Source organism: Haliotis rubra, unplaced genomic scaffold (genome assembly GCF_003918875.1).
Source record: "Haliotis rubra isolate DU_JTF1 unplaced genomic scaffold, ASM391887v1 Scf70, whole genome shotgun sequence".
In the NCBI taxonomy this organism is placed as follows: Eukaryota; Metazoa; Mollusca; class Gastropoda; order Lepetellida; family Haliotidae; genus Haliotis; species Haliotis rubra.
In genome coordinates this window covers 1,870,690-2,011,901 of record NW_025767413.1, presented here as the reverse complement: position 1 = coordinate 2,011,901, position 141,212 = coordinate 1,870,690, and the positions used below count along the sequence as shown (strand labels likewise).

Genomic DNA, 141,212 nt, shown 5'->3' with positions numbered 1-141,212 from the left:
TTATTACATAACCCATTTGTGAAGATTGCTTGCTTTTAGTCGTACATTCCACAAAGTGATAATACTTGTTGATTATTTGAGATTATATCTACACTTAGATTACATCTTACCATTTCAGAATACTGCATGTTTGTACAATTTGTTCTAGAAAATATGTTGTCTGTATATTCAAATACTAAATGGTTACAAATACCTTTTGATGTAAAAATATCGTTTGGATTTTGTAGATTTTAATAATTAAAATCAGGGATTATGTATACGACTACTTATTTGTTATGCTCTAAATAGTTACTGTTCTTTAAAGTTAACCTGTTCTTATATCTTGGAGTAGTGATATTATCAATTTGAAATTTGAGAATCACGGCTGGTTCTTGTTAAGTAATATTGTCTTAAAGTTTTGAAAAGCCTGATTTAGGCTTTGCATTGAAATTGGTTTGTTGTTACTTTGAAGCATATTATTATTATAAATATGAATACATGACCAACTATTTCTAGGTAAGATATGGTGAAATATGGTGAAGAGGTTCTGCATTAAGCCCATCTGTTACTAAACCTTTAGTCAATAGGAAAGAGAAAATGTTGCAATGGCTGTATTTGGTGGTATTTTTTATTTACATGGTTATTGTCCATATGTAAAAACAAATGGATTATGAATTGAAATGCTAAATAAATGTATTGGAAATGGCAATAATAAATCTTCCTTGAAACACCAGACAATGGCAAAGGTAATATGGCATTTTGAATGAATTATGAGAATAAATAAATTTATCACAAATGCCTGTGATCAATTTTCTTTTCAAACACCTTTGGTTTAGATAATATGTAAAATATATTGAGAAAAAAATAAAATAAAAATGAATTAAATCTTAAACCATAGATGCAAAATATGTATGCTGGACGTCAATCATCAGTCAGTTACTCAGCCAGGATTGAGTGACACAGAATGAAAGGAAAGTGGGTGAGCAAGATGGCAGTTTTTTTTGGGTCACATGTGTCAGTACACAAGACAAATGGCCATTTTGAAATAAAGAGATTAGGTCAATATGTGTGATTATTAAATGGTATGTTATCATGTTGTAGTCTGTGATATTTTGTTATTAATTTTCACGTATGTATTCAAAACGTTTATGACATTAACTATTAATTATTTTGTTAAATATATGTCTCAATCTGCAATGCTCAGAGTTGCACAGTTCATGGTTACACTATGCTGGTTTGTTTTCAGGCCTGTGACTTATCCATCGGATAGTGTTAAAGGTCTTGCAAGAAACTGTTCAAATATATCAAAACTTATAACTGTATTGATGTGATAACAAATTAAAAACTGTCAACATTGAGATGTAAGGGAGAAAGCATGGTGATTTTGGTCTGCATATGATCGATCATCTGGCTGCATGTAAAAGTGACTTCACTCAGAAATCTAACCAGAAGTCACATAAGACTTCATCAGGAAACATGGATGGTAGCTGTATCCTGAATGAGATTATAAACACTTCTTCAAATAAAGTAATGAATTTAAGTTGTAATTTACAGCATCTCGCTAAAGCCTTGTCCATTAAAGTTGTTTTTCTTTAATTCTCTTTTTGTGCCTGTTGTTAGTTGTTTACTATAATGTCCATTACTCAGTATTGCAATGCATGTGATATTTGTTTTATTTCTCTAGTGTGCAATATACTCTGTATAATACTAGACATGTTCTATTCCTCCAGGTAGTCCTGGACATTGTGCTACAGTGGGATGAAATGCCATGGTCTTGCACTGATGATGATCGTTAGGGTTAACTAGATTCACAGTTGTATGGGTTAACTAGCTCTAATCAATGTGTGATTGACTAATTAACAATGGTGAAGAGAAATCCACCAGTCAGCATGCCTGATGCAGCTGCCACTGTGAAATTGTTCTCAACCCATTTGTTACAACCATTGTCATTGGACAGCATCCAGTTTGGATGATATCCTTTGTATCAAGGTCACGTTCAACTGGTGATTTTTTAAATCATAGTTCATTTCATTTATTTATTCTTTGAATATATACTTTATTTATTGAAGTTAGTTTCCCGTGAGCACGAGTGACAGAGAATGGACCATTACGTGGAGATAAGTCTGCCTGTGCATGCATGGCGGACATCATTGTTCATATCATTCTGTACATTCTATGTACATTGCTGTCTTCATTGTGTACATTATGTTACCATGGTATGTGTCTAAACAGCAACTGAAGTATGTAGAACATTTCCCAGATCAACTCCCAATAGTTCTTCTAATGTTCAGCTGTACATAAAGCAAAGTCCAGATTTAGTGAAGTGAAGAGAGTAGCGGCCTTGCCTGAAACACAAGTAAAACATAGTCTAGTGATATCACATATATAACAGTAAAACATCCTCATTTGATATCTCAGCACATGGCTCATTTGATATTGCCAACAGTAAAACATTGTTCATTTGATATTGCCAACAGTAAAACATTGTTCAGTTGATATCGCCAGCAGTAAAACATTGTTCAGTTGATATCACCAACAGTAAAACATTGTTCAGTTGATATCACCAACAGTAAAACATTGTTCAGTTGATATCGCCAGCAGTGAAACATTGTTCAGTTGATATCACCAACAGTAAAACATTGTTCAGTTGATATCACCAACAGTAAAACATTGTTCAGTTGATATCGCCAGCAGTGAAACATTGTTCAGTTGATATCACCAACAGTAAAACATTGTTCAGTTGATATCGCCAGCAGTGAAACATTGTTCAGTTGATATCCCAACAGTAAAACATGGTTTAGTTGATACCCCAACAGTAAAACAACTGAATGTATGAGTAATTATTTAATGAACACAAGTGTAAGTTCATAATGATCAAATTCATTGTAGTTATTCAAAAATGTTTTGAAAAATAATAAGCTCTGAATTGCATGTAATATTTCCATCATGTCAACTGTTCGTGTCATAGCAGTAAAATATAATCAATACTGAATGTCGACAATAGTTCTAGAAATAATCCTATTATCTGCCTTTTAGTGTGTCGAGGGCAAGGTCCTGGTTCTCTTTAACTCAACTCCACACTGACATGAGCGGGAACAACTCAACTTTTGACAATGTGGTTTTTATTTACTTTTCTCTTCTTGAGATGTTCCCTTTTAGATCTCTTTAGATGTAGGTGATCTTCAGTGCTACTCTTCTTGTAGCTCAAGTTTGCCTCATGGTCACCACACTATCAACTAAGGGCACTGTAACAAAACTTAGTTGAGCAAGTTTGCAAGAATGGCTCCTTAAAGTAGTTGAAACAGTTAAGGATACTGGAATATCACAACTAGTGTTTTCCAATGTAATGTCAACTAAATATGCTGCAATACCTCTCATAACATGTTATGTATATCTCTGCATCTCTATGTTAGAAATGAAGTGTCCAACATCAGTACATAAACTGTATATATCTCACAAGTCAGCTTGCTAGTGTTAAATGTGTGATAGATATGTGCCAGAGTAAACTTTAGGAAGCCACCATTCAAAGCTTTTAGTGTTTCCATGGAGACCCATAGTGAAACAGACTAGATATGGTTTAGTTACACCAACTGGGTGACCGTGTTCAGTGATTTAGATTTAGTATTGAGTCTTATCCCCATGTTGTCATGTTAGAACAACTAGGTTCATATGGTGTAGTCCCTGGCATGTATATACTGTGACTCTGAGGCAAATTTGATACATGAGCCTAGAATGCATATAGCCTTTGTAGGCTAAAAACAACTCCAGATTTTTATACATTTTTTTCATTCTTTAGCAGGCAATCTCAGCTAAGAATTTTTTTCTCTCCTAGACTTTCGAGTGGCAAAATAAATCCTATTATTATGAACTGAATAAAACTTTAATATGGTTTTATATAGTGTTTGTTCTTCTGTTTTGTTGAACAGTCAGTGGTGTTTCGCGTGAACCATGGCTTGAAAATGTTTCATGTTTTCCTTAGTACTGATGACAAGAACAACCTACCGACAGAAATTGGTTGATGTGTGTGTTTACGATATCGTAGCGTTGCTCCCGAATGCAACATCTCATCACCTGAACAGCTAAATAATGTATGAACAGTTTGTAATGCACGTGCACACAGACGCCAAAAGGGGAACTCCCAGTCACTGGTGCAACTGAGCTAAACGCACGCCTGAAAATGAATAAGACAGTATGTCAATGAAAAAACAAAATCACGAATTGTGACCACGCATTAGTTTTTTTGACTGTCTGACAACTACCGTGAATGGCGTATGGTTCTAATGATTCCCGAACAGGACAACAAATCGGCAATATCTTGTCATGATATTAGTTGCGCCACGAAACATATTCAAATCAATCACACATAGAGAATTCTGGACAACTTGAACACGAATTTCAAAACCTACCTAAAGCTGGCACTTTGTAGCCCACAAGAAAACAAGGAGTCATGTGAAGGGTGTAACAAAATCGCTTACCACAGACGGCAAACATTTTGGGGTGGAATAGGTAACATCAGGAATTGGCTGTGCCTAATGGTGTTACACCCAGACAAATCAAGGGCTTGCATCCGATTCTCAGATAAGCCAGGGCAGCAGTGCAGGAAGACGGTTCGTCGGCAGTAATGTCAATGTGTGGGGCGGCATCACACATTACAGGCGAACTGGTTAGTGAATGGATGTGTAACTGGCCAGCGATGCCATGTTAGAGCACATGTTGGATGTTCTCTGGCGGAGGGTGGACGCCAGAGACCCAACACCTGCCAAAAATTGGGCGATACCAAGGTCAACCATACGGATGACAGAAACATACGCATGCTATTCAACAGTATGCCATCAAGGTTTCGAGCATGAAGCAAACAACATTGTGGACTCTTCAGATATTGATCTACACACGGAAATTACATTTACAGAGGTTTTAACGGTTTATCGTCACCCACATGTTGCACCTTATTTTTTTATTGGTAGTATATAAGCGAACATGTTTTATTCTACAGAAAGGGGTAGTTATCTGAAACACATTTTATTGACAAAACACTAAAGTAATTAACTCGCGAGATCCTGTCCTCAAATGAATATTTATATAAGATTGGAATCGATTCCCTTCCAGAACCCATGGTAGCGTTCATCCGCGCGGTCAGCTCGGCAAGGAAGGAAACATGACATGTAGGTGAAGAAAACTCTTTCCCCACTCACATGCTCCCCATCACAAGCATTGTCTGCGTCAACGTCAACGTCGATGTTCTGGCATCTGAATTGTCATTTGGGCTTGGCGTCTTGCATGGATGCCGTAGACGTTGTCGAAGTGTTCTCGTAGGTACACTTCTGTTGCCAGGTATGGCACTGGCTGTAAGGGTTGCTGGCTGGAACCAGTAACGGAGGTGCTTGGTTCGAATCGATCGGGTTTGACGTGAGGTCGTTATTGGTGGGTGGTCAGACGGGGACGACCTATAGCTTGATTGTTTTGCTAAATGCGCCACCTTAAGAGCCAAATTGTGTTTCTATGGATGTCGTGTCGTGGTACCAGCTTGAAGCACACCTATAGCTCTCCATCTTTCATTTTCCCGAGACGTGGCATGTCAGACATAATAATAATAAGTATGCGGACCTCGCCTTTGAAATGTCTCACAAGTACACTGTCGTCAGGCTCCCCATTGTTCTCGGTGCCCTTGGTTTGGTACCTCCTGATCTCTTGGTGCAGATCAGGAGAGTGCCCGGGTTCTCCACCGGGAGTACAGCCCTTCTGACACTCTGGGTAATGCAGAAGGCTGGGGAGCCTTCATATTCTCCGGAAAGTTCTTGGTGGGTTCGACTAGGCAGTGTTTCCTGGGAGAAGTCCCATTCGCTGTCTGGGCTGCGTGTAGAAGGGGCGAGCGCCCTGAGCTGATGATGAGCCTTACCAGCCTGACTGTGCCAGGATCACCCGAACCCTCTCTGCTGCATTTTCATCTTTAATCTGTAAAACATAATAAATGGATATTTCTTGTGCGCCATAGTCCACCCAGAGCATGCTCAAAGCGCTACATATAAAAAGAGTCACTAGAGTTGATGAGGAAGATATGACAGTTCGTCAAAATGAACATGAGAATATTTCGCAGTTATAGGTTGTAGACTTTTTTGAAGAGGTAGGTTCTGAGTCCCGATTTGAATGCTTCTAAGGATGAAGCATTTTTGATGGGAGTAGGAAGACTGTTCCACAGGGTTGGTGCTGCAAATTTGAATGACCTATGGCCAAAGTGTTTGAGATGAACTTGGGGAACTGAGAGAAGATCTTGATTCTTGGAGCGGAGAGAACGGTCAGGCATATATGTTGACAACATCTCAGAGAGGTATGGAGGAGCTAGGTCGTGTCTGCAGCGGAAAACAAGAGTGAGGATACTGAACTGAATTCTGGCTTCAACCGGCAGCCAATGCAGAGTTATGTGAGACCATTTGGATGTTTTAGTGACAACTTTGGCGGCGGCATTTTGAAGTTTTTGAAGTCTGAGGAGAAGATCATTAAAGATTCCAAACAGTAGGCTATTGCAATAGTCAATACTAGAGAGAACAAGTGACTGAGTGAGAACTTTATCTGCAAACTTATTGTTGCACTTCTTCAGACTTTGAGACTGCATTGAGGGGAAATTAAGCAACTGGTTGTCTGGACTTTAAAGTGAGCTTTCCTGGTAATTTTTTGAGGGGAAATCGAATATGTCAATCTTTTGCAAATTTCGTGAAAATTCGAAATAATAACTCGTTGGTTGCTCTTCTTCGATCATTCATTCAGAAGACTACCAATGAAAACAATTCCATGTCATAACTTTTTCCTCTGAGTATACATCAATCCTATGAGGGCATCTCAAGAGTTACGAAGTCAAAGAATGTGTATATAGATCAGGTAGATTTGACCCATAATTTGCCAGCACAATAAACACGCATGAAAATACTTGTCTTCACATGTTTCGAAGTCGAGACAGCTGTTATGTCTGAGAGACATCATGTATCATAAGTCCGGCGTAAACAAACCTCCATCGAAAAACAATATGACAGTGTGTTTCTCTGTTTGTCTTGGTGTGTGCCTGCGTGCGTGTGTTGACCACTGACATAGTTAGTTGTATCGGCATTTAGATACGACGCTGGGCCTAGATTTTCGAAGCTCTCTTAGTGCTAACATAGTCGTAAGTGCCATACATAAACAGTAACTTACGACTATCTTAGTGCTGAGAGCTTCGAAAATCTAGGCCCTGGTATAGGCGATTTATGTTTGTTATCAGAAGAAGCACTTTGTGGTTAAAACGCTGTTTGTTTGCTTGAGGCCATCATCATGCTTCATGCTTTTGTGGTGATTTGGGGTGAAAGCAAACTTATTGGCCACAACTGCCTCGACCTCGAATGACCAGGATATTGCCAAACACACCTCTAAGGTGAAATATATGACAAGCCAATGGAACTAATTGTGCAGAAACACGGTATCGATTCTTGACATCAACAACAGTTATTCTGATTGACTTGCCATAGTGTTGTTAAAAGCACTTGTTAGTGTTTACCAGAGTTACCTCATCTCTCGTTTCATGATGGTCAACAGAGAGTAGGCAGCACATGTACAATAAGTGATCAACAAACAGTATGGTCATCGTGTCTGGTATGGTGGGCATATCTGGCAAGGATTGGTGGGCATTTGAGGTGTACGCTATACATGTAAACCAGATTATCATTTAAGGTTTCAGGTTGATGGTAGTGGTCAAGTGGCCATTAACACAATGCTGTTTAATAACACGATCAAGGAATTATCTGTGTTGGTGTTGTGCAGCGTTGGACTGGTCACGCTCATCGTAACAAGCACCGAGGGAGTAGGTAAGTAACTTTATGTGAATCAACTGACACGTCACAGCAGACCTTGTATAGACTTCGGAGTTACCATACTCCGATAGACCAATGACACTCACAAGATGGATCTAACTGTCTGATTGATATTTCACGGAAATACATTTGATTAAACTGTAACGACAAATTCTTTGCATCTATCACCAGCACGGTGAACGTGATTGTGCTAGCTTCGTATACAACCTCCACCTTCGGCCCCTTGCTGCATCAGTCCCTCAGCTCGTAATGTCCCGTAAGACTCTTATCTTGGTAGTGGCTCTGGTACCCCTGCCGCATTCCTCTGCGAAGAACTGTGTTCTCTGGGCGTGTCTAGTTCCTAGACAATCCAGTGATCAAAAGCATGAGCAGCAATCATTGGGATACGATGACATGCATCAGCCACGTCAGCGACTCGGACCCCCAAATCCCGTTAGTCGCCTCTTACGACAAGCATAGGTTTCTGAAGACCAATTCTAAACCGGAACTTAAGGACTCCTACTAAATAGGACTGCCCAAAACTGTCAGTGGAGGTTCAGCTATCGCACAAACAAGGTATCTCAAGCGGCATGCTGCGGCTCGATCCTGCTATTGTTTGCCATGCTTGTGGTTCCTATTCAGTGGTCCGTCATGGGATGTTGTCATAGGATTCATAAAAAACGGTGTACTGGTGATTCTCAGACATAGACCAGGCAGTAAACCTGAACTTCTCGTTTTAGACAAATCCAGTAAAATCATGTACATTGTATATCACTCAATTTTCTGACACCAGTGTGATTGACAAATCTGCGGTCTCCATTCAAAGCGACGTTTGGATATCGAGTACCACGTTGTCCGAGTTCTCATTGTTCTGGGTGCCTTAGGTTTGGTACCCTGCGATATGTTGACTAAGATTGGTAGAGTATCCTGATACGCTGCCAGCAATACAGCCCTTCTGACATACTCGGGGTAATCCAGGGGCCTGCAGTGTTGGAGAAACTTCACATTCTTCGAAAGGTTCGACTCGACAGCACTTGTTTGGAGGCTCTTCGGGCTGCGTGTAACGGGTAAAGGGCCCTGATCTGCTGATGAGCCTTACTGTGCCAGGATCACCCAAACCCGCTGTGTTGCGTTTGTCTTTATCTTTGACAATAATTGATAGTTTAGTACCTTTTCAGGAATTTGATATACGCTACCATTTGCGCAGCCATCTGGTATGAAAACCGATTTTCAGTGACCCATTCGAATAATTTCAGGGCAAGTTTACCTTTTACGCTCAGTGGGATTTGTTTCGATGGATAGTCGAGACAAATTATTGTCTGGGCTTGGTGTTTTTAAGAGTATGGTTTTACGGCGCTATAGCAATATTCCGATATCACGGCGGACACCAGAAATGGGCTTCACACATCGTGCCCATGTGGGTTAGCGTTTTATAATTCCCACAACACCCATCAGACACGCCGTGACATAGTATTCATCATTCCTCAGATTCTGATGCCTGTCCGCAAGGCTGGTGGGCGATCCCTAACGAGAGATGCGTGAAGTTTTTTTCCGACAAGAAGACTCTTCAAGAAGCACACGACATCTGCAGACAAGTTGAGTCCGAACTGCTGTCTGCTAGTCAGGACGTGTTACAACATTACATCTCCCCTATCGCAACATCCATGGGCGTGTCCCAGGTACTCCTGGGTGTGACAGACCCCTGGGACACGGGTGTGTTCCTGTGGCTAGACGGCTCCCTGTTTGATGACTCCATGTGGGCAAATCACAACCCACAACCTTCTGGTGGCAGGTGCGCTGTTTTCAGGACTGACCATAGAGGTCTAGTAAATGTTCACTGCAGCGTCCGCTATGCATTTATCTGCCAGAAGAGTAGAGGTATGTAACATTTCTTTCTCAAGACTGAAATGTTTGTCTAAAATGTCTTTGCTTTTATGAAAGGTGATGTTTTCCTCCTTTGTTATGATATTGTAACGTGCGTCCGCAAACAAAACCTGAACGACCAAGTCTCTGGTTCGTAAGCATCATAATGCATGGACCTGTTTCATATATTCAGGCAGTATATAATTATAATCAACATCAGAGTTCAAAGGGATCTCCCGACCGGGGAGACCCGTGAAGATCCGGGTTAGAATTGATCTTCAGTAACCCATGTTTGTCGTAAGAGGCGACTAACGGGATCGGGTGGTCAGGCTCGATGACTTGGTTGACACATGTCATTGTATCCCAATTGCGTAGATCGATGCTCATACTGTTGATCACTGGATTGTCTGGTTCAGACTCGATTATTTACAAACCGCCGCCATATAGCGGGAATATTGCTGAGTGCGGCGTAAAACTAAACTCACTCTCGACAGGGGACCAATTACCCACTCTTGGTGTAAGCGTTGTAATGAATGCGTGACGTGTTTGTTAGAAGACAACCCGTTATATGATTGTCATGATCTGAATAATGTATACTAAAGCGTTATATAAAACGTCAGTGCAAAATAATACCCTGTCTTAACTAAACTCAGAAACAGTTTCTGTTTCGTGTAAAGGGTAACATCGCTGTGAAAATTATGTGAATAGACCACTATATATAAAAGTGATGACACCAGGTGCTTGCGAAACGGATTAGTATGTGCTGTCCTTCCAACAGTAAACAGGCAAGACAGTCAAGTGTTCGATGAAGCTGAAAATACAAATGCCAATTTTGAATTACTACTACTAAGTAACAGTTCACTGTTTCCGCTGCATTCATTCGTTGATTCATTCATTTAAGAGCATAATTTACCATCGACATGTTTGTCGAAACTGTCCAGCGTCCACCAGCTGATCCACCATTGGTCACCACTTTTCTGATTTCTTCTGTCAGGTTTCACAGGTTGTTACAGTGCTTGGTACTTCGGCAGCTATCTGAACACGGTGGCTCCCCTGGAGACCCACGGCCTGACCCTGCAGGTGTGTGTGCAGGTGTGTCGGGGGCAGCACGTCAACGTGGGCGCTGTGTGGAGGGGGCAGTGTTACTGCTTCACCAATCAGAACGTACCGCTAGCGTCGAGGACCTACATCAGACGGTGTTACACCGCTTGTCCCGGAAACAAGGCTCAGAGATGTGGGGACGTAGTGGGACAGTATCTCACTGTACTGGATGTGGGTAGGTGGGCGCCAGGGGAACAGGGGTTATTGATCAAAAAGGTTTGAAATTTCTATGTTAAAGGCAAAACCAACAGAAGGACACTTTTCATCAACCGAATATTGAAGGAGAAACCAGACGAATGGTGCCTGTTTAATGTCACTAGTTGTAAATGTTTTTGTAATAAATTATTTCAATCCCGGTATGACATTTTAGTTAAAATTGTTCGTTGGGTTAGCGCAGATGGAACTTAGATGTCGTAGTGTAATTAGTAGGTTTGTCAAAATGATGTTTATCTCTGAAACAATTTGGTGACCGTCAACATTAGAGTACGAGGAAAATGGGCACTGGAATTGTCATCAGTTCTGGTGACAATTGTCTGATTTATATGTATACATGTGTACAGGTCGGTACGAAGATGTTGCCGGTAGCTGTGCAGATCTGTACAGACAGGGAGTGCGTGTCCCCGGACCTTACCTATTGCATCGTGATGAGGACACTTCTCCATCCACTCGTAACTGCTACTATACAGGTACGTATTGTGGCTATACAGGTGAGACTATACAGGTACGTATTGTGACTATACAGGTGAGACTATACAGGTACGTATTGTGACTATACAGGTGAGACTATACAGGTACGTATTGTGACTATACAGGTGAGACTATACAGGTACGTATTGTGACTATACAGGTGAGACTATACAGGTACGTATTGTGACTATACAGGTGAGACTATACAGGTACGTATTGTGACTATACAGGTGAGACTATACAGGTACGTATTGTGACTATACAGGTGAGACTATACAGGTACGTATTGTGACTATACAGGTGAGACTATACAGGTACTAACTGTGACTCTACCGATACTCATTTTAACTATACAGGTATTGATTTTGAGACCAACGTCTAGAAATTGTACGTGTGGCTTTACAAAACCATGCATAAATTTGAAACACATTCTTTTCAGATTTGCAAGTGAACGCTGTCCCCCGCCTAGAATACGCCCCAGAAGACTGGGTGTATTGGAGGGGCAACTTCTACCGGTTCCTAGTGGCAACTCCAAATGTCTTCAGCGTCTACAATGGTGGTTGTTTCAACGAGGGAGGCGGTTACCTTACGTCTGTAATATCACAGGATGAACTGGACTTCATGGCTACCACAATACGAGGTTCTCAGTCTCCGAAGTCTGCTAACATGTATAAATATATTGAAACCACTAGACGCTGTATTGTTGTGAAGTTAGTCATATATCCTTATTTTGAATGTTCCAGCATTATATATGTACTCCAGTTCAATTAACTTAAGTTTTCTATAGATCAAATTTGGGGCGATATAAGAATAATTCATCTTGGAACTCGGTGATCCTCTTACTGAAGAGTGGGACATTTCTTCTTCTTTTTCTTGAAAACCATCCAGACACTTATTGGGAGCATGAGATGATGTTGCCAGGCTGTATTCGTATCATATGGATCACATCCGCGCAACTAAGACTGTTTTTTTTACAATGAATTTGTTTTCGTGATTTGTTTACGCTTTAGTTTTTGTCAGAAGCTCTCACTTTGGCGGTTGATCTGAATGATTATGGATTAGATGTGCTTTTGACATTTTGTTGCATATGGCAACGGAAATTTGTTCTTCAACATGCGATATTGTCCTTGTCTATTTCAACGGATGCAAACGCGGATTGGACGAATTACCTCTTAACTTACACGGAGTAGTATATAGCGGAAATGGCCAGGAATCCGATGCCTCGTCCTTCTTTATAATCAATACAAAAGCAACGGTCTTGTTTCAGGGTCTCCGTTCTTTGCTCCAGTTGACCAGTGGCTAGTTGGTCTGACTGATGTTACACTGTCAGGCTCCCTACGTTGGGCTGACCCAGTGCTGTTTCACAACAACCCGTCTTTCACCAACCTGTGTACAGCTACTACCCTGTGCTGCGTTGTCCGGAATGATGACAGTGTCACACTCAGAGACTGCCTCACGACTCCAAACACCGCATGGGGCTACATCTGCAAGCAGGAACGTGGTAGGAATCGCATTACAAGATGGAGACAATTACCTGCTAGGTTGAAATTGTTTGAGAGTTTGATTCGCCCATAATCTGTATTGCCAGATGCTGTTCTTGATTAGAAGTTACAACTGGCAAAAGAGATAATATTCTCAAGTGCGAAATGCAAAAGTTGGCAACAACTGTGAATGAGCACCCGGTAGAATAACATGGTAATATAATGTGACTATTAACCTTCTATGTGTCACAGGCAGCTCATGTGGTACATCCCGTACGGAGCTAACAGTTAAATGGAGTCCATAATTAAAGGAGAATACGAGTGAATTGCAATAATTTGATGGGTGAAAGATGAAGTCATCAAAAACATATTCCCAAATTTTCAATTAAAAATTATGTATAATTATGTTTTAATCGCGAAAACAGTTTCTGTAAATCTCAGCTTCGGCCATTATGCATAGTTCGCTGGAACCCACGTGACCTTTCCGATCGTGACGTCAAATGTGCCTGGAGTCCGCCATATTGCCAAAGACCAAGCGCTACAGTAGTACAAATCGTGTTGTTTCTGTCGTTTTTTTAAATGGTACGATGGTGTATTGCGTTGCCTGGGAATGCACGGCATCATCGAACATGGGAAAGAACCACCATTTCTTCCGTTTTCCAAGTGAAATGACAGATTTCGGCAGGAGAAATGCGCCGATCATTCCGAGTCGGGCGCATACGCATGGGGTATGGAAATCCCCAAACTAGGCTGAAGAAGGAAAAAGTACCCACGAGATTCATTAATTATTCTCCATCATTCCCTGTAACAACTTACTGTCAGTGGTATTTTTAACATAAATTAAATCAAGTCCGATTGCCAGTCGAATTGCCCCCGCTACAAAATGCCCCAGCAAATTTGGTCAAATTGTCCCAGTGGGGTAGTCAAAATGCCCCAATTTATTTAAAATGAATAAAAATAGGCCATAAATGCATAGTTTTGTCAACTTTGATATTAAGTTCTTCATATATAAGTATATACATAGTTATGAGTTCACTGATGAAACATTTATCAGAAATATTACTTCCTAATAACTTTTATATGAAGAACATAATATCATAATAAGTTGACAAAAACTATGCACTTACGGCATATATTCAATTATTATAAATAAATTTGAACAAATTAGAATGAATGACCAAATTTGCTGGGTCATTTTGTAGCTGGGGCAGTTCGACTGGTACACATGAGATATATATTATCAAAATCAGTAAGAGATTTCACATGAGCTTGAAAATGTTTTGCTATAACGTTCTTTTTGGTTTGGAGCACTAAATGATGAAGTCAACTCGAAACATTGCCGAATACAACGGCAAATCATGAAGGACTTGTTGCTTTCATTGTTTTCCATTTTGTCAAATTACGCACGTCGGCATCAGACTCGCCATTTGTCAGTAGTGTGTGCCGTGAAAGTTGTTCTGTATTCTCATTGGCTGACAGGATGTCATTCTAAGGCTATGACCGAGTACCATAACTATTTCCATAACCAAACAATGGGGAAACATACGTTGTCCTCACTAGTAGTTTATGATTCACCAGTTTTCGGGGAATAACTTATCTGTGTCGCGAATAGTATCTCTGTTCGACCAGGCTGGAATCTTGTATCGAGACTTGATACGTTATTAATGAGAACTAGGATCCTAAGTTTTTTTCAACAAAATAATTCCAGTGTAATTTTTGAAGCAGATAATTTTTATTTTCCCTCGTCTGAAGCATAATTATTTTGTTTTTAAATCCCAGACACCCTACAGTCACCCATTTGACACAAAATGAACTGTAATCACATTTTTTATGTCCCCGCCATATATGGCTGGGGGCATATAGGGTTACCCTCGGTGTCCGTCCGTCTGTCTGTCTGTCTGTCCGTCCGTCCGTACGTACGAAACAGGGAATGTATTCTATCCACTTCTCCACCATAACCGCTTTGTGGAATTCAATGAACTTATACATGGGCTTTCTTGGGACTCTAATGGTGTGCATCTCATATTTTGGTTTTTTATTTTATTGTTTTTTTTGTAAGTTGAGAGACATTTGAACTTAGGTACATTTTGCTGAATTTCTCTATTATGATAGTGTAATAGGGGATGAAGTCTATCCACTTCTCCACAAAAACTGCTAAACAGAATTGAGTGAACTTCTACATGTCTTTTGTAGGGACTCTAAAGGTGTGCATTTCATAATATTTTATGCAATTTCTTAATTTTGTCACTTTTACAGATGTTTGAACTTAGTTGAATTTTGTTCTATTCAGCCAGTGTTCGTTCCATCCAACAGGGGGTGTACGTTATCCACTTCTCCTCAAAAACTACTCTATGGAATTCATTTAGATTACACATGTGCTTTATAGGGACTCTAAAGGCGTGCATCTCTTATTTTGATTTTGTATTTTATTTATTTTTCCAATTTTATTGCCGTTTGAACTTAGATAAATTTTGTTGAATTTCTCTCTGAATATAGTGTTGTAGGGGGGTGAAGTCTATCCACTTCTCCACAAAAGCTGCTCAACAGAATTGATTGAGCTTCCATGTGTGTTTCATTGGAACTCTAAAGGTGTGCATCTCATACCTTGTTCATCCAATTTCTTAATTTTGTCACTTCTACACATGTTGAACTTAGTTGAATTTGGTTCTATTCATCCAGTTCGTCCCATACAACAGGGGGTGTACTTTATCCACTTCTCCTCAAAAACCACTGCACAATACTCATTTAGCATACATATGTCTTTTATAGAGACTCTAAAGGTGTGCATCTCCTATTTTGTTTTTGTATTTTATAATTTTTTTGTATGTTTAGAGACATTTGAACTTAGATACATTTTGTTGAATTTCTCTTTGATGATAGTGAATAGGGGATTAAGTCTATCCACTTCTCCACAAAAGCTGCTCAACAGAATTGATTAAGCTTATACATGTGTTTCATTGGGACTCGAAAGGTGTGCATCTCATAGTTGCATAGATGTTTATTGAACTTGTTCGTGAATTTTGTTCAATTATTGATCTTTATATGTCTTATGAATGTCAGCGGGGGCATCCATGTCCCTGGACACAATTTTTTCTTGTTTACAAATAATTCTTAGTGACTGGTCATATATTTATAGGGGTGAGTTTGCTGGCTGGAACTGTTATGACATTGACTGTCGGGTGTTTCCGTAATAGGCGGAAATAGGAGTACGTTTTTGTGTTTTTATTGCTATTTTACAAACTTTTTATTCAATTTTAATCCTGGAATGTGACTTTTAGAATATCCTTTACAATATATCAAAAGTTTTGTTTTCGTTCGTATTCTCCTTTAACCATGGACGTTTTTGGTAAAGCATGGTGTATACATTGCATATGGAGTAATGCACTCTACAAACTGACTATTAGTACTGCACAAAAGAATTATCTTTAATGAGACTGAAAGAACATAATACACCTGACTGACGTCCCCAGTGACGAATTCACGGTATTACTGGTATACCGGTACATGGCAATACGCTTTTCAAACGATACATATTGCAATGTTTTTTTCTGAGAACCGGTATATGGGTAAAGAACATGTATGAAGTTTTTGTGATTATATCTATTAATATCTACACCATGTACACAGACATTCATTCACAACAGGGGCGGTGGGGTAGCCTAGTGGTTAAAGCGTTCACTCGTCACGAAGGCCCGGGTTCGTTTCCCCACATGGGTAGTGGGTACAAATTGTGAAGCCCATTTCTGGTGTCCCCCGGCCGTGATATTGCCTGAATATTGCTAAAAACGGCGTAAAGCCATACTCAGTCAGTCACTCAGTCAGTTCATTCACAACAGATGCATGTTTACTTCGTTATTCAATGACAAAACAGCATACATGTACTGTAATACTATATATTGTATAAAAAAAATTTACAATCCCTGACTATGCAACCCAATTTTGAGATTGCTATTATCAGAACCATAACAGAACATGTTTAAGGACTTGGAATGTAGAAAATAGGAATGACATGCACAATTAGTGGCACTTACTGTCCCACTATATCGCAATACAGGTACCAAATCACAATATATTGCACTTTATTTGCCAATACACATCCCAACTCCCCACTAAATAATGAATAATTCGATAGTATCTAGAACTAAAGATAGGTGCTCTAACAGCACATGCAGGTTCAAACAGATGAGTCAAACATGGTTATATCTTTGTTCTTCACTGAACTACAAGCGTTCTTAAACTACAAACGTTATTGTTTAGGTTTCAGAGGCTGCAGGAAGCTCCATCTCACGTCTATGGAACTGGAGCATATTGTTGACAAAGATGATATGACGGCTTTGTTGTGTAAGGAACTGTGTCGGGGGAACCTGAGTGAGCACGCCGTGGTGTCTGGTGATGACTGCTACTGTGTCACAGAGATCCCGGCCTCGGTGAATTTGGTGACACCCAACCAGTGTAACACTTCCTGTTCCGGTCACCAGGACCAGATGTGTGCAGGAGGGGAGTTTGGACTGTGGTACAATGTGGGTAAGTGGGAAGAGTCTTAACTATAGGAAAGTTGCACAAACTCTATTGAATTTTGTTCCAGGGAGTACGAATATTGGTCCGGCCCGTCAGTATTTTGTGCTTCAGTTTGTGTGGATGTTACAGCATCCAAAAGTTATGACTCTCACAAGTCATAGATCGCATAACAGGCCATAGCTCTAACAACAGATCACAGCTCTGATAAGAAGCCATAGTTACAACATATCATAGCCCTCACAAAACTGTAGTTCTCACAACACGTCATTGCTCTTACAACGGTCATGGTTCTCACAACAGGCCATATCTCACACCACAGATCACAGCCTTTGTCAACACTTTGGTGCATGTGCTTGTACCTTTGTTGTAAACATCCGTGGTAATTACTTTGGCCACCCACCCCTTCCCCATCCCCTTACTCATCACTCACTAGAAGACCATGATGTCTGCACTTCTAGACTGACAAAGTCCACGAGACAGCGGAACTGTGCCATCGTGTCACGACATGTAACTATAAACACCTCATTCGACTTCTACAGATGCAGATAAAGTGGAAGATGTGGAACTTGCGACAGATTGTGACCAGTTTCTGTACAATGGCATCAACACACGCGACACCCTTCTGCTGCGGGTGACACAAGACAATGGACAAGAGGCTCTAACACAATCTAGTTGTGGCAAGTACAGTTATTGGAGATAAATGATAAACTTGCAGTTGAATATTAATGTTGACTATTGTGCGCCAATTATTATTGACGTCATCTTTGACTCACATTGTCATGATGTTGTTTTTTGTTTCTGTAGGTATCGAAACCGACCTTGAAAAGACACTCACACCAAGTATCATCCAAGATTCCTCGAAATTACGACTGGAATCTGTTTCAAGGTCACTATATTTCACAACATCAACATCATCTGTTCGGCCAACATCCCCACTGGTGATATCAAGTGGCATAGATTTGTCAACACCGTCGTTGGATTCTGAATCAACATCAGATACGATCCATGGTCTCTCTGATCTGAAAGTCCTAACTCCGAGTACGATTCAGACAGATCCAGGCAGTAGTAAACAAACAAATCCTCAGCCTCCACATCCGTCCAGTGCAGGCTTCAGTTCTCTAATTACAAGTCAACAGTTGGTCAGTATTGTCGTGGGGACTTTCCTTGAACAGTCAGTAAGTCCGTCCTCAGTCATCGGAAAGAATACTCAAACACCTTTGATACTGGCATCCATGGTTAGTCCTGTCTCAGAAGCTGTTCACACCACATACCAGCCAAACACGCTTTACACAATGCCGACATCAAAATATATCTCCAGCCAAGCCACCTCAAGCGACACTACAGATGTTGACTCTGGAGACACTGGAGTCAACTCTGATATCATCAGCTCCAGTACAACAGACAATGGCGATCTGCTTCCCAAGACAACAGAACCAGTCAGTCACACTATAGATGTTGACTCTGGAGTCTACTCTGAGATCATCAGCTCCAGTACAACAGACAATGGCGATCTGCTTCCCAAGACATCAGAACCAGTCAGCCACACTATAGATGTTGACTCTGGAGACACTGGAGCCTACTCTGAGATCATCAGCTCCAGTACAACAGACAATGGCGATCTGCTTCCCAAGACAACAGAACCAGTCAGCCACACTATAGATGTTGACTCTGGAGACACTGGAGCCTACTCTGAGATCATCAGCTCCAGTACAACAGACAATGGCGATCTGCTTCCCAAGACATCAGAACCAGTCAGCCACACTATAGATGTTGACTCTGGAGACACTGGAGCCTACTCTGAGATCATCAGCTCCAGTACAACAGACAATGGCGATCTGCTTCCCAAGACAACAGAACCAGTCACCCACACTATAGATATTGACTCTGGAGTCTACTCTGAGATCATCAGCTCCAGTACAACAGACAATGGTAATCTGCTTCCCATAACATCAGAATCAGTCGGCCACACTATAGATGTTGACTCTGGAGACACTGGAGCCTACTCTGAGATCATCAGCTCCAGTACAACAGACAATGGCGATCTGCTTCCCAAGACAACAGAACCAGTCAGCCACACTATAGATGTTGACTCTGGAGCCTACTCTGAGATCATCAGCTCCAGTACAACAGACAATGGCGATCTGCTTCCCAAGACATCAGAACCTGTCAGCCACATTATAGATGTTGACTCTGGAGACACTGGAGCCTACTCTGAGATCACCAGCTCCAGTACAACAGACAATGGTGATCTGCTACCCATAACATCAGAATCAGTCAGCCCATTGTCCACGAAGCCCCCTTCTAATCCAACGACTGCTCCTATGGTAGCAGCAGCTTCCTCAGAGGCTGCAACATCCCTAATGTCATCCCGCTCCTACATATATACATGCAGCTCCTACTATTTCGAAAATGAAGGTAAGAACTAGTGTGTTCGTAAAATTTGAATTTGAAGTAAAATTTTAGTCAAATATTTATCTTAATCATATGCTGTCATCATAGAAAACTACATTTTGTGAATAACTATATTACATGTATAATAAAAATGTTTTAAAAATTATCAAACTTTAATATACCAAAGCCAAATCTTTTTCATTTACAACCACATTTAAATACATACAAACAACCTGGAATTGATCCCAACCATTGCATCTTGAAAATGATCTATTTATCAGCTACCTTAACTCGAGACCCGTTTTATGCACATATAATAATGTATATAACTTCTTTAACTAGAAACTTACATACAGCAAGAAAAGCATAAACCAGTTTAGGAACATTTCCATTCAGAACTAAAGTAAGTTAATTTTAAGTGTTCAGGATGGTTAAACAAAATTATGATAGTTCATTAAGCGCTTAAGTATAGTGTATCTTGTGCCCAGCCAACAGCTGCCCTTGTCTGAGGCTGCTGACCAACGCATTGACCTCCAGTTGCCAGGCCACCCCGGGAACATCAGTTGTCCTCACCTGCAGGGCGGGCTGGGACTTTACTGGGGGACAAAGCAGCATCACTGTACTGTGTAGAGATGGAAAGTGGACTCCTGAACCACAGCAATGTGTTCCAGGTGGGTCTTCAGTATCATCTCACAATTCTTACTTTGCAGGCTTCCTTTCCACACAGACACTTTCGGCAGGTATTAGACTTTGGATATTTACATTCCAGTGCTAATACTTATTGTCAAGACATTCTGGTTTCAGGAAAGTGTTAATTGTCAACAACAGAGAGCTGGAGAATGTACATATGCCAAACTTAATCTTTCACTGAATGGGTTTGCTTTGCAGGCATAACCTTGCTGACGAAAAGACAAAACTCAAAAAAGAGTATTAATCTCCGCATCCCCTCAAGTTATTTTGAAAGAGATTTCTGATAAAAGCACATTTTTTTCAGAAATATTCATTCTATATATTTCTGTTGCTGTTTTTCAGATATCATCTTCTGACCTTCAGGAAATACGAAATGACAATCTTCCTTAGCAATGTATCTTGAATTAGTACAGTGACCGTGTATCAATGTGTATAACACTAATAACTGATCCATCCTTTTTCAGGCTTGTGGTGTTTTCATGCATATGATGTATGACTAATATTGGTTCAGCTTTCAGTTATCTAATAAATATACAGATACATAAAAAAATATAGGGTGGCTCGGTAGCCTTGTGGTTAAAGCATTCGCTTGCCACTCTGACATTCAGCTTGAAGATGCTGTAACAATTCACTGACATTTACTGCTGGTCCATGGTCACTTTCTACCATTGTACCCAGTTCATCTGAAGCATGTTCAAATCGGGTTGGAACTGGTCTTCAATCGGAGAAAATGCTAAAACAGCAGACAAATTCTCTGTGAGTGTGCTGACATATCCTGTAATATAGAACTTTGACTGACCTTGCAAAGAAGCTGTGTGTTGAATAACCTTGTCAGGATATCGGATACCAAAGATGTTTCCATTAACGTGGTGGACGAATATCCTAGCCTGTACCATCACATGTTCCACACCAAACATGTGCCATCTCATGATTGGAGCCATAGAACAAAGACTTACGAAAGCCGTAGTGCTAAGGTTTCTTTGTACAACGGCACCAAGCATGCTACGCAGCAAATGCTGTGAATCTCATCTGTAAAAATAAACCTTCACCATTTTGCTTGTCTTCATAAGTCGAGAGTGTAGTGGTGGTTCTACTATTTCATGTCGACTGCATATGTTGTGGATCCGCAGATGGTTATCTTGTCTGATCAGACATATGACAATTTGTCATTCTTGAATTGTTTGTTCTAGGCCTATTAAAATGAATTGTGAAAGGATCTATATCTTGGCAAAGTTATTATAATCTGCAAAGGACACTTGGTTGAGATTTGGTCTAGAAGACACCATTCGTTGTGTTAGTCAATGCAAAACCTCATCCCCATTCTTCTTCATAGAGATCGTCCTTGGGGTACATATTATGCATTTTCCAAGCTGAAAATGTCCTGTGACAGTTGTATCAATGTTTTTTGAATAAAAAGATTGTACAATAAATAAACTCTTTTATTTATTATACGGCCCCCACCTCACGGAGTTACCTCCCGTTACGCATGCGCACCAACTGGGTAAGCACCTAGGCCCGTATCATCATTCCTTCTGCTGTCACTGCCTCTAACAGAGGTATGTGTCGAGCGGAGCTGACCTTTTCTGAGAGAAAGAGTATAATGTCTGAGACACCACCTGTATGTATGGTCTTTATTTTGTCCTTGTTAAGGAACAGCAAAGCTTTTCGCGGTCGGTTGTTTCATAATTGTGACTTTGTATTAATTATTTTACGCTAACTTTCCGTGGTTTTACGCATGTTGCTCTGCCATGGCGGGGAAGTTTAGCGTGCCGCGTGGTTGTAATATTGCGTATTGAACCAACTATTTCTTCCCGTGGTAGCCTTCACGTATTTTTCAATGTTTTCTACGTGTATATTAGCTGCTGGTCCGCCGTTAGCTTCATGCTTGCGTGTTTGCTTTCAGGCGTTTTCCTCCTGTTCGGTCTGTGGGGAGTATTCCACGGGCCGACGAACCACGACAAAGTGTATCGTGTGCTTGGAAAAGACCGGCCATGAGGCGAAACTTGTGAAATTTGTCTGGGGTTTTCCCGGGCCCAGAAGAGGAGGCGACCGACTTCCTCTTACAGAGAAATGCGTGGGCGGAGGGAACTTACCCAGGTCCCCCCGTCTAAGGCTAAAAAGCCGCGCTCTAAGGGAAAAAAATCCCGTAGCCAGTCCCCTTCTCCCGCTCCTGGTAGCGGTTTTGATATGACTATAATCACACAGATGTTTCAGCAGCACGCAGACTCGATGAGGTCCCTCGTTCATGAGACGGTTGGAGGACTCCGGCAGGAGTTCCTCGCCCACTCTGAGCGTGGGGCGGAGAGTCTGGGGGGGGGGATCGCCGAGCCCGGCTCGATCCCTAGGCAATGAGGCATCTGTCGACCCGTTGTGCTCCCAGTCCCCCTCTCGGAGTTGGCGCAGGGACCGTTGATGATTCCTGGGGTTCCGATCCCTGCGCCCTCCCGCCCCATGAGAGCGGAGGCACCAGTTCTGCCTGGTATGCCTCCAGCGTCTCGGGACCGGGGTCCGTGCATGCCTGCAGGCACTGACGCGGGGCGCTCTGTCTGCTCCTCCCTCTCTGTTGTTCCTAGTGCTAGGCAGCCCACCGGGTCGGGGTTCGGGTCCTCTTCGCGAGGAGACCCAGCCTCAGACTCGGGCTCGGGCGCCGAGTCGATGGATACTGGGGAGGTCGAGGAGCAGGAGGGTGCCTTCCGTTTCTCTTCGGCTCTGCGGGAGGTCCGGCAACGGATTGCCGAGTACCTACCCCAGGCCGTGGTGCCTGTTAGCATCTCGGACTCGGCTGAGTTCCGCTTGCCAGGCGAGGCGTTTGCCCCTAGGCAGCCTACGCAGACGCAGCTCCGCATTCTTTCATCGTTAGTCCAGGACGTGGTCGATCCCCTCTTGTCTGGTTCTCGCCTCCGTTTTGACTTGCCAGAGCTTGTCCGGAGATACCAGCTTGGGGAGGATTCCCTGTTCGCGGTACCTATCGTGGATGAGTGTGTATTCACTTCAGTCGCCTTGGGGGGAGGCTCGGCTTCCTCCGGAGCAGCTCCGGCTGCTCGGCAAGGGCGTGTGACTCCACCGTTTGCCCTCGCGGGCGCCCCCCTGCGGCATGCGTACCGTACCTACGAGGTTTACAGGAACGCTATGCAGCAGGTCAGGGTGGTGGTCCATGAGGCCTACCTCTCCTCGATTCAGAGGTCGGCCCTGGAGGCGGAGTGGCATGCTGGTGATGTTTCACCGCATGTCGTGCTCCTCCGGCAGTTGTCTGAAGTGCAGGCCCACCTCGCGCGCGACTCTTTGCGTCGACGGTGATGTGCGCAGTCATGGGGATGCGCAAGCTGTGGCTGTCGACGTCTCGTTACTCGGCAGCGACACAGCAGACCTTGCTGGCCCTTCCCTTCTGTCTGGGAGCGACCCTCTTTCCAGGGTCACAGCAGGTCATATGGGAGACTGCCGCTGCAGCTACCTCCTTCAAGGACTCTAAGGCCTTGTTGGAGCACCCGCGGGTGTCTCGCCCCCGCGCTCCCTTTCCACCTTCCTCCGCAGGGGTGCAGCCTACACCCGAGTCCGCTGGCTGGCTTCGGCCGCTTGGCAGGGGTAAGCGGAGGCACAGGTCCGCCAAGGGTAAGGGCAAGGAGCAGTCCTCGACTAGCTCCCAGCAGCCTTTTCGGCGCGGGAGGTCTGCCCGACCTCCCGTTAACCCATCAGGCTGTCGATCAAGCCGTGTGTCACGCCCAGTCAGCTCCGCTACTTTCGGGACGGCCGCGCGCGCTCTTACCGGCGTCCCAGTGGGAGGCCGCCTCTCTCTATTCCTACCGGAATGGGAGAAGGCTACACAAAACACTTGGGTGCTGTCCACCATCAGTGTAGGCCATTTACCACTGTGGAAGCGAGGTCCGCCCGACTTCACCGGCATCACGCCGCGCCTCCGGTGCCGTCATGTCAGGCAAGGGCGGACATATTGCGCGACGAAGTTCAGGCTCTGCTGGACAAGTCCGCAATCGGCTAATATTCCACCGAGAGGAACAGGCGGGATTTTACTCCGCGTACTTCCTCGTTCTGAAGAAAGACGGCGTGTTTCCGTCCCATTCTCAACCTCAAGGGGTTGAACCGCATGCTAGAAGTACCATCCTTCAAGATGGAGACACTGCTCTCGGTGATCTCATCTGTTCAGCCCGGCGATTGGCTCACGTCAATCGACCTCAAGGATGCATATCTGCATGTGCCCATACATCCATCGTTCAAGCAGTACCTTCGGTTCTCTTACGACGGGATGTGTTACCAATTCACGGTGCTCCCCTTCGGCATATCCACTGCCCCAAGGGTGTTCACCAAGCTCATGTTAGTCCCGGCTACCCTCGCTCGCTCGCAAGGAAGGCGTTGTTACCCTTACCTAGACGACTGGTTGCTCGGAGCACTAACACAGCCAGCGAGCCTAGATGCTACTCACACAGTGATAGACATTCTAGTTCGACTGGGGTGGATCATCAACCTCAAGAAATCCGACCTGGTACCTACCCAGGTTTTGGTTTTTCTCAGGGCGAGGTTCCATACCCACAAGGATCTAGTTTTTCGCGACCGGATCACCAGAGTACGGGAGATGGTGTCTTCGTTCCTCTCCCAGCCCCAGGCACCAGCACGGACTTGGCTCCGTCTACTGGGCCATATGGCGGCGACGATCTCTGTAGTGTGGCGGGCGCGGTTGAGGATGCGCCCCATACAGCAAGCTTTGGCGAGTCTGTGGGCTCACTTTGAGGACCTGGAGCGGAGGACCTGGAGCGCAGTCTCACAGTCCCCGGGTGGTTGACACCTCACCTTCAGTGGTGGACCAATGTCGGGAATCTCACCAGGGGGTTCCCCTTGGAAATCCCGATGCCAGCTCTCACAGTTCAGACCGATGCGTCCCTCACGGGCTGGGGGGGTGTTCTGGGCAGTCTGTCGGTGTCCGGACTCTGGTCGAAGCGAAGCCCACCTTCACATCAACGTGTTGGAACTGAGAGCTGTGCGGTTGGTTTTCGGCTTCAGAGAGCATGTCCAGGGCCAGGTAGTCCGTCTTCAGTTGGACAACCAGGCGGCCATGTCGTACATCCTGAAGCAAAGGCGGCGGGTGTCCCCAGCGCCTCCGGGGCGTGGGACTTTCTCCTCTGGTGCGACCAGTCGCGTTGTCAGGTACTCCCTGTTTATCTCCGGGGCTGGAGAGCGTCGCGCAGACGCGGCTCTCTCGCCGGATCCTGGCCCCGCCAGTGGATGCTCGACAGGCAGATTTTCAGAGTTATCTCCCAGTTGTGCGGGTCGTTCCAGGTGGATCTGTTTTGCGTCCGGGCGGGGCGAATCAGACACCCGTGTTCTGCTCGAATACGGACCCAGGGCGTTGGCTGCCGGCGCCTTCCTGCTGGATTGGGCGGGCAAAGTGCTCTGGGCGTTCCGCCGTTACCACTCATTCCCGTGTCCTTTCACAGCTGTCCACCCAGCCAGCTCGGCTGCTTGTGCTACTGGCACCGCTTTGGCCGTCACAGAGCTGGTTTCCGGTAATTCTCAGGTTTCTGGCTCAGCCTCCTGTTCTATTACCTTTTCGACCGGACATTCTCACTCAGAACGGAGCGCCCCACCCAAATCCAAGGATTCAGTGGGTGGCTTGGCCTCTGTCAGGTCTAGCCTCGAGGCACGCGGAATTCCTGCAGCAGTTGCAGACACAATTCTGGCTTCGAGGCGGGATTCGACAAACGTTCAGTATGAGGATAGGTGGTCCCACTTCCCACTCTTACCCAGCCTTCCACATCGGGGACCTCTGCAACGAGCACTCACCCGTGGGATGTCCGTAAGACCCTCAAAGTCTATATCAAACGAACGCAGGGAATCCGTACGGGTACCCAGCTGTTCTGTTGTTACGGTGGCGGGAAGGCTGGTGTGCCAGCGAGCAAGCAGACTTTGTCTCGCTGGCTAGTTTCGTGTATTTGTGCCGCTTATCAGGCTAAGGGCAAGCCTCCCCCTGAGGGGTTGAAGGCTCACTCGGTCAGGGCAGTAGCTGCATCAAAAGCTTTTGCATCGGCACTCCCCATTGAAGAGATCTGCTCTGCTGCTATTTGGAGCCGGCCTAGCACGTTTATTCGGCATTATCAGCTCGATACGCATTCCCGTAATCGTGCGAGCTTTGGCCGTTCTGTTCTCTCCAGTGGACAGTGTCCTGCCACCCTGACCGAGTGAGTCTTGGTTCATTGGTTTTGTTTGACGCTACTGTACAATACTGTGTGTTATTGACATGTCCGCTACTGGGAGCTAAATACCCACATTTCGATTCTCTACGGAGTATTAAAGTCGATTGTGAGTGTTTGACATTCCCCCCTACGGTGCTCACTAATCGACACGTGGTGGGTGGGGATTTGTTTACATTTCGCACCATGTGCGATTTACTATGCTAACATTTGGAGGTCGTCTTTGAGCACAAATCCTCCCTGTCGGTTCCCCTCCCATAATGCCTCTCGCGGACGCGAAAACTGGGACATACGACAGGTGAGTGTCATGGCGTCTGTTACATTTTTTTCCATTAACGATAGCTATTTGTGTGTGCTTGGACAGAATTCCCTCCTCCCTGGCCTCCGGTCTTTGGGAGTCTGTGTTTATGCATAATATGTACCCCAAGGACGATCTCTATGAAGAAGAATTAACCAAACCTGAAGAGGTTTTCAATTCTTCGAAGAGAGTAGATCCTTGGGTAGAAACCTCCATACTCCCGCAATTCTGTTCACTGATTTATTCAGCAGAAGGAATGATGATCACGGGCCTAGGTGCTTACCCAGTTGGTGCGCATGCGCAACGGGAGGTAACTCCGTGAGGTGGGGGCCGTATAATAAATAAAAGAGTTTATTTATTGTACAATCTTTTTATTCAAAAAACATTGATACAACTGTCACAGGACATTTTCAGCTTGGAAAATGCATAATATGTACCTCAAGGACGACTCTCTTCGAAGAATTTAAAACCTCTTCAGGTTTGGTTAAGTTTCTCCTCCCTCGTAAATGGTTAAACCATGAGGTTGGTTGGTTCATTGTTTAACGCCGCACCAAGGTATATGGTGGCGGTCTGTAAATAATCGAGTCCGGACCAGACAATCCAGTGATCTGCATCATGAGCATCGATCTACGCAATTGGGATACGATGACATGTGTCAACTAAGTCAGCGAGCCTGACCCCCTGATCTCGTTAGTTGCTTTTACAACAAGCATGGGTTGCTGAAGACCACTTCTAATCTGGATCTTCACAGGTTTAAGAAATCCATCACAATATATGTGTATACCATGCATTACATCAGGTCAGGTCACACATTTCAATCCTTGTTTCCACCTGGTTCTGAGATTCTGTAAATTTGACATGAAAGCTCACACCAGTGGACCAATGCATAAGACCATTTAGGAATCCCATCTTACTACTCTTTGCACCAATGCACTTGGTATTTCACTCTTGATTTTTATCATAATCTGATTTGTTTCTGAGTAGCATGCTATTCATCCTAAATATTCTATGTTAGTATAGAAATATGTTCCAATGAAGCATACAATAACTGGTCATTTGGTTGAAACTTTGAAACATAAAATCAAGTCGTTCATAGATGGAGATTAAGAGTTTATTTGGTCCCTGATTTATTTATAGTTAACACATCTGTACAGTGGAAATCATACAATCAACACATAAACATATATGAAATATATAGGTAAAAACAAACTGGAGCACACTGTTTGAGCAACACAGTAACCAAGCAGCACAATATACACCAGACTGTCGAGTAACGAGAGGCATGACACACACTTGGTACACAGGTCTGTAACAGATTAAACACCGTCAAGTGCAAGGGCAAAATAATGGAATGCTTTTCATGACCGTGCCTTTAACAAAAGTTGTACAGAGAAAGGACATATAGAAAACAGTTATCACTGGGATGTTGATTGTGTTATCCTGTATATTCTGCTTATGTGTCAATTCAAGTTTTGCTAATCTCTAGCTCTTTGGCTGAAGTTTACTGATATGCTCCCTTGACATTACTTCAGGGCAAGACTGATGCTTTGTTACTAGAACAAGAAACATTAAATTTGTCATGAAGAAAACATAATTTTACAAATGTGAAGAAAAAGCAATATAAATCACAACTTTCTGAAGTAGTAGTTCCAATAATTCATGAAAGACGAAATAACAAGTTCCTAATTTTTTTTCAGGGATAAAAGCAAGTCTAATTTTGGCTATAGCATGCCTTATACATGTCTGCCTACAATTAATACACACATTGCAATTTGTACAGTAACAGAATAATATGCTGTGGATGTGGATTATGTTTCAGCTCTTTCTAGTCATTATGCAATGAGCACATGTGAAAATATATAAATCTGGATTTTCTGTGGACTCTGTGATAGTGGGTACAAGTGTACCTATCATCATATATTAATCTACAACTATTAGTAGTAAATGAACACAAACATCTACATACATTAGTATATTTATAGAGATAAACGTATCACTTCTGTTTAGAATCATGAGCTATCTAGCATACTGATTAGATTCTACACAATGCATTAGTAATCACACATCTATATTGAAAATAAAACCATAAATACAGTGATCATATAAACTTAACAACACTCATATTCAGTTCTCTGTAGTAAGGAGGACCTGGAACAACGTGCCAGATGATGAACCAAACATGTCTGCCACCAGTAAACCCTCTATCTCCTGCAATACAAGCATTAACTTCCACACAGAATAATTTCACTTTCATCCTATGCAGACTACTTTAATTTATTCACGACTAGAACTAAACTGACCAAACTCACATCAATTCTTAAAAAATACTTAAGAGAAAAAAGGATACAATGTCTTTACAAAAAATACCTGTCCTCACCCCAAATGAAAACTGTCAGTTACAGTCTACGCTTCTTTTGTAGGTGTTGTCTAAACATTTAAGTGCAGTGTCCAGTCTCACAAAGTTATCTTAGTACTAATTTGATCGTTACTCCCATACTTTAACATTGGCTTACAAGTGATTTGTGCAAAGAGGCCCGTGATCAGATTTATTGATATGAACATGTAGAGTCTTGAGCACAGATTGTTCAGAATGGTGCCAGGTTCATCAACAAATGTGATAATGTAACCCTCCCGGACAAAATACTGAACTACTTCCTTACATTTACAAACTCCTACAGTATTGTCGCTACTGATTATATTGACACAATGTAGTGCAACTAAAAACACAACATGCACCTTTGTTATTATTAAAACTTGGTAGACCTTCCATCTCATATTTTCAACCCAATGCCTGCATACAATCAAACAGAAGATGGTAACTCACAGTCTATCTTCAGAACACAACATGGGCATGAGGATACATATTACTTCTTTTTTGATTTGTCGACCAAGACTGACTGAGTTTGGTTTTACGCCGCTTTTAGCAATATTCCAGCAACATCACGGCGGGGGACACCAGAAATGGGCTTCACACATTGTACCCATGTGGGGATTCAAACCCGGGTCTTCGGCGTGACGGGCCAACACTTTAACCATTAGGCTACCCCACCGCCCCTGTAGACCAAGAACATAGCACGGACTATATTAGTGCACATTTTAACTCGAGGTAGTCATGGACTACTACTGCACTAGCTGACTCAGATCAGCAAATGTAGCTCACTGCTTAGTGAACACTGGATATGTTGGTGTTGTGGATGAAGTCACAAATGTTTCTCTACCAGTTCTTGTGTGACACTCACAGCTAATCTCATGAAGCTTGGTATAGAAATAGCTAGTACAACACTGACTACGGTCAATTAAATGCTCATCAAGCATCTTAAATGAAAATGAACAAACCATGCCCGTATGCTTCAATGTGCATCAATAATACCTTAAACTTAATGAGCAATTTCTCCTATCCTATGGCAGATCTACCTAATGTTGAGCACATTTACATCAGTATTATTAGATTTATTTTCACAATCTGAGATCACTATCATGCAATTATCTCAATCTTTTCTAATAATATTCTTTTAACATCATCATATTGTTATGACATAAAATGCATATTAATCTCATGAATGGTGACATTTCTAAGTCTGCATTCAGCATCACAAACCATGATGAGAAACCGTCTACAGTAAATATATTATGCAGTTGTCTATAAGAAGCTGTAAACATATCCAGATGAACAAATCACAAACTACTGCCAGCAACAGATCACTAACAAAGAAGTGAAAACATGAATTGTCTGTCAAACGTCAACACAGAAGGACTTTAGCAGACAGCTGACAAACATATTTTTCTCTATCCTATGTTATTATTAAACACATTTAAACCTTCATTGAATTACTGTTCTTTACCCATTATGAGATCACAATTCTGTTCTTAGGTGATGTCAGGAATTAACTGACCATTCTGAATGTTCATTTACAAGTAAAACCAACACAACTGTAGGTCATTATGCAAAATTCTTCTGATTTTATCACCATAACATAGTTTAAGTCAGAGATATCCTTCTAATTGTTGATTCCTGAAGTACTATGAGCAGATTCCTGTGACGTCCCCATTACCATCTGTGTGTCACAAGTTGAATGTTGAACCGCTCGAGCAAGACACTGCAGTAACTGGTAATTATGTCAGAACTGTACAATCTCTGATAAGAAATAACAGAATATTTGGCAACAGATGTACACTATTCATTCATGAGGGTCAGACAATCTAAATTCTGAGTAAGAAAAAGGGTATTCTATACATATTCAGTCTGGTTAAGATCATGTATTATTTCATATGTGTGTTCATAATGTGTATCTACAAACTCAGTGTCAATACCTATTTGAATCATTACACGGACAAAAGACACAATAAATGATTCACATCTAAATACCAGGGGTGGAAATAACCCATTGCCCAATGCCAGAGTCCAGTGTTTTTTTCTGTCGGGCAAGCAAATTTGTATATCACACTGTACCGGTGTCCAGTTGATATTCCAATGTTAATTATGTTGTTTATTTAAAAAATCAACAACAAAATGGCCGGTATAGTGGAAAAATTATCAGGGCAAGTGATTTTACATGTGCCACTGTCCAGGAGTACACTAGCAATTTTGAAGTTATTTCCAACCCTGAATACTTGTGTTAACTTGTGTTCTGTACCTTATGGATAGGTAATGGTTGCCCAATAAATAGTGACCATATCCAAGGCTATCATGTCATTACAAAAGAACATTAAATATACTTTCATATTACCCTCAAGCAGCATATAGTTCGTAATACAACTACACCACAAGACAAGGTATTTACACACCTGCCTATATATAACAAGGAAGTTTTTGTACTACAGTAAAGTGACATGAAAGAAATGAATTTAAAAGGTCTTTTGTATGTCACTAACTTACAATTACACGTTCACAGAAACAAAATATTTTTGAAATGTCATTTAAAGCATCAATTCATCAAAGACATACTTCCACAAGTTCATCAAGGGCGTCTAAAATAGGTAAATATGTCAGCTTCTAAAAAATATATGTATTGATGGACTTGAAGCACCACGTTATTGACGTCCAAGAATAGCTCCACACACAGATACAGGGCGCTCATCACAATCCTGCTACAATGCTGTTGTGTATTTATGTGTACAGTTTCCAACACACTTACTCCGTAAATCCAACAATCTCTCAAAAGCAATATTGTGCAGCAGAACCAAATAGTGAGGGATTTATGTTGGGTGGAGGAGACACAGGGCTCCTTTCATTTCAGTATAAAGCAGTTTAAAAGTTGATCTAATTTTTACATTTAATGCACTGACATAAGCTTTCAAAAGGCTTGCTGTAACAGTATTGTAATCATGAAATTATTCACTTTATATTTGTATAGTGTGTAATATGAACATCAAAACACCCTTCACAAAGGTACAAGTGATTTCCTGTAATTAAGTCTGTTAAACACTGCTGTAAAAACAACTTAGCTCATAATGCATGGTTTGTGGAAATTTTCAAGGAGCTTAATGAAGAACTGTACATGTTGGGTTGATTTGAACTGGAACTGGGTGATGGCTAAACCGCAAACTAAATGAACTGATCTTTGAAACTTTCATTGAACTTTTAACAAAAAATGTTCACAGAAACAAAATATTCACAGAAGGACAGTGATCTGTTGCATTAACATCAAAGTAGGACCAAAGTAGCAGAAGACAGTTGTGTGACAAATAAATACATCTTCACGCATGACCCAGGACAGTCATGTGGAACCAAATAAAACCGAAATAACACCAAAAATTAACATATCAAATGTTTCCAAAATAGACCAATACATGGACAAAATAGGGTTAAAAACTAATCTCCATTTGATACTGTACTGAGAGGAATGTGTACAAAATATATCTTCCCAAAATAGGGTTATGTACAGTAAAAAGATAGAAATTTGTTATGTACAAGTCATCACAAGACATGAGGCAATTTGAACTCTATTATTGCAGTTAGTCTACATACCATCCTCACTTTCTCCAGGAACCATCATCTGCTGCGATACATAGAAGCACCATCACTTATTTCCAGCAGGGCCTTCAGCCCTGGGCTATGATAGCTCCTATATGTTACCAGGTTTACAGTTGTCATGACAGTAAATTTCCTTGTGTTTCAAGAAGCATCAAACCAGATCAAGCGACACCATCACGCCTCTGTATTTAAAACATGGATGACAGTTGTAGGACTATAATTATGTAAGAGTTCCAAGGAGCATCCATCCAGAGTACGCCATCGCATAAAAAGTTTACATAAACAAAATGTTCATCTCAGGTATTCAAAACTACTTTACTGAGAGAAGCTACTGGCAACAGATTTTGTGAGCAGACTTCTCGGTGTTTGTGGCTATAACCACTCAATGATGGATCTCTTTACCATTGTTTTCTGTCATAAGAGGATCCAAAGTCAGATCTGTTACAAAATGTTTAGCAAAACATTTATCATTATCAAAGCCTTTCATATGTGGAGACTGTTCCAAACGTTTTTTCAGACTACATGACTGAAGTATCATTTTCTGTAGATTTCTGCAACATATGGAGTATTAGCTAAAGTCACACATCTGAAATGTTTTTAGACAAGATTCAGTCTTTGGACAAGAGATTTAAGTCACCGACTGAATGTATCAACATCTAGCAAATAGTTTCCACAAGGGACAAAACTGACTGTACAGCAATTTGTGATGAGTGATGGGGCAACTACTGCATCCTGAACAGGAAGAAGATGACGGATCCTGGAGAACTTTCAGTCTACACATCAGACACTGAAACCTTGTCATTCCTAGATCAATGATATATTCTCATGTCAACATTGAATTATTTCCAAAAGATTCTTTCAAAAGTGTTTATTTCTGTTACTCGTGGCCATCATTCAAAACAATGACAAAGAACGGGACAATGACGCTTCGAAACAATTTCCTTCATCCCAAGTTAGGGACTGGTTGAGTATTTCGTAAATGTTTTTTTATATTTTTTTTCACAACATGTTAACGGATAATTAATCTCACCATGTTAAAATTTCAGAATACCATATTAGATCCTATACATGCTATATTCTGTACAGCTGTGTCACACAAGATACAGTCTGAACATAGTCCAGAAACACACATATATATACACTGCCTGCTCTACTGCACACAGAACAGTCACATAGTAAAACTGCGACCACATATACAATCAAACAACTGCATGTCACAGGTAATATTATTATTATCAAGGATATTAAAAGTGATTTGCTCCTGTGAAGGCCTATATATCACTGCTGTCATGCATATCACTCTTCCGTCACAGATAATTCCACCAGTCACAGATGATAGCGATGACATTGGTTCTCATGGAGGTTGACAGTGCTGAATATTTGATGCCAATCTTGCTGTCACACATAAATCAATACAGATGACATCCTTCTTTCCACTGACATGTTATGTCTCAGAGACAATCCATTTGTCTTGAAAAGAAACATGTTTGGTCAGTTCCACAGCTTGTCACTGACACAAAGAGGAATCAGTTGAAAGACAGAAGAATATAGTGTTATTGGAATGCAAGATCAAAAATGACTGGTCAGATAGTATTCTCTACTGATAGGACCCACTCAACACAAGCTAAAATATTATCTTAATTCTAAAACCTAACATTTCCTGTACAAATCTGGAACAGTAGTTTCTACAGCCTATGGATAGACAACTTTACCTATTGTACAGAAAATTTATGACAAGGAATATATACATACTAGAGGTTCACATACCACATCAGGAGTTGACAAGTAAATGCATAAAGACATATACAGTGAAACTCTGCTAGCCAGGACCCTGTTAAACCACAAACCTTCCACACAATTACTGTTGAGAAGGTACATCTAGATTAGCAGAACCCTTTTAGCTACAAACTTTCCAGATAATCACTGATAAGAAGGTCTATCTATAACAGTGGGACAGTCTTGATTAGCAGAACCCTTTTAGCTACAAACTTTCCAGATAATTACTGATACGAAGGTATATCTAACAGTGGGACAGTCCAGATTAGCAGGGTCTCACTGGATACTACAGGTATGGTCATTACATTAAACAGCCAGTCAGGCACACAGTATTTTGTCAGAGGTTCCTCTGACTGGGAGCACATATCAGGATGGATCTAGAAACAGGTCACATGGAAATGTGTGGAGAAGAATATCACTTATCAAAATGTATTTTCAATTTTCTGTTTATTTACACTGGAATGTTTATACAGGTATTAATTTGATTATTTTATCTGATTCAATGATATACAGTTGACGCATATTCACAAGACAGTCTTCAGGAAGTCAGTATCTGGCATAGTCTGGCTGAGATCATTGATGCTATATTCAGGACGTTATTCCATATATACCTGTCACATAGCAGTCAGATGGAAGGTAAATTAGTGTTAGAGGTCTCTTGTTTACTGTGTTCAATGAAACTGAAGCCTAAAGTCCATAATTAGTGAATAAATTATTCAATACTAAAATGCATTTATCTTTGAAATTTCTCTCAATCCTATTTTGAACTCACTAAATCAGAATGTTAATTTCAAAATCTAAACTCATCTTTCCTTGCAACTTTCACAAATAAACAGGAAAGGACATAATACATTTTTAAAACAAAGAAGAGTCAATAATGACTTATGATAATTTTACTTCCGTCAAGTGATGGCAAGTTTCTATTTTCAGTGGTTAAAGCCCTAAAATCATGTATTGTTCCACTTTCAAAATGTTAGAATAAATATGGCGCATATTCCAGATCTCAGCAGCATGAGTATCATCTACCGGTAATAATGGCTTATCATTCCAGAACAAGGTTAACTTGAAAGATGGTATTGCATTTACCTAACAACCTTATATCTGCAATGGACAGATGCTTCAAGACACGATCCAGTAACAAATTTCAGTAGTACTAGCGTTCATGCCAAAAGAAAGATGCTTTGTAAATTAATAGGTGACTCCTGTTTTTAGTGGTACTGTGGCTTGTAATGCCTCTTGAAGATTCTGTAATCTCTGTCCAGGTACTTCGTAGTGTCGTCTCCCTGCATGGTTGTATTGAGACAGTTTATGTTTCACCACCACCAGCACTGTTGCATTGACAACACGATAACTCCTTAGTAAGCAGCTCCCTCTTAAATTACCTCGTGACCAATCTTTGCCATATTGGTCCCAGTGCAAAGATTGTAACCCAATGCTGCAATATATTGCATAAAAACATAAAATCCCCATTGATGTGCATGGCAATAATGAAGATGATGCTTGGTTTGTCATGAGATAGTCTTTTGTGGATTTCCATTTGCACCAGGAATAAATCACAAGGTTCACATACGTTGTTGCAATAAGTCAGTGTTGGCAGAAATAATCCATGATGGACATCCAGCTTTACACATCACCAGGACTCAAATTGGACTTGATTATGTTTGAAAGGATCCTTCCAATAATCATGTTCAGAGATCCTTGAGAGGAACCAACAGAAGCTGAAATACCATAAGCTGAAGACCTGACAGTTAATCAGTATTAATCTAATGATGGATCTGATGGTCCCCACATCTCCATCCAGGTTCTAATGATTGAAGGTGACGAGAGCAGCTCCTCCTGTACCTCCAGCACACATCACATGCTCCTGGTCCCCTCCCTGTAGCCCTGCACTATGCTTTCAGCTTGGCTTTATAATGTTGTTTGGAGATGCCATTCAGAGGTTTCTGTATATGTCCATTTGGTTTTTTGCTGTTCACAAACAGCGTCTCCTCCTCACTTGAGAAGTCGGATTCCGAGATCATCACACTGCTGTTCTGGATCTTACCTGCAATCACATCAAAGCAATGACAGGAATTATAATATATGGCTTTCTTCGAACTCTCTTCACTTATTCAAGTAAAACTATACCACAACAATTTCCACATATAAATATCTCATCTATATATTCACTGGCTACCAACACTGGCTGTAAGAGGTGACAAGCAGATATGGTGGTCAGGTTCTAGGACTTGGTTGCTTCATGTCATTGTATCCCGATGTGTGGAGTGTTCCTCACAACATCACCCACTGGATTGTCTGTGACTTGATTATTTACAAGACAATGGCACAAACATGAAATGTAAGAAATGTAGGAACAACTTAAATAAAGTCCCTCTCTCCTCCACACTGTCATGGTGGCAATCTGCAGCACTCACCTTTTGGCATCAGTTCTAGCTTATTCTTGTCTTCCTCATCATCTACCTCTCTCAGTAGAGAATATCTGTGTCGTTTACGTGACTTCCAGCGGCACCTGGCAAAACCAAGTTCCCCATCAACTAACATGTTACACTGACATTAACAGATCAAGTCACAGAATAAATAAATCAACTAAAAAATTCCCATGTTAACACAGGCCACACCAATCAACTAACATGTTAACACAGGCTACACCCATCAACTCCCATGTTAACACAGGCTACACCCATCAACTCCCATGTTAACACAGGCCACACCCATCAACTCCCATGTTAACACAGGCTACACCCATCAATTCCCATGTTAACACAGGCCACACCCATCAACTCCCATGTTAACACAGGCCACACCCATCAACTCCCATGTTAACACAGTTTAACACATGCCAGACAACTCCCATACACAACACAAGCTACACACACCCATCAATTCCCACACCCATAACAGAGACCACACCCATCAGTTCCTATGTTAACAGAGACCACACCCATCAATTCCCATGTTTACACAGGCTACACCCATCAATTCCCATGTTAACACAGACCACACCCATCAATTCCCATGTTAACAGAGACCACACCCATCAATTCCCATGTTAACACATGCCATACCCATCAACTCCCATGTTAACACATGCCACACACATCAATCTCCCATGTTAACACAGGCCACACCCATCAACTCCCATGTTAACAGAGACCACACCCATCAATTCCCATGTTAACACACATCAATTCCCATGTCAACACAGGCTACACCCATCATCAATTCCCCATCAACTCCCATGTTAACATGTTAACACATGCCACACCCATCAATTCCCATGTTAACACAGACCACACCCATCAATTCCCATGTTAACACATGCCATACCCATCAATTCCCATGTTAACACATGCCACACCCATCAATTCCCATGTTAACACAGGCCACACCCATCAGCTTCCCATGTTACACATGCCAAACCCATCAACTCCCATGTTAACACAGGCCACACCCATCAATTCCCATGTTAACACAGGCCACACCCATCAACTCCAATGTTAACACAGGCCATACCCATCAACTCCCATGTTAACACAGGCCACACATCAACTCCCATGTTAACACAGGCCACACCCATCAATTCCCATGTTAACACAGGCCACACCCATCAACTCCCATGTTAACACATGCCACACCCATCATCGTTCATTTCAACATGTTTGATAATCTGTATACCAATATTTCAAAGTTTTCCACAAGTTCATAATTTCACATTTCTAGTTGGGCAATAGTGCTCTTATTCTGCCTAGTCTTTTCAGATCATTGCTATGGATAGCTCAAATCCATGACTGAAGGTTTTTTTAATCAAATATGTACCAAACGAATTAAGAATTTGTTTATCATTATTTATAGGAGCATTTTACATATTACAAACAAACTTTACCTGGTACTCACTTCGCCATTCACCACATGATGCCAATTACAGACTAACAGACCAGGTTACTAGGCATAATAAACCTGAAGCTGTTACAAAACCCAAACACCATAAATACAGTCCCCATCACAGCCCATGGTAAAAGCCTGGATCAAGCAGGAATGACAAATCACCAATGAGGGAGAGGGATGGTTTGGGAGTGGGGAAGGACCCATTATAGGTGACGGTTGTGGATGAGGGAGATGGGTGCAGGTAAAGGAGGGATCAATGGGATGAGACAGGTGTTGATAGAGGAAAGAATCTTTACCCAACATGCACAGAGTGATCCAACATCCACCAAAACACAAACCCAGGGCTCCCCTTGTTCTTATTGCACATAACCAGTCAAGTTCATAATGTAATCAGCAAATCTTATTTACGCACATTTTCTGAACTTAACCACAAATATCATATCCTTCAACAGCTCTTATTAACATTTCCATGGAGTCACTGGTAAAAAGATTCCAAAGCATGTAATTCTAACCACTGATTCAAACAAATCATATGGGGAGTGAGTGAGTTTATATCACTTTAAGCAATATTCCGGCAATATCATGGCAGGGGACACCAGAAATGGGTTTCACACATTGTACCATGTGGGGATTCGAACCCGGGTCTTCGGCATGACAAGTGAACGCTTTAACCACTAGGCTACCCCACCGTCCCAATTATTTTTTTAAAATGGTACTGTAAGATACAAGAGTAGAAATCATCACATCAAGGGGCATAACTCTTACTTTCTGATTATTATTAACCCTTAGCGAAGTCTCTCCACATATATCTTACTAGATGAGTCTCGTGAGGTTTTCACATGTATATGGACTATGTAGAACTGATTACATGATACAGTGAATAAGAACAAGAGGATGGTGAGCAGATGAAACAAAGCTGAGTAAACGAACGTACAGATAAACTGGGACTGGAGAGTACCTGTAAGTCCTGTAAACAACAGTCACCATCTTAGCAAACTAAACACTGGTAGCACTGGGAAACACCACCACCAATAAAACACAGGACACTCCAATGTAAACATGGACAAGGTGGAGGATCACTGGGTCAATCTGTAATCTACTCCCGTACTTTTAACACAGACGTACTGTAGTCGAACAATAGTGAATGAGTTTAGTTTTACGCCGCTTTTAGCAATATTCCAGCAATATCACAGCAGGGGACACAAGAAATGGACTTCACACATTGTACCCATTTGGGGAATCGAACCTGGGTCTTCAGCGTCACAAGTGAACACTTTAATCACTAGGCTACCCCACTGCCCCTAGTCAAACAATAGCCTGGTTAATATTGACTTACTGATGTCAAATCAAGGTCTCTTTTGTCAAGCATGTCAAGCTAATGAGCACCACTGAGCACATTATGCTGTAAATTAACTGCTTGATATAAATCAATTATTAGGATTTTTTGTTTTGTTGCACATGGCGACAAGGTTGTTTGTCAAATGTCAATAATGTTTTGGGCCATAAGTCAATAAGTCATTCAGTCATCAAGGCTGTTGTCATTACATTTATAGACTACCTATTTCCACTGCTCATGACAACAATGTTAATGTGGTCAAATATGATAAGCAGGATATAACATGTGTCAGCAAGGGCCACATATCAAACAAATACTTTGATACAGATGTCAACCAGAACACTGAGTCACATGTCTAGCATGATATTTGGGTACAATGAGTCAAGCATGGTCATGTCAATCAATTAATGTGCTCAAGTCAGTTGGGTTAATCAGGTAAGATCATGTTCCTTCCTTTCGTCCCACTGCTTTAAAAAAACATTCCTTATGATTCACAAACTCTAAGTGTGATATCTTCACCTAAGTTTTACGAGTCATGTTTGTAACAGATCATATGAGAGCTTGAGTGAAACCTCATGAACTTCATACAACTGTATTACTTCACAGAAATGAAAGAAAAAGACTGTTATCCCAAACAACATCTCACATACATATTTTGATATCACATTCAGAAAATTACCTCAATCAAAACAAGGATTTTTCAAATGTTCAAAACTTTGCTTTCAAATTGGAAAAAACACATATTAATATGATAAATGATAATGTTTTCTTTAATTCACAGGAAAGGGTCAAATAACTAATGAAATAAGAAACAGGACTTAATTTGACACATCGAAAATGAGATCTGAGTCTAAGTTAAAGAGGTTTAACTATGTTTGAAGCTCTCATAGCGCAATGATTATCAATTGTTACTTCCACAGTTAGCCCTAATTCTCTTCAAGACAGAGTAGATTCAGCTGAGGAAATGCAATGCTGTGCTGTGACACTAGCAGCACACGTCAACAGGGACAGGACTTCTAGACGCTAGTATCTACACTAACATACACACACAAAAACATAATTATCTGGACTTACCTTTTTGATCGTAAACAGCAAATAATGCCCCACGTTCCCCCAGCAATACTAACGACTATAACAAAGCATACAATCACAACGTAAAGTATGCTCCAATCTGAAATACAGAAAACATTACTTCATTATTGACAAGTCACCATTAAAGGGGTGGTTTAACAACATTTGTCTGTCAATCACAATTTCCTTGAAATTACTGAAATGTCTCACTACAGAGTGAGAGAGTGAGTGTTGTTTTACACTGCTGTCAGCAATACCCTGAGAGGGAGGCCCAACATGGTATTCACACACTGGACATGAGTGGGGAATCAAACCCAGACCTTTGTTGTGATAAGCAACTGCTTTGAACCACAAGGCTACCCTACTCCCCATTCTATTTGAGACATTAAACACTGTGCACAATCAAACAGAAGCAAGTTTTTCTGGTATGTTACTGTCAAAATATTATGTCTGGCCATGTTAAACTCCAATCTTCAAGTACATATTGTCCTCCCTAACTGTAGGGTGCAAACTAATTGATGCTTTCAGCTCCAACTATGTCTTCAAATAATATGTACATGTTGAAACAGAATTTCACTTAACTTTTGTTTCAAAAGATATATTTCTTAACAATCCATAGATACAGTTGTTGAAAGAGTGACAACATTTACTGATCTACGTTTTGTCTTTAGTGTGAGGTACGTTGGTACACTATCAACACTTACCACAATTGCTTTCTTTTTCAAAAACATATAACTTGAAGAAATTCTGCATCCAGAATGCTTCACAGATGCACTTCTTGGTGTGCAGGTCACAGTGGCCATGACCCGAACAGTTGTTCTGGCAGACTGGAACACAAACATTACAACTGCAAAAAGTGCACCAAATATCGCCAGAAAACCCAATAGAACCCAGTCTGTTTGACATCTGATCTACAGAACTCAGTCTATCATCTAATATACAGAACCCAGTCTGTTTGACATCTGATCTAAAGAACTCTGTTTATCATCTAATATACAGAACCCAGTCTGTTTACCATCTGATCTAAAGAACTCTGTTTATCATCTAATATACAGAACCCAGTCTGTTTACCATCTGATCTAAAGAACTCTGTTTACCATCTGATCTAAAGAACTCTGTTTATCATCTGATCTAAAAAACTCAGACCATTTACCATCTGATCTAAAGAACTCAGACCGTTTACCATCTGATCTAAGGTTTACTACAGAATCACTTAACATTTCACATTGTACTCTCAAATGATGAAGGTCTGTTACTGTGAATAAGTTTCCGAATAATATTAGGATGACTTTGGAGAACAGTCGATACTACATCACAGATTTGAAGTACCATACACAAATTAAAGAAACTGATAAGGGGAAAATACTCTAGCATCACAACCTGTCATCAATAAAGGGGAAATAACTCTTGTGTACTTACCAACTGTATCTAAACTTATGACTCTGTAGTCTATTACTGAGGACTCTGACACCAGCTTCCTCTTCAAAACACGCAACATCTGCGGCCCCGAACGCACCTCCTCCTTGTTTCCAAGTTTAGACTTCACCAGGAATGTTATATGAAGGCTGGAAGGACAATGTTACACCTGTTGGGCCCCAACACAACAATGTTTCAAGTCGTTGAGACAGGTACAACATAACTTCATGAAAGTCTAAGGTGAGGTGGAACTACATTCCACATCTGGTATGTATTTCCAATCTCGGTCTGGATCTTGTAATTAAGGGAAACAAATTTTGATATTCTGGCAGGACCTGTTGTTTATCTGTTCTGATATTCAACGTAAACTGAAAAGTAGACTAAATAGATCGCTTCCCCATCACTTTCTTCTTGAATGCTTTAGATATACTTTATTTCCTGGATCACGGTTCAAACCCAAAAAGATACCCCGGCTCCAGGGATGAACATGCTTCAGCCCTCTGATTGGCTAGCCTGAGAATGGCATCATCCATCCATCCATTTTCATCCATCCATCCATCCATCCACATACATACATACATACATACATGCAAATACTTGTACAGCGCCAATATCCGTAAACCGCTCAAAGTCGCTTTGGCTCTAAGATGGTATTGATATCACATAGAGTTCAAATGCTTCAGTGAAGAAACAAGTATTTAGATTTGATTTAAAAACAGCTACATCTGGTTGTGTTCTGAGGTGAGATATTGACAGATTTTTCCCTAAATTAAACAAGTAAATGCAAAACTGAATATGCACAACTCAAGGTGTTTGAATAACTTGAAGATCTTAAATATACATGAGTAAAAACAAGCTGTTGTGCTCCAAACATTTGTACATCTGACTTGAAACAGGAGGATGGGTAACCTTGTATGCCAGTTTACACTTTATCCATGGATGATGACATATTTCATCTCACGTCAGGTTTGACTTGTAGACAGTAACATAGTGATCTCAGTGGACACAGACGACCTGACTGCTGAAGCTGGTGTTTACTCACTGTCCTGATGTGTAGTCCTGCCCCAGGTGCTGGATGCTGATGATGGTGTCACCAACTTGTGATGACTTGTGGAGCAGCAGCTGAAGCTGGTTTACCAGGTTGTTCTGCAAGACAAAAGTCAGTGAGTTCCGTTTAATATAGCTCTGAAATGTACCTCAGTTATATCATGGCAGATCAGTTTCATTGTGAGGGGAAAGGGCAAATCAATGCTGGTAATATATGTTCAGCATTTTGGGGGGACCTATTAGCACTCCTGTGGTGCTGAGATTCCATAATCAATAATCCGAGAAAATCTGGAATTCAAACTGCGACAGATTTTGAACAGCTACAGGATACAACTCTGCACAATGAAATGGTGGTGGCTTAGCAACTGGGTCTCATGCAACACACTTGAAATTGAAAAACAACACTTTTCACAGTGTTTACACAGTAGAATGTCAAAATATGGTTTGTGGAAGAATATCATATTCAAGATTTCATACTTTGTAGATCATAATATAAAGATAAACATGAGATTAACTCCTGCATGGTATTTAATGACTCTTACTTTTTCTGAAGAAAGTAGAGTATGTATATGTATGTTTTCTTCTTGTGTTACTTTTTTTACTTTTACTTATGCCCAACACTGAATTTTCTTAACACACATCTTACAAATTGGGTGTTTTGTACCATATGTACATGATTAAGCACCTGATAACCAGGACAACACAAGACTAATTTGGTGCAAAAACTGAATGAACAGGATTTGTGTTAATATTACAATTACTTGGTGAGGTGTATGAGGTCACAAAAGCGTTTCTTAAATCTGAAAATTATTCATGATAAAAGCCTGCAATCATGCACTTTCAAAGAGACTGGATAGTTTTGTTTTTACCTTGACAACATGCCAAGTCTGCTAGGTAACCTAGACCATATGACACAGTGTATAGCTAACTCACCTTGTTCTCCTGGGTGAAGTGTTGGATGTCTACATCAAGCAGCATCTCAATCAGGTCACCTTTGTGAGGATCTGACAAACACATTAGCCTGAGCTACAGTACCTACACTTTACAGGATTATATTGGTCATGTTCAATGGGTGAACCAGTCATGTGTGCAAACAGACACATGTCACTAGTTATTGCACTGAACGTGTCACATGTTATCGCATTCATTTCCCAGTGAATGTAAACAATTAAGCCACACCCATCAAAGTGGACTTCTTTCACCATGGCAGATTGTCAGAGAATCCCATTTACAGTCAATGGAATATTCAGTTTGGTTTGGTTGGTTTGTTGTTTAAAGCCACACTCAGCAATATTCCAGCTACATGGCTTCGGTCTGTAAATAATCTAGTCTGGACAATCCAGTGGTCAACAGCATGAGCATCCACATATTCAGGATCACTCAGAATGTATTCATGGTAACTGCTACAGATATATGTCACATTAATACATAAGCTGTATAGCAAGTCAACCAGTCACAAAAATATCAGCTGAAGCAAGCATTTTGCCTAAGATTTTTACTTTGATTTTTAAGGAATAGAAATTAATTGCCCTGGTTGAGCTGAATACTTTTGCTTGTAAACAAACACAATTTAGCCTTGACAATGATTTCTTGATTAGAAAATTCATATATGTGCCGAAGAGGTATGACAATACATCTGCTATTAATGAGATTGAAGTAATTCCAATGTGTTATATATGTGGTACCAACCTTCCTTGACAATGACAGAGGCTGTGTCTGAGCTGGACAGCCCTGCTGCATCCACCACAGACAATTTGAATATGTAGCGGCCTGCCACAACATTGCTGAGCTGCAGCACAGCCTGGTGGTTGGACCCATTCACTACATCCTGAAGGAAGGCAAGAGAGGACAACTCTTACTGACAAACATAGGTGGCATTCACTTTGGGGAATTGGCAGTCCAGGCAAATATACTAGCACTAATTCTGTAAGTTCAGGACTCAAAAAAGAATTTCATCACTATTTAATATAATAGAGAATCTGTAAGTATCACAATGCACACTTTACAGCATCTCAACATAGACTACAGCTGGAACACAGTGTGTTTTGAAATATGAATGACACAGGAGATGATTGCCCCTGAAAGAACTATTTCCAAAATGGCTGCCTGATTCAGTCATTTGTCTGCAAGTGGCATTTTGAGGATCTAGTATATTCATGACAACGTTGATTTCTGGATGTCAACTTGGTATTTCAATTGTATTTCAGTACTATTGTCTTATCAAGTAGTTGATTACGGACTCTGAAGATAGTTGTACTCACTCCTGCAGCTAGACTCTTCTCATCACGGACCCAGTCGTAAGACTTGATACCAACATCATCATGTGACCTGGAGCCATCGAGTGTCACGGTAGCCAAGGGGAGATAAACTACCTTGTCCCCTCCTGCATTAGCTACTGGAGCCTGGTTGGAGTCTGGTTTAAAAAGAATACTACCAATGAGAAGGATCTACAGCTTACTACCATATTTGATGTACACTCTTACAATTATCAAGATAAAACATACATATTACTTGTGATTGGGTTTTCATAAATTACAATGAATTGTTCAGTAGCAAACTGACAGTGAAAAGTGTCAATTCTAACAAAGTGGGCACAGGAGTGAGTGGGTTTAGTTTTACGCCTCTTTTAGCAATATTCCAGCAAATATCACGGCAGGGGACTCCAGAAAGGGCTTCACACACTGTACCCATGTGGGGAATCGAACCCGGGTCTTCGCCATGACTAGGAAACACTTTAACCACTTGGCTACCCTACAGCCCCTGTAGGCACAGGAAGAGGGTGCCCACCCACTTATGGTATGCTTGATGATGGATGCCATGAAATGTTTACCTGATACATGAATGAGAAACTTTCACAGTTTAAATATATTCTAAGTGATACAATGAGAATGACAAGTCAATAAACTATGTAGCCTTAAGCTTATGAACACATACTGGCCACATAAAGAAACTGTGCACACAGAAAATATAAAGATAGGCAGACGCGTCTTTATGCATAAATAAAGGTGTGAACATAGCAAGTATTGGAGACAATCTAACGCCCATGCAGGTGTCAGGCGACGTGACGTCATTGATGGTGGCCTATGGACTTGCAGCTGCACACAACATGTGAAACTCAGAAAATGATGTCACTGTCGAAAGCTTGATCTTTGGTCATTCAAACGTTCACAAATTCACATGAGAAATCACATGCACATCATGCCAAGTTAAGATGTGCTCAACGTCATGAAGCCATTGGAATGGTTCGAGCAGGCATGAGCCAACAACAGGTGGCAGCACATTTCCAATGCCATCGTAACACGATATCTGCATTGGTCAGGCGTTAGGGAAACAGTAATGACGTCGCCGACCACCCATGTTCTGGGCGTCCCCGAGTAACGACGCCAAGACAGGACAGATGGATTCGGGTGACTCATATCAGACACAGGTTCCAGACGGCAATGACCACGTCCCAAACCATTCCCCAGGCCTTCATTTGGAAAATTTGGTAGCCTCTATGCGTCGCCGATGCACTGCTGTGCTTCACGCGCATGATGGTCATACCCATTATTGACTTTGTGACTTCGACATGTGACCCCCGACTCAATTTTGAACTTCTGACGTCATTGTTACGGACATTGTTCATGTTATTTTGACATGTTGTTGAGGCCCGATACTTCAGCTTATAAAGTGTCTACATCATGTTGTCTTTTCTGTGTTGTATTCCAATTCTGAAGGAATTTTCTGTGTGCAGTTTCTTTATGTGGCTAGTATATATTGTTATGTTTTCCATGGTTATGTAACTCCAGTTTACTTATTCCAGCTATGTACACAGGTATGACTCAAAGGTCATTAAACTGTACAGCAAGACAAATTGAGTGGATTTGGTTTGGGTTGTTGCCCTCAGCACTATTCTAGCTGTATGGCGGCTTTCTAAAAATACTCGAGTCGGGACCATACAATACAGTGATCAACAACATGAGCATCAATCTATACAATTGGGACACGATGACATGTGTAAACCAAGTCAGCAAGCCTCCCGTTAGTCGCCTCTATGACAAGCATGGAGACCAATTCCTACCCAGATCTTCACGGGTACTAATTGAGTGGAATGTCATAGGTTTGGAAGATGGGGGCTGCCGATCTGCTAGAAGGTTTGTGTAACAGTTTTACTGTGCCCCTGTCTAGGAGCAGCTTCAGTGACCCAGACACATCCTTACTTTCATGTACAGTCACTGTGAGGTCCGCTGAACTGCTAGCCCCGTCCTCATCCGTCACAGTCAGGGTGAAGGTGTACTCGCCAACCTCTATCTTCCCTGTCCCCATGGCAACGGCACGATCAGAATTCTGGATGGTAAGTGTAGGCCCTCTGAAATATGCAGCGACATCAAACATGTTGAAACTGATGCTGCGGGCAGATGAGCATTGACAAACGTTTGGCTTGCAGAACCGGTTTCATGAACTACATGTACTGCCTTGCTTGAAGACATAAGTAACATCAAACTTTATGAATAAAATGTATAATAACTTCTGGTTAATTGCATTAATTGCATTTAGTCATGTTTCATGTTTTCTTATTTACTCATTGACTTTGAAGATGCAAATCAAACAGTTTTCATGAAAACATCGTCCTGATTACAAGGTATGAATGCACTGGATACACTGGCCTGAGCTGATGTAGCTTCTTCTTAACAAGTCCATTCTGGGTGTCACCAGAGTGATCTTCCTGGCACGAAACCATACTCACTTGTTCACTGGCCAACTGACCCACTCACTGATTCACCAACCCATCCATCCACTTACTAACATGCCCACCTACTCAACAATACACATATCATCATGCCCATCCACTCCACTACCTGCCTATTGATAGGCCCACCTACTCATCTACCAGCCCATTAACATGCCCACCTACTCAACAATACACATATCAACGTGCCCATCTACATATCAACATGCCCATTCACTCACCTACCCGCCTATTGATAGGCCCACCTACTCAACAATACACATATCAACGTGCCCATCCATCAACATGCTCACCTACTAACAACCTATTAACATGCCCACCTACTCAATTGATAGGCACCTACTCAACTACACCCACTTACCATATGCGCCTACTCAACTACCCACCTATCAACATACCCACCCACTCAACTACCAACCTATCAACATGCCCACCCACTCAACTACCCACCTATCAACATGCCCACCTTCTCAACTACCCACCAACATGCCCACCCACTCAAACCAACCTATCCACCCTCACCAACCAACATCTATCAAACTACCCACCCTCACCAACCCATCTATCAAACTACCCACCCTCACCAACCCATCTATCAAACTACCCACCCCTCACCAACCCATCAATCAAACTACCCCACCACCTCACCAACCCATCTATCAAACTACTGCCCACCCCTCACCAACCCATCTATCAAACTGCCCACCCCCTCACCAACCCATCTATCAAACTACCCACCCCTCACCAACCCATCTATCAAACTGCCCACCCCTCACCAACCCATCTATCAAACTACCCACCCTCACCAACCCATCTATCAAACTACCATCTACCCATCCAAACTTCACCCCACACCAACCCATCTATCAAACTACCCACCCCACACCAAATCCCATCTATCAAACTGCCCACCCCTCACCAACCCATCTATCAAACTGCCCCACCCTCACCAACCCATCTATCAAACTACCCACCCCCACCAACCTAACCCTTACCCATCCATATCAAACTACCTACCACCTCACCAACCCATCTATCAAACTGCCCACCCCCTCACCAACCCATCTATCAAACTGCCCACCCCCTCACCAACCCATCTATCAAACTGCCCACCCCTCACCAACCCATCTATCAAAGTACCCACCCCTCACCAACCCATCTATCAAACTTCCCCCACCCCCACCCTCACCAACCCATCTATCAAAGCTGCCCACCCCTCACCAACCCATCTATCAAACTACCCCACCCCTCACCAACCCATCTATCAAACTTCCCACCCCCTCACCAACCCATCTATCAAAACTGCCCACCCCCTCACCAACCCATCTATCAAACTGCCCACCCCTCACCAACCCATCTATCAAAGTACCCACCCCTCACCAACCCATCTATCAAAGTACCCACCCCTCACCAACCCATCTATCAAACTGCCCACCCCCTCACCAACCCACCTATCAAAATGCCTGCCTACCCACCTATGACCATGAGCACTCACTTACCCACCCAAAATGACCCCAAGAGAACTGACCCTTTTTGTTTCCAGGCATAGGTGGCTATCTTCTGGTCATCTGTGCTGTTACTGCCGTCCAGTATGAGGTTCTCCCTGGGAAGACTGACCGTCACCTTCTTTAGCGTCCTTGCAACTGGGGCGTTGTTAGTTTCTACAGTAGACACATGAGTATGACATCATAATATGACATCACGTGTACTTACTCAGAAGCAGTGAGTACTATTAAGTTAATGAAGGCTGAAACACTTCATAGCATCCTAATTTGAACTCTATGGTACCAGAATCCCAGAATTGTACAAATGCAAGAAAACATCATACATCACACAAAAAACTTCAATACTTGTGAAAAGGTAGCCCTAAACATACTTATTTCTTTTACTTACAAAACTATTTCAAAAATTTCAACAAAAACCAATGTTGTTACAATTTTCTGTTCAGATCTATTTTGACCATGAACCCAGTAAATTATCTGTTTACCAACTAATTGAAATGAACACTTTGAGATTAAGTGAAAGATTTAACAAAATTGTTGTTATGATAACTTGGAAATTTTAATATAAATTGTATATTTATATACTTATCCTATCTCACAATTTGCACTTCTCTCTCTTGCTTCAACGCTGAGTGGAACGAATGAGAACTTTTCCTGTAGGCCTCTCTTGTCCATACGCCCGTGTTCCCCAGGCTGCTTTCTTTATAGGACAGGTCCCTAGTCCCTGGCTAAGCATGCAGCACATTCCCCTGTCTACCCACTTGACTACCTCAGAGTGATCATTCTCTTCTTGGAGCCAATGACAGTTATACGTAACCGTCGTAATCTGAGTAGAGGGGAGGCTGGGTGGGCATCCATCGCGTGAGATAGGATAAGTATATAAATATACAATTTATATTAAAATTTCCAAATTTTTAAACTTATCCTATCTCACGATTTGCACTTATCCCACGGTCTGACGGCGGATCACAGATTACCCTAAGTCAAAAGGGACTGACAGTATACACTGTATAGGCTAATGACAACCGTAGATAGCAATGAACAAGGGAGGCTGGATCTGACTAGCATAGTACTTATAGTAGTGATGGGTTCTCCTGAACCCCTTGGCTTACTAGGCATCATCGCTCCTAAGGAGTGGGTGCTCCTGAGCAATGTGGCGTTCGGCCGCAGCAGGATCTGACTAGCATAGTACCTATACTATTGATTGGTTCTCCTGAACCTCTTGGCGTACTAGGCATCATCGCTGCCAAGAGTGGGTGCTCCTGAGCGATGTGGTTTTCGGCTGCAGGATCCGACTAGCATAGTACCTATACTAGTGATGGTCTCTCTGAACCCCTTGGCTTACTAGGCACCATTGCTCCCATGGAGTGGGTGCTTCTGAGCAATGTGGTGTTCGGCAGCAACCCTCGCATACGCAAGAAAACGCAACTAGGCAAGTCACCTTGCTTCGCCACGATTTATCAGAGTACCCCCGTAATTACGACTAGTAATCGGGTCCGCACCTGCTTCGAGACAGCCCCCCAGACCCCATCACGAAGAGGGGAAAAGGAAACTGAATCGGAAAACTCACAAGTTTAACGTTCAGTACCAAAACAACACCACATGACTTCCACTACTTACCACAGTTACCGGTAGGTCACAATGGTGTGCTAAGGTACTTAGAGCTAGAAAGCTACGAAATCCATAAGGAAATCGGGAAGGACTCACTACACTGACGTGATTGCTCCGTGGAGTAGAGATCAGCAAGCGAGATTGTTGAACACTTCTACATCCGTAGGGACCAACAACAAGGTAGGCCAAGAACTACCAAGGTCACTACGTGCGATGGTTAGTTCGAACCCATTGACTTACTAAGCACAACTGCTCCCAGGGACCGGGACTCCCGAGCAATGTGGTGTTCAGTCACTACCTTCATGAAAGTGAAAGGACTCAGCTTAGCGTGTGTAATCAGTCGCATTACCACGGTTTCCAAGGTACCCCCGTAATAAAAGTCTAATGACCAGCCCAGCTTCGAAACAACCCCCACAGACACCGTCCCGAGGAGGGTGAAAGGGTAATTGAATTGGAAAACTCACAATTTTAACGTTCAGCACCACAACATCATCTTATGACTTCCACTACTTACCACAGTAAAATCACATAGATGTGTATAGGTACTTAGGAGCATGAACACTACGAAGTGTAACACTTCGGGAATGACCCACTTCACTGATGTAATTACTTCATAGAGCAGACGACAGTAAGTGAGGTGGCGACTCTCCAGAGTCTCAAATTAAATTGAGAGGAGAAATCAAAGTCCCGGAAGAATCGAAGACACAAATCAGAAATAAAATTCAGAATTTTATTCAGATCCTACACAAAGCAGCAACGAACGCAACTGGTGATCATCTGCGCTGAAGCTGATGGTTGTACCGAGTGGCGAACAGGTCTGGTCGTGATACAGGTAGATCTTCAATTGGAATATCAGAGGCAGTTGTTTCCACTCCGTGAGTGACGGGTGTTTGGGACGTGACAGGGCATCGGCAATGACATTCCTCATCCCGGGAATGTGTCGGGCTCTGACCACTGTGTTGAGTGAATCGATCAGATGATAAATTTGAAAAAACAGCAACTGAAGCAGAGCTGCTGATCCTGTCAACCCCTGACGGTTTATGTATCAAACTACCATCGAAATGTCTGATTGAATCAGTATATGAGAGGACCATAGTTCAACTGCCCAATGCCGAACGGCGAGAATGACAGTGCTGAATTCCAATTCGTTGATATGAAGGGCCCTTTCTCCTGATGACCACTGCTAGGCCACTTGATAGAGAAAGTGAGCATCCCAGCTTGAGAGATGCGTCGATAAGTAGGTGTTGAGTCGGTATGAAGGGCACCATAGAGACTCCAATCGCAAACATTCCACTTGTTGAGCAACCAACGAAAGACTGAATGTAGTTGTGCAGGAAGACGAATCAGCTCCCTGGGGTTGTCGTCCCCGATGTATGGGCACAGAAACATCTGAAGAGGGCAAAGCTGCAGCTGGCCCCTGTAAGTCAGCGCTTGTGCCGACGTCAACCACCCTAGTAACTTCTGCCACTGGCGAAAAGTTGTGGGTTGGACCATCACTAGTGGTACGTTGCACTGAATCTTGTCCCACCTCTCCAGGGGCACAAACATTATGACCTGTCGTATTGAATATTGACTGTGATCTGGATCGGTTTCGAAACGTTTAAATGATCTCTGCTGATGGAGAGATCTAGAACGATCAGATGAACCTGTGAGGTGAAATGTTCCGGCCGAGGTGAATTGGTTCAACAGGTGAATTGTTTCGGTGAAGAAAGCTGTTGTGGCGAGGCGAACTGTTTCAGTGTGATGCATCGAATCAATGATGTGAACCGTTTCAGCGATAAGAAACAGTCTTATATATGGCGAATTGAGTCGATGTCGTGATCCAATACGCCTTGGCGAAATGGTTCGGCCTGGTGAATCCATTCGGTGTTGCGAATCGATTCAATGTGGTGAATCAGTTCGGCGATTTGATGGTGTAGATCGGCTTTGTGAGTCAGCTGGCAACACAGAGCGGTTCGATGAGGGGAATGACGAGTAGACATCTGATGATGGGAATCTCCAAATGATGAGCAGTTAATACTGGTCGTTAAAAGAGGGGTTTTTGTCGGGTGATGAACGGTTGAAGTGTAACGAGCTCTGTCTGCCAGCCAACGGGAGCAAGCATGTCTCTATGCGTCTAAAAACGTCCTTGATAAGGAGCACATTCCCGACAACGTTTGCTTCAGGAACACAGGTCACACATGACGAGTGGGGATCCGAGGAAGAAAATATTGTTACAGTGTGTGCAAAATTACGCTACTTAGGGTTAACTTCCCATGATATATTTCTCATGTTAACTTTTAAGGAAAACTGAGAACTCTCACAATACGTCCACACAGTGGTGCAACAAGAAGAAGAATGATCACTCTGAAGTAGTTATGTGGGTAGACAGGGGAACGTGCTGAACGCTTAGCCAGGGACTAGGGACCTGTCCTATAAAGAGAGCAGCCTTTGGAAAAGTTCTCAATCGTTCCACTCAGCGTTGAAGCAAGAAATGTAATTTTTGGAGTAAAATTGATATTTTATACTTATCCTGACTCATGCTCTTTTTGCTTGTCTTCTTCTTCTTGCGAACATAGTGGAACACTTGTATCTCCCTATTGAAGCTCCCTTCAATTTAAAATCACTAATTAGTATTCACCACGAGGTTACCTCCTTTCCTGGCGGGGGGCGAGGCCACCCTCTACCCATGTGCCTCACTCTCTCCTCATATACTGAGCCCAACATTTGAATTTACAGGAAATCCAAAGTGTTATTTGGGGAGGATGGGAGGGCTGACCTCATGAGTCAGGATAAGTATAAAATATCAATTTTACTCCAAAATTACATATTTTTCCTTATCCTGACTCATGCTCTTGCTTGTAGCATCCTACGAGACGGAGGTGGGAATATCTAATACTTTGGATTTTTAATAATTAGTGATTTGAACTGTGATGATTGTAATAACCCTATGGGAACTTCATAAAGGCACTGAATTGATGAATTCCTGCTGCTAACTTATCAGCTGCCATATAAAAGGTTATTACCATGTACTTATTATGATAAAGTATATATAACATTAATACAATGCTTAAGACTAATAGACTTAAGCTTGTTAATATGCTAGTATAAACTCCTTAGAGTTTGTTAGCTAAAATACTTTAAGATATAACATAGTACTAAGCTTAAGATATGATTAAACTTAAGCTAATTATATAATAGCAAACTCTTTAGAGTTTGTTAGTTAATATACTTATATGATATAGATATAATGCTGAGCTTAAGATATGAATAAGCTTTAGCTACATATATAATAGCAAAAACTCTGTAGAGTTTGTTAGCTAATATATTTTTATAATATGAGTATAGTACTGTGCTTAAGCTATAATTAACTTAAGCTACATATATAATAGCCAAACTCTGTAGAGTTTGTTAGCTAATATATTTTTATAATATGAGTATAGTACTGTGCTTAAGCTATAATTAACTTAAGCTACATATATAATAGCCAAACTCTGTAGAGTTTGTTAGCTAATATATATTTATAATATTAGTATAGTACTGAGCTTAAGATATAATTAACTTAAGCTACATATATATAGCAAAACTCTGTAGGGTTTTGTTAGCTAATATATTTTTACAATATGAGTATAGTAGTGTGCTTAAGATATAATTACTTAAGCTACATATATAATAGCAAAACTCATTAGAGTTTGTTAGCTAATATATTTTACAATATGAGTATAGTAGTGTGCTTAAGATATAATGAACTTAAGCAACATATATAATAGCAAAACTCATTAGAGTTTGTTAGCTAATATATTTTACAATATGAGTATAGTATTGTGCTTAAGATATTATTAACTTAAGCTACATATATAATAGCCAAAAAACTCTGTAGAGTTTATTAGCTAATATGTTTATAGTGTAACCATAGTACTAAGCTTATAGTACTGAGCTTAAGTTATGATGAAACTTAAGCTATATATATATAATAACAAAACTCCGTCGAGTTTTGTTAGCTATCTACTTTATAATGTAACCATACTGCTTAAGATATGATGAAAACTTAAGCTAATTGTATAATAAGCGAAAACAACCCTTTAGAGTTTGTTAGCTATGATATAAACCTAGTATTGAGCTTATGAAGGAAAACTTAAGCTACATATATAATAGCAAGAACTCCGTAGAGTTTGTTAGCTAATACATGTTATAATGTAACTATAAAGCTTAAAATATGATGAAACTTAAGCGAAATATATAATAGCAAAACCCTCTTTTAGAGTTTTGATAGCTAATATACCTATATGATATAAACATAGTACTGCTTAAGATATGAATAAGCTTAAGTTACATATATAATAGCTAAAACTCTGTAGAGTTTGTTAGCTAATACATGTTATAATATAACCATATTGCTTAGAAATATGATGATACTTAAGCCAAATAGCAAAAACTCTTTAGAGTTTGTTAGCTAATCTACTTATATGATATAAACATAGTACTAAGCTTAAGATATGAATAAGCTTAAGCTACCTATATAATAGCAAAACTCCTTAGAGTTTGTTAGCCAATATATTTTAATAATATGAGTATAGTACTATGCTTAAGGTATAATTAGCTTAAGTTACCTATATAATAGTAAAACTCCGTAGAGTTTGTTAGCTTAATTAACTTAAGCTATGTATAAAATAATAAAAACTCTGTAGAGTTTGTTAGCTGATGCATTTATCATGTAACCATAATATTACTCTTAAGATATGAATAACTTAAGGTAAATATATATAATAACAAACTCTGTAGAGTTGTTAACTTATATATTGTATGATGTAATAATCATAGTACTGTGATGATAAAAGGAACTTAAGTAAATTATATATAGCATGAAGCTATTTAGTATTGTTATAAGATAAGTAAAATCTGTTAGATTGACTTATCTTCTCGAGAACTGTCAGCTGTTGTCGAGGACCATGGGATCGAATTGGTGTATACCTGAGGCGTCCTCGGTGGTGATATCTCTCAGATAATGGTTTGCAACCACCATATCGGATCTCAGAAATAAACCCTCAATATTTCAATCACATTTGTGTGGAACAATTGTAGAAGTTAAGCTATAATATCATGAGTATTAAGCTCATGGAGGGTCGGAATAGGTCCATCCGCATATGCGTAGTATGACAGTTCTGATCAAATGGAGATATAGTACATGAGACTTCTCTCTGCGTAAGTTGATGATAGAGGAAATAATCTGTTGCATTTTTTTTACTCCTGTTTGGTTTGGTGGAGATAAATTTACAGTGCTCTTGCTGGCCATCTTGATAGAATCATCGTATCATGGGGTCCAAGTATGTCATCCAAGCGTGTTCATAAACCTCACTTGTGAGGTGTTGGAGCACTATATTCATATCCCAGGTTGGTGAAATTTCCGTTTATTCTCCAAACAGAAGTTTAGTAGGTTTACTAACCATCTAGTTGTGTTAGTTAAACGATGAAATTCAGCTGTAGTCTGAAGCTGTGGATTTAGATCCACTTGTATCTTTCGTCTAGGTAATTAAGCTCGCGAAGTCCTTGGCGATGTAGGTGCACAACCAGGTGTGTCTGTCCTCGTTGAACTTTATGTAAAATCGCCTGACTGCCGATCCCTCGTCTTAACTTGACAGGGGAGGTCTCTATCTTGAAGAAAGGCAGTCTAATCATGAATGTTCAGGTTAACTGGACTGTAATGAGGCTTGCTTTCGTTCACTGATATATAGTTGTCACTTGTGGCGTAAGTCTTGAACTGTGAATAGAGATGCGACCTCTGTGTAGGTCGTTGTCCCTCAGCGGTCCAATCAGAACAAGGCATTTTGATTCTGTATAATACCAGCTGTGATGTCACCGGTGTAGCGGGAAAAACCCACCTTGAATAAATTCTTGTAAAATTAGTTGATATTAGCATAAGCGTCGGTCTTCACGTAGCTTCGAAGTTATCCGGTGACCACGTGTTTGAGGGTTAATGGTAACCTGTGAAACCTCCGGTATGAAATATCTCGCTCTGTAATTTTATGCTGGGTAGGTTATTTTCCTGGTTGTCGTGAAAAGTAATTTCAGTTTTGAATATAATTCCGACTTCCTTATATATAAGGGTATAAACAACTTGCAAGTTGTGAGCTTGTAGACTGTATACATGAATGTATCGTCATAATTGTAGAATTAGCGTTGAACTTGTTGTACATATTTCTTCTCAGAAACTTTGGCGATTAAGAGTTATACTGGCTGTAACAAGGCTGCTGTTCAATTTCGATATTGAATTGTCTGCAGATATGCGTAATGGTCGCATGTAGATAATCGTATCGTCGTCGGGGTTGTATATTAGCAATTTATCACGGAATAGTTGATTTCTGTGAAGATCTATGAAATGTCGTTGACTAATAATACAGCGGCGTTCTGTGTTGTAAATAGCCTGAGCAATTATCTTAGCGTAGGCTTATAGGCGGCATCTGGCATACAGTTGATAATCAACTTATGCGGCGTCTTGAAACGGACTGGCAGTAGCTATATATGGCCAGTGGCTGGTATATGGAAACCTTGGAGGAGACTTCCTCGGTGAGCGCCGGAGACTTAGCGAAGTTCTCGAAGTATCCCTTCTAGATCTTCTGGGTGAAGTAGACTTGGAGCCACTTAGCCTTAGCGACCATCGCGAAGGTGTCGAATCAAAAGCCGATTAGTATATATATATATATATATATATAATATATATATGGCTTGTTTAAGTGAACAGCCTCTGTGTTTAACAGGATGTGGGATCGTGGCGCTTGCCTAAGTATGGCGCATGGATCATCTTATCATATTCAGAAGTGGAGTATTCACGAAGTCTGGTGATAAGTGTCTAATTGATCGTTCTAGATCTATTTAGGCCAGCGAACATCACGTCTCGTCATGGATTCAACAGAACCAATATCGATTGTAGTTCTTATACTTGATATCGATGATCAACTTGTCTATGGGTTGATCTTCTGGGAGACTTGTGAGGAGCGTTGATAGTTTAGTGAAGCTCTTGTATAGTCCCTCGATGTCCTTCTAGATGATGATGATCTGGATTCAGGTGTCCTTGGCATGCCTTGCGAAGCTTCCTCTCGTCGGTCGGAGAGCGGCGATATGACCTTCAGCGAAGGCTTCCGTGATGTCTGATGGTCGAGTCCACATCTAGGGATGAAACGCATAAGGTGATGATCTATCCTGCCTTCGCGAAGTCCTTAGCGAAGGCTGTACATCTAGGTTCTTTCGCCCCGCGAAGGCTGTACATCTAGGTCCTTTCGCCTTCGCGAAGGCCCTTGCGAAGCTGTACATCTAGGTCGCCGTCAAGGTGGTCCGTGACTTCCTTGCGAAGGTGACATCGTCCTGGCTGCTCGTTGGCCGGGGGTGCCTCTGGGGTGCTGTCTCGTTGGAGCCTTCAGCGAAACTCGGACCCTGCTACGCAGATATTGGTCCTCCATGATGTTCATAATTTGTCGCATCATGTCTTCTGGGATGGTCTGCGGCGAAGTGCGTCGGTGCTTTATCTGCGGTGTTAATGGAGGGTCCACGGAAAATCGTCCGACATCAGTGTAGAGGCATCAGGCTGCATGGTGATCTCTGCTGATGTCGTTGTAGCTAATCCCCGGTCGTTTCTTGTGGCGTCGTCGGGGATGATGATCAGCTGATCATCGTAGAGAGTCAGGTCATCGGCTGGAACAATCTCGGTTGAAAAGTCCTAGTAGACTTCGTTGATTTTCCCTCAGAGGTCGGCGCTGCCCTGGGTGTCGCGGCGTCTGCGTTGAGTGTTGGTAATGATGGGACCCTCAGGGCGATCATCATATATCTGCGTTGGTACATCAGGCTGCATGCTGATCTGTGCGACATCGGTCAATCTTTGATGTACATCGGTATGATGACCGGCTGATCATCATACAGGCCCAAACCGATGGGAGCGGTCACCGGTTGTTGAGATGTAGTAGAAAAACCCTCTAGTCTTCTGCTGCGGCGATGGGATGTCTGGGAAGCAGAATGCTTCTTGGAGATGGCGGACTCGTCCCACACCTCTCCACCACTCTAGCGGAACACCACACGGGAGAGAGTCGGCCAACAGCAGTAGACTGGCGAGGGTTCCGTGTATCAGTCATACTAGACTCTGCATCGCGACCTATCTGCTGTGCGTGCCAAGCGCCAAAGTAAATATTAATAAAGAGGTAGAATTGGATAAATTAGTACGCAACTGCAATGTGAATATAATAAACATGGCCGTACATCATATTAAAGGTGGATCAGCAGCAGCATAAAAGCGTAATCTGCAATGGTACAGAATTTTCATCAAGCGTAATCCACTGAAACAAACCGCGGCGTCCGTGAATAAACTGTAGAAAAAGCGACTAAATATCAATATATAATCGTTGAAGGATACTAGCTAAACCTCTATAGATGTCTATCTGAGGTAACTAACTAAATATAATCAAAGGATATAGTGTGTCGGGAGACACAAAGCTCTCCGTCCAGCTCACTGGGCGAAGAAGGAAGAGTGAGGCACATGGGTAGAGGTGGGCCCTCGTTCAGCTTGTGGAAAGGAGGTAACTTCGTGGTGAATACTAATTAGTGATTTTAAATTGAAGGGGCTTCAATTAGGGAGATACAAGTGTTCCACTATGTTCGCAAGAAGAAGAAGACAAGCAAAAGAGCATGAGTCAGGATAAGGAAAACACATGACGCACTTGCAGATGTCAACCCAGACTTTTGTTGACAGCTATACACAGGTAAAAAGGACAACAAAGGTCTGGCAAAAGACAAACATTTAGCTAAGCACTACACCAGCACAAGAAGGTGACTGTGGCCTGGTAAGGCAAATACAGAGGTTGAATCCCCTATAATGTGAACAATGCCACAATGTGCCAAGTTGAATCTTGAAGTGCACCACCAGTTTGAAAGTTGCTCCAAGCAGCTCTAACCCATCCTCCCTCGAGCACACACCCTTACCGTCATGTCTACAGCAAGTTTATCGTCCGCCTTCTTGATCCACTCATAGCTAGTGATTCCCCTATCATCAGTGCTGGCGTTCCCGTAGAGCGTCACGGAGGACTGAGGGAGGTGGATCACCACATCAGACCCTGCGTTAGCCTTAGGGGGGTAGTCCGTCTCTGTAATGTTCAACACCTGACTCAAATATCGGAACTCAAAAACACTGACATGATGGTCTTCAAAATATTTCATTCCACCTTTCACAACCACCCCTGTTTATCACATGTAAATGTTTTATTATCATGGACCCATTCACCATCACAGTTTTGTAACTTGTCCGGTCAAGATGACATGCAGCTGTATATCCAATCAAATCATACCATAGGGCAATCCTAACAACATAATCCAAGCTGTTCAAAAACTATGTTTGTAAACTCATCATATATTACAACACTGAGTAGTCTAATATATCTTTCTCCAGATACCATTCATACGGGAATTATCACAATCATCGTACACAGCATCCTTCTCCAGTATTCCCCTACTGGAATTATCCATGTTCTACACAAATGGATGTTACTTATATTGCTATCAGAAATTTCCCTTGAAGCTTTACCTACCCTTGATAAATGTTACATTAGCTGTTGTGGAATTTGTCACTCCATCAGAGTCTGTCACAGTCAATCTGCAAAGGAGGAAACAGCCTTAGGACTTGACAACACACTAGGAATCTGATAGACAAGACAGATATATCAAAAGGCTTCAATAGTCAGTGAAAGTAGGAATCCTTAATCATTTAAAGATATGTTTTCAGCAATAATAATACGAGTGAGTGAGTGGGTGAGTGAGTGAGTGAGTGAGTTTAGTTTTTCACCACACTCAGCAATATTCCAGCTATATGGCAGCGGTCTTTAAATAATCGAGTCTGGACCATAATAATACAAACATTACCAAATGTTTCATTCATCTATCACTTGAATGTTTACCATCACTTGTGATAACAAAATGCACCCTTCCTACCTACAGCCTGGTCCTGTTGGTGGTTCAGGTTGTGTACTCACTTGAAGGTGTAGTTGCCGGGGGCCATGTTCTTCAGGGTGATCATGGCCTCCTCTCCCTGGCCACTCTGGTCCTGCAGGGGTCCGATCACCTCATCCCAGTGGTAGCTGACGATGCGGTCGTCGTCTGTGCTGTCTGCATCAACATCCACATCATTGGTTTGTGATGTTTCATCAACAGTTACATATTCACTTCTTATCTCTTATCAATCATGAAATGAATTCACTTGATCAGAAAATAAACCAAATTCTGTATACTGTTATCATTGGATTAGCTGACCTTGTAAAAAGTTAACTGGGAAAATTGTTTAGCATGCTGCTGACAGTAAAAACTGTTCAGATAATACAAATTTTCTCCAAAATGACAGGTTAAAGTGCTTTTCTAAACACAAAGAAGACAGAAAGAAAAAAAACACTGGTGTATAATTCTAATACTTTTTTAGAAGAAATGTCTTCTTTAATGTAATGTTGACCCAACAAAATTTCAGACACCACAGAATATGTTGAAATCATTTCATTTGTTTCTTTTGACCTACCAACAAAACTTTTCAGCAATAAAATCTATTACAATACGACTGCATTGTGACTCTATTTTCATGCCACATGCTATTCAAAGACCACAAACCTGAACCGTCCAAGATGGCGGAGTTGGTCGTTTTGACAACCTGAGTCTTGGGCTTGATAATGGCCACTGGGTGGGTGTTTGTACGTGCAGCTGGAGATTAAGATACATTTTGTTCAGAAACAATCATTGTAGAAAGACTGAAGATACAACAGATTTCAGTTTGCATTCAATGTAACATATCTCATGTAGTAATGATCATCCCTGAGTTGTGAGGTCATTAGGTGGTGGTAGTCCTTGACCTGCACTATCCTCCCATGTACAGGTGAGAGACAATGATAGAACAGAAATACTCTCCTGAACAGCAGTAAACCATAATCACTAACACAAGTGAGTGAGTGAGTTTAGTTTTACGCCGCTTTTAGCAATATTCCAGCTATATCACGGCGGGGGACACCAGAAATGGGCTTCACATATTGTACCCATGTGGGGAATCGAACCCGTCTTTGGCGTGACGAACGAACGCTTTAACCTCTACGCTGACCCACCGCCCCCACTAACACAAGAAGCAATAAACCTGGTAGTAAATAGAAAAGGTTTTACACAACATCAAGCAATATTTAAACATAGTAAAGGCCACAAAGAATGTGTTTTCCAGGTGGTACCTCAAAACTTGTAGAGAGTGAGTGTTATTTTACGCTGCTTTTAACAATATTCCAACAACATCACGGTAGGGGACACCAGAAATGGGCTTCTCACATTGTACCCATGTGGGGGAATCGAAACTTGTAGAGACCAATAAACATGATAATTATTATTATCCCTCTGAAATTTAGAATTAAGATAAAAACAGAAAGAATGTTTTTTACCAATTTGCCTGATATAGGTACTTAGTTTGGAATTCTGTATAAAAAACGAACTAACAGGCTGTTTGTTAAATATTCCACCCAGTGTGCGAAATAGCGTCCAGTTGGGCCAGTAAATCTCAGTCACTGGCCTTGACTGGCTAGTGAATTTCATGAATTCAGACATGTGTTTTCGTATTTGTTTTTGATGGTATTTTACCTTTTTTTGTAATCTTTTGCTTAGTTTTTACATTCAAATGTTGGGCTAATGAATTATTTTGTAGGCTAGTAACTTTAAGGCATAGCCAGCCCAACTGGTTAGCAAAATTGGAAACTATTTCACACACTGATTCCATCCCAGAATCTCCATACAGACAATCAGATACGGTCATGGTGCAGTTGTACAATGTACCACAGTTCTACCACATCATTTCCAGTGGGAATCACAACGGAAGAATGTAAATGTGATCTTAATTCAGAGAACTCGTTAAAATTTTAAAGGAGATGATGACAGTGATTGACAGATACATACGAGGCTGCACTGTGACAGTGACGACAGCTTCGCCATACTTGTTTTCTCCCGTCACTGTGATCTTCAGTGTGTACAGTCCAGCTATCAGCTGAAACAGAGAGGGACAGTGTGAATACTGTTTTACATGACAGTCAACAATATTCCATCTATGTCACAGGAGACTGGCACAACCAAATGTGGATGCTGCAAACTAGCGGTTGATAAACATGAACAACTGAGTATTCAAGACATGAAAGTTGACAACATCGCATGGACTTGAGAGTGAGTGAGTGAGTTTAGTTTTACACCGCACTCAGCAATATTCCAGCTATATGGCGGCGGTCTGTAAATAATCGGATCTGGTCAGACAATCCAGTGATCAATAGCATGAGCATCAATCTACACAATTGGGATATGATGACATGTGTCAAGCAAGTCAGCGAGCCTGACCACCCGACCCCGTTAGCCGCCTCTTATGACAAGCATGGGTTACTGAAGATCAATTCTAACCAGACCTTCAAGGGTCAATATAAATGTTTTTTAAGTGTACTCTGTGAAAATCTGCATAGTATAGACAATACATTTAAATTAAAAAATAGTGATGTCGTAGCTAGCAGAAAACCATATTGAAATCAGTTCTTATATTAATAAATATATCAACATAATAATTTCACAGACTGTTTATTATAAAAACACAGTCAAAACTATAGACAATATGAAATCAGTGGCACTGTTCAACAAACTAATGCAACACAAGACCCTCCATTCTGTCAGGCAATCAGCAAACCACAGTCAGAGAGTTGGCATGGTCTTATCCGTTTTGAGTTCATGAAAACTGCAGAAAAACTGTATGTTTAGCCAATCAAATGCCATGGAATCACTTGCAATTTATTTATTTCTCTTGACATATATTCCCAGTACATTATACCCATGAAAACAATTTAGTAATTAATCAATGAGGTGACGGACGGACGAAAGAACTTCCAATAACAAATTCAATTACATTACAGGAATAATTCACACGAACAATAGCTGGTAAGCAAATACAGCAGACGCCAGCCTTCTCTGCAGTGTGTGACGCATTTGTTATTTTGTCTGTACAAGAGATCTCAGAATGGTCACCAGGCAAATCTGTTGCCATGGTTACACATGCTCAGTACTGAATAAAGTGTATACATACGTGCATCATTATTTTAACATACTTTACTACTTTAAACTAATATAGCAAAATGAAAAAATATGTTTGACCTTTCACCTTTGAAATATTTAACGATGAGCATAACAACAGCTGTGACAGCTAAACCTTATTTCAGGCGTATTGATTGAGGCAGTTGTATACAAAATATGCATAAATATTTATTCATTTAAATACCTAGGAATTTTAAAGTCATTTGATGTTTTCATAACTGGTCTTGCATGTACTTGAAAGCAGCTTACAAAATATTCATTTCAACTTGCATGCACAAGTCCTGACCTATAACCAGGATGAACGTCTCTCTGAATCTGGACTGAATAATATAAAGCACGCAAGGGAAGTACACCGTCATTACAGGTATACTATTTAATGACAAGAACAAGGCACATGGTTCTATATATATAGTGAGGCATGCAACACATGTATGTCGCATCACTTGCCTGATTAGATCACATTCTGTATGTGTTTAGAGAGAATGTCTCATCTAGTCCTGCAATTCATCCATGTAATGCTAAATAGGAACTGGACTGATCAATTGAACAAAAAAATAGAAGTTTTCCCCTTCACATTGTCCTTCATTAGCTTGTTAATCTTAAATGTAAATTCTTGTGGTGGTGAATTTTAAATAATTTAGTAATGGCATTCATAAATTGGCATCAACACATACAAACTTTATTGATACACTGCTATATACTTACTTTAGACAGTTTCAGAGTGTCTGTATTCTTGCCCTCCATGGTTCCAGTCTCTGCTCCTTCAGGGAAGGTAACCAGTGACCAGTCATAGTGATAGGGGTCCTCATCTACAACAATACAACCAGCACATCACATATAGAGGTCCTCATCTACAACAATACAACCAGCAGATCACATATAGGGGTCCTCATCTACAACAATACAACCAGCAGATCACATATAGGGGTCCTCATCTACAACAATACAACCAGCAGATCACATATAGGGTCCTCATCTACAACAATACAACCAACAGATCACATATAGAGGTCCTCATCTACAACAATACAACCAGCAGATCACATATAGGGGTCCTCATCTACAACAATACAACCAGCAGATCACATATAGGGGTCCTCATCTACAACAATACAACCAGCAGATCACATATATCACATCTATATAGATCACATATAGGTCCTCATCTACAACAATACAACCAGCAGATCACATATAGAGGTCCTCATCTACAAATAAACCAATACAACCAGCACAACCAGCAGATCACATATAGCAGATCACATCCTCATCTACAACAATACAACCAGCAGATCACATATAGGGGTCCTCATCTACAACAATACAACCAGCAGATCACATATAGGGTCCTCATCTACAACAATACAACCAGCAGATCACATATAGAGTCCTCATCTACAACAATACAACCAACAGATCACATATAGGGGTCCTCATCTACAACAATACAACCAGCAGATCACATATAGAGGTCCCAACCATCTACAATAATCATCTAAACAATACAACCAGCAGATCACATATAGAGGTCCTCATCTACAACAATACAACCAGCAGATCACATATAGAGGTCCTCATCTACAACAATACAACCAGCAGATCACATATAGAGGTCCTCATCTACAACAATACAACCAGCAGATCACATATAGGGGTCCTCATCTACAACAATACAACCAGCAGATCACATATAGAGGTCCTCATCTACAACAATACAACCAGCAGATCACATATAGGGGTCCTCATCTACAACAATACAACCAGCAGATCACATATAGAGGTCCTCATCTACAACAATACAACCAGCAGATCACATATAGAGGTCCTCATCTACAACAATACAACCAGCAGATCACATATAGAGGTCCTCATCTACAACAATACAACCAGCAGATCACATATAGAGGTCCTCATCTACAACAATACAACCAGCAGATCACATATAGAGGTCCTCATCTACAACAATACAACCAGCAGATCACATACAGGGGTCCTCATCTACAACAATACAACCAGCAGATCACATATAGGGGTCCTCATCTACAACAATACAACCAGCAGATCACATATCATAGGGTCCTCATCTACAACAATACAATAGCAGATCAATATAGGGGTCCAGCATCACATATAGAGGTCCTCATCTACAACAATACAACCAGCAGATCACATATAGAGGTCCTCATCTACAACAATACAACCAGCAGATCACATATAGGGGTCCTCATCTACAACAATACAACCAGCAGATTACATCAATACAACCAGCAGATCACATATAGGGGTCCTCATCTACAACAATACAACCAGCAGATCACATATAGGGGTCCTCATCTACAACAATACAACCAGCAGATCACATACAGGGGTCCTCATCTACAACAATACAACCAGCAGATCACATACAGGGGGCAGATCTACATACAGAGGTCCTCATCTATCTACAACCAGCAGATTACATATACAACCAGCAGATCACATATAGGGGTCCTCATCTACATCAATACAACCAGCAGATCACATATAAGGGTCCTCATCTACATCAATACAAGATCACATATAACGCCATATGAAACTTTGATATTTGATTTTTATTTGAATTTGATATTTTATTTCATCCAAGTTACCGTTGTTTAAAAAAATAAATTTTAAACGGAAGGATATATATTCTATACTGTTACTAATCAAGGGTACTGAGGAGGAGGTGAAGTGAGGTGAGGTGAAGTTGGGTTTAACGTCGTGCTGGAGAATATTTCGCTCATATGACGACGTGCATGCGTGTGTATGTGTATGTGCGGCTGCTTGTACTAGCCCAGACTGAAGCTGGTTTTATAGTGCTAGCCCACTGAGATACCACCCGCAGTGAAGCATGAATACACCACTCAGACACATTATACTGACTCTGAGCCGACCAGTCCTTGTTGTACCCATTAATGCTGAAGCGCCAGGCAGGGACCAACAAGTACCATATTTTAACGTCTTTTGGTATGACGCGGTCGGGGATCGAACCCGCGACCTTCCGCTCTCCGGGCGGACGCTCTAACCACTACACCACGGAGGCAGTCCAGTACTGAGGTACAAGCACGTGTAAACCAACCGATTAAACAAGAAGGCCAAAAGATTATGTCAGGAAACATATGAGACCCTGTACATCTATCTCAGCCTACAAATTCATCAGATTCCTCACATTTCCACAGCACATGTTGTCTAAGCCAGATTCAGCAGTAATTTAATTCTTCAATATAGCTAATTACTACAACTCTGATAAATCGTTCATACCACATACTGAGAAGATTTTCCACTTATGGGTCCCAATACCAACATATCTTCACTATAACTCTATTTCTAATTGGACATTCATTTATTTTCAGCATGAACCATCCAGAAACTGCTACTAATGCAGAAACGGAGCGGCAACAGCTGGCCTCCCAGCATGATATTTTATCCAAGCAGCACCTGAGCTGGCTATGTTCATATTTCCAGTTGATAAATTCTCTTTGAATAATGCATAATGCATATGGGTAGTAATTGACTCACCTGTGGTGATGGTTTTAGGATACATAACAGAGGATATATCCGAAGATAAACACATACCCTATACTACATCTATTATTCAGATACATTAAACTATGTTTCTGATTGAGTCAGGAAGAGATTTCTATATTCTTCTTCCACAAAGGTTGTTAAGTGAAAAATATCAAGAATAATATTAAAAAAAACTCTCTGACTACATGGCTGAGGTATATGAAGCAAAAGGATCTTATCAAATAAAACATAAAACATGAAAAATGCCGGTTTATACTGACACAAGTACAAGATCAGTTAATGGAAATAAGGACGTCATACCTCTCCACTGTTTCTCTTCAAAACAATACAAACAGAAACAAGCAAGAACATTTGATTTCCAAACAAAAACATTTTCCAAAAGGCAGTACAAAGTAGACATTTCAGACCATGACAACCCACATGACACTTCTACAACTGCATTCAGACACAACACTTCCACACCTGCATTCAGACACAACACTTCCACACCTGCATTCAGACACAACACGTCCACACCTGCATTCAGACACACTTCCACAACTGCATTCAGACATAACACTTCTGCACCTGCATTCAGACACAACACTTCCACACCTGCATTCAGACACACTTCCACAACTGCATTCAGACATAACACTTCTGCACCTGCATTCAGACACAACACGTCCACACCTGCATTCAGACACACTTCCACAACTGCATTCAGACATAACACTTCTGCACCTGCATTCAGACACAACACGTCCACACCTGCATTCAGACACTTCCACAACTGCATTCAGACATAACACTTCTGCACCTGCATTCAGACACAACACGTCCACACCTGCATTTAGACACACTTCCACAACTGCATTCAGACATAACACTTCTGCACAGACTGCAACACTTCAGACACAACACTTCCACACCTGCATTCAGACACAACACTTCCACACCTGCATTCAGACACACTTCATACACTGCATTCAGACACACTTCCACAACTGCATTCAGACACACTGCTGCATTCAGACACAACACTTCCACACCTGCATTCAGACACTTCCACAACTGCATTCAGACATAACACTTCTACCTGCATTCAGACAACACTTTCCACACCTGCATTCAGACACAACACTTCTGCACCTGCATTCAGACACAACACTTCCACACCTGCATTCAGACACACTTCCACAACTGCATTCATACATAACACTTCAGACCTGCATTCAGACACAACACGTCCACACCTGCATTCAGACACACTTCCACAACTGCATTCAGACACAACACGTCCACACCTGCATTCAGACACAACACTTCCACACCTGCATTCACACATTTGGGACAACCACACATGGCAGATCCACAACTACATTTCCACATGACAAATTTGTTGTTCTGAGATTCTCACTGCAAAGAATACATGGTGTCACATCCTGTGGAGACAAGCTGCAACACATGCCTTGGTTCTGTTGCTGACTCAGCAAGTCAAGAAATCCATAGTTACCTACTGAAACTTCCAAACATTGGAATACTAGGACTGGTAAATAATGCCCATCTACACAAGGCTTTACATCCTGCTACCGCCAGGGGCAGTTATCAGTGTGGAGACAAATACACTGGACAAACAAGGATACAGCCTTAGACAAATGGGTAACAGAATGTGAAACAGAATTTAGATTCAACATCAGATCTCAGATATGATCACGACAGGTCAACACGTGAAAAAAAAAATTAAATGTTTTCGTCTCTTCATCTTTGTTAAAGCTAAAAACTTGTTACAATATTTTATTTGAACACCATGTAATATGCTGACAAATCCTTTTTTAAAACATCGTTAATAAGCATTCCATGTCAAGATGACCCATGATTGAATTTAGAAACATACAAAGTTGAAATAATCCGCTGAGACCATTTAGATATGACACTACCTTGTCACTAGTGAGATTCACTCCTCTTACATGCAAGACATTTGAAACACCGCTGATGGCAACTGACACTGGTCGAGTTTAGTTACCCACATCAGTAAATACTGTGTGTCTCTCAGGGCTGGACATTAACCTAGAACTTCTACTAGGCCAACCAGTGGTAACAGCACAGAACCCAACAAACTGTTTGAAATTCTACTAGCTGTTAGGATACCATTAACATCAACCAAAGTTATGCAGGCTAGCAGGAAGTGCTATTTTCCATCCTTGTAGACATTACTTTAACAAAATTTATTAAATGAAAAATATATGAAGATATATAGTAAAGGAGTTGGGACAAGTATGACATTATAACTATATTCAAGTATGTCATTATAACTATATTCAAGTATGTCATTATAACTATATTCAAGTATGTCATTATAACTATATTCAAGTATGTCATTATAACTATATTCAAGTATGTCATTATAACTGTATTCAAGTATGTCATTATAACTACATTATACTGTACATATGTTTATTGTAAACAGTTTTATACCATCTGTGTTTATTACTATTACATTTTGTTGTGTACCAAACACATAAACAAACACAAACATATATTGAACAGTATTTTATAGAACCTTATGGCATATCGTGGTTAAACATAAGTATTTCTGATCTGTGAATAATTCATCCAACATATGAAAGTGTTTGACTAGTTATAACTGGTCTTCTTCAAAAATCATTTTTACTTTCTGGCTGATAACTACTTCAGGGAAATCAAACAGTGTAACAGCAACTTGTGTAACTCAATGTTGAAATTAACAAAACATGCCACACACCAAGGAATAACTGAGTGATGGGCCATTGTCAGTTTGCCAGATTTTGGACGGACTGTTTGGAGTGACCTTTCTCATGTTGCTGACAAGGTAACAAACCTGGATCCCTTGTCGGGAACAAATCAATTGATAGAATTACATGGCTCATGAGTTACTGGTAATAGTTACATTTCGCCCATCAAGGTCTATTCATATGTGCAACACCAACACCCACACTCATTGCTTGATATTTTTATTGCTTTTTTTCAACAATTTTCTCAAAGATTACCTTTGAAACTTTAAGCAAACTGAAAACTGTTCACTATCACATGATCTTCATATCTCAAAAACACTGAACAGAAGAGTTTTGTGCTTTGTTTTATCAACAAGAATTATTACGTAGGATCTATGTGTTACCACTAACAGCTTTGAACAAACTGTAAAATATTCAACAAACATAAGCAAATGCTCAAATGTTACAAGCAGGAATACATAATTACGTTCCTAAACTTCATCATGCTAAAATTTGAAAATCTGAAGAAAATTTCCCAGCACATTACTTATCTGGAATATGATTATTAAAACTGCGTCTGTTCAATACATAAAGTTACCATGTGACATGCCAACCTGAGAAATAATTGATGATGCACTGCCAGCGAACTGAGACAGCTGTATGAGGGTTGGCATCGTAACCTGTGCAGTAGCGTTATGTACGTCACCATCTTTGATTTAAGTGGCAACACCTGTTGCCTTCAACTGACATTACACTGTTGTATTGTCTGGGTGAGGAACTGGCATCATTCAGGCAATGTTGGCACATTATCATGAATGTCTTGACACTGGAGTTGTATATACAGATAAGGCCAGACCAATTTTATTTCTTGTTTTACGGACCCGCCTGTCATATTTTTTCAAGAATAAGAAAAAAAATAAAAATTAATTTTCCCCACTCAAAAAATTAAATCCTAATGTTTTTATTGGCCAAATAAGTAAACTTACAGAAAAAGTTTTTTTTAGATTGTTTTTTGCCCCATATCCACTTCATAACTTGCCAAAAGTAAAATACTTTGAGTATTTAGAAGGAATATTACTTTGACTGGTGATTTTATTTTTATTCCTCCTGCCTTTTACTTTTTATGAGGACAAAAATCCGTAAAACAAGGAATACAATTGGTCTGGCCTAATAATAGTTAAAAAATAGAATATCAGAGAGCATAGATATTTTGTAATGATATTGTATGTTCTATATTTGATCAGATATCTCATGTTGATTGGTCTATATAGTGTATAGGGAATCATTAAGAGCTTGTTAACAATGTGTGAATGCAGGTAGAACACAGTTGATCGCAAATAGATCATGAGTAGATCACAAGGAGAGCATTAGGAAGATCACAAACTGATCATGGCTAGATCATACAAGCAGATCATTAGTAGATCACACTCATATGACAAACAGATCATATGTAGATTCCAAGTAAAACATGTTGTAGAACATGGAAGGATCGAGGAAAACCAAAAACTGAAGGTAGGGAGATCACAAGCAGATCAAAGGCAGATTATAAGTAAGTTAAGTTGAGTTGAGTTGGGTTTTACGTCACATTGGCATTATTTCAGCCATATAGTGACGAGATCAAATCTGCATTCATAATCATTTTAAGTACAAAATCCAAATGAGTTTAATTTAAAATACATATATATTCATTGCATTATTATTTAAAAACAGAAAATGGTATAACACCAAATGACATTTTCTGTTTTTAAATAATAATGTGATGAATATTTTTGCTTTTAAAATAAAACTCATTTGGATTTTGTACTTAAAATAACATGTAGATCAGGGTCTGAACTGTTCCCTGCATGACATTCTCTTGTCAGATAGTTCAGGGTCAGTTATTAGTGGGTTGGTGAGTGGAGGAGTCATTATCTGTAGAATGGAGCTTCTGCAGCTAGTGGTATTATCTCACCTATCAATTCAATTCCCCCAAAATATATTGGTTTTATAGGTTTCCATGTGTAACTACATTAGCACTTTCAAGAACATCAACTCCAAACATTTTCATGTGCAACCAAATCAGCACTTTCAAGAACATCAACTCCAAACATTTTCCATGTGTAACTACATTATCACTTTCAAGAACATCAACTCCAAACATTTTCATGTGCAACCAAATCAGCACTTTCAAGAACATCAACTCCAAACATTTTCATGTGCAACCAAATCAGCACTTTCAAGAACATCAACTCCAAACATTTTCCATGTGTAACTACATTATCACTTTCAAGAACATCAACTCCAAACATTTTCATGTGCAACCAAATCAGCACTTTCAAGAACATCAACTCCAAACATTTTCATGTGCAACCAAATCTTCACTCAAGAACATCAACTCCAAACATTTTCCATGTGTAACTACATTATCACTTTCAAGAACATCAACTCCAAACATTTTCATGTGCAACCAAATCTGCACTCAAGAACCTCAACTCCAAACATTTTCATGCAGGAAGTACTCAGTTTGAAGCAAGTCACAAGGACAGGCAACTATTATAACATACCTTTGAGAGGTTTGGGCAGGACGAAGGCCGAGAGAGTGACTGTGTTTTCCGGGAGTGTGATGATCTTGTTATCCCCAGCCGATACTGTCAACTGGATAACTGAAATACAATACAATTACATTATTAACGATTCATATGTTTTCAATAAGATTTCATGTTAATGAATTATTTGACTGGTAGTACCATTAACATATGTAATGAATATTGATGAAATCTTGAACACTTGATAGTTGACTTTTTCAGCTGACTTCATCATGAACTAATTTGGAGCTGACCCATACTGTTGATCATATCATGAACATGGGATAGTTGAGCTATAGTAAAGGTTATATCATGAACATGGGATAGTTGAGCTATAGTAAAGGTTATATCATGAACATGGGATAGTTAAGCTATAGTAAAGGTTATATCATGAACATGGGATAGTTGAGCTATAGTAAAGGTTATATCATGAACATGGGATAGTTGAGCTATAGTAAAGGTTATATCATGAACATGGTATAGTTAAGCTATAGTAAATGTCATATCATGAACATGGGATAGTTGAGCTATAGTAAAGGTTATATCATGAACATGGGATAGTTAAGCTATAGTAAAGGTTATATCATGAACTTGGCTCATATCATGTTTGACATCATGAGATACGGTGACAGAGCATGTGTTTATGAATCACTATCAATTAGTGATGATACCAGGTATTATGTAACGGTGAGCGTATCTTGCCCCATTGGTGGCACCCGTCATAAACACATGCAAAGGCTAGACAATTGTTCACCTGAAAAATGTGTGGTAAAAGTCAAAATAGGGAATCGTATCAGACATCATTTTTGCCATTAATGCATCACATTTTGCTGTCCTCCATATGTCTACCATAATACCTTATAAAAGTAAATACAGTGTAACAAAACAACAAGTTGTAATTATGCTGAAACTCCAAATCACGAACTTACAATTACTGCAATACATTAAACATATTCAGAGCCAACCCTACTGTACAGAGAAATAATTACACAATGTGATGCTCATGAAATGCTGTCAGGTAGCTGCACAAAAAATAATTATATCAAGCTCAGTGATTGGTCCATATCACACGTAGAAGCCAATCATATTACACTATGCATATTTCATGAGCTTGGCAAAGCCTGGTTGAGTTATCAGGGTCAAAGGACACTATTTCATTTTGGTAAAAACAACAACACAAGAGCACAAGAAGATCATGATGAAATAGATAAATGTAAGGAATGGCAATTGATATTTTGCAAGCTAGCCGTCAAATGAGGACTCCAAAATTAAGTATGCACCTCACACTTATCAAAGGAATTGGCTTGAACTTTATCTGTACCTCAGACTGTCAGACAGAACTGGTATGAATTCACAGCCATCACATTTTCTGAATACCCCATATTTTTGTTGTTAAGCAGGATATGGGTCCCATCATTTTCAAGTCCACAATGAACAAAGCCAACCTCATACTATATGATCCTTAGGACCAAAACACACAAATCCTAGCTACTGCAGCCAGATGATGTCACAAAGAGGAAATTACGTTTATATTACATATATCAGCATTACATGTGATGGCATCATTTACAATATGACATTACAGTGTGGGAAATAGTAACAATCACGAGAACTTGTAAACTGTGACGGCAGAACTATAATTACTATGGTTATAACAAACTCAAAGAGATCACTAATTTTAGTTCGCTATGACCATATAGTTAGCCATACACATTTTGACTAAAACATACAGCATGTGGCCTGAAACCCCCAAATGGATTGTTATTAGCTTGTTCTTTATAAATCAGTTTACTGTATGTACAGCGAAATATATGAAGAGCCTGAATATTTAATAATGAATCCTAGAAATATACGTAGAGCATTTAAACTATTGCCGCCTATATCTAGTCTGTTAACTCCATTCCAATCAAGCAACACAGTGAAAAAAATGAATAAAATAACACATCTTCCAATGAAGGAACAATCAATGTCTCATGACTATTTAGTGTATATTATTCATACATATACCAAATCATAAAACAAACATCAAAATGGATCCTTGTATGTGTCACTTGATCTTGAAGATATGGATAGTCAATGTTGTCGGTGAGAAAAGCCAGATCCCAAACAGAAAGCACTCCGATTTGTAATACTACACCCCAAACAAACTGCCTCCTCATGACAACATTACCTCACCCCCATCCAGTATGGTTTAGGACTGGATAATATCAGTAACACAACACACAGTACCTGGCAGTATCACCAACAGTAACTGGTGGTATTCAAATGGTACCTGGCAGTATTCAAACACAGTACCTAGCAGTAACATCTTTAGTACCTGGCAGTAACATCCACAGTACCTGGAAGTAACATCCACAGTACCTGGTGGTAACACCCACAGTACCTGGCAGTAACAACCACAGTACCTGGAAGTAACAACCACAGTACCTGGCAGTAACAACCACAGTACCTGGCAGTAACACCCACAGTACCTGGCAGTAACAATTACACCACAGTACCTGGCAGTAACATCCACAGTACCTGGCAGTAACAACCACAGTACCACAGTACCTGGCAGTACTCAACCACAGTACCTGGCAGTAACAAACCACAGTACCTGGCAGTATCAATTACACAGTACCTGGCAGTAACAACCATTGTGTACCTGGCAGTAACAGTACAGTACCTGGCAGTATCCACAGTACCTGGCAGTAACATCAAATGGTAACCCCACAGTCAGTATCCAAACAGTACCCGGCAGTAACATCCACAGTACCTGGTGGTAACCTAACATCCACAGTACCTGGTAACAACATCTCAACACAGTACCTGGCAGTAACATCCACAGTACCTGGCAGTAACATCCACAGTACCTGGCAGTATCACCCACAGTACCTGGCAGTAACATCTACAGTACCTGGCAGTAACATCCACAGTACCTGGCAGTATCACCCACTGACATCTACAGTACCTGGCAGTATCACCCACAGTACCTGGCAGTAATCAAACAGTACCTGGCAGTATCACCCACAGTACCTGGCAGTAATCAAACAGTACCTGGCAGTATCACCCACAGTACCTGGCAGTAATCAAACAGTACCTGGCAGTAACATCCACAGTACCTGAAGGTATCCAAACTCTACCTGGCAATACCCACCTTGAGCATTTGACACAGCAGCTATCAGGACCGACGGCGAGGACAGTAATCAGATACATGCATGCTTGTCTCCTATTCATCTATGTACACCCAAGCACATGTGCATCGTTGATTGCGACAGAGCTGTATGTACACAGGAAGAAGTCCCAGTATATGCTATCACAACATGCGTCCAATACTCTGCGGTCCGTGTTGCCGAGTGATCAATAACTCACACTAGGCGCAATGGCCACGACGACTTCCAACACATGGACGTTCCACGGTGATGAGCTTAGTGTGGGACAGGTGCTATCCATATATGCTAGATGTATAGATATGAGATGCTGCAACATTGATACACTTCCACAGTCTGTCACATACACAATAGGCTGAATACTGATGATGAATCAAGATGGTTGTTTACAAATCCACCTTTCACCTTGCTCATTACTATCACATTACTACCATGCATCTCATGCTAGTAGTCTATGGGACTTTGAAGAGAGTAAAATATAACATAATCATACATTTGATTAGGCAATTTAGCACACAAACTAAATATGGCTAATTTACTGAAACTAACAAATCTAAAAATAGAACTTAAATAAAATGCTTTTCTTAACTAAAACTCTAACATTATGCACACTATCAGGAAATTATGTAGTTTCATTCAGTAACTGTGCATTTGCATGAATATTTGATAATATTTGATAATTTCCCTGTTCTAACTTCGCCCGCTGTCAAGGGCAATCTATACACTGTACAACCATTCTGTGATGCTGATTTTAGAGGTAATTAACTGATATACCATCTGGGCAATCAATGCTAGGTGCAGACATGAGCGTTATAAATATGCAGGTAGGAACAGAAATAGGTTAATGCAAATCTGATAATCTAGACTCAAGTTAATCTGGCAGTGATATTTGTATACTTTACAGCCAAAGATCACTGATGGAATCTTGTTGAATACACTGCAAAAAGAATTTGAACAGGCATTTGCTTTCTGACAAACAAAAAATCAAGTGCCAGAGGAAATCTTGATATTTTCAGAATATCAATTTCATACGTTCATAATTCATGTGCTCCAGAAAGCTATTACAATAGCTAGACTAAGTCGACATTTTTTCAACCAAGGTGCTCACAAAAAACAGTTATGTATTATAATCAAAAGAGAAGAAATGTTTTTGGAAGAAAACATTTCTTGTAAAATGACTATTTTGTTTTTCACTCAAGAGAGTTAATTAGGGAATGTATTGTTTGCATACAATCTGGACCAGACAAACCAGTGTCAGATAACATGAGCAACAATCAAGAGACAAACTCAGCAAGGCCACTCCTAAAGGCTACCCAGTCTTCATTTTAGTTGGCTTTAACTAACTTACAAAATGTGTTCACTGACCAGCTCTTTGTCTTTTGAACAAAGCATCTGAAGTCAGTCTATCACCACTGTGAAGTGGAGTATCACAGACTAAAGCGGCCTTCACACGGCAGACTGAAGTTTGACAACAGATGTTGACATGTTAAAAGTTATCAAGCTCGCTTTTTCACACGTCAAACACCTGTTGTCAAACTTCCATGTCATTTAAGCAGCATGTCTCTATCGGTGCGGTCACGTGACAATTTCGTTGACTGCGATTGGTTGTTTCTGAACCACGAGTTTACCAACACTTCAGTCGTCAAACTCGATTTTGACCACACCAAAAGTTTGATGGAAAAGTTGGTGGGAATAGAGACCGATCATATTTCTCGACAACAGTTTGACAACTCTGAAATCGGTGTTGGTGGCGAATTGTTGGAATGTTCACACTCTCAAACTTGAGTTTGACAACATTATTATTACAACATGTGTTGTCAAACTTTAGTTTGCCGTGTGAAGGCCGTTAAGAGTAAATTATAAAATATTCAGTGCAACATACCTGTGACACAAAAATGGTATATATAATTAACATTTTCCAAAAGGTTACGTAGTCATTATGACATCGCTACATTGTAACCTAATATTGTATGTTATAAATAGTTTGAAATAGTAAATGTGCACATATTTATCCATTTGCTCAAAAATATAGAAATCATATCTTCCTACAGATGGATGTTTTATACAGATGTGCTAAAACTATTTTTGAATTAATACAATCCATACTTTTATCTCAAAGTCATAAGACAGTGTTTCCTATAAGCTGCTAAAGCAAATGGTGAATTTGACATGATAGTTAATTAGTGTACCTAGCTTAATAGAATGCACACTAACCCCGTTTATTTTTCAGCAAGAGTTGGAAAACATCATTTTATTCTAAAAATATTTAAAGGTGTACAATTAAAAACTCTGAATATTGACAAGAATTAACGTCAGTAACCATATCAAGGAGACCTAGAGTGAGGTGAGGGTCATTCAGATATCACAGAGAGAAATTTGAACTCATGTATCATGTAATTCAGAAGATTGCAACGCAAAAACCATCAATGTGCATCATTGAATTGAGAGCTTCAAACTTAAATAAATACAAAGCACAGACACACTTTGTCTAAAAGCAGGGGTTCGTTCACAACATGTTCAGTGATCAGTCCGCTTTCTATTCGTTTGCTTGTTTGTTGTTTAATGCTACATTCAGCAATATTCCAGCAATATGGAGGCGGTCTGTTAATAATCACGGCTGGACCATACAATGCAGCGATCATCAGCATGAGATAAGCATGGGTTGCTGAAGACCAATTCTAACCTGGATCTTCACAGATTGTTCCACTGTCTAATCAGCCAATCAGTGTCGATCATACAAATATTTCATACAAGTGAGGAAGCATTCGGAACAGTTTGTCTGATTTCTGTATTTGACATGAACAGGCAGTTCTGAATGCAAAACATTAAGACAGTTTTTATGCTGTTGAGAACACTTAATTTATATCTGTATCTGCATGTGAACATTGTCATTACACCTCAGTACAATCTGAGTAGATTGGAAACACACACCAGATGAATCACAAAATTGGTATTTCTAGTGCAACAGAACTTCTTAAACATCAACTGTAACTCTAACACTGAGGGTTTGGTAACCATCTGATCAGGCTAAAAAATACAGAAAGTGCTTCTCAAACAATATTTGACAAATCATTGTACGTTTTTCAGATGTATGTCAAAAGCTATAGTACCGCTGAAAGCAATAAATCATCTGGTAATGAATCATGAATGAGCAGAGAAATATTCCCAGACACTGTCAGCATTACGCCCCAGTATATTTCATAGAAAGAACAATCAATATCCTTAAATCTCCCAAATGGTATTTCACTCTTCTCTACATCATGCAGACATTATACTCAGTAATATAGGTACTGAAGCCACGTCATCAGACAGTTGATCCTTTTCACAAATAGTATTCCAAATTCATTAAAATTTAACATTGAGTGTGTGATTGGTTCTTCATTGCCATTAGCAACATTTCAGCAAATAATGGCAGGGAGCATCTCTTTGTGTACCGTGCTGAGAGAGAGTACAGTTTAAGTAATACTCCAGCTATACCATGACAGGGGACACCAGAATTTGGCTTCACACATTGTACCCATGTCGGGAAATCAAACCTGGATCTTTAGTGTGACTAGCCAGTACTATAGCAATTGGCTACCCCACTGCCCTACCCATGTTGAGAACTGAACCAGCAATAGTCCAGCTATACCATGACTTGGGACACCAGAATTTAACCCAAGTGAGGAATCAAACCTGGGTCTTCAGTGTGACAAGCCAACACTAAACCACGAGGCTACCCAACCACCCCACAGCATGTTGAGAACTGAACCAGCAATATCGTGAGTGAGTGAGTGAGTATGGTTTTATGTCGCTTTTAGCAATATTCCAGCAACATCATGGTGGGGGACACCAGAAATGGGCTTCATACATTGTACCCATGTGGGGAATCGAACCTGGGTCTTCAGAGTGAGTGAGTGAGTGATTATGGTTTTATTCCACTTTTAGCAATATCACAGCAGGGGACACCAGAAATGGGCTTCACACATTGTACCCGTGTGGGGAATTGAACCTGGGTCTTTGGTGTGATGTTCAGTGTGAAAACCACATGGCTACACCATCACTGCAAAAAATATGCTTGGAAAACAATCAATCACAGATTTTCTTAAATGATAGCATAGAAAGAAACTTGAAGATATGGATCATTTATGACATCCATCAAAATATACACAGAATATTACAGAGGCATATATGTCAGAGGTTATAATGGATCAGACCATGAGGGTCAGCCACAGCTATACGTCAAGGGGGAACAGTGTGAAGGTATTCTGTGTAGCCTTCTTCTGACTGACTGACTGACTGACTGAGTTTGGTTTTACGTCGCTTTTAGCAATATTCCAGCAATATCACGGCGGGGGACACCAGAAATGGGCTTCACACATTGTACCCATGTGGGGATTCGAACCCGGGTCTTCGGAGTGATGAGCCAATGCTTTAACCATTAGGCTACCCTACCGCCCCAGCCTTCTTCTGAATCCAGATCCATCTGACCTTCAACGTCTCTGACACAGGGAGTCGCAGTGAGTACTTGATAAATGATTTTCAGGGAATTATTTTCTGCAGAAATGTCAGCTTGGCCAACTATAACTCATCAATAAAAACCCACCTCGTTACCGTCTGTTTCAGACACCACGATCTTCTCTTGGTGAATATCTTAACAATCCCAGAATGTATCGGTGACAACAAACCTGCTATAACCTTTACTGACAAGAGTATCAGATTATTTCTAGGAGTGGACATTTTATATGTGATGTCTGAATTAATCAAAATCTGCCCTGCTGGTCTCTGAAGGTGTTAATTGAGAAAGGCTTCACTTCACGTGTACTGTACTGGACATATTCCAGTGCCTAACCATCGTATTCCAAAACTGTCCTATAATATGTTGGTTCATTTAGATAGTATTGGCAAAGTAATGTGGGCATCAAGTTTAAGATATTTATTATTTTCTCATGGTTATGGGTATGTCTGGTTAAACCAAACTGTTGGTCATATCGATGTTTTTATTAATATTTTTCTGGTTGTAGTAAAGTTTTAAATGTCCTATAACAATCATAGCGTGTGCTATTATTCAAACGTGATTACCATTCCTGGTGATACATATTAATAGCTCGATTGCGAAAATCATTTATCTGTACTTAGATGCAACGATTTAAGGTATACGTTTATAAAATTCAGACTAGGTTTGCTAAATTTAATGGTAAATGAAGGAAGAAAAATGTCCATTGAGAGCAATCAAAGAATCTGTCCATTATGCAAAGAAGCAGTAGAAAACAAAATTCACTTCACCTTTATCTGTAAATCTTATGCTGACATTAGAAAGAAATATATACCGGAGTATTACCTGTCAAAACCCCCCGATGTAGCTTTTAAATCACTATTATGTTCTTGCAATAAACAAAATATTAGAAATCTGTCATTGTTTATAAAACATTCCAGTAAGTTAAGAGATGAATTGTTGAAACATTAGTTACAACTTACTTGTAAAAAATACTTATGTACAACTCTGTTAACTGTATATGGGCCGGAGGCCTTGAATACAATAAAATTCTTGTCTTGTCTCTTGACATATTCTGATAACTGATTCTTTTGTCTTGACCACTTACTGCATATTTTAATTGAAATGTGTATAACAAATTACAGTTTTACCAAGGTAACTTAGTGGTCACTTTGAGTGTGCTATAGCTGTAGTTTACTGTATGTCTCGACTGACTGAAGGACTTTAAATACACATTTATCTCAGTTGGAGTAGCGGAGTGATGCAGGTGTAAGACATTTACCGCTTTCGCCCGGATATGGTTTTGACAAATCAGGAAAATAATCAGGGTGAACCAGCATTTGAATCCACAATGATAGGTTGCTGGCACGCCCAAGGGACACAACTCTGCACAGGGCACCTCAGACACCTGGGCCCCCTGGCACCCTGCATGCTGATGTTGTCATGGTAATGGGAGCAGAAGAATTGGGATAAAACCTAGGAGAAGGTGTTTGTGAAAGTTTCAGAAGTTCTGTATTTCTACCAAAAACATCATAACAGAAACTTTATTCTATAAAGAACAACTAGAATACTTATGTTATTATTTGAACCAGCCAAACAGACAGGATTCAGGAAAACTACTCTTCATATATTTATTATGAAACCTTCAGTTCAGATTCAAGAAGTCCTGAAAATGATGGTCAACTGTTTCCTGACATACATCACTGATGCTACAGAGAGGTTGATGCTACTGTCATGAGCCTGGTAACTTATTCCCGATATCAATACTGATCCATGTTCAGATACACAGATGTTTTGGAGCAGTCTGTGCCATAAAATTGAGAGTCTTTGAGGTTTTCTTGTCAGTGGATTTTAGCAATAATAAAAAGAGCATCTGCTGATCAACTAGAGGCTGTCCTATGCCCATGATTTCTCTGCCATGAAATACTCAATAACGCCTTTATACACATAGTGAGGCTCACTGTTAAATCAAGCTGAGAGCTACCAATCTATGGAAATCATGTACAAACTTTAAGCAGAAATATCCATCAGGTGCGTAGCAAGCCAATTCTTTCGTGCAAGCCCGATACTGGGAAATAGGTTGCAAAGCTTTACATTTAGATAGCATTGAGGACTTGCCCAACCTTTTTAGCTACAATCATGTGTAAGCCCAGGCTTTTTTGTATAATGGTAGCTATGCCCCTGTCCACACAAATTCCAAACAAGACACTACATGATGGCTGTATGGACACACAGACTGAAGGAAGGGGGAGGAGAGAGGGGAGTGGCAGAGGGGAGGCAGGGAGAGGCTGGAACTATCAATCTATTTATTGATGCATCATCTGGTAGGTCATTCCACATCTGCGACAACTTAAAGCATCAATAGTTTGCATAAAAAGCACTGTCCTTAGTTTCTACAGCGCAGCATCAAAATATGCTGACTGCAGTCACTCGTGTAACAGACTTGTAAAGGATAAAATTCTATATTATTCAGACCACATACACACTGATGAATGAGACTATTTATCACAGCTACCTCCCTCCATTCTAGATGTTTTTATTCCCAGCATGTCCATGAATCTAGATATATACAGACAAGTTGGGCTGAGCAGCATACAGGAATGACCCCAGGTACAGGTACTAGTCAGTCTATCCAGTACTACTGGCAATACAACAACTTCAATAATCAGGGTTTTACATTGGGCAGAAATGTGCAACCAGTTTGCATAAATGATTAGAGTGGACACAGAAAAATACATTTTGCATCTGCAGAGAATCACAATAATATTGTGGTGTGTTGTCTTGTGCATAAAGCCCAGGTCACAAATCCGTTGAAGTTATGCAACCATTGGTCACGGAGAGTCTTTGATCAGTGACCATGTTTGGCAGCTTTCTCCTAAGACTTAAGTCCCGTCTCACAATGAAGCACATGTGACACATGTGGTGTCACTTCAATCAAATGAGTTCATTCTAAATTGCCTCTGTTCACCCTGCTGAATGGGTACTCAATGGGATGAGATGGTCATATACCGGTAATCTTCTACCACCTCAAAGACAGCTTCAGTTACCCAAGAAGAAATCTGTGCTTTGTGCATTATTTGTCCTTACCACCACTGAGCATCATTGAGGTGGATACCAGGCACTATTATATTCTAACTAATACATCAATTTTGGCAACAGTTCCATTAATTGCTGTAATCCAGCTTAGTTATAACAAGCCACCGAGGATATTTCCAAACGTGCAGTACCAAAGTGTATATTGTTTTTGGTTACAAACGTTGGAGAGATGTGTCGGTATTGACAGTCACCTACCAACATCTTGTAAATTTGAAACTTGCTTTTCAAAATTCCACTTGTGACACAAAGAAACAAGTCATAAATGGGAACCTCAAACAAACCACACAGAACATCATTAGTTGGTGAGAGAACAGGTAGTTTTACAATGTGCACAAGCAAAGTCTGGGGCGTCAACACAACACTGGTTCATGATAACCTGAAATGTCTCCTAGACTAAATAGAATGAATGATAGAGGATACTAAACGACCTTCCGTGTAATACCCTTTTTATTAAACGAGTTAATGATTTGATGCTAAATCTTACACGAGTTTGATAAAAATGGTATTTCACGGAAGCGAGTTTAGTATTCTGTTTATTACTCTCCAACATAAACTGATAGAAACTGCCTACGAAGTGTGATGACTCTCAGCTTTCCACGAATCAAGCAAGGTCTAATACCATTGTGCCAGAGTTATTAGCATTGTGACGTCATAACTGTCACCATTATGACGTCATACGTCTAGCGGTATTACACTAGTGTAATATTGCCGTAAATATATTACACTGCAGTAACTTCCACGGGCGAGTAATAAAGTTTAGTTTTACGCCACACTCAGCAATATTCAAGCTATATGGCAGCATTCTGTAAACAACCGAGTCTGGACCAGACAATCCAGTGATCAACAGCATGAGCTTTGTACACCCATTTATTCATACAATAGTAATAGGGCCATGCAAAGCATCAAACTCACTTGAATTCTGTATTGCACTCCAATTTCCGTATTACACAACTGCTGGATCAACTGTTTCAAGTGTTTTCCAACTCTTTGAACCCACTGTATCTCTCCTACCCGAAACCACAATTCACAACCAAAGATATCCAAAGCTGTGAGGATCTGCTGGTCAAGGGTTTGAGACCTGATTCTTCAGCACAGCGCACATGTGCCTGAGTTTCAAAATTGGTTATAACCATTCTTACATGGGAGGGGAGGTAAAACTGAGTTTACTGTCGGATTCAACATTATCACACTCCATAGCAACATGCATGTGTAGCACATTGTACTAGCCCAAACTGTCTTAAGAGTTCTATCCCTCTGAGATAGCATGCCACAGTTTCACATGGATACCCTACTCAAACACTAAATATTTACTCAATAACCACCAAACCTAGCTCTGTTTCCTCTAAGTGAATGGTCACAAGTACCATCTTTTAATGTGTATTGGTATGAGTGAGTGAGTGAGTTTAGTTTTACGCCACACTCAGCAATTGATTCCAGCTATATGGCGGCGGTTTGTAAATAATCACCTCTTACGACAAGTATGTTTTGGTATGACACAGTCTGGGATAAAAGAATCAACCTAACACACTCCTGCAGGAGCTGTATCTACTACACAACTGAGAAGATCTTGTATCACATGGATATGTCCTCCAACAGAAGGCTGACAGGGTATGACATAAACAAGGATAACTGATACTGGTACACGTTTTATAGCAGAAGTAAACACAAGTCACTATCAGAAATAAGAGTCGTCTTTCTGAACGTAACTACATGTGGATGTGGTAAAGATCATTTAAACATCTCAAATGTTTACTGCCACCAGAGATTCCTTTATACCTTTAATAAATAACAGGATCATGATATACATAAGTTTTTTATGCCTGGGACCCGTTTCACAAAGCAGTAGGATACTAGGAATGCTACGAGGAAACTTATGAGATGTTAGGTTTATGAGAGCTTTGTGAAACACAGTTTTTTTCATACTGAGTGACCTTGACCTAGATCATACTGAGTGACCTAGACCTTGAACTACTTTGATTCGGAGTACCACAGGGATCTGTCTTTGGACCCATTCTCTTTGTTATCTATATGTTGCCACTCTGAGATATAGCCCGGAAACATGATCTACAATTCCACCTGTACGAAGACGATACCCAGCTCTACATCGACTTCAAACCTCTGCAACCTACATCCTGGGACTCTGCTCGTGCTGCAATTGAAAATTGCATTGCAGATATCCAAGTATGGATGACTACTCACTTCCTTAAATTAAACCAAGACAAAACAGAAATGTTTGTTCTGTGTTCCCGTTCAACGCTGCGAAAACTGCCTCCCATGAAATTGGAAATAGCAGACTTTTCCGTGCAACATGCTCGCAACCTAGGAGTCATCTTCGACACAACCATGAGCCTTGAGAAGCACGTGAACAACATGTGCAAAAGTGGCTACCATCACATCCTCAATATTTGACTGATAAGGAAATACATCACCAGGAAAACGTCAGCAACACTGATTCAAGCATATGTTACATCAAGACTGGATTATTGCAGTGCTCTGCTTCACGGACTTCCAGAACACCTCCTGATGAAGCTACAGAAAGTCCAGAACTCAGCTGCGAGAGTCGTGACACGAACTAGGAAGGCAGAACATATCACTCCTGTTCTGATGGTATAACATTGGCTGCCAATCAAAGAACGTATCCAGTACAAAATGCTTGTATTAATGTTCAAATCCTTGCACGGAAAAGCGCCAGTATACCTATCTGATCTTGTGCATGAATATCAGCCACCAAGGAACCATAGATCATCAACACAACATATGTCAAAGTCAGTTGTTGGTCGGACAAAGACATTCGGAGACAGGTCTTTTCAATCTGGTGGTCCATCTTTATGGAACAAGCTACCACTGTCTCTACGATCAGAAGAGCAACTGAGTACTTTCAAATCAAAATTAAAGATTCATTTATTCTCGGCAGCCAACCACACCAAACAGCGCTTTTGAGCAACCTTCCGAAGGATGGATATTAGCGCTATAGAAATGTATATATTGTATATATTGATCATCCAATTGTATGTTAGAAAAATTCACCAAGGACATATAGGATGCATATAAGGCAAGAAGTTTCTTTAAATCTGTCCAAAGCCTGTGTTTGTGAAAAATAATGATTCAGGCAAAAACGTGCTTGACACATGAGCAACATCCAGCAGAGATTCAGTGATGATCACCATTTGGGTGAAAGCCATGTGGGCAGGAACTCTTACCACTAGGCTACCTGAATGCCTCTACACCAGTCAACAAGTACAGGGTCGAGATAAGAATATATTGATGAGCATTAATGTACAAGGACCATTAGCAGCACTTGTCCACCTGACAAGCACATTCCCAATACCAGTACATATGTTGTTCTTATAATTGAACGAATAGCAACAATCACAGCTGTTGTTTGTTTTATGTAAACTGGTACAAATTATTCAATAATATCATAATGACAAGGATACACATGCACAGTATTTCAAACCAAACAAAGGACTAGGCTGTGGTGACAGAACAGGAAGGAAACAATAATGGATGAACAATTTCTTTATTATAGTGAGAGCGATGCTTCGGAGTAGGTTCTAACACCATCATCAAGCAAGTGAACCTACACCGAAACGTTTCTCGCACTGTAATAAAGAAGGTTTTTGATTGGCATTCTAGAAGTTAGGTAGATGAAGGATGAGGACTATTTTTATGGATATACAACTTCTTTATTCTGTATAGGCGACGTTTCGACATAGATTCTAATGTTGTTGTCACTTGCTTGACAACAACATTAGAATCTATGTCGAAACGTCGCCTATACAGAATAAAGAAGTTGTATATCCATAAAAATAGTCCTCATCCTTAATAAAGAAGTTGTTCATGCATATATTGTTATGCTCCCTTACTGCTCCAACTTCTAAACACCTCTGAAAGAAGTGACAGAACAGATCACACTGTCTTCTACTTCAAGCTTCAGCAGAGAAAGAGAAAAGAAAAGTGAGGCAGCAATTCAGGTTTGAACATAAAGAGGTTTATACTGCTTCTCAAAAGCATTTTCCCACCCAGAACAGGCTTACACTGCTACATAAATGTCATAAGACTGATGATAAATATTTGACTTTATTGATTGTGCCATGACTTAGCTGTATTGCTTGTTGCCCATTTAGGAGAGCAGTTGGCTAAAGTTTAGAGTCGATTTAATGCCCCCATCTCTTGTATGGGCATATTATAGCTCTTTGGAAAGCTTATTGTATGTAGATTATGATGTGCCATGATGTGGTGGTCAAAAGTGGTCCCATTTTGGGGAAATCGAGGTCACGTGACAGCACCTGTTTTGTTTTGTTTTCACTTAAAATCAGAAATATGGGAAGTCAGTTGTTCATTATACAATTTGTAATGATGAAATACAATGAAGCATACATCAGATACTCTTTAATGTGTTTACCTGGAGCTACCAACTACCCATTCCATGAAATATATAAGAAATAATGAGGTTTTTCAAAAATGGATTTTTTATTAACAGTTTTAATTAGTCAATTTATATTCTTCTTCATAATACATACAAATATTATACATAGTAATTTTATCATTATTTCAGATATCTTATTGTGAAATGCAATGACTCATTTCACAATGTATTAATGCTCAGAAAGTAACAATAAAAGGTATACTTTCCACAGGGTGCGCACAGTCTTGAAAAAAAATGAAATATGAACATTTTACCCTACAAAGGTCCTAAGTTCGTTTCAGCCTTGAAAAGGTCCTAATCACCATGATTTGCAATTAAATGGCCCTAAATATAGCAAAACTTGTCATGTGCAGGAAACATACGTAATAAAAGTACCTTGCAGCGACAGTGGGTGTGGTAATTTCCATCTCAAAGGAAAACTTTCCCAGTGCAGCAATGTAGCTAAATGCTATATCCCCCTGATGGTTGGTCCCACATTTGACCAATCTTGTATGTATTCCACTACTTATGTGTTATATGTATTTCTATAGTTCCTTAACTTTGTGGATTGGGTCTTGAAAAGACCCCGAAAAGACCTAAAATTTACTGGCTGATGATCTGTACAAACTCTGTTCCATTTTAGTTTATAGAAACAAACTGACTGTATAGGCCTTTTTGTGACGAGAGCAACTGAAGTAATGAACATGCATGTACTTATTTTAAATGTCACATTGGAGATTTTATGCTGTTGGCTGTTACATTGCTTCTCTTGGAAAGTTAAAAGGAGATGGTGGCTAGCGGAATATGCTAACTGATTCTGGGGTTTATGCCCCAATGTACACAATCATTGAGCAGTTCAAGGACTGACACAAGCCTTTGAAGTGTTCATGTCTCTCCTCTTCATGGCTTTCTTTGGTTGGTGTAGAAAGAATACACTGGAAGATGTTGTATATCTGGGATTCTTTTGTGCCATCAAAGCAGATTTATGTGAATGGCAAAATGGAATCTGAGAAGATGACATCCTCATGCCAAAGTTTATTGAATGCCAGCAAATTGAAAGTAAATCTTCTCCAACCTATGGACTTTGACTAAACTTTTTTGTGGTGCTAAACATCCTATTGCAGAACATCAGGGCTGTGAGAGAACATAAATGGGACCTCCACATGCTTATCCAAAATGCATTGCTGCCACATTTTTACAGTGCAAATCGAATACACTTTACTTGTTGGCTACCAGGGTGCACCTCAACATGACACTGTCAACGATGCATTTGAAACAGGACAGGTCACTTTGAGGGAAAAACCTGGACGATAAAATGGACTGATACAGGAGTTCAGAGAAGCTACCTGGGATTCAGAGAGTGAAAGTTGGCTTGCTGGAATAACATGCAAGTCATCGACACTACTGCGATGGACTCTGACCAGATATATCACGGGTGATTATACATCTAAATTCAGATAAAGAAGTAGTATGTTAAGCAGCAGTGAAGACAACACCCATGAGGAGTGCAAGCCAGCTTTGATGAAGATAACGTAAGTGATCTAATCAAACTCACCCAGAACAGCATGGCTAATCCCTTAAATACAGATTCTCATCTTGAAGTATTTCTGAACATCGCAACTGATTTATATGCATCAGCTGAAGTGCAACAGTCCCTTCTGTTCATGAGAGAAACAGGAGAGAACAAGAGTCATCAGAAGATGACATATCCCCCCGGCCCCCACATATTTGAAAGAACAAATCATCTGACAGTTACTTAAAGTCCAGCTTGACTTTTTTTTAAACTAAGTCCAAATCATTTCCATGGAAATCATGAGAAATATAAATGCAAAAATCTGTAAATAGCAAATGACACCATTTCACAATTTGCCTAATATATCTGCCAAGTTCTGTTGAAAGATACTGAACGCTTTTCGAGTTGTGCACCGGAAATGAAGCCCACCCCTCCCTTTTGGAACTAAGTCCTAATCGTTTCCATGGAAACCGAGAAAATAATAAATCACAAAAATCTGCAAATAGCAACAGGCATCACTTTGGGATCTGCCTCACATATCTGCCAAGTTTTGCTGAAAGATATTAAGAAGTTTTCGAGTTGTGCTCCGGGAACGAAACCCACCCCTCCCTTTTGAGACTAAGTCCAAAACATTTCCATGGAAACCAGAAAAATAAAATGCCAAAAATCTGCAAATAGCAAAAGGCACCACTTAAGGTTCTGTTTGATATTTCTACCAAGTTTTGTTGAAAAATATTTAACGGTTCTTGAGTTATGCTCTGAAACAAAATGATTCCCTTTTGGGACTAGGATGGAAATCGCTTCCATGGAAACCGGAAAAATAAAATGACCAAAATCTGCAAATAGCAAAGGCACCACTTAAGGATGTGTTTGATATATCTACCATGTTTAGTTGAAAAAACCTTGAACGATTCTTGAGTTATGCATTGAAACGGATACAAGACGAGCTTTACAGTCCCCTTTAAGACTAAGTCCAAAACGCTTCATTTACTGACATGTCAAAGGCAACTAAATTCAAGAGCAAAATAGGAACCATTTTGACTAGAAATCATATTTTGTCTAGCTCTGAACCTTGCTACATGTGAAGATGTCACTCTGGAAACTATTCTCAGGAATCCTATAGGTTCCGTTTTTACTTCACTTTACCATGAAGAAGGCACCACGAGGAAACCTGCAAAGAGTGACCTTGGATACAAACAAGAGAGTGAAGTACCAAAGCATAATGAAATATCTTCAGGTACATCCAGTCATACAGTTAACATTGGAGGTGGCATAGCAGTACTCCAAACGATGTCAGGGAACACCTTTTCCATTTTATAACGTAGAATACTCAGCTGATGTACTGCTTCAACAATGCAGAGGTTGTTGTGGATGTTTTAATAGGTACGACCATAATGAGTCCATAATGAGTACGACCATAATGAGAGAGAAACAGAAGCAAGATAGGAGCTTCATGCCGCCAGTATCAAGTAATGAGTTGTCCATGTGTACCACCATGGAAGAAATTCATGAAAGTTGACATAACAAACAGTCCCTAGTTAGATTTCTTTGTGACTAAGCAGTACCTCATGACCTGGACCATATTAGTGGACATCCAGAAAGAAAGCTGATGCTGCTGGGGGATTCAGCAATAGTGAGAAGACTATTTAAAAGGAAGAAGACTATCTAAAAGGAAGAAGACTATTTAAAAGGAAGAAGATGCCCTCTCCACAAAGAAGCCGAGACCTGTATAATTCTTCATTCCATACATGTAGATATGGAATTCGCTTTTAGCTCCATTCAAGGCCAGGTCAAACTGAAGACACTATTTTATTGCAACATTTGAATTGTTTACCCTAGTGTTATCTAATACTTTACACAATTGTCTATTGCCTTGGGATGGGCACTGAGATTTCAAGGTGTCACACAAAGTGAATGTTTTCTGATGAAATTGATTTGTGAATTTCCAAAAAGGCCAATTTCCCCCAAAATATGATTTTCAGGTATTTATCTGTATTATTGCCTTTTAGTCACTTAATTGAATAAAAACAATTCAGAATATGACTTAATACCATTGGTGATGGAAACAGCTAAAAAATGAAGGATTTATATTTCTGATGAAATTGATTTGTGAATTTCCCAAAAGGCCGATTTCCCCCAAATATGATTTTCAGGTATTTATCTGTATTATTGCCTTTTTGGTCACTTAATTGAATAAAAACAATTCAGGATATGACTTAATACCATTAATGATGGAAACATAACAAAACAAATGAAGGATTTATATATCTAAATTAAACATCGTAATTATATATATTTTGGCCTTGGTGGGGTCATGTGACATAAATTTCTAAAAATCTGGACCATATCTGGTCACCACATCATGGCCTATATTAAAGTAGGCACAATAAGCTTTCCAATGAGCCATAATATGTCCATACAAGAGATGGGAGCATTAAACTCCTTTATTTGGCCACTTTTCTTAAAGCAAACCTCTCCTAATTACATCAACCACTTGTGTTAGGAGTGAGTGAGTGAGTATGGTTTTATGCTGCATATATTCTATCATAACTTAATGATCCATGCTCAAACCTAACTTCTTCATCTCCAAGGTCTGCATTTTGGTAAACCCACACTAAACCCTGGATCAATTACTGTGGTACTTGTGATTGTAAATTACCTGGCCTTGATTTTCATTCACATTTTACCGATCAATCAAATGTAGACATAAGGTAAGGGAGATAACACATACAACCTAGCATCCACCAGATACCACCAGTTGAACATGAAGATGAACATGAAGATGAACATGAACATGAAGATAACCTTTCCATCCAAGGTTTTCAAATGTAAAATAATATTGGCATTGGTACACATTTTAGAAGCCAAAAACTGTGTCACTAGTACTCTTGACCAGGATTCCAAACGTCAGCTGAACAACAATTAATAATGATTACTTTTGACAAAACTACCAGATCTGTATCAAACTTTGCCATGAAACTTTCCTAAAAATAAAGAAGACATTTCTCAACTCTGAAAACACTCCATTAAATGATGTTAAAGGTCACATGCAACCAAAAAATCAAACATAATTATAACACAATTATCACTTATTCATGACATGACATATAATATACATTGCTGATGCAATTATAAGCGTACAATCGCAAATCAAAAGTGCAATATTTTGTACTTGGGTTTACTTCCCTAGAAACGAAGCAGCCGGGATACCGAACCCAGTCAGAGCGGGTGGGTGTGTGTGCACTCAAGAGTAACGGCTGGTTCATTTGCAGATGCTCTCACGGCTCATTGTGTGTGTATATATAGAGATGTTGGGTTTTGTAAATACATGCTAATTTTTTGTGTATAACATTTTGCAATCAACAGACATCATAACATGTCATGTGTACAAGTATCACACCTGCCTGTCTGTGTAATTACATAATGTGACAGAGACCGAACTCGGGCCATAAATCAATGCGTTTTGTTTATGGTGTATAGCCTGATAGGTGTTAAGTTCAAATTGCATGTGGTCAGTGATCGAAGTTGTGTATTGAATATTGTCATTAGCAGACAGGCAGGCAGACACACAGGTGTCAATAAAACAGACATTGAGTTGTCTGTGACAACGACATATCTATATCACAGTTAGAAATTCTGTCAACGCTAAATAATAACATTGCTTTTAAGTATCGAACTGAGAAAGTTACTCGGTAAGAAGAATGTATGGTGAAATAGACAAATGAAATTATATAAACAGTTAAATCAGTAATCTACTGTCATAACATATAAAAAGCTCGCGCCTGTGAAATATCAACAAAACATTAGAAAAATAACTCATACCAAAGCCTTCACCGAGTATTCACCGGACAACCCGCTTCCTAGCTGCGCGAACCTATTTCAATGCGCATATGCTATGAGCGCGCCCCAGCCCAGCCGTTGAAACCACTTTTCCCCCAAGTGCTGGGGGAAAATTAGTGAATCGTTTGAACTCCGATTTCGCACATTTTTTTTCATCGCGTTATTTTTCAACTTTATAAGTTGAATTTGCATTTTTGATGATTTGTTTCGGTAAGTCCATATCGAAAGGTATCAGAATCTGCAAAGTTGTGTTTTACGTTGCATGTGACCTTTAAAGTTATTGGTTGAACAAATATGATGTGGAACTCTTTCCCGGGTTCAAGAGATATAATTTGTGATAATTCTTGATAAATTAAAAATATCCACACATAACTTTTGCACTGTACCTCTCTTAAATGTTGACAGTTGAACAGAAATGTTTCCATATGGATGGACGGACGGGCAGATGGATGGATGGAATTCCTTAGTATATCAATACAAAATCCGGGCTATAAACATTTTGAGGTAAGACTATTTAAGCATGTTCTTGTTGTGCCACATTACCATGGGCTACCTATGTTTTGTATTAGAGATCGACTGACCACACACCTGAATACACAAAACCTCAAGAAGTAGAAATGTTAGCTGAATGTAAACTTTCCATCCACCTGTTTTCCCACTGCAGTCTGAATTTCATACCTACTTGATCCTTGTTCATTTCATGATAGACATGAGTAGTGTGTACATACAGTCTCTGAATGGCCAAGGGAGCTACTGTTTACTACTGTTATCACATGTTCTTCAGTCTCTGAATGGCCAAGGGAGCTACTGTTTACTACTGTTATATGTGTTCTTCAGTCTCTGAATGGCCAAGGGAGCTACTGTTTACTACTGTTATACGTGTTCTTCAGTCTCTGAATGGCCAAGGGAGCTACTGTTTACTACTGTTATCTCTGAATGGCCAAGGGAGCTACTGTTACACGTGTTCTTCAGTCTCTGAATGGCCAAGGGAGCTACTGTTTACTACTGTTCTTCAGTCTCCTGAATGGCCAAGTGTTTACTTCAGTTCTTCAGTCTCTGAATGGCCAGGGAGCTACTGTTTACTACTGTTATACGTGTTCTTCAGTCTCTGAATGGCCAAGGGAGCTACTGTTTACTACTGTTATAAGTGTTCTTCAGTCTCTGAATGGCCAAGGGAGCTACTGTTTACTACTGTTATACATGTTCTTCAGTCTCTGAATGGCCAAGGGGCTACTGTTTACTACTGTTATACGTGTTCTTCAGTCTCTGAATGGCCAAGGGAGCTACTGTTTACTACTGTTATAATGTGTTCTTCAGTCTCTGAATGGCCAAGGAGCTACTGTTTACTACTGTTACTGTTATACGTGTTCTTCAGTCTCTGAATGGCCAAGGGAGCTACTGTTTACTACTGTTATATCTCGTGTTCTTCAGTCTCTGAATGGCCAAGGGAGCTACTGTTTACTACTGTTATACTGTTTACACGTGTTCTTCAGTCTCTGAATGGCCAAGGGAGCTACTGTTACACTACTGTTATACTGTTTACTACGTGTTCTTCAGTCTCTGAATGGCCAAGGGAGCTACTGTTTACTACTGTTATACATGTTCTTCAGTCTCTGAATGGCCAAAGGAGGTACTATTTGCTACTGTTATACATGTTCTTCAGTCTCTGAATGGCCAAGGGAGCTACTGTTACACGTGTTCTTCAGTCTCTGAATGGCCAAGGGAGCTACTGTTTACTACTGTTATACGTGTTCTTCAGTCTCTGAATGGCCAAGGGAGCTACTGTTTGCTACTGTTATACGTGTTCTTCAGTCTCTGAATGGCCAAGGGAGCTACTGTTACACGTGTTCTTCAGTCTCTGAATGGCCAAGGGAGCTACTGTTACACTGTTTACTACTGTTACACGTGTTCTTCAGTCTCTGAATGGCCAAGGGAGCTACTGTTTACTACTGTTATACGTGTTCTTCAGTCTCTGAATGGCCAAGGGAGCTACTGTTACGTGTTCTTCAGTCTCTGAATGGCCAAGAGAGCTACTGTTACACGTGTTCTTCAGTCTCTGAATGGCCAAGAGAGCTACTGTTACACGTGTTCTTCAGTCTCTGAATGGCCAAGGGAGCTACTGTTACACGTGTTCTTCAGTCTCTGAATGGCCAAGAGAGCTACTGTTACACGTGTTCTTCAGTCTCTGAATGGCCAAGAGAGCTACTGTTTACACGTGTTCTTCAGTCTCTGAATGGCCAAGGGAGCTACTGTTACACGTGTTCTTCAGTCTCTGAATGGCCAAGGAGCTACTGTTACTGTTACGTGTTCTTCAGTCTCTGAATCAGTCTCTGAATGGTCTCTGAATGGCCAAGGGAGCTACTGTTACACATGTTCTTCAGTCTCTGAATGGCCAAGAGAGCTACTGTTACACGTGTTCTTCAGTCTCTGAATTCTGTCAGTCTTCAGTCTCTGAATGGCCAAGAGCTAGCTACTGAATGGCCAAGAGAGCTACTACTGTTACTACTGTAATACTTGTTCTCACTCACCTTTCTTTCCATCATCCCCTGGCTTGACCTCTCCACTAGTTGGTGCCTTTGTTGTGCCAGTCTGGGGATTAAAGGACTCATGTCAAACAAGATAGAGGCATTTTTTCACACCCTCAAACAAATATCTAACTCAGCATGTTGAAAATGTAAATATTCACTTGGTTGGATCGATCTCTTTACAGGGTGTCCTGACATTATTCAGTTTACCCATCAGTCAGACAGCTTAACAACAACAAACCATATGGCTGATTGTACAGAAAAGCCCCTAATAGTAATAGTTATTTTTAATGGTTTGGTCCCACAGTTTATGATAGACAAATAAAGAGAATATTGATTCCTTTATCTCTTATTTTACGTTCAAAATATGATATAGCAAACTTTATATGAAAAATCTATAAAAAACCAACAAATTCCTTAAAAAAGAAATTCAATTTTTTCACATTAAGTAGGATAATACTTACTGATGAGTCAGTGTGATCTTCGGAGGTCTTTTTATCTGAAACACATTACATCACTATAAAATATCCTTTCAAGCACCACAATAGAATCATGTTTTGTATGACACTTACAACTGTATCTTGGCCATCTTACTGATTGTAGCTACAGAGTAAGGCAGCCTTCCACCCACGAGGTGACCACCCTATCTATTACACCATGCTGATGTAAACAAGGGAGACTCATTCAAGGTAAGCCAGAACATAAAGCTCACAAGATCTTACAGCAGGCTGTTAGTGACTCAGACTGCACCTTTAGTTACACATATATCAAAATGAAGACTGGTTTTAAAAAATCTTGCTTCAGATCTTAGTCAAACATGAAGTTCCTATCAATCTACAAAATGTTTTCCATGGCTTCAAAATTGGCAGCAAATCACAACTGTCACTGCTTACCATGGGTTGCATAAAAAGCTTAACCTTCTAACTGGATCCAAATCTGTATGCATTAGAATAGCAAAGTTAAACTAGATGTGTAGTTTTGGACAGCGATGAAAAGCAAGATATTTTGTGACTAACTTTTCTCTAATTAGAACACATACATATTTATATTCTGCAATTACTAACACAAAATGGCACACATAAATGCTTAAAAGATAAAGGACTGTTACATATCACCTAGATTTAGTTTATATCCTTATATATCATACCTCCACAGTCTGAGTAAGGATGGAATGATAGAAGGGGAATAACTCTCCCAGTTCTCAATTACAACACTTCATTAACCTGTATCATAGATCTTGATGTAAACAAGATTGTATTTGCTGCAATGGAACCAATTATTTCCTTTAAACAGAAATATAAGAAACATAATAAAAATATCACAAACAAAACATTATTATGTTTAACTTGGAAGGATTTCAAAATTACATATTCTTAAACCTGTGAAGATCCGGGGTAGAATAGGTCTTCAGCAATCCATGCTTGCCACAAAAGGCAACTATGCTTGTCGTCGTAAGAGGCGACTTACGGTATCGGGTGGTCAGGCTCGCTGACTTGGTTGACACATGTCATCAGTTCCCAATTGCGTATATCAATGCTCATGCTGTTGATCACTGGATTGTCTGGTCCAGACTCGATTATTTACAGACCGCTGCCATATAGCTGGAATATTGCTGAGTGTGGCGTAAAACTAAACTCACACACAAATTCTTAAGTATTTTTTTCCAAAAAAATAAGCAAATTGTATTTATAGGTAGTGATGGTTATTTGTCAGTAACATTCTATGTGCCATCTGTGCAATCAGGACAATTTTGGGTACAAGACAACAACCTGTAAATAATTGAAAATGGACATCCAATCCATCAACTGATATTGGTAGGCAGTAAATAATTCAGCCCTACCCGTAAAATCAACAGTAAAGAGCCATATATGGAACACAGCTTCTATTCTTTAATCTGCTCTCATAATTTTTCCAAGGCTTCTTTGTTTTTCAAACCTGAATAACATTGCAGGGTAGAGAGCTATCTATTTTCAGTAGCTAATCCAGCTTTGTTTCATTTCAATCCAACTTAGTATGCTGATATTACACATTATTCAGTATTTCATAGTTGTATTACACTAAACTTCCATGACTAATTTTTACAAAAATATTTTTAGGTCATTTTACACCAGCATTAAAATTCATCAGTATCCTCATTGAGCACTTCCTATTGCAAAAATGGAGGAAGTCTCAGGTGCCTACACTAAGGCTTGTTGTATTCTGACCCAGGGATTCACATGGAGTCCTGTATTTGAGGGTCCCTGGGACTCATACTCTTAATTTTCAGGGGTCCTGGACAACAAGATTGGGGTCCCAGACACTTAAATATTATTATTAATACTGTCATCGTATTGTGTATCGTGATCCTCACATTAATTGTTACAGTAGTTAAATTGCAAATAATACCACAACCCAGCTATTAGCAAACTCTGTGATAACTTATTGTCACTTGATAGGAATTTTTACAAAAAGTATTTGGACTTTTTCTGAGTCCCTGTGGATGCGCTAATAAATTTGGTTGCATCAATTGCCAAATTTTATGAGTATAGGACGCAGGAATTCGCGTCCTGTAAATCCCTGCTGACGAAAGCAATAGTCTGATGTACTAACAATACTGTATCTCTGTCCCCACAATATGCTTTACATTATGCTCGTAGGCATCAAATCAGAATCAGAAAAGTGCATATTAGGACACAGTTCTTGAGCATGTTGTTTGTTAGCCTGTTTGTTGCTTATGGCTGCACTCAACAATGTTCCAGCTATGTGAAAGCAGCCTGTAAATATTTGAGTGTCGACTAGACAATCCAGGGGCAGATACTGTCAGCAGAGATCTACATTCTTACACGATCTACATTCTTACACCATCTACATTCTTACACCATCTACATTCTTACACCATCTGCATTCTTACACGATCGACATTCTTATACGATCTACATTCTACACCATCTACATTCTACACCATCTACATTCTACACGATCTACATTCTACACCATCTACATTCTTACACCATCTACATTCTTACACGATCTACATTCTTACACCATCTACATTCTTACACCATCTACATTCTTACACCATCTACATTCTTACACGATCTACATTCTTACACGATCTACATTCTACACCATCTACATTCTTACACCATCTACATTCTTACACGATCTACATTCTTACACCATCTACATTCTTACACCATCTACATTCTTACACAGTCTACATTCTTACACCATCTACATTCTTACACCATCTACATTCTTACACCATCTACATTCTTACACCATCTACATTCTTACACGATCTACATTCTTACACCATCTACATTCTTACACGACCGACATTCTTATACGATCTACATTCTATACCATCTACATTCTACACCATCTACATTCTACACCATCTACATTCTACACCATCTACATTCTTAAACCATCTACATTCTTACACGATCTACATTCTACACCATCTACATTCTTACACCATCTACATTCTTACACCATCTACATTCTTAAACCATCTACATTCTTACACCATCTACATTCTTACACCATCTACATTCTACACCATCTACATTCTTACACCATCTACATTCTTACACCATCTACATTCTTACACCATCTACATTCTTACACAGTCTACATTCTTAAACCATCTACATGATCTACATTCTACACGATCTACATTCTTACACAGTCTACATTCTTACACCATCTACATGATCTACATTCTTACACCATCTACATTCTTACACATCTACATTCTTACACCATCTACATTCTACACCATCTACATTCTTAAACCATCTACATGATCTACATTCTACACGATCTACATTCTTACACAGTCTACATTCTTACACCATCTACATGATCTACATTCTACACCATCTACATTCTTACACCATCTACATTCTTACACATTTACACAAAATCAAGCAAGTCACCTGATCACTTGTAACACACAATCCAAACACATATATTTTGTTTAACAACTACTTCAATACTTCCCTGTAAATGGTACTGGTAAATTTGATTTTACTCCACTTTAAGCAATATTCCAGCAATATCACGGCACTGGACACCAAAACTGGGCGTCACACATTGTACAAATGTAAAAAATCGACGACGAGTCAATGAGTGATTGATAGTTTCTTGTTTATTGCTGCACCCGGCACTATTCAAGCTGTATGAAAGCAATCTGTAATGGACCAGACAATCCAGTGATCAACAGCATGAACATCGATCTACACAATTGGGAACCAATGACATGTGTCAACCAAGTCAGCAAGCCTGATCCCGTCAGTCACCTCTTACGACAAGCCGGGGTTGCTGGAGACCAATTCTAATCTGGACCTTCACAGGTACCGGATTTGTGAGAGTACAGCAAGACATGAACAAAAAGGAAATGATCGTGATTTTACGTAACAGATTCGGATCATTCATTCGGTCAGGTATTGACAGAAATCAGCTTTTTCAGAGTTCGTTCTAAATATCCATGCATAGCACACGGAACATATCTCGATGATGAAATGATTTATTAAATATTACACCACCATGTAACATAAAATGTCGGGTCAATGAGTGATGAGTGCTTTAACCACTAGACTAGACTAACCACCCAACCCTTATGACTAACAAACAAGGTTACCTTTGGTTTCAAGGACCAGGTCCGCCTTCACACAGTTGGAGTTCTCATCCCGATGGTAGTCCTGCTCACACTTACACAGCCCCATACGAGACTTGGAGCCCTCTCGCAGGACACACACCTCATGCTCATGCTTACATTCTCCCAAGATCCCAAACTCACACGTTGTTGGCTGAGTCAGTGGTGGTGACGTTGTGCTGCTGCTGCTGCTGCTGCTGCTGGTGTACTCTGAGGAAAGAAGATGATAATATTTGATACTTCAGTCTGCTGTGAGTGAGCTTTTGATTCCTCTTTCCACAATACTTGTTCAATATCAAGGCAGGGCACACTTAAGTTGGCTTCATGGGTACATTGTACCTTTGCGGGGCATCAAACCCTGTTATTCTGTGTGACAAGCAAAGTGTTTAACACTGGTCTACCTCAACTTCCTACAAACTGCCTGATCATTCTTTCTAATAGGGTCTATATGCCATGCTATATGATATAAGACATGCTACAACATTTTAATCAAAAACTCAACATCATAACAGCAAAGACATCAATACTTCAAAATTGGTGTTTGGTTTATCACTGACTGACTGACTGAGTTTGGTTTTACGCTGCTTTTAGCAATATTCCAGCAACATCACGGCGGGGGACACCAGAAATGGGCTTCACACATTGTACCCATGTGGGGATTCGAACCTGGGTCTTCGGCGTGACGAGCCAACGCTTTAACCACTAGGCTACCCCACCGCCCCTTTGGTTTATGAAGAAATATGGCGCAGTGCTTTCAATCGTCAGTACATGTGTTGTCTTTCTAACTTGATCTCATCTTACCAATAATAAACAATATAACTAACATACAAAAAGATCAGACAGGAATATGTGTCTGTCATGAATAATGGCTGTAGGTCCCATCAAATATGGCTTGAGATAAATAATCAAGTTCACAAAGGGCAGATAATTCTTCATCTTTGATAGGCTGTTCTCTAAAGCCCAAGGACCTATTAACTCAGTCCTCACCGGATTCAGCAATATTATATGAATGAGACAGTCTGGATATAATCAAGTCAGGATCAGAGAATCCTGGACCCAGAGTCCCACAGCAGACTAACCCGAAAGTCTCCAGTAAATCACCTAGTTTCTGCTAGGGAGGACAAAATGATATGGATTCCCCAGATTTATCTGCTGTTTCTCTTTCAAGCAGAATTAATTAGTTTTCATCAATCCAAGGTCAACTCGTTCTCTGACCTTATTACAGTTTTATAACTGGTTGTTTAGTTTAAATCAAAATGAAGAAATCTATCGAGAAATTCGATTGGACAATATGTAGTTAAGACATAAAAAAATTGATACTGACAAGCATCAGATCGACAAAAATCAGCAGACCATCCCTTTAATGTAATCTCTATTGTTTATTAATTCCTAACACTTGTCACAGGTGCAATAACTGCAGGAAACAAATAAAACTGCAGCAAGTCTCTAAGCTTCCATCCCAGTAAGCAATATCAGGGGCTTGTAACTCGGATCATAGCAGATTGATCTGGCCATGTCAGCAATTTGTGCCAAAGAGAAACTTAGAAACAAAAATTACTGATTCTAAATTTTGTTCATCTGAGATATATCATGAAAACATTTCAGGCTCCTAAATGCCCAGTTATTTTCTTGCAACAAGTTTTTAAATCTCATAAAAGTGAACAGTTCATGTATTTGTGAATTGTAGTCCCTCACAACTGGACCCACATTAAAGAATGGAATTACACAGTAGTAGGTAGGAACTAGTTCCTTGTCTTTGCAACCAAAACTGCTTGCAAAGATTGGACTACTCAGAAGGACAATAGGGCTAAATATTGTTCAAGGTTTTGTTTTACATATACATTATAAGGAAACAATTATTTCATTATTTTAGACAGCACATCAATAAATATGATAAAGGTACTGAGATAGGTTTAGTAACTATAAGCTAACAAAATGTTTCATATTTTATATAATTCATTTGTGTGATGTAGAACGTTATTGCTGTCATGCTTATGTAATTCATGTAAAGTGATCCTTGTGATACACACAAACCTGAACTTCCACTCTAAAATCAAGACTGCCAATCACAAATAAGCAAGAATGTATATAAGGGGCATAACTCTGCATCACTTTAATGTAGGCCACTCAGTTAGAAGTGTAATTCAATAAGGATCTCAGCAATATACATCCATCATGTCTACAGTGTTTTATTCATGATCAACAAAACATGTAAGACAGAAAGATCCATAAAGAAACTATATTTGTTTACATTTATTTGTAATGTAAAAGAAATTAAAAAAATATTTTTTTAAATATTTCAATTAAAACGGATGAACAAAGGATTCACATTACACAGGGGCACTTTTTGTCCAGATTACTCCTACTGATATTTTTATAAGTCACTTGTAGTGCCTGGAGAAAACCCCAAAGGACAGACATCAGGAATAACACAATCACAAGAATGATCATGGTGTTGGAAGAAAAGTGCACTGCTATGCTCTTCAAGGCTGAAATGGGAACATTTTTGTTTGAAGTTATCAGTATTTTCTCAAATTCATGTAATATTCTGAATATTTTGCTCATGGCTCAAAATCAGCAATGAGATATGGGCCAGTTTCTAAGATCATTGTGAACCTCTAATGGAACAATGTAGCAGCAAATTAAGCATTGAAGAGAGGAAAAACAGGACAGCTGAATACACGATATGCTTTTGTTATGGCTCGAGATGTTGTGACAGTTTAGATGACATTTCACTGACATGTTAACAAACTGTTTCTAAAAAAGAATCTTTGACAAATACGATCAGGACAAGATACAGGTGTACAACCTGGTTTAAAGAATATTTCTTTTCAAAAAGTACATGAAATGTTTAAAAGCTTTTAAATCTCTTCATACCACATAATCACCGGAGTTCAATTCCAGTGTATTTTAAGTGGTACCTGTTATTGGAATACTGTGAAAATCCTGAAAAGTGATAACACCACATTTCAAAATTTGTTTCTTAAAGGCACTACATCACATCACAACACAGACTGAATGACATCAGCTTCAATAGATCAATTTTTCTACAAAACCATTGGACAAAATGCACTATGTCATACCGCGCTTCTCTAAAAATAAACAATGCATTTGTCTCAATAATACTATCAGCCCTCAGGGAAGCTACCATATAATTTATCGGGCCCCCCAAAATTATGCATTTAGAATACAATATCGAATTAAAAAGTTTGAATGAATTAATGCAACGTTGCATTAAATCGACACTCACGCCCTCTACTGGCCGAACATTATTTCAAGCAAACCCCATAGAGTTATGTCCCTTGGAGCATTCTTTACAAATATCCTATGCACAACCTGTGATTGAAACCAGTTCAGCAAACACCGACAATACCGCATGTGACAGTGTTCAGATGTACGGAGCAACTGTTTACATTCAATATATGGCAAGTGTTCCCTGTTGGGAAGCTGTTCGCCTCGAAGTTTCAATTATCGATTTCAGGGAAGTTGTAAGTTATAATAAGTCTTTTATTGCATCAATAGGAAGTAAGTGCATAAGCCCCAATATATGTAATATAGGCCAAAATATTGTCGAAAATGTGTGACATTGTGCCTTTAAAACCCAGTAGTATACAATTTTCTTGAAAAGTCAGATGTTGCACCTTTAACAACAGCTATGCATACTGCCCATCTGAACACCTCCATTAGCATATGATGGGGTCTCTAACTGACAAAAACACTTCAAAAGCCAGGCATATCAGCCAAATTGGAAACATTCAAGAAACACTGACAGATGGGATCGTTGGTTATAAATCAGCCCGATTCTACATGTTCCAGTTCAGCACAAAGACTGCTGGAGTTGTGCATCAGGGTCGGACAACAGGTCTTATTGATTATGAGATGAGATCTGGAGTGTACTAGAGCCCCATTGATCAGCAGAGACATCAGGTGGTTATTGAAAAATCTTTTCTGACACATATGGGATTTCTTCTTGTTTTTCTTCACAAAATAACTGGGTCGACATAAACAAACTTGTTTTCAGGAGAAACATTCTTATTTTCATGTCATTTCAAATATAATGAAAATCAATAAACTTCTGAAATATTAGACGTTCAAATGGATTTGTGGGAATCCCCATTTGGGACAGTTTTTACATTTCACACAGACCATGTTTACTGGCACTGAAGCAAATCAAACAAAGTTTCTCATATTGTCACAAATATATCATTCTACACTGAATATTGTTTTTTTATGTCATTACATCCATTTCTATACACATGTTTAACCTTTTATCTCGAATCTGAAACCAAAGGGCAGGTAACTCTAATTTGCCAAAGCAAAAGCACAATGGCAACACTGACTGACTGAGTTTGGTTTTACGCCGCTTTTAGCAATATTCCAGCAACACCACGGCGGGGGACACCAGAAATGGGCTTCACACATTGTACCCATGTGGGGATTCGAACCCGGGTCTTCGGCGTGACGAGCCAACGCTTTAACCACTAGGCTACCCCACTGCCCACAATGGCAACAATCTCTACAGCTACTTATATGATTTCAATAAAAAAAAAATATTCCAACTAGAGAAATTTGCATCATGTCATAATATCAGGGTAAACCAAAATTCAGAAACACAAACCTTTATGTTTCGGCCTTAGGGAACACTGAACATATTGACTTTAGGCAAATAGCATGTCTAGGAGTAAATCCTGTACCAGTCAACGTTTTCTCCGCATGCACTCAAGACTACATAAATGACATGAAAACTCCCATAAAGCATCAGAGGTCTTGGTTTACTATAATTTCAAGTTATTGTCATGAAAACTATAAACAATATTGTTGAAATGCTAACAGTGATCAGTTAGAACTGATACAAGGAAGACATGTAGTACCCAATGGTTGTAAACGAGTAATAAATATGGCAAGGGCTGAGATACAAAAACAACCAACTATTTGCCTTAGCAAGACATATAATTGAATGTTGATAACAGTTTTAAATCAGATTGAATATACTTTCACTTTTTATAGATGATGCCTACATATAACTATATGTTTGTTTGAAAATATTTTTACAGAAAATGTTTTTATCAGCAGGTACGAAAATACATAAATCTGAAAATCTTGTTTTATTTTCTCTGCTGTTTGTAAATCAGTGAACAAAATTGCTAGAATTTTACCCTTTTATTGAATTTTCTGAGGCTTTTACTGTTTGGACGGCTCCTTACTGCTAGCCTATGAAAGTGTGTGGGTCAAGGACAACTGACATGAGAATAAGTGGCTACATGACTAGAATGTAAATCTTGCACAGTGGAGCTAGGGTGGACACTTGACATTTGGAATGCATGAACACAGATGAAGAAAGCTGGAGGTACACGAGAAGGAATGCAGTCTATAATTCAGCCTTCTCTGAATCTCCTCCATCATCACGCTCCAGGCGACCAGCACTTTCAATAACCAGAGATTTATCTAGGATTGCAAACTAAGAGCCTGTGGTCGGTATAATGGGAAAATGCTTTATTTTCTCCCAATACTGCATTCAGTCTAATCGTGTAGCACAAAGTATAGAGGCCCTTCCCTCTTTATCGTGTTAATGATTCTGCTACCAGTAAAATACATCTCAGTCATGCAACATACAACAGTTGATTATTATGATAATTTATAATTCCACGATTCAACTATGGAATTTTTATATCATGAATTGTATCTTACAAATGCTGTAAAAAGCATTTAAAGCAAAACAAAGGACTTTGCAAATTTAGGCACTGTACACAGCCCATGTCTAGTAAAATGTCTACCAGTCAATAAATCTATCTGACAATATTCACAGTTTAACACATAAATCTACTGAAAATTATGCCAAATAACAAGTTCCTGTTGTAGATACAAAGAGCTTGGGCACAGATTATTCAGAATATCAGGCTCAAAACACATCCAGATAACCATTAACAAGGCAAAACACATCATTAATCCCACTACACTGTCCCACGTTAAGCAGCACTACAATTAATGTTGATCCCAACTACTACAGACGTGGCAGGCTATCAGCATGTCCATCTGAGCAGAGGTGAATAATGTGTCTAACTCCACTAATGCAATGTGAAAACAGTGGGTGCTCTAAGGACAATGAACTGGTGGCACAGAACGGTAATTTAGCACTATTCAGGCGTTCCAATAGCACAAGCTATCAATAGCCATATCTCGGTGCTTCACATCAACTGCCATGGCATAAAAGTTGTTATACACTAGCAAATATTAAACAAGTGAAGTGTAACTTGTAATACTGTTAGACATTAAAGCCATGTGACTTCAACAGCTTCATAAACGGTCATCACACATGGGCCATTGCTCATAACATCAATCACTGGATCATCCCATCCAGATATGATTATTTGCTTGCTGTGCTTATAGCTGGAGTGAATGAGTAAGTTTAGTTTTACGCCGCATTCAGCAATATTACAGCTATAATTCCAGTCTGTAAATAATTGAGTCTGGACCAGACAATCCAGTGATCAACAGCATGAGCATCTAGCGCAATTGGGAACCGATGACATGTGTCAACCAAGTCAGCCAGCCCGACCACCCGATCCTGTTAGTCGCCTCTTACGACAAGCATGGGTTACTGAAGATCAATTTTCTAACCCGGACCTTCACGGGTCCTTATAGCTGGAATAATGCTATGTATAGCATAAACAACAAACAAATCGTTCATCGTTTCTTTACCAAACAGTGTTTTAGAACATAAAATTTCTGTTACAATTATCAGGAGTTATGATTGCCAAACTCTGTCATTGTCAGGAGATTCAGTTTTACACCCTGAAGCCCCGACCAAATGACTGTTTGATGCAATCTGACACTTACTGAATCCCACAGAGAACGCACAGCATCAGATCTCCTGCAACTAAACACACTGTAAAAATATCAGTTTCAAGCATTAAATCGATTTTGTGCATGCTGATTCAACACTTCTAAGCAATTCGTTAATAGAAACTGCAAGTTTAATGTGTCTTCCTTCTATATATATAACATGTAAAAGAATACTTTTAACAGAGTGGTCAGTTTTAATATGAATATCAATCTCATGAAGCTCTAAAATCTATTTCAGAGTGCCAATTTTAACTTGCTGGAGTTAACTACATGGTATAACGGTGCGAGCACCATGATTACCCTGGAAATTACCAAGGCTCATCCATGGGTATTCACTTCTGATTTGCTGGACAAATTTGTGGCTAAAATCTGGCAGGAGTAGTGATGGCTAAATTAAGGGCTATCGATATAGATCACAGAGATTGATAATTGTTAACTGAATATTAATCGATTATCGCTAAATATCGAAGAAGTAACTCTGTTAAAAAATGTGAACAAGTTTGAAAGAAATCAACATATTTCACATCACCGGTGGGTAGTGGCATATTTATTCATGGATACTGTATTTCCTCTAATAAGCGCCAGGCCTCTAATAGACGCCGCGGGTAAAGCTGCAGTGAGCAGTTTAAGAAATAAGCCCCGGGCCTCCAATAAGCACTGGGTCTCTAATAAGTGCGGGTGCGTTTTTATAAATGTATTCTCCCTTGATCCAAAAATAGATTTATTAAGGAATGGTCCCTTTAGTTATAGCTTCCTGTCCTCCACATGGCACGGGTTGATGGATATTATGCAATAAGTGCCAGGCCTCTAATAAGTGCCAGGTCTGGAAATCCGTTGAAAAAATATGCGCCCGGGGGCTTATTAGAGGATATATGGTAACTAACCAAACAGCGTCCTGAACATAAGTTAGAAGCAGCCTATGAAACAGGCCTCAGTAAACTTTGTGTATTGTGTCAGTAGACTAAAACTACATATATTTCATCATATATGTTTATGTATTATATTATCGATGCCATAATATTCATATCGATAATCATTAATAACTCTTCCCATTAACGATATTGCTGATTATCAATGTATTCAGCCAGGTTTACTGATGTATAACATGGTTCTACAGCAACACATGTGTATTTGACACCGTGAAAAGTCCATAAATATATGCTGAAAATATCAACTGCATTGATTTAGCATGTTGTATAGTACTGGTTGACCTTCAGTTAAAATAAAATGCTGTTTAGTAAATAATGTATCACACTACTGGTGAATAAACAGGTGAAAAAAAAAATTCAAGAAAATGTGAGTTTTCATGGTAAAACATTAGACGTAATGGTTCAAAGTTTCACTTGCTTCTCCTGTTGTGCTAAGCATTTGGTATCACCTGATTAATTCACCATCAACTATATTCCAGCTATGGATGAATAATTAAGTCTGGGAGACAAACCAGTGACTGAAAGCATGAGCACTGACCCGTGTCACGCAGGCATGATGATACACAATCAGCCTGATCATAGCGCCGGCATACCTAGTGCCATTTAGGCAGCTCTTATGACAAGGAGATATATTAGGTACTAGGGAGCTTTTTCCTCATACAGATCCCATTCAGGCTTTCGACATTTCTGTTAAAAAAAATTCCCCGATTTTTCAAGTGAGTGTGAGTAAAAGAGTTTAGTTTTTACGCCGCACTCAGCAATATTCCAGCTATATGGTGGCGGTCTGTAAATAATCGCGTCTGGACCAGACAATCCAGTGATCAACAGCATGAGCATCGATGTGCACAATGGGGAACCGATGACATGTGTCAACCAAGTCAGCGAACCTGACCACCCGATCCCGTTAGTCGCCTCTTACGGCAAGCATAGATTACTGAAGGCTTATTCTAACCTGGACCTTCATGGGTGATTTTTCAAGACAAATATTGCTTTTTCCAGACACAACAATGTATGTCCAAGGGTATTTTGATACCTTTAAACATATATTACTGTGTTTGAAATAAAACAATACCTTAATATGGCCTCCCATCACTAGCTGTCCATTCACACCTCTTTATGATAATATGACATAATAAAAATGAAATATCAAGTGTACCATTTTTTCTTTTACTCTTTAACTATCTTTAGATACACATGTTGATGGCTGCCATAGCCCTTGTTGTACTGTTAAGATATACAGTTTTGTTAGATAAAAAAACCCAAGATTATTCCATGATTTCATCCAATTTATTTTCAAATTCCATGATTTTTCCAAGATTGGAAAATGGAATGTGAAATTTCCAAGTTTTCCAGGTCTTGTGGGAACCCTGCCGTTGGCTACACATTTTTGGAAGTCTTGGAATCCCTCTGTTGAAACTTAGGGGTAGTGGGGTAGCCTAATGATTAAAGCATTAAACACCTAAAGATTAAAGACCCAGGTTTGATCCCAACATGGATACCATGTGAGAAACCCACTTTCTGGTGTTCCCCACTATGGTATTGATGGAATATTGCTAAAAGCAGTATAAAACCACACTCACTCACTGACTCTCCTGAAATGTAAGTTAATTGAGATAAATTGCAGTTTCAATTAGATATGCAAATTATTCGAAGTTTGAGACAGGTGTACTTCATATTCGTACTAATGAAGGTTTCCTGTGAAGACCTGATATATAGCTTCTCCATCATGGGCCATGATTAGGTTCTAATCAATATCTGTGTCCAAATACAACAACTCCCTGGGGAGTCATTGATAGACTACATCCCTTCACCATGGCTGTTGCAAGACGAGATCCAGGGGTCAAAATGGCACCTGAGTCTTGTATTTCAGTATTACAAATGAACAGTGTTCTCTGTCAGCAAGGTTAGTAGAGGTGGATATCAATATAGATCACAAAGATCGACAGTCAGTAACTGAATTACAATATCAAGTGATTTTCGATAAATATTGCAGAAGTAAACTTGAGGAAAATGCGGACACTTCTGAATGAAATCAACATTTTTCACATCACTGGTGAGTGGAACATATTTAGGCTAACTAACAAAACACCATAAAGGATCTAGCCTTGCATATTGTCTAAGTAAATTCAAACGTTATTTCATCACAAAAGTCTAAGTACCATATTATCCATGACACAATTTTCAAATAGATAACCTTGATAATTCTTCCCCTAGACGTTATTTCGATTATTGATCTTATTAGCCAGTCGTCCTGGTTTGTTTGTAACTGTTACAGTTTAAGAAGCAAGCTGGACGTGGAAAGACATCATTCCTGCTAACTTAAAAAATCTAATTGAAAACTATTTACTTTTCCAATTATTTTCTCGTTGACAAACATCTCAGAAGGGACACTAGGGGTGAATTTTTTTTGAACCAATCTCCTTGAAACAGTTGCATATACAATTGACTATTTTCAATTTGTTCCAAATAAATTTCTAACTGATATTTCTTGCATTATTTCTTGTTCTGCACAGACTTCATGTGAATCATACTGACTCATAGGGAAGATGTGTTAACATTAATAATGCTTTCATTTACATTTTAGGAATGTGTTATTTAGAGTGAGCTGGGATGACGCCACTTTGACCATTATTTTCAGTTACATAATGGTGTGTCAGCATAATTTGGAAGGTAAGTGATGCAGGAATCAGACATTTACCACTGTCGTAGGACCCACAAGCACACCAATGGTGCTGAGAAACCTGGAAACAGTCAACCAGATGTGGACCCACATTCATAGCTTCCTTGCATGCCCAAGAGGCGTAATTCTGCAAGGTGATTTACAGAACCTACGTTAGACTAACAAGTCTGTGAAATGATCACATTTTACAGAACAAAACGTTCATAATAAAAAAAAGTACAAGATAATAAAAGGAGCTTTGAGACTTCTTCATTTTCCTGTGGAAATCTAGACTTGCCACATTATCTAGACTTGCATGGGCTTTCTTGGATATGTTTGTTTCAGGGTCTGTATGACAGACTAAACCTACGACAACTTTGCCATTCATGCCCCCATCTTGTGAGTGAGTCAGTCTTAGTTTATTGCTGCTTTTAGCAATATTCCAGCAATATCACGGTGGGGGACACCAGAAATGGGTTTCATGTATTGTACCCATGTGGGGAATTGAACCTGGGTCTTCAGAGTGACGAAGGAATGCTTTAACCACTAGGCTACTCCACCACCCCTAAAGTGGAAGTGATACTACAATAGTCAACATTTATTAAGGAAAACTATCTCCTTTGAATGAGGACAGTTGATTGGAAGACTTTACTTAAAATGACTCTGGCAACCTGACTGACTGACTGACTGAGTTTGGTTTTACGCCGCTTTTTAGCAATATTCCAGCAACATCACGGCAGGGGACACCAGAAATGGGCTTCACACATTGTGCCCATGTGGGGATTCGAACCCGGGTCTTTGGCGTGACAAGCCAACGCTTTAACCACTAGGCTACCCCACCGCCCCTGGCAAATTGAAAGTGCATAGGTAGTTGTAGATTATTCTGTAATTCATTTACCGGTGACCATGACATAAAAGCCCATTCAGTCACTCAAACACATGTTTCCTCCATCACCAACCCATTATACGATAAAACTGATGTTGTAATAGACATGTAATATAGAGGTAACATAGATCTAATTTAGACAAAATACACGTGACCATGCCATAAAAGCCCATTAACGAACTCAAATACCACATGCTTTCTGCCTATACTTGATCCCACCCATGATAAAAGAGACATATTTTCAAAGATGAAGCTTCAGTACATGAGCAAGTAGTGGATGATAGGAGACACATACATGGTACAAAACAGCAGCAGAGCGTCAGTCCCACATGTTTGACAACTGTTATGAATCAATACTCTCTATATTTGTGTAACCCTTTAGAGGCTGGGAAGTTAACAGATCTGCCATGAGAACCAGCCTTGTGTAAGCTCTACCAGGCTGCAGTGTTTACACACTTTACACATTAACTATTATGGTTATTACCTGTAGCTAGTACTTCAGGCAAACTATCTCATCAACAGACTAGGATGACATTATTCATGGGCTCATTGATGAGTCTCTTTCTTCAACATTCAACATCAGGACATCTATTTGTTCCTGAAATATGGCCTATTTCCCAACATCAAGTTTACAGCGCTGACCGTAGGTCTGGAGAACATTACAGGATCAGGGAACATTAAACAGATTTCAAAGATCATCAAACTTGTCATAAGATTACTGCATTAGTTTGCCCATCTGTCATGGCATGTGACATTAGTTTGCCCCTCTGTCACTGAATGTAACATAAGTTTGCCCCTGCCACTGCATGTAACATTAGTTTGCCCCTCTGTCACTGAATGTAACATTAGTTTGCCCCTCTGTCACTGCATGTAACATTAGTTTGCCCCTCTGTCACTGCATGTAACATTAGTTTGCCCCTCTGTCACTGAATGTAACATTAGTTTGCCCCTGTCACTGCATGTAACATTAGTTTACCCCTGTCACTGCATGTAACATTAGTTTGCCCCTGTCACTGCATGTAACATTAGTTTGCCTCTGTCACTGCATGTAACATTAGTTTGCCCCTGTCACTGCATGTAACATTAGTTTGCCCCTCTGTCACTGCATGTAACATTAGTTTGCCTCTCTGTCACTGCATGTAACATTAGTTTGCCCCTCTGTCACTGAATGTAACATTAGTTTGCCCCTGTCACTGCATGTAACATTAGTTTGCCCCTGTCACTGCATGTAACATTAGTTTGCCTCTGTCACTGCATGTAACATTAGTTTGCCTCTGTCACTGCATGTAACATTAGTTTGCCCTCTGTCACTGCATGTAACATTAGTTTGCCCCTCTGTCACTGCATGTAACATTAGTTTGCCCATCTGTCACTGCATGTAACATTAGTTTGCCTCTCTGTCACTGAATGTAACATTAGTTTGCCCCTGTCACTGAATGTAACATTAGTTTGCCCCTCTGTCACTGAATGTAACATTAGTTTGCCCCTGTCACTGCATGTAACATTAGTTTGCCTCTGTCACTGCATGTAACATTAGTTTGCCCCTCTGTCACTGCATGTAACATTAGTTTGCCCCTGTCACTGCATGTAACATTAGTTTGCCCCTGTCACTGCATGTAACATTAGTTTGCCTCTGTCACTGCATGTAACATTAGTTTGCCTCTCTGTCACTGAATGTAACATTAGTTTGCCCCTGTCACTGCATGTAACATTAGTTTGCCTCTGTCACTGCATGTAACATTAGTTTGCCCCCTGTCACTGCATGTAACATTAGTTTGCCTCTGTCACTGCATGTAACATTAGTTTGCCCCTCTGTCACTGCATGTGTAACATTAGTTTGCCTCTGTCACTGCATGTAACATTAGTTTGCCCTCTGTCACTGCATGTAACATTAGTTTGCCCTGTCACTGCACTTCATGTAACATTAGTTTGCCTCTCTGTCACTGCATGTATGTATTAGTTTGCCCCTCTGTCACTGCATGTAACATTAGTTTGCCTCTCTGTCACTGCATGTAACATTAGTTTGCCTCTCTGTCACTGCATGTAACATTAGTTTGCCCCTCTGTCACTGAATGTAACATTAGTTTGCCCCTGTCACTGCATGTAACATTAGTTTGCCCCTCTGTCACTGCATGTAACATTAGTTTGCCCTCTGTCACTGAATGTAACATTAGTTTGCCCTCTCTGTCACTGCATGTAACATTAGTTTGCCCTCTGTCACTGCATGTAACATTAGTTTGCCCCTGTCACTGCATGTAACATTAGTTTGCCCATTAGTTTGCCCTCTGTCACTGCATGTAACATTAGTTTGCCCTCTGTCACTGCATGTAACATTAGTTTGCCTCTGTCACTGCATGTAACATTAGTTTGCCTCTCTGTCACTGCATGTAACATTAGTTTGCCTCTCTGTCACTGCATGTAACATTAGTTTGCCTCTCTGTCACTGCATGTAACATTAGTTTGCCTCTGTCACTGCATGTAACATTAGTTTGCCTCTCTGTCACTGCATGTAACATTAGTTTGCCTCTCTGTCACTGCATGTAACATTAGTTTGCCTCTCTGTCACTGCATGTAACATTAGTTTGCCTGTCACTGCATGTAACATTAGTTTGCCTCTCTGTCACTGCATGTAACATTAGTTTGCCTCCGTCACTGTCACTGCATGTAACATTAGTTTGCTCCCTGTCACTGCATGTAACATTAGTTTGCTCCCTGTCACTGAATGTAACATTAGTTTGCCTCTCTGTCACTGCATGTAACATTAGTTTGCTCCCTGTCACTGCATGCAACATTAGTTTGCCCCTCTGTCACTGAATGTAACATTAGTTTGCCTCTCTGTCACTGCATGTAACATTAGTTTGCCCCTCTGTCACTGAATGCAACATTAGTTTGCCCTCTGTCACTGCATGTAACATTAGTTTGCCCCTCTGTCACTGCATGTAACATTAGTTTGCCCCTCTGTCACTGAATGTAACATTAGTTTGCCTCTCTGTCACTGCATGTAACATTAGTTTGCCTCTCTGTCACTGAATGTAACATTAGTTTGCCTCTCTGTCACTGCATGTAACATTAGTTTGCTCCCTGTCACTGCATGTAACATTAGTTTGCCCTCTGTCACTGAATGTAACATTAGTTTGCCTCTCTGTCACTGCATGTAACATTAGTTTGCCCCTGTCACTGCATGTAACATTAGTTTGCCCCTCTGTCACTGAATGTAACATTAGTTTGCCTCTCTGTCACTGCATGTAACATTAGTTTGCTCCCTGTCACTGCATGCAACATTAGTTTGCCTCTGTTACTGCAGAATATATGAAAGAACTCCTTCTACTTCTTTCAGAGTACCTCTGCATCAATTGTGTTGCCAAGTTTAAACGGTTAGATAATTTAAGACGCGAAAGTGAGTAGTGATGGGTACGCTCAACTTCCCAGCGTAGGCACCTGACTGGATAAAAAGCCAGCCAAGGGAGGTAATAAAATCATCGCCCCAAGCCAGGGATGCATCCAGGGTATAGTGGAGAGTGATCGTAACGTATACCCTGGAGATTATCGAGGATGACTTGCACCAGGTGCAACCTAAGATAAAAACCTAGTTTCATAAGCCAAATTCCAGTTGCAATGTAGTGTGTTAAAACGTCAGAGGTTTTGGTGCACATAAACATATTTCCGTGACGTAGTACCCATGAAATAATAGCAACACAGATACGCAGATGATCCCTGTTTACAAGAGCTGACATAGCCGAGAAGTGTCTATAAATGGCAATGTTTCGGTGCCATAGCTATTCAAAGTTTAGAAGAAAAATGAACTGACATACTTAGATTTGTTATTGATTTATTTCTCAAAAATTGACTTGCACATGGTGCACTTTTGACTAATAACTAGGTTGCACTTTGTGATATTGAGTTGCACCGGTGCAAGTAACAAAGCACTAAATCGAGCCCTGAAATGGGTTTGCCAATCTGTCAGCACTATAAGTAAAATGGGTCTGTCAGCACTACATTGCCTCATAGACATCATTGTTTCATAGAGGCTTGCATCATCCTATTTCATGAATGACCTGCCCAAGGGACCCCACCTTTCACCAACATGTAATACTTACAAACTTTATTATTCAAGACAAGCATGGTAAGTAATTATGCACCATGTAACAAAATCTTCTGACATTTCCATAGAAATCAATTAGCCAGGAGAACTTTGAAAATAGATCTGACACTTGTGAGACTCGGGGTCAGTGTTAAACCAAACCTCAAAACCCATGCCACCATTTGAAGGATTTGACTGTTAATTACATTAGACAAATGCTGCCCAGCTTCTTTATCTGAGAGCCCAGCATCCCCATGAGGACAAGCATTGCATGCACTAACAGAAATGATAGTACATGCAAAGCAATCTACATGACTTTCCTCTCCACACTTTCCTTTCAAATCTTTGGCTTCAATGTTTCTGATGCGTCAATTTTCACACAAACTTCTTTAGTGTTGATGTAATAGCTGCATTCTTTTATGTTAAACGCCTAAATATATGCATGATATGGGAGATGGATAATTGGTTTGTAAACGCTATTTACATACCAACAATATCAAATGAATGGATTAACAATAACTGCACAGAGAGACAGCTGAATTGTTTTGGTAAGTTCCTGTCAACAGTATGCCATAGGATTCTATCTGAAAAACAAGCCTTGCGTAAGAACTGGTATAAGCTTTCTGACTTCCAATTCTATATTTCAGAGTCGATATATGATTCTCACTTGATAACGATACAAGAACCTGTATCGAAACGTCGTGCTCTAGAATAAAAGAAGTTGTCATCCATATATCATGTATATACTTGTTCTATTCGATATACGTTATCTATACTTTATCATGTTATGGTACCTTGTACAGTACAACCAGAAATTATTGAGAATTTAAAGATTGTAAATTTTTAATTTTTTTCACTCATTACTCACATATTAAATGTCAATATTCGCAGAACATTACTCCAGATTCAAAGACAGGTGAACAGTTAGTATTTTGTCAAGTAACCGTGGGCAGCAATGCAGGCTTCAATGCGGTGGGGCATACTACTGATCAAAGAAGTTAGAAAGTCGTGGTCCATGCTGTCCCAATATCGGACCACCTCTTCTTTCATTTCAGCAATATTTGTCAGATTTTTCTTATTGACACTTTCCTTCATAAGTCCCCAAACATTTTCTATTGGATTTAGGTCAGGGCTATAGCTTGGCCAATAATAATGTCATATTTTGGGTCCAAAACCAGGCCTGTGAATGCTTTGAACGATGTTTTGGGTCGTTGTCCTGCTGGAAAATCCAAACATTTCCATAGAACACGTGAGCAGATGGAAGTAAATGTCCCTCGAGAATATCTCTGTACCACTCACTGTTCATATTCCCTTCAAATACACAGAGGGGCGTTGTCCCTAACACAGATATGCCACCCCACACGTTAAATTTCGGACTGTACTTTGGGCGCTGATACAAAGGTTTTTCAGTTTGTTTGGTCCAGAATTTCAGTGTATTAGGAAACAGCCACACAGAACTTTCATCTGAGAAAATCACATTGGCCCAGTTAAAATTTCTATGCTGTAAGCACCAGTTCAACCTTTGCTCCTTTTGTTCAGGTTTCATGATCGGTGATGGAATTCCTCGACTTTTCTGCCAACCCATTGCATGCAGCTCAGTTCTAATTGTCTCCTTACAGACAGCCACAGTTCCTCTATCAATCATATCCAGCCTTAAGTTTTCTAAACTCCTTCGTTTGTTTTTAGAAACAAGAATACCAAGCTGCCTCCTGTCACCGACAGTCAATTTTCTGGGCCTCCCTGGTGCTCAATGCCATATCAATTTGCAATATTTTTCAAAACACGATAAACAGTGGACAAAGGGATGCCTGTTCTACTTGAAATCACTTTAGCTGATCTGATGTCCTTGTTATAATACTCTAAAATCAACTTCCTCTTCTCTAAATCATCCATACGGAGGATCACTGAAAATGTCGTCTGCTAGCAAGTAAACAAAGGGGGATAACTCTTTACAAACTAATGAAAAAGGATTAACGGAGTTGTCTCTCTTGAATGAAACCAAGCACTTGATAGCTGGTCAAGGTTGTTTATACTAGAAATCAAATTAAACATATTCCTAAAATTCTCAATAATTTCTGGTCATACTATACTTTGATTTTTTATTGCCTTAACTGCAACCGACCTTATTCATTGTCACGTTACCAGTCACAAGGTAACAGCTTGTGTGCACGGTCTGCCTCAAATTCCATTCATCAATATCAAAAACTTTCCTACCATATTGAATCTCTTCACACAGACTTGTAGTCTGTCTCACAGTCCCTGAACTGCATTATTCTCCATTCTGCCCAGCCCTTTCTGCAATACTAAAGCCCTGGATAAAACACGTCTAGATTTTCTCAGGTTTTCTGAATCTCCCATCTCACTTGGGTTCATTTTCAGTTTAAAAGGAATTATTTGTTTGTCTCAGAATTACATATATTCAGAGAATAAGCATTTGTCGAGCAGACTTGCTGAAAGTGTTAAGTGTCATCATTTAGTCTAGTCTGATTAATGTATTATTAGCCACTATGCATGTTGGGCTTTCCCTTTTGTTTGATCATCAACTCATATTCTCTTGCACTGTTTTGTGTACAAATGCCCTATTTTAGAATTTGTTTCTTAACATCAATAAAAATTCAAGTAAAGACAAACTGAAACAAATAATGTTTTTCATATTTCTTATACATGTTTAATAGCAAAAATAAAACTTTATCAAAATGTTTAAAGCTTTGCGTAATTTTGAACACAATCTTCAACCATTATTCATTTGTTTGATTAAAGAGTAGATAAAGCTCTTGGGACCAATACTGTGAAATCAAGGCAGATCAGGTTACCAGAACCATGACATTATCTCCATTATCAAAAACCAAAATGAACACACCACCAAATATGACCCAAGGGAAAGCCAGTGTACATGTATCTCTGTTGGTTCTACAAGATCAGAAATCTCGATTAGGCTTCATGTGTTCATGTTTTACATGTTGTAATTGTATGAACACTTGATTAGGGACTGTTAAACTGTGGTAAGGACATGTGGGCAGAGATTACTCAACAGCTGCAGGCTCCTCCTTTAGTTTGTGTGGTTAGTTTCTAGCCATGCTGCTAACATTCCAGCTATATGATGGGGGCTTGTAGATTTTAAACGTCGGTCAGGTAAACCAGTGACTTATTTTATGAGCAACAATCCATGCAGGGTTGGAAATAACTTTAAAATTGATAGTGTACTCCGGTACAGTGGCACATGTAAAGTCACTTGCCCTGATAATCACACCAACCGTTTTCTTGCTGATTTTTTAAATAAACAACATAATTAACATTGGAAAGTCAACTGGACACCAGTACAGTGTGATTTACAAATTTGCTTGCCCGACAGTAAAAAACACTGGACTCGGACGTCAGGCAATGGGTTATTTCCACCCCTGCCATGTTGTCAAGGTTTGACGACATGCAATCAGCTACGTCAACAAGCCAGAGCACCCTTCCATAATGTCACCTTTGGGTGAGTGAGTTTAGTTTACACCGCTTTTAGCAATATCCTAGCAATATTCACGATGGGGGACACCAGAATGGGCTTCACACACTGTACCCATGTGAGGAATCACACCCCTGTCTTCAGCGTGACGAACAAATGTCTTAACCACTAGGCTACCCCAACGCCCCTATGTCACCTTTAGCAATAAACGTAGGTTGCTGGGACCTATTATCCTACCAGGAATAGCCAGGGGTCTTGGAGCATTTACTTTGTGTGACTTTCTTGTTCTGCCTTGCATCATGAAAGTACTATTATTTACACATTGACCACTATCAGCAAAAAATATGGGGGCAAGGATTTCTAATATTTGCAGCTGTTGTATCTACATTTCACAAATCTTCCATATTTCTCTCCCCTGATTCTCAATATCCCTCCCCAGGAATGTGTAATTCGTTGTGGCTCTTCTCACAGACTGATCCTTAGAACCTGTCATGTCATGCAGTGTCTACCCCCTGATTTTCACAGACCCTACCCCTGAACTTGTCATGGGATGTGTGACTCTCCCCTGATTTTCACAGACCCTACCCCTGAACTTGTCATGGGATGTATGACTCTCCCCTGATTTCCACACAGACCCTACCCCTGAACTTGTCATGGGATGTATGACTCTCCCCTGATTTTCACAGACCCTACCCCTGAACTTGTCATGGGATGTATGACTCTCCCCTGATTTTCACAGACCCTACCCCTGAACTTGTCATGGGATGTATGACTCTCCCCTGATTTTCACAGACCCTACCCCTGAACTTGTCATGGGATGTATGACTCTCCCCTGATTTTCACAGACCCTACCCCTGAACTTGTCATGGGATGTATGACTCTCCCCTGAACTTTCATGGGATGTATGAGATTTTCCAGACTACCCTGAACTTGTCATGGGATGTATGACTCTCCCCTGATTTTCACAGACCCTACCCCTGAACTTGTCTCCCCCTGATTTTCACAGACCCTACCCCCTGAACTTGTCATGGGATGTATGACTCTCCCCTGATTTTCACAGACCCTACCCCTGAACTTGTCATGGGATGTGACTCTCTCCCTGATTTTCACAGACCCTACCCCTGAACTTGTCATGGGATGTATGACTCTCCCCTGATTTTCACAGACCCTACCCCTGAACTTGTCATGGGATGTATGACTCTCCCCTGATTTTCACAGACCCTACCCCCTGAACTTGTCATGTATGACTCTCTCTCCCCTGATTTTCACAGACCCTACCCCTGAACTTGTCATGGGATGTATGACTCTCCCTGATTTTCACAGACCCTACCCCTGAACTTGTCATGGGATGTATGACTCTCCCCCTACCCTGAACTTGTCATGGGATGTATGACTCTCTCCTGATTTTCACAGACCCTACCCCTGAACTTGTCATGGGATGTATGACTCTCCCCTGATTTTCACAGACCCTACCCCTGAACTTGTCATGGGATGTATGACTCTCCCCTGATTTTCACAGACCCTACCCCTGAACTTGTCATGGGATGTATGACTCTCCCTTGATTTACAGACCCTACCCCTGAACTTGTCATGAGCTGTGGTGACACACTCTCCTCCATTTCTCTCTGACCCTCCCACTTAATCTCTCATACGTTGTTTCTCTCCCATGATTTTCACCAACCTGAACCTGTCACGTATTGTAGTATCTATCCCCATTTCTCAATGACCCAGCCTTAGTAAGGACCTATCTTGTCGTGTCTCTACCCTGATTTTGACTAATCCACCCCTGAACCTATCCTGTATTGGAGTGTCTCTCCCCTGGCTGCCATTGGCATTCCACTGAATCAACACCACAACCATATCATATATACCTTCAAGGGGAATCTAGCCTTGCTCCAAGGCTGTACTAAATGCTAAGCTCATGGATGTATAGTAAATCTATCCTTTAAAGAGGCAAGTCTAGATAAGCGGAGAGTAAGGATGCCAGTCTGTTACAAGGATATTTATATTTTTTAGAAATTATCATTTAAACTAATAATTATTACCTTAGAGACTTGTGCAAGTCTAAGGGGAATCCAACAGTGAGTTATACTAATATCCTTGAACAGATTATCACAAGATGTCAGCTTGACTAACTGGGAATGAACGCCAAACGGGACTCCTGTCTCAGACAGTTACCACTTTCTTAAGACACATGAGCTCAGGTATGATTCAGACAGATCAAAAATCCATCTGTGGGTAAATCTGAAATCAGAGGCGGAACTGCCCTCGTTACAGCTGGTGACATGATGTGAAAGGAACAGTAGAACATGGTCTCAACTAACACATATAACAACAAAATGTGGGCTATGACACACTATTGCAAAAGTTGCAGATGTAGTATTATCTTACCTTCATGTAAAATACTTTAATTTCAGTGGTCAATGATGCTTTAACAAGTTTCCGTGTCACCTCTCCCAGAAGGGTGGAACTGGAAAAAGTATTACCTGCTGCCACGGTAACTGCCAAACTCGGTTTGCTGTATCGCTAACAATCGTATGACGTCAAATATGACGCATGCAGTGCCCGGAGTTCGAAAACCATTCGATTAGCTGTTTTTGAGTTCACTATGTAGACATTTATTTCACTGTCTTTCAATGCTTTATATACTTTATTTTATACATTGAATCGTTTGCACACTCAACTTAAACATAACAAGCATTGTCACTAAGGTGACATAATCCCCACCGCAAATTATCAAATCAAACTTAAAAAGTAATGGAAGTTTAAGATGAAGTTAAATGTCAACAAATACATGACATGATATCTTGCTCTTTATTGATATCTTTTGCTTGACTTGTCATAGTTATGAAATATGCAAAAATGGTACTAAAGAAATTGCTTATTGAAAATTCATTCAAGGGAAGTCTTGAAAGTTATTGAAGAAAATCCAGTGAATTCAGGTTAATATGCTGAAATCTTCAAAGTGTCGCAGTGACCTTGAAAATTATGTGAAGGTCACCAAAATTGACTGGGCCTGGCCTTCATTAGATGAAGCTTGGTGTCAAATATGAAGAAAGTCCAGTGAATGTTTTTTGAGATATCTTGCTGACTATCTTAACATGCAATTTAACATGCTGAAATCTTCAAAGTGTCTTTGTGACCTTGAAAATTAAGTGAAGGTCACCAAAATCGACTGGGCCTTCCCTAGATAAAGCTTGGTGTTGAATATGAAAAAAGTCCAGTGAACAGTTCTTGAGATATCTCTGACCATCTTAACATGCATGTTAACATAGAGTAAAATGTTAAAGTCCCTTGTGATCTTGAAATTAAGGTCAAGGTCATCTAACCTGACTGGGACCTTTCTTATAATGTGATGAACCTAGGTACCAAATATGAAAAGAATCTAGTCAACAGTTCTTAAGATAGTCCAATTAACCTGACTGTATGGTGATAAACCTGACCACATATGAAAAGAATCTAGTCAACAGTTCTTAAGATAATACTATATCACCAGCTAAACTATATCACCACTAAATGGCATGGGGGGATAATTAACCATTTTATAGCAGGTTTAAGCTTGTCAGAATATGTTTGACTGATTTTAAAATCCAGTCAGGCAGACGCCATTTTGTTTACATGTCACATAGTCGGCAGCGATATTCCAAATAACATAAAATAATATTTTGTACATTTAACATGGCAGTAAGATAAAAACATTGCATGCTTCTCCCTCAGGTAATACGGTCTGATGTACGCCTCTTTGTAGCAGTGTTACCCTCGAGAGAAGCATACAACTTATAATATACATCTTATTATATGGATTATAAACCTCCAATGATGTCACTCTGTGGTCTCACTTGGTTCTACTTTTACTGAGTAAACTTCTACAGGCAGTTTCATGGGCATTCTCCAACAAATCCTGTGGATTTCCTACAGAATTGCCCGCATCCCAGGGATTTTCTGAGGAATAGCCCTTGACTGCGAATTATTAGTTGTTTTAAAGATTGACATAACTTTGTCTTGCTATCACTGAATATGATCGTAAAATATCAGATTATTGAAAACTTCCAATATATAGTGCCGATCCTTGGTTTCGAACCTGCAACTCTTTGCTTACTAGCTTGGCAGTTTTATCCACTAGGCTATGAAGGATCGCTGTGAAGGATGAGACTGTTTGTCAGTATGAACCATGTGTTCCTCACAACACGGGTCGTGCAGGCAGTGCACGAGTAGGACGCGGGTAGCGCATGCAAGGCAAGGTGTCGGTTGCCAGTCAAATCCCAGTTGATTTCAACAGTAAATACCAAATATTAGAATTATATCTAAAATATATCTTCAGTCGGTTCATAAGTTTTGATCCTTTACATAAAACATGTAGGTAACAATTTTATTCTGTAGAGAGAGCAAATTTATGATTACAGCAAACTGATATTTCACCTAAAACAGACCAAAGAATCAATATTTTCCTTTGTGAATAATGAAATTTGAAGCTAGTCACCAATAGCGTTTGACTCCCACAACTTACTGTGATATTCTCATTGTCACAACAGGAGACCTACAGATTACACAGCCTCCCTTGGTGTAAGTAACAACCAGTGGTGAATCAACTCTCACCACATCAACTGAATTGCTAGCACATCTACATTGCCACAAGTCTTTGTTTTCAAGCATCACAAGATCTCTTCTCATGGTATTGAGAAATACATCTCCATGATCTTTCTGCAGAGTTTTAAGAATGCAACACTTATCTCATGATTTCCAAATAATTCTGTGCAGTACCTATTGACAAAAATACCAAATATGTCCACAATTTCTGGTAGATGCTGAACTTTTTCAGTTTTAGAGTTCTTTAAAAATTTAAATAAATGCCTTAATCTTAAATTGTGAATGAAATGTACATGAAGAGTTGTTAAATGCAAACTGGTGGAAATGCACTGAAGAGTTAAGTTGTATGAGATGTTGGTATGCGAGACTGAAGACCTAGCATGTGTCTTTTTCATAGTTTTCTTGTGATGTAACTTTTAAAAATTCAGATAGTGATATGTATCTGTTTGAATTATTTAGACAAATATGCAATATATATTACACATTACATACTACCAAAAGCAAAGCTCATATCTCGGATACTGTGAAAATAATGCTTCATTACCATTACTACACCTGGGCATTTTAATGAATAAATGAATGTATGTTGAACCATGTGCCAAACACAGACATCATCAAGCTCGGCAGTGCTTATATACATCTCTCAATAATACATGGTTTCAAAATAAATCTCCATCAAAAAGGAAAAAATATTATTATTAGACGATCAAAAGTCAACCAACTGCTTTCCCAGTGGAAATAGCAAGATCACGCGAAATCTCATAGGTGACAGGTCACATTGTTCCATGCATAAAAACTATCCAGCAATACACCAAAAAGCTGTCATATAAACCATAGTTATGGTTATAAATATTTTACATTTGTAGAGCAAAACCTGCAACAAAAATGACACAATACTTGAATATATTTCTCTTTAAAAGGTAATGGTTTCAGATACTCTATTTTTAAGGTCATTGCATCAGAATTCATCTCAATATATTATCGGGTACGTTTCAACTAAATCACCGGTAGGGGAACGTGTGCACTGCACAACTGATTGCTATTTCCGGCGCTGTATACGGGACAATCACACAATGTAATCTTAATCCCTGCATATAATGCCTAGTAAAAACAACTTAAAATTGAATAGGTAAATAATCTTGTCTAGTGATGTTTAATTGCAAATTTGAGGTCTTCACTGACAAAGTCGTCTTCTCTTGTTTGTTCACGCGAAGCAATATGATGTTGTTTTCTTACATCCTGAAAAAAGTTTGACGAAAGTGTAACCTATAGATAAGCCGACCCCCTTCTACAGACTTATTTTTGGTCCTCAAAATTTGCCTTATCTACGGAAATATATGGTAATATATAATATTATTTCTAGCATGCCTCTGCTTCAGAGATAGAATTTCAGATATTTCACTCCAGGTTTTCAGGAGTAATACAAATCTTTGTCTCGATTTCTGCAAAAAATGTTACATTCACCTTAACATCAATTATTTATCAAATAAGCGGAAAACATGTTAAATACCAGTGACAGTAGATATCAGTAACCTTTTCTAAAATTCAGCACTTGCACATATTTCTAACAACTTTAATCTGTGTACTTTTACACAAACATATCCTCAATTTGTTCATTAGACATAACATCTTATGACAACATTATCAATCATGGTATGTAAATTAGGTACAAGATTGTCGATAGCTATTTCCAACCCGAGGCAATGTAGATTTGATACTGGAGCAGTAAGTTTTAACGGAGTCGTATCACCCACATTGGAGGTTCATAACTGGAGGCTCAACACTGTTGTTGTGGATGCCTTACACAATTCTTCCAGAATTATAATTTTTATGTATATTCAGAAACCCCTACATCCCAACACACCCTTGTCTCAAATATGCTAATGACATAACATTCCATAGGCCTAAACATTGGTACTAGCCTTTAAGCCCAAGTATCATGCTAAACGTATCCAAAGGCTAGTAGGATTATAATGGCTTTAGTGGATGTCCATGTATGTTGTTACTATTTACAATAGCAAATGTTTCAGGTGAACCTGCACCCTGCTGAATCCTAGTCTTTAAAAGATTTCATCTGGTAAACATTGTGAAATGAATGAATGTCAGTGACTTCTCAAATTTATTTCCAAGGGGCTTCAGGCTTTCCTCAGCAGAAACTCCTACCTATAACCATGGCAACTGGACAAACTATATAGCCAAAAGAATATAATTGACATCTTTGACATTTTTAAGCAGCTACAAATCATCCAAATGAAATGAGAAGAAATGAAAATGTAAAGATGTTTATCCACTTCAACATTTTCCATCCCACTTTAAACAATGACAATAATTACTGACACATTGTTTTAAGAGTGTATTTGTAAATTAAGAGTGTATCTGTAAAATTCATCTTGAACATCCATACAGCCATACATAAAAAGTATAAGACTGTTCAAAATGTCTGTACAAGGCAGCCTTTTATTCAGCTGGCACATACACAAAAACAGCCACAAAACGCATGTACTGTTTAGCAGAACCACTTGAACAAAGGGCCAAAGCTTGTGTTCTTGGGCATGATTCTTGTAACCTTTGACTAAAGATGACTAAGTATGCCTTGAGAAGTGTATTTATATGAGGGAAAGGTCTTAAGGTTTTCAGGAACATAGTAGTTCAGCCAGGAGCCTTCAAAGAAGCTCCAATAAACATAGAAAACTTGGGAGGTAATTGTTATTCCTTAATTGTAAACATCACAATCTTCACTGTAGTGATTCTGATGAAAACATCTTATTTTCACCAAGAAAATAGCCACACTGTGTCTCTTATTTATTACAAGAAATAGGTATACCAACAGTGCTAAATCTGAAGAAGCAAAATCAACTATTATGGACATCAACCATTATGGACAATTAAATCCTACCAAAGGTTACATTCTGATGCAATACAACACTCAGTTACCAGTAGCAATCAGCTACAGGTGTTGTGCACCGAATCATCTCCCGACATAGCCTGTAGTATATCATTTACTCACAAGAGTCATTAATGTATTCTGTTTGTTTTTATCATATATGTATGCAATACATTAAGCTTGCTTTGTTATTTTATTGAAAGCTTCCTGACATTACAAACCATTTTTCTCAAGGGAGCATCATGTCTCTTTATGCTCTATCAGGCCTAGAGCAATATAAAGGATCACATTCAAATTAGACAATTTTGTGATACATTATGAAATACTGAACAAAAAATGATCATCAATATTTATGGGGATATTTTTGTCAAAGAAGACTGAATTCATAATTGATAAAAATGTCCCAACAAAAATTCAAATCACAGTGTTTGTCTCGAGTGAAATATTTTTCAAGGTCCCAAAGCCTTTTTTATCATACCTTCAATCTCATACTTTCTATGCTTATGGGTTAACTGACATGGTATATCCCTCACAAAGGGGTGGTGGGGTAGCCCAGTGGTTAAAGCATTCGTATGTCACACTAAAGACCTGGGTTCGATTCCCCACAAGGGTACAATGTGTGAAGCCCATTTCTGGTATCCCCTGCCATGATAATGCTGGAATATCGAAAGTGGCATAAGCTCAACTCACTCACATTCCCTCATATATCTTATATAACTGCTGAAACATAACCCTCTCACTTTTGCACAAAGAATACCATTTACCTCCAAGAGAGCTACAATTTCTGTCTATGAAAGCTGCTATTAGCTTAAGCCTACATAATGACAGATTGATGGCTTAATGATCACCAGCTGTCATCTATGCTAGACACAGCCAAAAGCGCTAATTGCCAAGGCTTCAAGCCATGAAACACACACTCTGCTTGGAGTTCCAACTCCTTGAAACACATTATCTGCAGCCCGTTGAAAACTTGACACAGATCGCTACTCACCTACAGTTCGAACGTTGATGTAGTAAGTGTTGTTAAACTTTGGATCGTTAGCCTCGAAAGGATCACAAGCACCAGGTATGGAGCGATTGCATTCTAGCTGATAGCAGGTATTCTGATGGAAGAAGACAGAATCACAGGTTGCTTCGTTACAGCAACTCACGACACAGTCCAACACAGAAACAGCATTTATGTCCTTGGTGTAACGTCCAGCGTTTGATCCATTCTTGGGTTTGTTTCCTCTGTGGATGGCTTTTTTTGCGTCATCTTCACTGATGTTGGAACTGCAAATGTCTGCCGACACTCCTGAAGAAGAAAAGGAATTTCAGTGTCATATACAGTGTTCAGAGTTTCCAAATTTTGCTAGCCAGTTGGCTAGCTGTGCCTGAAAGTTACTAGCCCACAAAATAATTCAATAGCCCAAAATTTGAAGGTAGAAAATAAGCATAAGATTTAAAAAATATATGAGAATTGGATATTGTCGTCATGACACGGGTTTCATCATTAAGATGCTAATATGATGAACATTTTTATTAGGCCATAATCTTGCATGATTTAAAAGTGTATTATAACTTAACAAGTCGGAGAGAGTGATATATTTACAAAATGACCCCATGAAAATTCACTAGCCAGTCGTGACTGTGGAGATTTATTGGCCCAACTTGATTTTTACTAGCCACAGACTAGCGGGCCAGTGGTTATTTTGCACACTGGTCATATACACACAAACAAACCTACTTTGTAATAATTCACTAAGAAACTGTATTTCAGACACAAATTAAACAACTACTTCTATCTATTATATTTATTGTGCACTACTGTTATTCAGGTAACTCACTTCTGAAAAGTTTAATTTTCTATTGAATCTGTTATCATGATCATGGCACACTATTGTAATTCCTAATATACCTTTCCTGTTAAATATAACTTTGCATTGAAAATGGAATTTTCCACTACTACACACCATCATAATTCATCTAATCCACTACTGCACACTACCATAATTCATCTAATCCACTACTGCACACCATCATAATCCATCCAATCCACTACTGCACACCTTCATAATTCATCTAATCCACTACTACACACCATCATAATTCATCTAATCCACTATTGCACACCATTCATAATTCATCTAATCCACTACTGCACACCTTCATAATTTATCTAATCCACTACTACACACCATCATAATTCATCTAATCTTCTACTGCACACCATTCATAATTCATCTAATCTACTACTACACACCACCATAAGTCATCTAATCCACTACTGTACACCACCATAATTCATCCAATTCACTACTGCACACCATCATAATTCATCCAATCCACTATTGCACACCTTCATAATTCATCTTATTCACTACTACACACCATCATAATTCATCTAATCCACTACTGCACACGATTCATAATTCATCTAATCCACTACTACACTACTACACACCACAAGTCATCTAATCCACTACTGCACACCTTCATAATTCATCTAATCCACTACTACACACGATTCATAATTCATCTAATCCACTACTGCACACCATTCATAATTCATCTAATCCACTACTACACACCACCATAAGTCATCTAATCCACTACTGCACACTACCATAATTCATCTAATCCACTACTGCACACCACCATAATTCATCCAATTCACTACTGCACACCACCATAATTCATCTAATCCACTACTGCACACCACCATAATGCATCCAATACACTACTGCACACCACCATAATTCATCCAATTCACTACTGCACACCATCATAATTCATCTAATCCACTACCGCACACATCATAATTCATCCAATCCACTACCGCACACATCATAATTCATCCAATCCACTACTGCACACATCATAATTCATCCAATCCACTACTGCACACCATCATAATTCACCTAATCAAATGAAACCTTGAAATGTAACTAACTAAATTTTGTTTACAGTATTGCATACATGGTACTGAAACCTCCTGCTGTCACTCACCGTAGATGAAAGCACCGATGAGAAGCAGTATTATCTTCCGCTGGTGCTTATTGAAACATCGCTTCCCATTTCCCAACCAGCACCTGAACATACTGATTCTCCAGCTGGTGATGTCACTGGCTTGTGCTAGTCATTATGCCTGCTGTTTCCTCTCTTGCACTTCTTTACATTGTCACAATCACAACACGGCCCAACGAAACATGCTGAAACAACAAAACCCACAGTCAATTAAATTTCAAGGCTTCAGCTGTTTTAAACAATGCGAAATATATTTGTGTGGTTGTTTGAGGTTTAACAACTCACTCAGCTATATTCCAGTTATATGACGACAGTGTGTAAATAAACATAGAGAATTATCTGGGTTTCATCTTCTTTTATTGTCTAGTACAACGTTTCAGGGCTTGTTCTGGCCCCATCATCAGGTATAAACTAAAGAACAGTAACTGTTTACTCTGCCTGTGACGTCACAATGCTTAATAATTGAGTCTGGACCAAACAGTCCAGTGATTGACGTCATGAGCATCAATCTATGCATTAGGGATACGATGCCATGCATGAATTAAGTCAGAGAGCCTGACCAACTGATCCCGAAAGTCACTTCCTAGCAGTTTAAGACCAGTTCTAACCAAGATCTTCACAGGTCAAATATATTCACCCTTTCATCAAGTCCGTCAGCATGGTAATCATGGTAATGTTCATGTTTTAGACATTGTCTGTGACAATGCTACTAGTCTGAAACCTGAATCATGTTCAGCCTAAGTAAATTGAGATATCAACAAGAAGAATGGTCAATAAAATGGACTTTAATTATTGCTTTGGGATATACTACAGATTTTGACTGTTACGATGTTATAGACATCTAAAATTGAATTGGCAGAAATAAGTTGAATGAAAATGGCTGGCTCAAGCAATTTCCCCAAGCAAAATCTCCCTTTAATGCCCTATATTACGATTTACCAAGAAAATTGCTGTTAAATACTCCCGACTCAAACCATCTGACCCAAGTCTCATACCCCCAAAGTGATCTTATCTGTTATCATAACTGCCTATATACCCTCACATTTCTGAAGTGTTAAGATCATCTAAGCTTTGGATAGCTGCAGCACTAAGTTCCTCTTGTCACGGGTAGTCACTGAGGCCGGCTCAATCAATGGTAGATACAACCAACAATATTTGTATTGCATGTTTTGAGTAGCATTTTATGAAGCAAGTTACATATGCTTATCCATTTGTCTCATGTTTTATATCAGTACCAAGACAGGAAATACCTACGAATTGAATGCCATGCCTTACTGAGCACAATGTAATTTACATGTTTAGAGTGAGTGAGTGAGTATGGTTTTACATCGCCTTTAGCAATATTCCAGCAATATCACCATGGGGGACACAAGTAATAGGCTTCACACATTGTAACCATGTGGGGAAATAGGTCTTTGGCGTGACGAGTGAATGCTTTAACCACTGGGCTACCCACTGAGCCATATGTGTAGAAGGTTATTAAATGATAACATAAATATAAGGGATCAAACTGAAAGATGTCTTGGTCTATTTAGTGCAACATGCACACATGCATCCAAGTACACATACATACACTGACTGACTGACTGAGTTTGGTTTTACGCCGCTTTTAGCAATATTACAGCAATATCACGGCGGGGGACACCAGAAATGGGCTTCACTCATTGTACCCATGTGGGGATTCGAACCCGGGTCTTCGGCGTGACGAGCCAACGCTTTAACCACTAGACTACCCCACCGCCCCCACATACATACACATGTCAGGGGTGGAAGTATCTTAAAAATTGCTAGTGTACTCCGGTAGAGTGGCACATGTAAAATCACTTGCCCTGATAATTTTTCCACTATACCGGCCTTTTCTTGTTGATTTTTTAAATAAACAACATAATTAACGTTGGAAAGTCAACTGGACACCGGTACAGTGTGATATACAAATTTGCTTGCCCAACAGAAAAAAAACACTGGACTCGGACGTCGGGCAGTGGGTTTATTTCCACCCCTGCATGTATTAGATATATTTACATTGACACATATCTACATATGTATATTATTGAGTAACACGTCCATCTAGACAATACATGTTATAACTAGGGTTATAACTAGAGCCAACGCTTTAACCACTAGGCTACCCCACAGCCCCTAGTGGTCTTGTAAATGATTAACACTGGCAGAAGAAAATAAATGGTTGATAGTATGAGCATCATCTCTTTTATCTGTCTGTACCATCAGCTTAACTGCCCTGAGGTGCCTGCAGTTCTCCAACCATCAGCGCCAAGCCAGTCCCCCCATGATATGCTACATGGCTACTGTTAACTGCAAGGAAGGGAAAGGGTCCCTCTATCCAGTTATCCTGTGACTAGCACTATATTGAGAACATTTATGGAAATCATTGTAAATAAATTATATGCAAAATGAACAACATATATTTTGAGCTACAATAAATATCATAAATGCTTAGCAAGTATATGTCCTTCATTTCCCCCCATTCCTCCATGAGATTTTTCTAAAATCAAATATTCTTCATAAATGTAGTAAATTATGAAAACAACGCAAAACCCAATTAATGTGCAGACCCCTGGCCTTAAATATGTGAAAAGATATTCAGGTTATTGGGAGTAGTCGTGCCTTTAAAATATAACCAGTAAACTATAACACCAAGACTGTGGACTTACACCATTACACCATTTAGCCTTGTCCGATCGAAATTTGAATGAATACCGGGTAGTACCACTTGGTATCTTCACAAACTGGTAATCTAACTTCCATGGAATAATATGAAAACTTAAAAACAGTGCATGATCAAATGAGATTGTAAAGGGGCAAAGTGTTGATGAAATGCTCACTTTGTAGCCATTTATTGTAAGACAATTGGTCAAAACTCCTGCAGCCATCTTGTACAAATTGTTTATGATATGCTAGAATTCTAGAGACTGTAGTGTAGAGTCCATGTTGCAACCACATGACCCATACCAAGTTTGAAATCAGCAGAAACAAACTCATTGATTTTTAAAAAATGGTCAAGATGCCTATCAACAGAGATGTTTTAGACATAAAACCATGTATAAGTATTTTGTGAGTGCTGACGAACTTAAGTTTTGAAAATAAAACAAATATAATCAACTGAATTGTTTAGGTTTTTGGTTTCACAGTTTATTCCTGTCATTTGATTAGTAAACCTTCAGATAATTACAAAAAGATTTGGAATTAATTCTACATTTCTTATCAAACAAAGGGAGAGGAGTGGATACTATTTTTAAATTGTACAACATACAAATTTAAATTTACTTTGCATCTAAACTTGTATTATTCTTACACTGTTACAATTACTTCAAAATGATACTAAAATGACTAATCCCCAGGCTCATAACTAAGTATTGAATTAATTTTCAGTTAATCTTAGCTTTGGGTGTGTTTGCGAGCCCAGCAAGAGCCATCTGGTAACAGCTGCCTATATCACCAACTGGTCTGTACCTGGCTGTGAAATGCAGTTCTGTTCACTTGAAAAAAAACCCAGCTTGTTCATTCACTTTTCAGCACACCTGTGACCATGTTTCATGTACTGAGTGAGTGAGGGAGTGTGTTTTATGCCACTTTTAGCAATATTCCAGCACTATCACGACAGGGTACACCCGAAATGGACTTCACACATTGTACCCATGTGGGGAATCGAACCCGGGTCTTTGGTGTGAGGAGTGAACGCTTTAACCACTAGACTAACCCACCAATATCCACGCCCTGTTTCATGTACTAAATAAATGAGAAACATATAGATTGAGTGTAGAGTGAGTTTAGTTTTATGCCGCACTCAGCAATATTCCAGTTATATGGCGGTGGTCTGTAAATGATCGAGCCTGGACCAGACAATCCAGTGATCAGCAGCATGAGCATCGATCTGCGCAACTGGGAACCGATGACATGTCAACCAAGCCAGCGAGCCTGACCACCCAATCCCGTTAGTCGCCTCGTGTCATATAGATTGATTGAGATCAGCTTCAATAATAGATCACTTTTTTTTTTTTCACAAAGATTGGTGGACTCAATGAACATCTGTTGGTCAAAATGGGTACTGAACCCTGATCACTGGTTTGAGGCTTGCCATAGTGAGTGAGTGAGTGAAGTGAGTGGAGTGAGGACTGGAGTGAAAGCTCTGCCTGATCAAGATCTCATGAACATGGCAAAATGGGACTGAACCTAAGATGAATCTGTGGTGACTAAGATGACTGGGCCACCCATTCTCTGAATTAAGAATGAAAGTCAAAGGGTCCTTGTCATAACCCTAACATTTGCAGGTTCAGCAAAGATTCACCTTATGACAAGTGCATCCTGAAGCTGTCAAGGACAGGCTACAGCTGCTGCAGAGAGCCATGATTGTTCAACACTGCAGAAATTAATGTGAATATATTGACAAATATATCTCAAAATCATTTCATTGAATCTTGTTTCATTACATCATATAAACCTATATTAAGCATATCCAGTCCAAGGTTGTGCAAAGGTACCTTTTGATGATCATTAAGATTATCAGCCAATTTCTTTCACGAAATGATGTCTGGCTCAAATAACTAGGCATAATGAAGCAAGAAAAGCATTTAAATTACAATGATACATATCTAAATCCCTAAATATATATCTGATCTAAATCTGGTTGATATGCATGCTAATATCAGATTTATTCTACCCGGTTGAATCAGTAATGATAATATCACACTATCAGGAACACTGTAAAATACACTCATACACTGCTTTCTCCAATATATTACAGGCAAACCTTTAACAAAAGTAATAGAAAAATCAATTACACCGATTCAGTGAGTACAATGACAGTTTCATTAACTAAATGAGGTTGATGTCTGGATCTCCCTCAACATGACGACATTATCTTGATTTGATACAGCTCCAGCAACACATGTATTCACATGATGTACACAATTAGCGTGTCTATTGGTGAGTGAGTGAGTGAGTTGGGTTCTATGACACTTTTCTGTGCAACACCATAAATGGGCTTCAAACAATGTAGCATTGATGAGAATCAAACCAGGTCTTCCGTGAGACAAGTGAATGCTTTAACCACTAGGCTACCCCACCACACTCTCGTAGTGCATTATTCCATTCAATATACATTAGACAAGTCAGAACTCATGCTAGTTTCATATGGCTAATACAGATACTGTTATGTGAGTGTATTTGATAGTTACTAACAGTCTGTGCTTCAGTAAGAATATTACATAATTTACAAGGTGACGAATAATAACCATGTTATACAGTCGAGCACTGTTGTCTCGATATTCATGGGACCAAGAACAAATATCGAGTTATCCGAAATTCGAGACATCCGACCAGGGCATACCATCACATATCACTATGACAGACAACAAAACGCTTCAAAGTATGTTTTGATTCGAAACTATAATCCGTTATCAGTAGTGTTTAATTAATCCTAATTACCGGTAAATAACAAACAAGTGACACCTTCAACTCAATTAGCCCTAATTAGTTTACATGTGTGGAAACAACCTCAGTTCAAAGGGATACTTGCCCATGAAAGGTAGGTGAACATAGAGTTTCTTTGCAAATATCGAGTTAAAAGGGTAATTTTGCTTGTTGGGACCATGAAATCATATCAAGATATCCGAAATATCGAGACATCCGCATCGAGTTAAAAGAGCTTGAATAATGATAAATTATGAAGGATTTTGCTGGGGCCAAGATGTTATATCGAGACAACCGAGATATCGATTATCAGAGTTCATTTTAATTCTAGGTAATTCTTATCCATACCGTGAAGTGTGACATATTGTAATGCATATACAAATGATATAAACAAGTACATACCTATGGCTATTAGAGGTGAGGTGAGGTGAAATTGGGTTTAATGTCGTGATTGAGAATATTTCGCTGATATGACGACGTGCATGCGTGTGTATGTGTAGGTGCGGCTGCTTGTACTAGCCCAGACTTAAGCTGGTTTTATAGTACTAGCCCACTGAGATACCACGCTGCAGTAAAGCATGAATACCCCACTCAGACACATTATACTGACTCCTAGCCGACCAGTCCTTGTTGTACCCAATAATGCCGAACGCCAGGCAGGGACCAACAAGTACCATATTTTAACGTCTTTTGGTATGATGCGGTCGGGGGGCTATTAGAGACTTAAATGATATTCATGGTTTGATGCATCAAGGGGTGTTACAATATCTTGATATGAGGCAGCTAATAGAAAGCGAAAATGTAATCAAGAACTATGGACTAATGAAGACCAACAAAAAAAAAGAAGAACAATATAATGTCTTCATAACTTTCATTCTATGACACAAACTGGAACAGTGTCATCCATAATTCAGGCTGTGACCTGTATGTTTATGTGACTTATCATGAACTGTATTGTGAATTTAACATTACAATATTGAATAGTATTTTTTTCCCTCTTTTTTTCCACCTGCCCCAATCTGGGAACAGTCAGGCGATGAGAAACACAGAATTAAATACGGACGCCCTTATGATTGATACATATGGTATTTGACAAGATGTATTGCAACAGACATTGCGTAACATAGGGTGATGATAATGCACCATGTTTCATAATATAAATTTTATCCTTTCTCATGCTGCTGTTGGCTTGAACTGAGGCAATGTTTGAAATTTAGGATTAACGCTTGCGGGTGGTTTTGTTTACATAATTCTAATGTTTTGAATTAATTTTTATTTTAGATCCATAAGTTTGTCAATAGTGCCCCCCATTCGTATTGAAGTGACTCCTACCATGACTACAATAGATAAATCCTGTTGATATGTATGTCAAAAAATGTTTAGTATTTAAATATTAAGTTTACTGAGTGTAGTTTGGAAGATAAATGTTAAATGTATACTCACCAAATGCATTGGGAATCACGGTAAAGACAATAAAGTTTGCCCATTGCAATTCCAACAATCTGAGAGGCTGGTGGTTTTTCAATGAAATTTAATACATTTTAAACTCAATTCTTAATTTTTCTTGTGGTGAAACATATTTTTTCAATTGGCGGTGTACAATTGAGAATGGTCAGCTCAAAGTTTAGAAATAAGTTTGTTTATTGTATGGGCTGGTGGGATTTTTATGGGCAGCAGGAGATGAGAAACACAGAATTAAATACGGAGGCCCTAACAAAGGTATTGTGAAATAAAACCCTTTTTTCAATGACTTACTGAACATATGTATGTAGTGTAAAGAACAACAACAGAAAGAAACACTAAGTGTATATCCTGGTAAAAATCAACAAAACCGCAAACATCCAGTAAGTACATCAAAACATCTTGAAAATGTGCAGAATATAAAGAGCATCCTTTCCCAGACCCTCATGATTGCTGCATTACATACATTTGTGTACATTTGTATATACAATACACACTGCCATTACATAACACAAGAATACTGGCAATGCGTATCAGTATTTCTCATCTTGCTTATCACCATGGTGTTTTCCTAGTACTTCTATTAATTATACAAGTTTCTGTATCCATGGAGGTGTTTCCTTTGGATTAAAATGCATACAGTAGCTCTACCAATAAAAGATGCATAAGCAGATCATTATTCAGCAATCATGTCAATATGCTTGCTATTTTCCATGCCTGACACTGAACTTCAAGAACATTATATCAATAGGTATATGTTCATATGCTGAACAAGCAGAAAACATGTGGCTAAGATAAAAACATTGCCATTATATTACTTTCTGTATTGAAGAAGGTATTAATAAAAACACCCTGCAAGACCAGAAAATAACTATTGTGAATGTGCAAATGTGCCATTGTGTTTATATGATATGTATAGGTCAATTGTTTGTATATGACATCATAAAAGTCTATCACCATAACAGAATATACAAGTTCAACGATCACTGATAACACTGAATTGATAACAGCTGATAGCATGCAAATAGGGTGTGCATCAACTGAAATCAGGGATATGATTACAAACTGTCAACATTGCTTGTGATCCTCATTGCTCATGACCATATGTTACTGACGATCTTTTCAAATTATGTAAAAAATAAATATCAAAATAATGGACCAAAAAAAGTAGAAGACTTACACAGGAGAGTCTGTGACAACCAATTAAGTGAGCTGTCATATAAGAAATACGCCGTTCTGGTGCTATATGCTACTGTAAACAACACACTCTTCTGATTACTAATAAGCGAATGTTACCATAACCTGCTGAGGTTGACTGCCGGGTGTTATGGGCCGATACCACGGTGTTTTCCACTGCGGGTAAAATATTTATCAATAAGAAAGAATTGCAACAACATCGGCCAGTCTGAAGCAGAGGTGTATAGACATGTCTTCGTCTACGACTGAATGCGCACGCGGCTCTTACGGCATCGTAAAGTTCCAGATGTGACCTACCTTAACACTACCTGCTTATTTTCATATACACTTCTGCGAAGAACGTCACCACTTTATGTTGTCAAGAACAGGATACTATTTTGGCCAATCAAAACAAAGATTGACAATTTCTGCTCTATGATAATGGCAGCTTCCACTAGAAACGTGGATGTGTGTAAACAATCATCTTTGGTCGGCCAACTTGAAGTACATAGGGACTAAAATGTCTTCAACAATAGTCCAATATGTTGTTGTAAGGGGTGACTTGATCAGTGCATTGAAATGGCCAACTGGGGCACTAATAGCACAAGCATGCCATGCTTGCACTGCTGCTATACACACGTTTTACCAGGACGAAGAGACTCAACAGTATTTAGCCGATCTTGATCGTATGCATAAAGTCATTCTAGAGGTAAATTACATTCTGTCTAAAACCAGATATTACATTTTTTACAGATTAGAATGTAAGCCTTTCCAACAATACCATTATAAAGCTGTATATCATCTGAGAGCGAGACCAACATCTGACAGGTCTCAGTAGTCAGTTGTGTAATGGGATTAGTAAGTTATGGTCAATATTTATTCAAACAAAGCATGGATTACGGCTATTTTGAATGAGGCTTACTGGGCATTTTACAGCCTGGGATGTAAACCTTTATAACCATGATTATGTTGAATACGTGTGAAAGTGAGACCAACATCTCACAGGTATCAGTTGTGTAATATAGTCAATATTTTCCCAAAGCTACCGTGGATACGGATGTTTTGAAAAGCCATTTTAAGTTTGTGTGGAAATCAGGCACAGGGGTAGCCCAGACAGAGGCGATGCAGTTCGCTGTACAGAGTTGGGTCCATTGGACATGCCAGGAACCTGTGATTGAAGGTTTCAATCACAGTTATGTTTCAAGGTTTATCAGTATCCCAGTTTCACCTGTTTTCGGCGATGTAATAACTATTCCTGGTGCACATAACCATGCTATCGTAATAAAATGTTGATATATTTCATCAAGACAAATTTGTGTCTTCAAGTCACTTGACATACTAAATTAAAATGTCAGTTCAACAATTTCAAACACAGATAACGATGAATTGAAATCCAAACAGGTTATGTACACTGTTGATGATAGCTCATGAATGTCATTCACTCTTCCACTGGGCTTTGGTCACAGTGGGGACTGAGAAATACCGCATGTGTACGAACAACTGTGAGACTGGTACAAAAGACAAGGTGAACCCAGTGACCACATTTGTCAAACTGTGCCCATTTCACGTACGTGATTGAGTCACTACGATGCAATGCATCGGGTGTAAGTTTTCTTCCACCCCAAGATTCCAAGAATGTCCAGTCCTTTCATCCCATATTAGCTGACACTCTGTGATCCAATTCACTCAGTGCAAAAAGTACATTTGATTCAGAAGTGTTTTGTGGCTTACCAATCCAGTTTACATGTTAGGTCTATCTATATATACACTTCTGTAATGATGATAAAAACATCATTATATACCAAAACCTACAACCAATTGATTACCAGTTCTGTATTCACTGTTAACAAGGTAACAGCCATACAGACATATGTTTGATGTTTATTTGATCTGGAATTAATATATCATTTGATGATATTTACCATAGAGATGTATATTTGTTGCTTATTTGATCTTGATTAAAAATATCATTTGATGGTATTTATCATGTTTACAAAGCTTTAAATCTAAACTAGAATGTTCTGATACATATTCTCAAATTGGTATTGGTAACAACAGTATGACAAATACCAAGCTTGGTTATAAATGAACCCTGAGATCTGGTGCTGATTTCCTGTTTGTTCCTGTCCAGACCTAAACATTCAAAAAAGATTACATCGATAGAAAAAGTGTAAATTATGTCATGTGCCAGAGTGGATGATCATTAACAGAACTATGAATCTACTGTGAATATGTTTACTAATATACTGGGTTGTGAATAAACAATTTGGTAGGATTGAGCTTTAATAGTTGATACTGCACTCATGAGCATTCCAGCAATATAACAGCACCCTTTATAAGCATATTGCATTACTCAGTCTTGTCTTTCTAACCCAGTGAAGTTTGTTATATGTTGCACTATGACCACGACATGTCTGATACAGGGGAGATAACCCGGGTAGTTGCTCTATCTGAATATTGAAAGATACTCTGATGTCAGCTCCAGTTGAACAGTGATGCATCAAGCTAATGTTTATGGTAATCGATTTATCTGATGTGATGCTACTAAAAATATGGTTGGACTTTCTTCTTTTTTCAGGCTAAAAATGAAGAGAGTCTTCGAGAATTATCACAGAGTTTGACACAAGACGGAATCCAGCACAAACTGTGGATTGAGCAGCCAGAAGACATTGCAACATGTGTGGCAGCCAAACCCTACACAAAACAGGATGTGCAAAAATACTTCAAGAAATTCAAATTGTTCAAATAGTGCATAACAATACTTCAAGTTATAAACTAATGTAATATTACAATCTCCGTGATATTTGTTGCTTGCATCAAGACTCAAGGTATTTAATTGTCAAAGTGAGGTGTAAGCAAGGTGTTGTATAAATGG

At 39.7% G+C, this 141,212-nt stretch overlaps 2 protein-coding genes across 2 annotated transcripts; one reads left to right on the top strand and one right to left on the bottom strand.

The window, feature by feature from the left end:
• Positions 1-18,735: 18,735 nt before the first annotated feature.
• Positions 18,736-20,880, top strand: LOC124258752 (uncharacterized threonine-rich GPI-anchored glycoprotein PJ4664.02-like). Its single transcript, XM_046692834.1, has 3 exons — positions 18,736-19,858; positions 20,323-20,505; positions 20,867-20,880. Exons 1-3 carry the CDS (start codon positions 18,736-18,738, stop codon positions 20,878-20,880), a joined length of 1,320 nt encoding a protein of 439 aa, XP_046548790.1.
• Positions 20,881-33,846: 12,966 nt separating this feature from the next.
• LOC124258751 (dyslexia-associated protein KIAA0319-like protein) lies at positions 33,847-138,623 on the bottom strand. Its single transcript, XM_046692833.1, has 25 exons — positions 138,464-138,623; positions 130,253-130,455; positions 128,256-128,558; positions 100,930-101,154; positions 96,767-96,801; positions 96,306-96,366; positions 73,277-73,375; positions 65,161-65,264; positions 63,289-63,376; positions 61,975-62,064; positions 61,353-61,485; positions 60,912-60,976; positions 60,282-60,470; positions 49,782-49,914; positions 47,724-47,872; positions 45,786-45,937; positions 45,214-45,352; positions 44,458-44,528; positions 43,520-43,623; positions 42,481-42,626; positions 41,766-41,888; positions 41,065-41,161; positions 39,613-39,621; positions 37,184-37,278; positions 33,847-36,813 (listed from the first exon to the last, which is right to left on the bottom strand). The coding sequence occupies exons 2-25, from the start codon at positions 130,341-130,343 to the stop codon at positions 36,659-36,661; spliced, it is 2,856 nt and encodes a 951-aa protein (XP_046548789.1). The 5' UTR covers positions 130,344-130,455; positions 138,464-138,623; the 3' UTR covers positions 33,847-36,658.
• Positions 138,624-141,212: the final 2,589 nt, after the last annotated feature.

Bases quoted from the DNA above. Each gene is read 5' to 3' on its own strand.
- LOC124258752 (XM_046692834.1), top strand. From the start codon at position 18,736: ATGCCGACATCAAAATATATCTCCAGCCAAGCCACCTCAAGCGACACT. The intron at 19,859-20,322 runs GTAAGAACTAGT...TCTTGTGCCCAG, and splicing joins CTACTATTTCGAAAATGAAG to CCAACAGCTGCCCTTGTCTG.
- LOC124258751 (XM_046692833.1), bottom strand. From the start codon at position 130,343: ATGTTCAGGTGCTGGTTGGGAAATGGGAAGCGATGTTTCAATAAGCAC. The intron at 45,353-45,785 runs GTGAGTACAACT...GCCTTCCTTCAG, and splicing joins AGAAGAGTCTAGCTGCAGGA to GATGTAGTGAATGGGTCCAA. The intron at 36,814-37,183 runs GTGAGTGCTGCA...ATGTGATTGCAG, and splicing joins GCTAGAACTGATGCCAAAAG to GTAAGATCCAGAACAGCAGT.